Source organism: Physcomitrium patens, chromosome 2, assembly GCF_059467195.1.
Source record: "Physcomitrium patens ecotype Gransden chromosome 2, ASM5946719v1, whole genome shotgun sequence".
Classification (NCBI taxonomy): Eukaryota; Viridiplantae; Streptophyta; class Bryopsida; order Funariales; family Funariaceae; genus Physcomitrium; species Physcomitrium patens.
In genome coordinates, this window is record NC_143411.1 from 6,629,705 (window position 1) to 6,754,465 (window position 124,761).

At 35.8% G+C, this 124,761-nt stretch overlaps 15 protein-coding genes and 2 long non-coding RNA genes across 41 annotated transcripts; 12 read left to right on the plus strand and 5 right to left on the minus strand.

Moving 5' to 3' along the window:
• The first annotated feature begins 8,070 nt into the window (after window positions 1-8,070).
• Window positions 8,071-10,128, plus strand: LOC141045067 (glutamate decarboxylase 1-like). Of its 4 annotated transcripts, none has more exons than XR_012216987.2 (4): window positions 8,071-8,698; window positions 9,150-9,383; window positions 9,586-9,785; window positions 9,900-10,128. XR_012216987.2 is itself a non-coding variant. In XM_090244687.1 (2 exons), the coding sequence occupies exons 1-2, from the start codon at window positions 9,261-9,263 to the stop codon at window positions 9,670-9,672; spliced, it is 210 nt and encodes a 69-aa protein (XP_090100813.1). In that variant the 5' UTR covers window positions 8,071-9,260; the 3' UTR covers window positions 9,673-10,128. The 4 variants fall into 4 exon arrangements, 1 of the variants encoding a protein (XP_090100813.1); XR_012216988.2 differs by having other exon boundaries at window positions 8,071-8,316; XR_012216989.2 differs by having other exon boundaries at window positions 8,071-9,383.
• A 2,547-nt stretch (window positions 10,129-12,675) lies between these two features.
• LOC112278902 (uncharacterized) lies at window positions 12,676-21,048 on the plus strand. Of its 3 annotated transcripts, none has more exons than XM_024512791.3 (20): window positions 12,676-12,964; window positions 13,863-14,117; window positions 14,406-14,567; window positions 14,904-14,969; window positions 15,193-15,279; window positions 15,444-15,561; window positions 15,684-15,844; window positions 16,052-16,149; window positions 16,280-16,315; window positions 16,719-16,839; window positions 16,997-17,236; window positions 17,374-17,469; window positions 17,665-17,730; window positions 17,913-17,951; window positions 18,284-18,418; window positions 18,861-19,118; window positions 19,263-19,381; window positions 19,658-19,751; window positions 20,284-20,475; window positions 20,683-21,048. In XM_024512791.3, exons 2-20 carry the CDS (start codon window positions 14,019-14,021, stop codon window positions 20,779-20,781), a joined length of 2,286 nt encoding a protein of 761 aa, XP_024368559.1. In that variant the 5' UTR covers window positions 12,676-12,964; window positions 13,863-14,018; the 3' UTR covers window positions 20,782-21,048. The 3 variants fall into 3 exon arrangements, with proteins under 3 accessions (XP_024368559.1, XP_024368560.1, XP_024368561.1); XM_024512792.3 differs by lacking the exon at window positions 12,676-12,964 and adding an exon at window positions 13,243-13,586; XM_024512793.3 differs by lacking the exon at window positions 12,676-12,964 and adding an exon at window positions 13,389-13,560.
• On the minus strand, window positions 20,868-22,495 carry LOC141045117 (uncharacterized). Its single transcript, XR_012217034.1, has 2 exons — window positions 22,260-22,495; window positions 20,868-21,975 (listed from the first exon to the last, which is right to left on the minus strand). It is a non-coding gene; the product is annotated as an uncharacterized LOC141045117 (long non-coding RNA).
• Window positions 22,496-26,775: 4,280 nt separating this feature from the next.
• Window positions 26,776-31,259, plus strand: LOC112275480 (cytochrome P450 704B1). 3 transcript variants are annotated; one of them, XM_024505839.3, is made up of 10 exons: window positions 26,879-27,341; window positions 27,783-27,927; window positions 28,119-28,166; window positions 28,322-28,641; window positions 28,756-28,971; window positions 29,217-29,510; window positions 29,612-29,714; window positions 29,940-30,187; window positions 30,560-30,760; window positions 30,899-31,259. In XM_024505839.3, exons 4-10 carry the CDS (start codon window positions 28,324-28,326, stop codon window positions 31,079-31,081), a joined length of 1,563 nt encoding a protein of 520 aa, XP_024361607.1. In that variant the 5' UTR covers window positions 26,879-27,341; window positions 27,783-27,927; window positions 28,119-28,166; window positions 28,322-28,323; the 3' UTR covers window positions 31,082-31,259. The 3 variants fall into 3 exon arrangements, with proteins under 3 accessions (XP_090100832.1, XP_024361607.1, XP_024361616.1); XM_024505848.2 differs by having other exon boundaries at window positions 26,929-27,341; window positions 27,783-27,908; XM_090244706.1 differs by having other exon boundaries at window positions 26,776-27,341; window positions 27,783-28,166.
• A 1,217-nt stretch (window positions 31,260-32,476) lies between these two features.
• Window positions 32,477-35,970, minus strand: LOC112275467 (uncharacterized). Of its 5 annotated transcripts, none has more exons than XR_016498594.1 (4): window positions 35,497-35,970; window positions 33,934-35,236; window positions 33,137-33,338; window positions 32,477-32,687 (listed from the first exon to the last, which is right to left on the minus strand). XR_016498594.1 is itself a non-coding variant. In XM_024505824.3 (3 exons), the coding sequence occupies exons 1-3, from the start codon at window positions 35,716-35,718 to the stop codon at window positions 33,325-33,327; spliced, it is 1,539 nt and encodes a 512-aa protein (XP_024361592.1). In that variant the 5' UTR covers window positions 35,719-35,970; the 3' UTR covers window positions 32,852-33,324. The 5 variants fall into 5 exon arrangements, 2 of the variants coding, with proteins under 2 accessions (XP_024361592.1, XP_024361581.1); XR_016498589.1 differs by having other exon boundaries at window positions 33,898-35,236; XR_016498587.1 differs by having other exon boundaries at window positions 33,833-35,236.
• Window positions 35,971-49,366: 13,396 nt separating this feature from the next.
• LOC112277097 (arogenate dehydratase 2) lies at window positions 49,367-53,984 on the plus strand. The gene is made up of 11 exons (XM_024509056.3): window positions 49,367-49,865; window positions 50,447-50,514; window positions 50,663-50,755; window positions 51,065-51,265; window positions 51,625-51,705; window positions 52,064-52,159; window positions 52,583-52,660; window positions 52,959-53,048; window positions 53,143-53,210; window positions 53,389-53,470; window positions 53,638-53,984. Exons 1-11 carry the CDS (start codon window positions 49,514-49,516, stop codon window positions 53,701-53,703), a joined length of 1,275 nt encoding a protein of 424 aa, XP_024364824.1. The 5' UTR covers window positions 49,367-49,513; the 3' UTR covers window positions 53,704-53,984.
• Window positions 53,985-59,150: 5,166 nt separating this feature from the next.
• LOC149989710 (uncharacterized) lies at window positions 59,151-59,690 on the minus strand. The gene is made up of 2 exons (XR_016501878.1): window positions 59,581-59,690; window positions 59,151-59,457 (listed from the first exon to the last, which is right to left on the minus strand). It is a non-coding gene; the product is annotated as an uncharacterized LOC149989710 (long non-coding RNA).
• Window positions 59,691-60,150: 460 nt separating this feature from the next.
• Window positions 60,151-62,509, plus strand: LOC112277102 (uncharacterized). Its single transcript, XM_024509070.3, has 2 exons — window positions 60,151-61,779; window positions 61,974-62,509. The coding sequence occupies exons 1-2, from the start codon at window positions 61,340-61,342 to the stop codon at window positions 61,999-62,001; spliced, it is 468 nt and encodes a 155-aa protein (XP_024364838.1). The 5' UTR covers window positions 60,151-61,339; the 3' UTR covers window positions 62,002-62,509.
• Window positions 62,510-65,220: 2,711 nt separating this feature from the next.
• LOC112274302 (vesicle transport v-SNARE 12) lies at window positions 65,221-68,197 on the plus strand. Of its 2 annotated transcripts, XM_024503666.3 has the most exons (5): window positions 66,152-66,389; window positions 66,588-66,646; window positions 66,846-67,037; window positions 67,438-67,608; window positions 67,751-67,909. In XM_024503666.3, the coding sequence occupies exons 1-5, from the start codon at window positions 66,299-66,301 to the stop codon at window positions 67,901-67,903; spliced, it is 666 nt and encodes a 221-aa protein (XP_024359434.1). In that variant the 5' UTR covers window positions 66,152-66,298; the 3' UTR covers window positions 67,904-67,909. The 2 variants fall into 2 exon arrangements, with proteins under 2 accessions (XP_024359443.1, XP_024359434.1); XM_024503675.3 differs by lacking the exon at window positions 66,588-66,646 and having other exon boundaries at window positions 65,221-66,389; window positions 67,751-68,197.
• A 3,014-nt stretch (window positions 68,198-71,211) lies between these two features.
• On the plus strand, window positions 71,212-74,112 carry LOC112274279 (putative pectate lyase 5). The gene is made up of 5 exons (XM_024503606.2): window positions 71,212-71,689; window positions 72,105-72,732; window positions 72,923-73,026; window positions 73,149-73,287; window positions 73,443-74,112. Exons 1-5 carry the CDS (start codon window positions 71,490-71,492, stop codon window positions 73,653-73,655), a joined length of 1,284 nt encoding a protein of 427 aa, XP_024359374.1. The 5' UTR covers window positions 71,212-71,489; the 3' UTR covers window positions 73,656-74,112.
• A 2,136-nt stretch (window positions 74,113-76,248) lies between these two features.
• Window positions 76,249-79,124, plus strand: LOC112274297 (BTB/POZ domain-containing protein At1g21780). Its single transcript, XM_024503651.3, has 4 exons — window positions 76,249-77,616; window positions 77,870-78,018; window positions 78,136-78,257; window positions 78,508-79,124. Exons 1-4 carry the CDS (start codon window positions 77,498-77,500, stop codon window positions 79,117-79,119), a joined length of 1,002 nt encoding a protein of 333 aa, XP_024359419.1. The 5' UTR covers window positions 76,249-77,497; the 3' UTR covers window positions 79,120-79,124.
• Window positions 79,125-81,438: 2,314 nt separating this feature from the next.
• Window positions 81,439-83,986, minus strand: LOC112274310 (uncharacterized). 2 transcript variants are annotated; one of them, XM_024503688.3, is made up of 5 exons: window positions 83,296-83,986; window positions 82,635-82,727; window positions 82,208-82,404; window positions 81,978-82,041; window positions 81,439-81,741 (listed from the first exon to the last, which is right to left on the minus strand). In XM_024503688.3, exons 1-5 carry the CDS (start codon window positions 83,459-83,461, stop codon window positions 81,710-81,712), a joined length of 552 nt encoding a protein of 183 aa, XP_024359456.1. In that variant the 5' UTR covers window positions 83,462-83,986; the 3' UTR covers window positions 81,439-81,709. The 2 variants fall into 2 exon arrangements, with proteins under 2 accessions (XP_024359456.1, XP_024359466.1); XM_024503698.3 differs by having other exon boundaries at window positions 83,581-83,751.
• Window positions 83,987-84,815: 829 nt separating this feature from the next.
• Window positions 84,816-88,284, minus strand: LOC112274284 (deoxyhypusine synthase). The gene is made up of 7 exons (XM_024503620.3): window positions 88,063-88,284; window positions 87,283-87,450; window positions 86,854-87,072; window positions 86,533-86,619; window positions 86,151-86,256; window positions 85,802-86,037; window positions 84,816-85,468 (listed from the first exon to the last, which is right to left on the minus strand). Exons 1-7 carry the CDS (start codon window positions 88,258-88,260, stop codon window positions 85,364-85,366), a joined length of 1,119 nt encoding a protein of 372 aa, XP_024359388.1. The 5' UTR covers window positions 88,261-88,284; the 3' UTR covers window positions 84,816-85,363.
• Window positions 88,285-91,153: 2,869 nt separating this feature from the next.
• On the plus strand, window positions 91,154-93,716 carry LOC112272939 (DNA mismatch repair protein MSH5). Of its 8 annotated transcripts, none has more exons than XM_073532331.2 (8): window positions 91,174-92,047; window positions 92,276-92,305; window positions 92,424-92,460; window positions 92,639-92,664; window positions 92,842-92,933; window positions 93,085-93,116; window positions 93,246-93,340; window positions 93,574-93,716. In XM_073532331.2, the coding sequence occupies exons 5-8, from the start codon at window positions 92,847-92,849 to the stop codon at window positions 93,603-93,605; spliced, it is 246 nt and encodes an 81-aa protein (XP_073388432.1). In that variant the 5' UTR covers window positions 91,174-92,047; window positions 92,276-92,305; window positions 92,424-92,460; window positions 92,639-92,664; window positions 92,842-92,846; the 3' UTR covers window positions 93,606-93,716. The 8 variants fall into 8 exon arrangements, 7 of the variants coding, with proteins under 7 accessions (XP_090100886.1, XP_073388432.1, XP_073388433.1 ...); XM_073532328.2 differs by having other exon boundaries at window positions 91,175-92,047; window positions 92,639-92,733; XM_073532327.2 differs by having other exon boundaries at window positions 91,179-92,047; window positions 92,639-92,720.
• Window positions 93,617-102,680, plus strand: LOC141044400 (DNA mismatch repair protein MSH5-like). Of its 5 annotated transcripts, none has more exons than XM_073532321.1 (31): window positions 93,617-93,758; window positions 94,004-94,079; window positions 94,431-94,494; window positions 94,654-94,808; window positions 95,031-95,132; window positions 95,238-95,265; window positions 95,542-95,597; window positions 95,769-95,826; window positions 95,920-96,006; window positions 96,177-96,233; window positions 96,377-96,478; window positions 96,716-96,760; window positions 96,967-97,044; window positions 97,203-97,253; window positions 97,436-97,514; window positions 97,687-97,760; window positions 98,016-98,109; window positions 98,204-98,300; window positions 98,557-98,646; window positions 98,740-98,822; window positions 99,031-99,089; window positions 99,286-99,362; window positions 99,517-99,606; window positions 99,805-99,866; window positions 100,051-100,112; window positions 100,211-100,264; window positions 100,466-100,560; window positions 100,821-100,852; window positions 101,035-101,058; window positions 101,423-101,538; window positions 102,507-102,680. In XM_073532321.1, exons 1-31 carry the CDS (start codon window positions 93,722-93,724, stop codon window positions 102,678-102,680), a joined length of 2,358 nt encoding a protein of 785 aa, XP_073388422.1. In that variant the 5' UTR covers window positions 93,617-93,721. The 5 variants fall into 5 exon arrangements, with proteins under 5 accessions (XP_073388422.1, XP_073388423.1, XP_073388424.1 ...); XM_073532322.1 differs by having other exon boundaries at window positions 98,758-98,822; XM_073532323.1 differs by having other exon boundaries at window positions 95,542-95,573.
• Window positions 102,681-102,773: 93 nt separating this feature from the next.
• On the plus strand, window positions 102,774-108,279 carry LOC112292754 (histone acetyltransferase GCN5). Its single transcript, XM_024541557.2, has 16 exons — window positions 102,774-103,332; window positions 103,764-103,841; window positions 103,974-104,179; window positions 104,380-104,444; window positions 104,812-104,892; window positions 105,086-105,157; window positions 105,322-105,370; window positions 105,716-105,835; window positions 105,985-106,028; window positions 106,167-106,266; window positions 106,483-106,551; window positions 106,756-106,810; window positions 106,992-107,110; window positions 107,325-107,418; window positions 107,505-107,646; window positions 107,774-108,279. The coding sequence occupies exons 1-16, from the start codon at window positions 102,774-102,776 to the stop codon at window positions 107,841-107,843; spliced, it is 1,923 nt and encodes a 640-aa protein (XP_024397325.1). The 3' UTR covers window positions 107,844-108,279.
• Window positions 108,280-109,118: 839 nt separating this feature from the next.
• Window positions 109,119-111,324, plus strand: LOC141045095 (EG45-like domain containing protein). Its single transcript, XM_073532168.2, has 2 exons — window positions 109,119-110,350; window positions 110,510-111,324. Exons 1-2 carry the CDS (start codon window positions 110,224-110,226, stop codon window positions 110,821-110,823), a joined length of 441 nt encoding a protein of 146 aa, XP_073388269.1. The 5' UTR covers window positions 109,119-110,223; the 3' UTR covers window positions 110,824-111,324.
• Window positions 111,325-124,761: the final 13,437 nt, after the last annotated feature.

Here is a 124,761-nt window from a genome sequence, read left to right on the forward strand (position 1 = left end):
AGTTCTTTCTATCTTTAATAAAATCACCAAACATTGGTAGTCTCTTCCAAGATTGTGATATCAAACATGTTGTATCTTGCCATTTATTCAAAGAAAGAGATGTAATTCTTGAGGATCATCATCTTGATTATGTCATCTTGAAGGTTATGACAATTATAATGTCTCGTCTGATAAGTCAGTAAGTGAAAGCTCTTAAGTTGAATCTATTGGTTATTGATTTTCTATCTCTTTAGTATTACAAATACATAGAAGCTACAAAGAAGGATAGAAAGTACAGTGTTATCTTCTTTGGATCTTGTTTCTTTTATACCAAAGATGTGTTATTCTTCATCTTGGTTTTGATAGATGCCATCAATGAGAAGCTTCAATTTTTTTGTTGCATTTGCAAGATTCTTAGCTAGCTCTCATACGCATTCATTAATATTACATCCATACCAATGAACAAGATATTCTAACATATTTAATTGCTGCCTTAAATCTAAGACTTCTTCCACTTCAAATTTTTGATTATTATCGACTTCTATAGGAATAAGTAGCAAGAAGAAGTATCATTTATCTTCTTTTCAAGATATTCACTATCTTATATGATTCAAGAAGAGATACATAAAATATAAAATGAATTTTTATAGACTTTGATAGATATAATCAATAAGCAACAAGATTGACTTATTCACTAATTGGAAAAGGTTCAAGCCTACAATAATCCAACTTGTCACAAAGACAAGTAGTCTTGATATTGTGACAAAATAACCATACCTTGTCACCCACATTGAATTGTGGTTGTTCTTTGTGATATGCATTTATATTAATTTTTTGTCATTCTTGAGCTCTCTTTCACTACGCCTTCATTGTTGCATGTAGTTTTGACAAACAATTTATTAAATCTTCCACTATAGAATTATTAACTTTTAAAAAGTCAAAAGTATCAAGTTGTGGATGATAACCATAATTGGCAAAGAAAGATGTTTGTTGAGTGGAAAAATGTATCAAATTATTATATGTAAACTCTACCAATAATAAAAGAGTTGTGCAATCATCTTGATGATAGTTGATGGTACATCTTGAGTACTACTTGAGAACTTAATTCTCCCATTTTTTTTGTCTATCAATTTAAAGATAAAAAGCCGAAGAGAGCTTTACATCCATCTTTAAAATCATAAAAAAAAAATTCCAAAATCTTGATATAAATTGAGTTTTCTTATCCAATATAATAACTTTAAGCAATCATTGATAGTGATAGATATTGTTAAAAATAACTTAGCCATTTTTTCACTTGTAATATATTTTATATATAATACAAAATATTCCATTTTGATAAAACAATCTACCACTACAAATATAAAATCATATTAACTTGAGACTAAAAGATTTGTGATAAAATCCATAGAAACAAAAGACCATGGTTATTTTAAAATAGATAATTGTTGAAAAAGTCCATAAGGTCAATGGCAAGGAGTTTTGAATCTTAAGTAAATATTACATGATTATACAAAGTCTTTGACTGCCTTTTACATTTGAAGCTACTAAAAATCTCTTGATATTAGCTCCAAAATCTTGTTGTATCCAAAATGTTTGGTTGTTAAAAAATCATGATGAGTTTGAAGAACACATAATCGTGCTCCACCCTTTAGAATGTATAATCATCTATTGAAATATAGTAGGTTGTTCTTGAACTTGAACTTTGAAGTATCATGAGATTTAGAAGAATTATTTTTCATATGATAGATAAGAAGAGCAAAAGACATGCTTGATTGAATTTACTCAACAAAGGTTGAATCAACAATCAATGTTGATTTTATTATTTAAAGGTGAAAATGCTTTGGCTTCATGGGAATCATTTTTTGTTGATCAAAAGATGCATCTCCTTCTTTTGGTACAAGATAAGAACATCTAGAAAGGACATGTAACAAACCTTATTGATTTTTGGATCAATAAGTGATTTAAAAATCAAATCTTGATAATAACATGGTCCAACAAGCTTGGCAACGATTCAAAACACATGTCAACATGAAATATTTGAGGTTCTTGTAATTTTTATACACAATGACTGGATTTAAAGCATCTTCTAAATAATAACACCATTCTTCAAATAAATCCACAATTGTAAGGAAATTTTTATTGAAATAAGACTAATCTAACTCAAAAATCCAAGATCCTTTCAATCTACAACAACATAAGGCCTCATCACAAATTAGGACAAGAAAAACTAGAATAAAACTAAACAAAACTAAACAAAATAAGACATGAAAGACAAAACTGAGCAAATAGAAATAAAACAGAACAGATTTGAACGAAAAGATGTAAAACCAAACTTTATTAAGTGAAAGGATCTGAAGCCATACTTGACCAGATGCTCTAAAAACCCTTGGTCAATCCTATTTATATCTAAGCCTACTACCCTAGACTTTCTAGAATATTCTTAGGTGGTGGGCTCTATCTAAATAATTGCCTTAAATTCTTTTGTAGAAGATTTTATGATAGATCCTACCTAGATAACTATCCTAAGCTTTCTTCTAGAAGATTCTATGGTAGGCCCTACTTAAATAACTACCTTAAATCATTTTTAGAATATTCTATGATAGGTCCTATATGAACTATTAACCTAATTCTAATTCTAAAAACTTCTACAGTTTTAATTATCTATATAATTATCTTATTAATATCCTATTACATTTATTATGGATCTCATAATTAATCTTGGCTACTGAAAAAATTTAGGAATAAAAAGCTATTAGATGGAGTTTGTCATCTATTCCTACTTGTGATAATAGTATATCTAAGGTGAAGTTTGATGCATGTATTTCTATAAAAAAATACCTTGGAAATTTCAATACAATATAAGATTGGTACAAAAGTAAACTCCTTTTTTAAAGCATCAAATGATGCTTTCGCTTCTTTATTCTACTCAAGTTTGTTTTTATAAGTCAAACATGTAAGTGGAGCTATAATTTGAGAAAAATTCTTAATGAAGATTCAATAGTAATTGGCAAAGTTCAAAAAGTATTGCATGTCCATTAATATTCTTGGAATCTTTCAATCTATGATAGTTTGGACCTTATTTAGATCTATCATTAATCCTTCATTGGAAATAGTGTATCCTATAAAATCAACTTGAGTAGTATAGAATACGTACTTTTTTAACTTGGCATATAATCATACATCTCTAAGTTTTTGTAATACATGAAAAACATGAACTTTATGCTCTTTTATGTTCTTAGAATAGATTAAGATGTCCAAAATCATCACAAAATATCATCACAAAATTCACAAAATACATCATTCATTAGTTGTTAAAAAACAGCTATTGCATTTGTGAGTCCAAAAGATATGTCATTATATTCAAAATACCCATACCTAGTTTGAAAGATGGATTTCCATTCATCTCTTTCTTTAATACATACCAAATTATATACTCCTTATTGATCTATTTTTGTGTAGATCTTTGCTTGATTGGATTGTTTAAAAAGTCTTGAAATCAAAGGTACAAGATATATATATTCTTAATGGTGATCGTATTGAGTTCTTGCTACTCCATACACATCCCAAAAGATCCATTTTTTTTCTTCACAAATAAGATAAGAGCCTTGGTTGGAGATTTAAAATGGTGTATGAAATTCTTAGCCAAGTTCTCATCAATGTACTCATTGAGTGCAACCAACTCATTTTTTTGATAGGCTATAGATTGATCCAAATGGTGGTTGAGCTCCTTTGTGAAGATCAATAAAAAATCATTAGGACAATGCTCTAAAAGAATATCTACATTCTTCTTTTCAAAAATATCTTAGAAAACTTGATATTAGCTAAAAATACCACTTGATAGCAAAAAATAATCTTTTTGCTATACTAGTAAGGATTTGGATGTATTAGACTTATATGTTTTTACTTAACTAACAAGATTTTAGATTAAACTATCAAAAAAATTAAGGTTATAAAAAATCTAATGTGTTTAAGGATTATATTTTTTTAATCAAGATAATCATAAAATAATTAGATTAGACAAAGATCTTATTATATTAAATATTATTATGTTATTATGATCTTTAATTATTACATCTAAAGGAACAATCTTTTGCATAACATCTCTAGAAAATAGCAATTAACCATCTATGACTTCTACATGTATATATTTAATTTTCTTGACTAAAGATATTTCTTATTTTTTGACAAAATCTTTGTCTATAAAAGAGGCTGAAGCTCTTGAATCTAATACTTTGAATCTAATACTTTTCAAAACAAAGCCTTTGTGATTTTTTGGTCCTAATTAAACTTCTATTATAAAACAAGGTGATGGATCTGGAGAGAGAATAAGATCTTTATTAGGAATTATGCAAGATTTTAGTTGCACATTCCTTATTATAGTTGAAAAAACTTTTTTTCCAATACATTGTCTTCTTTGGCAACCATGCTTCTCATTTTGTGGTTGCATTGTTTCTTTGGATAATGTTGAGCAGTGTGCTTAGTTTCTCTACAATATTAGCATAAGCCCTCCTAACATTGTCAAGTCTTTTCTTGGTCTATGAGAAACTTGGGATGTATCGTATCAGTTTACATTAGTATTAGTCTTGGTGTATGAGTTTTTGAAAACTTAAGAACTGCCATCATTATTTGATTTATTCTTCTTTTCCTAAGTCTTTGTTCTTGATGTCTTTCAAATAATCGATTGTCACATGTAATGGCTTGAGCAATAAATCGTTCCAAAAATTTTGCCTTTAATATTATCAACAACAAATTTTTGATATTATCATTCAAACCATATCAAAATTGATTTATAAAAGCTTTGTCATTTCAATCCATGTTGCAAGCGAGGTTTTAGAATTTAGTAGCATATATGATGGTTGACCGTGCTCTTTGATATAAAGTTAAGAGCTTTTTCTTGGCTACTCTTTTTTGAACACATTCTCCAAATGTGACCATAAATACTTCTAAAAATGAATTCAAATCATAAAGGAGTTACAATTCTTTTTCTATTAAAGATGCAAACCAAATGTGATCACTTCTTGATAGAAGTATACCTATGAATCTAACTTAAGTAAATCCATTGGGATATAAGAAGAAATACAATCTTAGATAGAGCTTGACTTATAGCAAAAATCCTCAAAATTTTGATCTTGGTCTATCAAACTTCTTAAGCATATTAATCTTTATTCCCTTCATACTTGTAGAAGAAAAGCTTCCTAGATTTGGTTATGAGGTTAATCTACTTGCTTCCTTCACCTACACAATTTCTTGCCATAGACTCTAAACTTCTTCTATAAGTATAGAAATAGTACCTCTATAATTCATGTTGGAAATACGTACGATTTCTACTCTTAAAGTGTCGACAAGTTCATGAAGATCTACAATAGTTACAAATCTATTTTTTCTTTGGCTAAGAATAGCATCTATAGTCTATCCTTCTATAGATAACTCAAAAAAATTCAAAAAATTAAATTAGAGGAGAATAATCCACAACCTCTAATATCAAATAAAAATTTCCACAAAGAAGAATAATCTATTTTTTTTAAGAAAAAGATCGATATTAGAAAACAAGATTATTTATTTAAAGGTAGGTAGTCCGCAACTTCTAAAACATAATAATAGAAGTATAATAATTCACTCACTTTTAAAACAAGATAGAAATAATAAGTTAGCATTCTTCTCAAACTATCAAGGATATGAGTCTCAAAGAAAGAAAATCCTCAATATATTCTTGTATCATTGAAAAGAACTAGAAAGTCGCTCAAAAATGATAAAATATTAAATTAGAATGGCTATTGCTAAAAATAAGAAGATTAGAAAGTCTTGAAACAAGACTAAAGACTAAATAGGCATTGATAAGAATGAAGAAGGCTTCATTCTTGCCTCCATATATATTCTTAATTAAGAGCTATGTGACGATGTCGTATAGGACTTCCAAAATATGTTGACTTTACAAGATATGTATCTTAGCTTGTAAGGCAAGTTTTCTATATTTACACCACATAGTTAGTTTGTTCTATAAACTATCAACACGTGGTTAACTTGTTGACTAAGTTTTTAATCTATCAATCAACTACAAATACATGTAAAGTCAAAACAGCATCTATGAAGCTTCTAAGAAGCTTTTCTAGAAGGTATTATGAAATTAATCTATTTTTATGTACTTTTACCTATTTCTACCTAATTATATTGGTATTTATTAGAATATGTATATATATCCATGATAAGTAGTATTATTTATGAATGATCTCTAATGAGTTAATATTTGTAGGTTGTTGTTGCCTCTAAATGTTTATATTTTAAGTTTAATTAAGATAAATTATGGTTCTTTCATTTTTTTTCTTATTCTTGTCTTAAAATGTACTTATGTTCTTAGATGCAAAGTAATTGGTGGAGATTTTTGAGGTAATATATTATAAATTGAAGTTCTTGTGGTATATGAGCATCAATTTCTATATTAATACTTGTGATAATTTGTTACAAATAGTATTAAATAATGTGCTCATTATGGATGAGTGCTAGAAGTGTTAGCTATTAAACTTTGCCCTAGATAGATCAACAATTGTAATGGCACTTACAAGCCAACAATAGTAGAAGTGACAATAAAATTACATCTTATTTTTTTGTTATCAAAATAGAAGTCCTTTTACATCCTCATCGCCATTTAAGTCTTTAAGTTTGGATCATTTCTTATGATTCCCTTTACATTTGTGGCTTACATAATATTGAAGAATTGCTTGACAAATTTTTATATTTTGAATTTATATTATATACATCAATGTCTCAAGTAGGTTGTTAAGTAGTTTGGTTTTAGGTAAGTACATACATTTGGAAGATTTCAATTATAATTTTGTACTACACCAAGTTCATATATAATATAATACATAAATTATGTATAATTTATCATATAGGTTGTAGAGAATTTATCATATATCAAGTTTTTGTAGAGTATTTTTTTGTATTTAAAATTCTTCTATCAACTTAAGTACCATGATTTTAGAAGTTTTCAATAAATAAATTACCTTTTAATATATGTATATATATATATATATATATATATATATATATATATATATATCGATATATTCATACATATATATATATATATATATATATATATATATAAAAATCAAAGCCATTACTAATATTTCAATTCTTTCTTGAAAATATTTTCTAAATGTAGCTTCTAAAAAATAATATTATATTTTTATACAAATTAAATTAAAAGAATGCAAGTTATTATAACTTAAATTTTTTATTCTTAGAAATATTTTAAATTAATTTAGTATCACAATTTTTTAAAATATAAAACAAAAATAATAATAATAATTAAAATAAAAAATAATTAAGACACAATTTTATTTTTAAAAGAATCTATTGTTCATTTTAAAAAGCAAGTTATAGTGTAATTCTTACAATTGAGTCTTGCTTGGATAATACTAGCACCTTAATTCTAAAACCAACCATATAATAGTGCTACTATAAAATCTTGACCAAAATTTTAAAGCCCACCTAAGCTACAAACACCCTTGCTAAAAACCTAGATTTGTTTAAAAAATCAATAAAAATATTATGCATTATTATACTATCAAAATTTACTTTAGATTGCATATATAATTTACTTTAGATTGCATATATAAACAGGTATCAAGTAATTATTCATATATATATATATATATATATACATAACTATATATTTGTTAGATATATTTCAATATATAATTAAATAAATAAAATCATAAACATATAAAAAATGAACTAGCAATGAAGTCATAATTTTAAAAATTGTTGATCTCCAAACTATAGAAAGCCTATTCCAACACTTTATTAAAAATAAAAATCAAAATAACATGTTTATACAATGAAATCTATAGATAATACTAAAGTGCAACATTTTGCAAGCATCAAAACTTTCTTAGACTATTTTACTCAATGGTGCTTTTGCCATGGGATCAACCTTGGAACCTGGAATGCATAGGGTGAAGAGCAACATGGTTGATGAAACTAAGAAATATCAATTCTGATGACGTGTCTCAGTGAACACTCCAACATTGAAGTGCAGCTTAAGGAAATTGATTTGCACGCAAAATAACACGGTTCGGAAGGGACCGAACAACTGAGCCGAGAGATTTGTTGAACTTGAGCAACTGGTGTCTCTTGCACAATCACTAGACTGGTTAGCAGTAGCCAGATGGGTCTACTACCAACCCAGTTCTTAAAGCTCACATTGTAGAGTCTCATTTTATAGTTGATGAACAGTTTTGCAACTTCACAAGTTGCAACCTGAATCCTGGAAATAGCGTACCGGTTGTGACAATACTTGTGGAGTTTTTGATGTTGCCCACATTCGTTGAAATGGTGAGGAACAAATGAATTGGAACTGCCATGAACTGTTTGCAGGTTGGGGCTGTAAAAATAGCATGCGACTACATTGCGTTCAGTACTCCAAACTATCCTATCTTTATCTCTTGGGTGTCTCTGTTCTGGGCATGTAGCTTGGATCAACTTGGATGTGGTCTGCATAAGCTTTTGAGGTTTATGTGTGGATCAGAGCATCTGTGTTGCGTTGCTGCAGTGAGAGTTAGAATAGCACCGTGTGGGTGGTTTGGGATTACTGGCAGGGACAAAGAAAGTTGAAGAAGATGGTGTTGACGGCTGTGAAAAGCGTGAAGCAGCAACAGGGTCAAGACACTGTCGATTCCACGTTTGCTTCTAGATATGTACAGTGTGAGCTCCCAAAGTGAGTCTGTGGAGCGAGTTTCCTCTCCTCGCTAACAAGCTTTTGAAAGACGCGTGCCCTTCGTCATTGCCTGTTTTGACTTTTGCCTACGATTTCAAGTTGTGCTCAGTAGTATAAGGGCTGTTACTCAGATATCGTGCAGTAAGAATGATTGCAAAGATTGTGGGATGTGAATCGTCAGAGGAGAGAGCCGAACCTTCAAGAGCATCTTGGCTCAACTCTTTCACACAACAAAGAAAATTTTGGTTTGCGAGATTAAGCTGCCGCTGAGTTTCACATTGATTAGATAATGGTTATGTTTTGCATTCATGTATAACGATATATGATCTTATGTGACAGTGAGGAGGGAAGCCCGCTTGTTCCTGTATCTAGTGTGTTTTAAGGTCTTTCTATTTAGAGACCTGACATGTTATGGGTATTGACCCAATTTTCAACATTGTTTCTCTTGAAGGTTCACCATAAGCAGGAAACACCCAAGGATGCGACATATCAGATCATCAGCGACCAGCTCATGTTAGACGGCAACCCCCGTTTGAATTTGGCTTCGTTTGTGATGACATAGATGGCGCCCGAGAGCGACAAACTTATTATGAGCTCTCTCAATAAGAACTACATCGACATTGATGAATACTTCATCACTACTGAGCTTCAGATTAGAACCTCTCAGTCCGTTGACAAAAGCAATGTAGGCGTTTCGGCTGATGCTTGTGGAACACCTCAGACCACTGTTTACTGTGCATTGCACTAACCGAAAATTGTTAAAGTGGAAATTTCGTTAGCTTGCTCCCCCCCCCCTGTCTGTCTGTGTCATTTGACCGTTTCTGCTGAAGGTCGTTCTCGAGCAATAGAAGTGTGCTCTGAACTGAAAGGGAAGTGATTGTTCTCAGGAACGATGTGTGAATATGATAGCTCGAATGTTCAATGCCTCAATTGAAGAGGGAGAACAAGCTGTAGGAGTTGGTACAGTTGGCTAGGTAGAGGCCATCATGCTTGCCGGTCTTGCATTCAAGAGAAAATGGCAAATGAGAGATAAGCAGCTGGACTCCCATGGGATAAACCAAACATGGTCACCGGCGATAATGTGCAGGTAAAATTGTTGTGGATTGATGTCAACTACATGATCAGTCCTTGCTGGAGGAAGACAATAACTTTCAATCGCAAGTTCGGTACTTCTAATAATCCGAGTCTTGGTTTGCGGTAGGTGTGTTGAGAAAGGTTCACAAGATATTTCGAAGTGAAGCTCCGCGAGGTGAAGCTCAAGGAAGGCTACTACGTTATGGACCCGCTCTAAGCAGTCGAGCTCTGCGACGAGAACACGATTTGCGTGTGTGCAGTCCTTGTATGTTTTATGGAAAATATGTAGAATTTTACAGTCTTTTACAATTGAAAACCATTTATGTTTTCCAAGTAAAACTATATTTTTCCATGAATTATGGTCCATAGATTTATTTATTTATGGTGTACTTTTCATGATGATGTCAAGTAGGATCACATGTTTATACTTGTGGTGTACTACAATATTCAAGCTAAGACAGAGCGTGCTTCTTCGAGTGAGTGAGTGCGTTCGTGAGCCTGGGTGTGGTGGCTATGGTGTTTCGGCTTGCGTTGCGCCACCACCGTGACCGCGGCACTGCATTTCACTTCCTGCATACTTCGCCGCTGACTCCGCCGCCGCCTCCTTAGTCTGCCGTTGCGCGGATTCCGTTACCAGCGCTTGGATTACCCTCGATGGACGTGCATCCAAATGCTCCAAAACGCGCTTGATATCCGTCACCAGACGATCGGCCAAGGAGCGGCAGAAATCCTCTCGCACCACGAAGCGGAGCAGCGTGACAGGCTGCGCAACTGATGCCATGATGTGTGCAATCACTGAAACAATTCATGCTTATTACCTCCACTCGTTATTTGGATAATCATCTATACATTTTGAAAACCATTTAACACATGGTTCTCAATTATCTCAATAATATTCCATGGAAACTTCTACACCCAAACACAAGAATCCTAATTCTTAAAAATATATTTCATCAATAAAAATAAATGATTGTTCTGAGACTTCATACTTTAAGGAATTATACATGACATAGCTGAATTTCACATTTGTATTCATGCTAAAAAAATATTTTGGGTAAATTACAAACAACATATAAAATTTATTTTTTTCATTTGTAATTAATCAATAAATATAAAAACACAATATAAGTCCATGTTATATTGGGACAATTAGAGTGCATCTAGGTATTCTAAAATACTTTATAATCTCTAAATCTGTTATTATTTAGATACAAAGTTAATTTTTATTTTATCCTAAATTTTTGCTTATAAAAATGTTTACATTCCATGGAGGTACAATTGTTCTCTTGATAATTATTTTCCTAAAATATTATAACCCTCAATAATTAATCAGAATTTTGGGAATCAACTTTGTTTTATAGTGTATAATTACAAACCTCTTATCTAATAATTTATTAATTTTCATTGATTTTTATTAATTGACAAAGGTGAGTTCTCATACAATGCAGCTATCTAATGTTGCTTGTTGTTTTTGATATTTAATAAATAAATAAATATTTTTCATTGACCTTTGCTAATTAACAAATATATATACTTATTCAATCCAGCTATCTAATTTTGTTTGTTGTTGTTATTCTAATAAATAATAACCTCTATAATATATATATATATATATATATATATATATATATATATAATCAAAATATATCAAATATAATCGAAATATATTAAAAAGTGTACAAAAAAGTGTTCAAAATACTTCTTAAAACGAAAAATATTAGTATTATTAGATTCAAGTTTAGATAACCTATCACAAAAAATAAAGTCCATATTGCAGTTGAATAATAAATGGTACATTGATACTTTTTTCATATTTTTTTACTGATTTCAAATAATAGTAAAAATTAAAATTTCTCTCATTTTTTTTTATTTCAATATTACAACTCTCAACATTCGTCAATGCAAATCTAAACTATTTATCTATGGTAAAGCTTCTCATAATCAATATATCAAGCCATGTGTTTGTGCAACTGTTAATATGAAGCACTTCTACATATATCTTCAAAAGATACATCTGTTAAATGAATATATCTACCAATAATTTGGCCTTTATAATGTGTATACGATGACAAATATTATTATGTTAAAGGAGTTTGATGCATAACCAAAAATAATAGTAGCAAAAATATTCACTTATTCATTGTTCAATATATATTTAAATATAATAAATGGATACATTTGTATCTATCATGCCCTTGGAATTGACTAAGATTATAATGTTTGACCAACACTCACAAGTAGTCAAGCTAACAATAATGACATTTTGTGAAAATAAGATGCTAATTCATGATTTACACACATTGGCACCAAGGTTTGATTCAAACTGGAGAAAAAAGGATAAATAAGTAAATAAATAAAAGTATATACTTAAAGAACCAAAAGGTAATGTTAACATAAACAACAGCACTAACAACGTGTTACCGAATTTTGAGAATATAATTATTGATCCTTGGAGGGAGTCTAACTATATTCACTCATTTTGTTGGTAATCATATTCTAATTCACTTGTGAATTCTAAAATTAAATATTTCCAACAAATGGAGCATTCCCTACAAAAAGAAAGAAAAGAAAAAAGACAAAAAGAAGAAGGAAATAAGACAGAAAAGTGAATAGCAATCTACGATGGCAATCACAAAGGAACAAACCAAAAGGGGAGAGAGATAAAGAGCGAAAGAGAGAAAGATAAAGAGAGAAAGGAGAGCATTAGGGTGTAGGGAGGGGGCAGAGGGCATGCATGCATGCATGGCCATGGGCCATCAGCGAGGAACATGGGGGGGGGGGGGGACACTAAATAAATACGCGAGGGAGGGGCCATGCCCATGCCATGCCATTCCCGTCAGGATTTGAACGTCCTCCGAAACGTTGAGGGGGGGCACGGCACCTCAATCGGGACCTGGCGAAGGCTTCCCCGGCCCCCCGCCCTGGCTCCCTGGCTCCCTCGCTTCTCTGGCTGGCTGGCTGGATCCTGCGCTCCACCCTCTTGCCAGGCTTCCTCGCTCCTCTGGTTGTCTGTCAATGCCACTGCGAGTCTCCGAGTCTGCAAGTGCCAACGACGTACTGTAGGGTTTGTTTGGCGCAACCACAAGCTCCGTCCGGGGCCTACTTCCCCCCCCCCCCCCCCCCTCCTCCCTTCCTCCGGATAGCCCGATCTATGCACCGGCTCCTCGCAGAAATCACCATGTCCCTCGTGAGGTGCGCCTAGTTTTCATGTCCCTTGGTTGCGGTTCGTGTCATTTTTCTCTTTCTTTCTGCTGTGGTTGGAGACTTGATGATTGGCAATTGGATTTGTTATTATTTTTATTATTATTAGTGTTATTTATTTTAATTGGTGCTAGTACTTTTTACGTTGAATTCCGCTAGTTTTATTTATTGCAATCCACTCTGGGAAGCCGCAAGGGCAGATGGATGGGTACTCAGGTTTATCTTCGTCTGTCACTTGCACGACAACTTGTGCGCGAAGGGCATGGTCGTCGTGGTAGAGTGGACGTAGTAGAGACGTCAACTACATTTAGTTTCGATGGTTTTATTTTTGTTTTTTTTGTTTTTTTTGTTTTGTTTTGTTTTGTTGTTTTTTTTTTTTTTTTTTTTTTCCTTCTGCTTCTTCTTCTTTTTCTCTTAGGTTTTAAGCTTGTGTATCGATGTCGTTGGGGTTTTCCCGTTCCTCAACACGCTTGACGTGCAACTGTCTCCGATTTATCCATTTTCCACGCACATGTTTTACAGCTTTCAATCCAGTTTTAATCTAGGAGTATAATTGATGTTTAATTTGGTTTCTGAACGTGAACGGGGTGAGGAATTGGCACCGGATTCTTAGGTCTCACATTTGCTTTCTCCTTTCAATTATCGGTCACTGATATCCTTAAATTTAAACTATACTTCACACAGGTTCACCAAATAGGTTTTAGGGTTTTTCAATGCTTCAGTTCGAACGCTGCTGAATCCTGTTAGTGCTTGATCGGTGGTTGACTCAAATAGTGCCAGTTAGGTTCGTTTGCTGCTTCGCCTTGTAAAACTACAGCAACCTAATTCTTAAGTTACTCGAATCTCTGGCCGCTAATGAAATAATGACCATCTCGTTTTTGGTTTGCAGGTGATGATTGATGTAGCCGATGTGGAAGGTGTGTGCCGATCAAGAACTGCTTTGTGTTGCTGCTTTTGGTAAGCCTATCTTGTTGTTCAAAGGATAGTAATGAAATCAGAGTAGACGTCGGATTGGTGGAGGGAATGTAGTTTGAAGTTAGTCAGTATGCATCGGGTCGGCAGCACTGGAAATACTGCCAATTCCACTCGTCCTCGCAAAGAGCGGCGTATTACCTATGTTCTTCGGGACTCCAATGACTCCAAGGTACTCGTTCTTTGATGAGGCTCATGCCAGATTCCTGCAAACTTGTACCCGAGGTTGATTGTGTGTTCAAACTTTGTTTTGAAATTTCACCTAGTCTTATGTTAGCTGTTTGGGTTGTGGCGGAATGTTGAGCGTTTACAATGAATGCCGACATGTTGGTTCAGTATCTTGCTACGTTTCTTAGAAAGACCTACCAGTCTATCCTTTGTGATTCTTGCTGCCGGTATACAACATGAATGTTACTTCATTTTGTATCCTTATTTTGATCAACGTTTTTTGGGCTGGCAGCATTGTTCAGGAATTAATTCTATAACTGGTCCTAACGGTTTGAAAGGCGACAATGGTGGTGAGCACTTGTTTAGTGCCAGTCGTGATGGAACCTTGAAGAGGTGGGAACTTGGAGGGAATGAAGCTGTATGTGGCGCTACGTTTGAATCTCACGTTGACTGGGTATTCATTCATGCCAGTGCGCTTCTTGAAATTAGAGGTTTCCTTAGGAAAAATGGTTAAGCAGATGGATCTACCTACATCATATGAAGTCGAAACTGGTGTAGGTAGTGAAAGGTAGTGAACAGCTCTAAAGTGAAACATTACTATTTCTCAACCGAAATGGGGTGTGATTTGACAGTAAATTTGCATATTGGAAACGCTTGTGTGTGATAACTGTTGGAAATTTTCTATCAGGGTTAGCTTATCATACTTTCCGAATTTTAATGCTAGGTTTCCTGTGCTTCTTTTTATGTTGAAATATGTGCAGAGAATAATATTTTTGATGTTTTTCTGCAGGTCAATGATGTGGTTGTTACTGGTGATGATACTCTTGTGTCCTGCTCCTCGGACACCACGCTGAAGGTTTACCTTCTTGGATTTATAAGATTATTCTTGCTGTTGTAGTCTTCTTGCATTCTTTTTAACATAGTCTTTTTCACCGTCTTTAGAATCAGTCTGATCAGATTTATGTGTTCAGGTTGGAAATCAGTCCATGCAAAAGTGAGGATATGGTGAAAGTCACCAAGTTTCTGTGGTTGTGTCCTAAGGGCTATCTGTTGACTCTTGGGGTTATGCTTGGAAATAGACGTGGAAGCCGTTTTCGGATGGCGAATGTACTCGGACCTTTCGGCAGCATTCTGATTATGTCACTTCACTTGCTGCTGCCCGTCATGTAAGTTCGTGGAAAGATCTCACATGCAATTTTTAGTCAAGGACGGCTTTGCCCATGTGCACTCTTTTTTCCTTTTCTTTCGTGTAGTGAAATACAGAATTCTAGGTATTTACCAGATTCGTTTTTCATTGAGTCTACTTTCACTGTCGGTTGCGTATGTGCAGAGCAATATAGTGGCTTCTGGTGGATTGGGTCGAGAGGTTTTCATATGGGATTTAGAAGCGGCCATGGTGCCAGTTGCTAAAGCACATAATGATGCCAACGAGGATGGAACTTATGAAGGTGGATATGCCTTATGTAATGTTTCGCTCGAATACAATTACGTATAAGATGCTTGCGTATGAATGCTCTTTGGTTCAAGTGGTTCTATAGTCTAGCGTGTCTCTGAAGTCATTATTTTCCAGGTGATCGTGCAATTACTTCAAATAATCTTGTCACAGCTGCTCCTGCACAAAATCTTTCACAAGGATATGCTCCTCTACCTGCGAAAGGCCACAAAGAGTCCGTTTACGCTCTTGCCATGAATGATACGGGGTCCATTTTGGTCTCAGGTGGTACAGAAAAGGTCAGTTGCACTTTTTACTTATTTCATCTTGAAGGTGCTCATTTCTAACTTGCACGTTTGGAACTTGTGATAAATGATTCATAAGGTTCACTTGAGTTTTACCTGTTATTTTTTTAGGTGCTAATTGTTCCCATGTTTGATAATGTTGGTGTTCTTGACGTCGGTCTGCTTTTCTTTATCAAGCTAATTTGGTCTGAGTCTCTGTAGGCGGTCCGAGTGTGGGATCCAAGAACTGGATCTAAGCAAATGAAATTAAAAGGTCACACTGACAATGTTCGGGCTCTCCTTCTAGACCCTACTGGCAGGTGGGTATATTGAATTTGATTTTATTCTGTGCATTGTCATCCCATTTTCTGTGCTTTATTTTCCAGTGAAAATCTCTTATGTCAAATCTGTTTGAGACGCTCAACCCTCGTTGCTTTTGATTATATACAGACTTTGCTTGTCAGGGTCGTCAGACTCTATGATAAGGTTAGTTTCACTATCATCTGGTCAAGCGTGTAAGTTATTGCTCATTTTAGGGCTTTTATGTTCACTGTACCTTCAGCGATTTGGTATTGAAAGCCAATTATTAACATAAATGCTCTCTAAGGATTCAAGTTTTTGATGACTTGTAGTTAGTGATGGGGATTGATTGTACACTATACTGGAAGCTCTTTTCAGCGTCATATTTCTGTCGGTCGAAGAAGTTGCTTTTTTGGTTAAGCCGTGTAATACAAGTTGAGAAAATGAAAAGAGGTTGGTTTATTGAACATGTCAATCTATCCTTCTTGAGAAGTTAATGTATTAACCTGCCGTTGCCAAATTTGACTTTTTATCTGATAATTTTGTACGGTATTAATGGCTTTTGACTAACGAGGAAACTCACGTTCAGGCTCTGGGATCTAGGACAACAACGTTGCATTCATTCCTACGCGGTTCACACGGATTCTGTTTGGGCTTTTGCAAGCACGCCATCATTCAGTCATGTGTATAGCGGCGGTCGTGACTCCTCAGTAAGTTTTTGCAAAGGACCTCCTACAGGATAGGGCAGTTGGCCATTATGTTCATATAAACTAGCAAGTTCTGGTGGGCTTATACGTTGTTTTAAATTTTCTTTTGTATTCTTTAACCATTGTCACTTGATTCTTGATTCTATCTTCGTTGAATCAGGTATATCTCACGGACTTGTCCACGAGAGAAAGTATTTTACTCTGTAAAGAGGAACATCCTGTCTTAAGGTTGGCCCTGCAAGGTGATCAATGGCTTTGGGCGGCAACTACCGATTCCTCTCTTCATAAATGGCCCGCCCGTGAGCGGGCTACTAGCAAAACTTTACAAAGAGCCAGCTCATTCGTTGCTGGATCACTTCCATTTGCCCGTGCCCGAGCAAATATAGATGGATCAGCTCCTGTACGTCATTTTGGACTTTTTTAAGCCTTCGTTCTACGTACTTCTTTATTATTTTAAGATTTTCTTATAAGAGCCTCCTATATTTTTAGTGTTTTATTGTCTGAATTGACTCGTTAATACGTTTTTTGCAATCACAGGTTCCCTTGTACAGTCAGCCTACTTCAGTTATTCCTGGTACTGCTGGCATTGTTCAGCATGCCATTTTGAATGACCGACGTCACGTCCTCACCAAGGTTTTCCGTGCTTTCTGTACCAGGATAACACATGTGTTTCAATAGCTAATTCATTATCTGGCTACTACTAACGTGGCTTGAACCTCAATTGGTCGGTTTTGAAGCTATTTTTATACATGTAATTTTATACATGTAATTAGTGCTGTAGCTTTTTACTGAGTTACGTGCAATTTCGACATGTTGGCATGTCTTCAGGACACGGCAGGCATTGTGAAGCGTTGGGAAATTACGCGTGGAGCTGTGATTGAGGATTATGGAAAGGTAGAATTCTGGTTTTATTTGTGCTATATGCTGTGATTGAATCTGCAACTTGTGCAATAACATTATACGTCATTTAGGCTTTCATATGCTTTTGCTGGTGTGTTATTGTAGACTGCCGAAGGTATCATGATGCCGTTTTTCTTAATCTTATGAATCAAAAGTGATTTAGTTTCCTATTGCAGGTGAACTTCGAAGAGAAAGAAAAGGCCCTTTTTGAAAAGGTAGGCTCACTTGTCTCTTCTTTTCTCAGAATTTATTTTTGTGAAGTTGATGACTGAAGGTCTTGTCTTTATTGGCTAAGTAACTATGTCAGCGATTCTTTATGAGACACAGTATTAGCAACTTGGGTTCTATAGAAATGGAAGGTGAGAAATATACGTTTCTTGCATCGTGCAGCGCGCCAAAATCGTTCTAGATTTGACGTTTAAGAGTCCTTTTTTCTACGTTTTGTATTGGTGACAATTTTACACTTGACATTAATCGTATAATTGTTGATTAGATTCAATTTTTTACTATATGGAACTTATGATGGATAAGACTGGTTGTGGCATAGGTGAGTGTGCCAGCATGGTTCACAATGGATACAAGGTTAGGAAGCATGTCTGTGCATCTCGACACGCCTCAGTGTTTCTCAGCAGAAATGTATGCTGTTGATTTACACGTCCCTGGTGCTTCAGACGAATTGAAGGTAAGCTAGCTTGTATGTGCTGGATGCGATTCGTGTTGTACCGTGTTCATTTGTCTGTTGACAATTACATTTTATTTTGCTATTTTCTGTTTTATTCGCTTTTGTTGTTGCTAGACTTTCCTGGTCAATACCGATTTAAGTTCTTAGAGGTACTAGACAGAGTGTTTTTGTGATGTCTTCTAGCCAATCATTTTTATGATTTTAAATACGTTGACTTCCCGTGACCAGAGGTTACGTAATATGAAAACTATTATGAGGTCTTTGATTGCTGTTGTAGAGGTCTTTTGTTTTGGGAGTATTACTTTTCTTTCGTCCTTTTGTCCCTCGTTTGTCATGACTCGATTATTTTTATTCTCTGGCATCATCTCCTTTTTCTTTAAATTCTAGGTCAAACGTAATGAGTTCTAATACTTACTATTTTCCATGGTCTATGAGATTGCAGTTGAACATTGGTCAAGAAACACTTCGTGGACTTCTTGCACACTGGCTAACTCACAGGCTAGTGAAGCCAGTTGCACCTAGCACCCCGAAGGGTGATGTTAGTCCTGGTTTGAGTTCTGGAGTTGGGGAACTTGGTTCGAATCGGCGGACAACCTTGGATGATAGCCAACATGAGCCGAACAGCCAGCAGACACGTGTGTTACCTTCGTTTGAGTTCTCAACCCAGTCGCCTCCATCCATTATTACTGAAGGCTCTCAGGTATTGTAATTTACATACAAGAAAGAAAATTAGTTCTGAACTCTCTTATTTGCTCATGCAACACCTAGTGCATCAGACGTTCAATAAATAAAGGTGTCCTTTTCGATCGCTTTCGCCTTGCTCTTACTTTCTCGTCTCTTGTAGGGTGGGCCATGGAGGAAAAAAGCAACAGAACTTAATGGAACAGAGGACGAGAAAGAGCTGCCATCGTGGTGTATCGATTGTGTTCTTCATGGACGTATCTCACAGCGCGAAAATGCAAAGTAAGTCCAACGGTGGAGAACTCAAATGTTAAATATGATGAATGATTCTTCGAAATGTAGGACTATTGAAGGCTGGTTTTTGAAAATCGAGGTCTCAGTAACTTCAGATTATGTGGTGCTCTCAACATATACCTTGTGTTGTGTGTGTAGTTGTGTCCACCAACGGTTTGCTTTGAACAATACATAAGTTGATTTTTCCGTCACATCATGAGTATGATGTCCGTCTTCCGTATGTTAGTAGTTTTTGGCACTAATTTTTTTGTGCTTGTTTGTTAGGTGTAGCTTTTATCTTCATCCATACGAAGGTCAAACAATAACTGTTCTTACTCAAGGCAAATTGAGTGCACCACGGATTCTTCGGATACTCAAAGTGAGCTCTGATCCTTTCATATATGTTGGTGTCTGACAATTGTCTCTATGTTTTGATTGAGTCATTCCAATGTTGTATAGATATTGGTCTTGTGTGTACTCGTCGTACGTGCTTGCACTCAGGTCGTGGTGGGAATTGGATCAACATGCATATTCGCTGCATGAAAAGTGAAACCAGCACAAAGTTGAATTACTGGACTTAACACTGTACTTCCTAAATTGGTCATTGTTAAAATTAGTCGAAATAGACATCTAATAATTAGCGAGGAAATTATTCTGCACATTGCAAAATATATCAGTCTTCGTTCTAAATGGTTTGCTTAACAAGGAGTTTCATATACGGGCTTGTCATGTTTGATACGTATTTAAGTTTATAAGCGTTGCTGGACTTAGCTTTTAGATTCTTTTAGTTGCCTTGTTGAAGTTTACCTAATTTTAGGTTTCTCATTTGCTGTTTATGACACTGGCTAAGTGCGATTTTTATATGAACTTATACTGTTTTGGAGACTAACCCTGGAGCGTTCATTTGACAGGTAAAGAACTATGTATTAGAAAAGTTATTACTGGAGAGACCCCTTGAAGAAAACGGGTCAGATGCGAATGCCCCAGCGGGTCAACAAGCCGGCGGAAATGCCAATGGAAAAGGAAATAATGTGTTTAGGCCTGGTTCAAAGAGTTGGCCACAGGGCACGAAGCCTGTCGTGGAAATTTTGTGTAATGATCAGGTTAGTAGGTGTAACTATGACAATTTCATTTGAAGATAGTTCTGACAAGTGTGGCTTCCAGTAGTGGCGATGGTAATAGTTGTTGAGAAGTAACGCCGAGAAGTATTACTGGCGGTCTAAAATGCACTGGCTGAAAGTGAAGCCAGTTTAATAACTCTTGTTCTTTTCGCACTGAAACTGATGATTACTGTGGTTCGATCTTTGCAGGTTCTGCCACCTGATATGAGTTTAGCGACTGTGAGAGCTTATGTTTGGAAGAAACCAGAGGACTTGTATCTTCACTATCGCACAGTGCCCAGCCTTTAATTTATTTATTTTTTGTAAAGTTAATGAATATTTTTAGATGCTCATATTGTGCACGCTTCAGATTTGCTTATCCTGGGCATCAACAGGTTATGACTAGCAGGTTACTAACGATGTGCGCACGATGTTTCTATTTCGACTTGTACAACTGTTGGAAAGCTGTTAATGGATGCCAGTGGATACCAAATCTGGTGGCTTTAGATTTTGAGGGAATGGCCGCTTCATGTAAATAGTCATGATTTTCACCTGGAAAGATGAGTTTCAAACGCACTATTGTCTATCCATTCTTCGTTTTGGTCCCTTCATTCGTAGTATATGCGGTGCCATGATCTCTTGAATAATATTTCTTCAAGGTATGTCTCAATTTATAACCTAAATCTCTTCTGGCTGTGTTTTTTTAATAAAAAACAATTTTCTTACATCTGTCTCATACATTCTGGTTCAATATTAAATCCATACCCAAATGTATGCATATATTAGCAGAGCGAGAATGTGTGGGGCAGATGGTCTGCATCGGTACCAAATGTTCCACATTGAAGGTCTGTAATGAATCTCGACACAAAATTCCTTGACCTACTAAATTACTATATGATCAACAACTAACAACGACTCGTATCTGTCATTGGTTTAGTGAATCCCACAGTTTTGTTCAAGGATTAACATAATTATTTGTCATCGGTCTAGTGAATCCTCCGATTATTATTATCTCGTTTGACTCCAGATTCGCAGGTTGTGTACCTGATTCCCAAGGGGATCAATTACCTCCAGTTCTGCAAGCCATGCTATCTTCCCCCGAAGCAGGTGCATTTTTGTTTGGCAAAATCTTTCCATCGACTCCACCTTGTACACTTTCAATTTCAACAGCAAAGTGGACCCTCTAAGCACATGAGTACACGAAACATTGGCGTCTCGAGTCTCATTCTTTTTGGTTCAGTCTGCCAACTTGTGCTGCGAGCATCTACACAGAGTGCACTTAAAGGCGGTGATAAAGGCAGAATAGGCATAATTGGGTGCATGAATATCATTGGTTATCAGAGGGGTCGTGGAGTCTAGTGGTCATTGTTCTGCTCATAAAGCCACTGTTGGTTGTGTATGTAGCCACGTTTTCCTGACGCGTAACTTAAGGTCGGAGATCAGAAGGAGCGTGCTGACATAGTCAGCATTGGAGAGTTGTCTGAAGGTGCATTCCAGTGATGCCTGTAAAACCATGCCACATGACACCATTTATTGGGGCAGGACCAGAATATTATAGATGGCCATAAATGGTGCCCTTTGGTTCCCTGGTCACATTCACATGCATTTAGTCTGGTGTGGTTTCTCGTCTTGTCAGTTGGATACTAAACAACACTTTCCAAGGCTTAACAGTTTAAGGGTTTAGTGGTTGCAAACCCTGTGCAGGGTACAAAGTCCCATTTACCAAGGCAAATCAAATAATAATAATAACAAAAACAAAATGAATCACACAGGAAGAAGAATCATACGGTTTTCTTTTAATTTTGCGTACAGCTTACATCTTGTAATTAGAAAATTGTGGAAAACATTTAAAGCATTAAACTAAACAAATGGAATGATGGGTTATTAGCAAATTAGCGTATTGGGGTCTCGCAATGTCACAATCCACTTCAGATAAGATTTTCAGATAACGTGTTAGTGGTTGTTTCTTGTGTTGTGATAAACGTGAGTAATGATCTCTCTGAAGGGAAATGGATTCTTTTTTTTGAAAAAATTGAATTTTAATGTTTGGAATTGATGCTACAGTTTGTGCACTTAAAGCATTGCAGAGTTAAATTTTGATTCGGAAACTGAACTTTTACTGTATCGTTCAGAAACTGCTTTGGAATTATAAAAGAATTTTTGATATGGTTCCAATATTGAACACGTATCTGCCATTGAAATTGATCCACTATTCTTTTAAGACCCTATAAAATCTAATTAAGATATTGAATTACGGAAGTAGTAATAGCAATTTGACAATTTTGGAAGTGGAATTGGGAATAAAAGCAAGACTCATGTCATTTAAAAATAAAAATAAAAATAAAAAATTAGAAATTTTCTATATCAAAAATTATAAGTCAAGTGGTATATCAGCAAATTTAAAATGATATATATATATATATATATATATATATATATATATGATTTAATGAAATTAATCTTTGTATGTATAACTTGAATTTTGGCTCAAGCTTTTTTTTTTAATCTTTTATCTTTTAAAACATGAAACTCTAAAATAGCCAATCAAAATCAACATACCTCTTTTTTTAAAATATGCCAATGATAATAATGACCTATTAATTTATGTTGTACACATTAATTTGAAAAGAAAAAGAAAAAGCTTTCACTTATTGTATTTTAAATATTATAAGGTTAACTCTTTCAAAAATATGATAGAAAAAAATTCTAGTTTCAGTCACCATATAACATTGATCAAACATGTTTTTATTTTAAGCATTTCAAATCAAGTTTATGTAATCTTTGTTCACCATGTTTATTTTAAATCTCTTTTTTTTTTTTTTTTTTTTTTTCCATATTTGAAACCAATAAAATTTATGCTTCATATTAAAAGAAAAAAGATCATCCTTTTTGTGTGATTAAATTTATATTCAAATATGGGCAATCAGTATCAATTAATAGGCCATGGCAATATTGTGTCTTCCATAAAATAATTCTTATCCTTTTGGTTTTTTTAAAAAAAAATTATAATAATGATAAAATAATTACTATGTCTCTAAATATTTTTGAATTTCAGACATCACAAAAAAATTATTGCATTACTATCTCTCTCAAATGAAAAAACCGTCTTATTAAATTTGTTCAAAATATTGTGTAATACTTATTCTACTCTTCAATAATTTAATAAATTTATATAATGATATTTATACTCATACATCAAAAAAATTAAATTATGAAAAATTTATCAATAAAGTATTATCTATCAAATTTGATTAAGGAGTTACTTAAGTATCAAATAAAGATTATAAGTACAACTATTACCAAATAAGATTGTTTATCTGCACTAAAAAGTGTGTACATAGATTGTGTTACCTTAAAATATTTGTTTGTATATATATATATATATATATATATATATAATTTAATATTATTTTATGAATTATTATATTTCTAAATTAATCAAGAGTAATGAGTAAATATTACTAATTATTACATAAAATATTTTCAAATAGTTATTACATTTTAATAGATATAAATGTTTTTAACAAAATCCATCTTTTTTACAAAAAATCTAATGGCATGTATATAGATATTAATGATTGTGATATTAAAACTTTAAGAGATTTTTTTCTATAATTAAATATTTAAAGTCTAAAATTTGAAGTAATAATACTATATTTTATTTTATTATCTTATATTTAACTTTGCACAAGAAGAAGAATATATACAAATTTTTGAGTTATTTTAATATTAAGTCTTATCCATTTGTGACTCTTGACAAGAAATTAATACAAAATTTATTTAAAAATCAATTCTATTTACAAATAGATCATTTTATAGTTGATACATTCTATTATTAAAAATACTATTTTTTTTATAAATTATAAATGTATATATATATATATATATATATATATATATTTATATATATATTAGAAAAAATACTTTGAATTTAAAAACATTCTCATTTACACTATTTCCATTCTTTGTAAAATAAATAATTAATAGAATAGAATAGAATAAAAATATATTTTATAAAGATTAGTAAGTCTTATGTAAGATAATTTATTTAAAGTAATCTTTATTGTCTTAAAATCATTGTCTTTCTAATGTAAGAAAATACATACATAAATAAATCATATTAGATTTTATGTTATGATTTAGTAAAAAGTTAATAAAATATATATATTTTTAATATTTTTTTATTAAGAGACTCTTTAAGCATTATTTTGAAAACAATAAAATATAGGAGTTCTTAATCAAGTTTTTTTTACTTTTAAAAAAATTAGTTTTTTAATACAATAATGAATATATATATATATATATATATATATATATATATACACACATAGATAACTAATTTATATCTACATTATAAAAATAAATTTATTCATAATTTTAATATAAAATTAGAAATTAATTTATTTTTATTTTTATTTAAATATCTCAATTATATCAATTATTTCTTATTTTTAGAAAGAATTAAAAAAATAATTAAAATATTAAATACCATCTCTCAAAATTTTCCTTTTTAAGTTAATTTTTTAAAAATGTAATATATTCATGAATAAGAAATATGCTTATTTTGTTTTCATTCTAATATTCAACATATAAAATCCTCTTCAAAGACCTGTGACCAACCCATAGATTATTTATGGCTCAAAATATGAAGTCATTCAATATATTGTATTTTAAAACAGCTTTAATGTATTATAAAATTGTTAAGTATTATATTCTCAGTTTTATTCAGTCACTATTTTTATGAAAGCAATAATGATCTTGTTTTTTAATCAATACATCAATGAAAATTTAGAAACCAAAAGAGTATTTTGAAAAGACTTTTACATCATTTTAGAATTTCAGATTGTTGAATCTTTTATTAAAAATAATAAAAATTGAATAATTGATTTTTTTACATATGTATATATTTAAAAATCTATAAATTTAAAATCCTATTTTTTATGTTTTATCAACAGTTTTAGTATTTTGGACATTAACTTTCAATGATTGGTTGTAAAGTAAATATATGTCTATATATATATATATATATATATATTCCAAGAACTTTCAGCAGATATCCACCTAAAAAAAAAAACTAAAAAAACATTCTGTTAGGAATTTCCTCCAAAATGTAAATGAAAAAGTGAATAAGTTCTTGACCCAAATCCTACTTATCAAACAAACAACTTAGAAACACCGAAATGTACGAAGTTTTTATAGCTTTGAATTCGAGTGCTCCATGTGTGCATAAATATTGGCAGTCTTAAAGTCTAAGACTGATACACAACCCACTACAATATGTCTATTGCATACAGATCAACAATTTATGCCTTCCATCCATCTCCGTCAAAGGCTGTACAGTATTGAATGGATGGGACACTTTGTTGAACCTTTACTACTGCAAGCATCAACTCACATTCATCTCCTCAGAAACATAAAGAGTAAATAAAAAAATCTACCATAATTATTCCAACAATAATTTATCGGGAGTATAAATTAAATGGTAAAATTCTGCCACATCAGCATGTAAACCAACAAACGCTGGTTGATTTCTGAGAAGAAGTACATCGTGGACTTCACAGTTGCTTCAATAGGAAAGAAAATAGACCTAAAAAAACAACATGAACACATCAATCTCGTTTCACTTAGCATCATCTGAAAGACAGCTGTCATACACAAAATGTGTCAGTGGAGAGGCAGAAAAAACAACTTTTGTAAACAGACTAAAGAAATGTACAATAGCCACGTGTGGAGGTCATCAGAGCTTGAAGCCACAACTCAGAGGATTGGGCCAGCAGACACAAAATCTGAGAATGCATGGGTTTCAGTGTCGATAATGCCAGTTCATTGCAACACCCACTAGTAGAAGAAGAAGAAGAAAAAAAGGGAAAAAGAAAAGAGAATACAACTTCGGAGCTGAGATAGATGGCTGGACCGACACCGAAGCGATGCCAGTAACAAGAACTTTTTGCACTCCAGAAGCCTGCTGCAGGAGTAGTAGTAGTACTGAGTCAGCGATGGACATATTCCGGTGAGGTGGACAAAGGCAATCAGGATTAGATCCCCTTAACACTGTCCTCAATGCGTGGCCTGTGGTGAACACACACTCCTGTCCTCCGATCCCCATAAGAATTTTTTTTACAATGAGTGACTAGACAATCATGAAGTGGCAAGGACACTGGCTTCAGCAACTAATGCCTTCTACCAAACTCTGAGACACAACTCGTTAATGATGCCTCAGTACTGAAGCTTCTCCTGGGGTGAGAAAGTGCAAGACAGAGCTAGAAAGTGAAAGAGAAACAGGAAGAGAACAAGCGGGGCTGTGGAAGCTGAGGAGGAACCCAGCAAACTGCAGGAGCCCAATCCAAATTGCGCATGGTGTGCAACCACCACCCCCACTGACTGCTGCAAAGCTTGACACGGTACACGCCACGGATGCCCACCAGCATTAATATCGCTTGGTGGACATCGCGCGTCAGCGTTGCGTTGAAGCCATTGCTGTGGAAATATGTTCCCATCAGCATGAGGTGTCGGGTTTCGAGAGCAGTGCGCGTATAGCGTCGCATATCCTGAGCTTGTTGTGAGTTTATCATACAGACGAGTTGGTGTTTCGAAGTGTGGACTCTTGGGTTTTGTACTGAACTGGGCACACAGCAGCAGGAGGAGGTCCCGCGAGCCATGTGATGGTGAGGAAGAGCCTAGGACAGTCCCCATAGCTAACGGACGGCTGAATCCGAAGCTTCTGTTAGGATAGATAGAAAGGTGGTTTGTGAGAGTGATTCATTGTCCTTCCTGTTGTTTGTGGAGTCTTGCAACCAGTGTTTGGCTGGTAGTGGAGCGGCGCCGGACGCGCCACTCGGTGATACACCTCAACTGCAGCTCGTCATAAGGTTGGTGAACCAGTTTGATTGACATCTTTGGAGGTATTGATGCTTGCAAGTTGCAGCAAAAAAGATGTGGAGGTGAAGTACGAGACATTGCATCTGCGAGATTTCATGAGCTTTTCTTGCTGCCGCTGTTCCCAGCTTCTACTTTTCCCACCACCATCATCGCGTAGTAATTTTTATGTGTGGCTGCACTCGACATGATCGGACAACAACCGGTCACAGCTGGTGCTAGTATTGCCATCACCTCTCCAGAGTACACTCGAAGTGTTTGCTGCTTCAGCGGTACTCTAAAATGAGCGGATTTGTTAGTGAAATATCTAGATGATACGAGTATTTGTTGTAGCAATCTTTTGTCGTTCTCGACAGAGTATTTGCTCTCTCATGGCTGTAGTTTGGGATAACAAGGTCAAGAAATAACATTGCTCTTGTCTGTCTCCATTGCAGAGCAGTGAAGTGGAGGCATTACTGCTCAACGTTTGTGAACTGGAAGGGTGACTCTGTACCCTACTGTTATGAGTAATCTCGACGAAGGCTAATGTGAAGCTGTCTGGGGGAATCGGAAGATTAAAGGTCTGTCGCTCTTTGCAAGGTGTGCCGGCCTACAGCATTCTACGCAGTGTTGTTGCGAACCCACCTGTACCTAAGCGATTTCTTTTCTATGAACGAATGATTTAGTTTAGCGCCTCAAACGAGGGAATTTACAGGGCAGCCAATGTCTTTACTTGTTGATACTTCGAGCCTGTTGCGGAACTTGATATGCAATCGCAATGCAATGACCAGCTAGATGAGTTTCAAGCTCCAACTCAGCAGACGACACTAGGCTTGCAGGTATTCCCCAAAGTTCATGATCCTTACTAGCGACATTACTATGTCTGAAACTGGACACAGCGTTATATAACATCGGCATTACAACTCGTGAATTAAAGATTTGATCTTTCTGGAAGTTGGCGGCCTCACTGTCGGATTTGTTTAATCTGCGGCAGCCATGGCAGAAGAAATTAGCTGGGCCGCACCTCGCAGCGGGGCAGCCACTTCTGTGGTTCTTGCGGTGACGACGTTGCTGTGGATAATTGTTTTTCGATGGCGGCAGCGGCATCGATTAGGGCCAAAGGAGTGGCCGATCCTCGGATCCGCACTGGAGATAACTAGCCATTTTGGAGATATGCACGATTGGCTCCTCTCGTACTTCGAAAAAGGACTCAAAACGTTTCGCGTTGTAATACCAGGAGTCGTGTACACCTACACTGTTGATCAAGCAAATGTTGAGTACATTCTTAAGACCAACTTCGCAAATTTCCCCAAGGTTAACACCCTCTTTGAAGTGAAATCATCCGGTGTTTTGGCTATACTTCACCGTAGAATAGGCTGCGCTTTGTCCATACTTAGGTCTCAGAAGTGCATCGTCGATTCTGTGCAGGGAGAGTTATACCACAGACACATGGAGACTCTGCTCGGCAGTGGAATCTTCAACGTAGATGGGGAAGAGTGGCGCCAGCAAAGGAAGACGGCGAGCTTCGAGTTTGCGTCTCGAATTCTCCGCGATTACAGCACAGTGGTGTTCCGCAACAACGCTGTCAAGCTCGCTGAAATCATTGCAAGAATGTCCCAAACCCAGGAACCCATCGAAATGCAGGTCTGTTTGAGTCTCCCCCATTGATTCACACTAGTCCCGAGCTTTGACCCTATTCCTGTTAAGTATTGGCTGAATTCGATACAAGAGATTCATTTGCATAACACGTGTTCAACAGTCAGAGTGTTGAGAGCTATCTAATCTTGCACAGCGTTTTTCAACATTGTGCAATGTTTTGAGACACTGGAATGGGCAATGTCGGTGTGATGGTCGGCTCTCCATGTTTATGCAGCCGCTATGCTGTGCAGGACCTGTTCATGCGGCTCACACTAGATGGGATCTGCACGGTGGGATTCGGCGTTGAGATTGGCACGTTATCACCGTCTTTACCAGCAGTGCCGTTTGCAACCAACTTCGACAATGCTAATGAAGCAGTGACGTACAGGTTTTTCGACCCCATATGGCCACTCAAGCAGCGTTTGAACATTGGCAACGAGGCCGTGTTGGCCCGCAGTGTAAAAGTGGTGGACGATTTCACTTACAAAGTCATTCAAACTCGTCGTACAGAGCTGCAATACATCAGCTCGCAGGGTAAAGAGATGGTAGGGACCTGGGAGACAAAGCCAGTCTCATATTACAACTGAATATGAAAACCTCCAGATAACCATATGATCGACATATAATATTCCACTTGCCTGTGCAGAAAGCAGATCTGTTGTCCCGTTTCATTCTAATGGGAGAGAACTCCGAGGAAAGCTTAACTGACAAAATGTTGCGTGATGTGATACTCAATTTCATCATCGCTGGTGACTGCCTTTTCCTTGCGATTCGGTCTAATCTTGTACAGTCAGACTGTTGAGAGCTATCTAATCTTGCACAGCAGGGATTCGGTCTCAGGATCATGTCGTTTTCATTTATTTCATGATGAATTGACAAACTTGTTCTCCGGTAACATATTCAATCCTGCTTAAAGTTGCAAGCGTTACATTGTTGGACAGGTTGGAATAAAGCTGTGTTTGGAATTTGCACAGGAAGGGATACTACAGCGGTAACTTTATCATGGTTCGTCTACCTCTTGTCAACCCACCCAGAGGTTGCGGACAAGGTTTATGAGGAACTTCGTCATCTTGAGGAAGAAACGACGATCGATGAGAGCTGGACCCTAAACCAAAGAATTATACAACAGGCATCACTTCTTACGTATGACGCTCTCTCCAAGCTGAATTACCTTCACGCTGCCATTACAGAGACCGTCCGCCTTTATCCGGCTGTGCCTCAGGTACACAGCACTCACTCAATCCACATGAATGCCTGACGGTTACAAAAATGGCACAAACTCTTCGGCGCAGTAGATGGTTGCACCCTTGGATTCTAACAATAATAGACTAGTTTGGATTTTGTGAATACGTGATGGAACATTCGCACAGGAAGTTGATGTGAAGGTGAATCTAACGAGGCATTTATTCGTTTAATGAGATGCTTTCATGGGAGGCTTTCACTACTTTCAAGGTGAAAGTTCACGTCCAAAGCGAGTTCCAAGTGCTTAAACATGCAGGACATCATCCGTTGGTTATTTGAAATCCAAGGAATTTTTGGTCACTGCCCACGTGTTGACGCTTTCTATGCCTTGGGATTAATGTATTGTGTCCAGAACCCGAAAGGAATATTGGAAGACGATATTCTTCCAGATGGGACACTGGTGAAGAAAGGAGGGCTTGTAACATACGTACCTTACGCTCAGGGCCGCATGAAGGAGCTCTGGGGCAAGGATGCTGATGAGTTTCGGCCTGAAAGATGGCTCAAAGATGGCATCTTCATCCCTGCTTCTCCATCGAAATTCCCTGCTTTCCAGGTTGGTTTTTGATCCCATTTGGCCTCATCGTGTGGTACCCCAAGTAAAACAATTAGATTTGCTGCTTGTAAGACTTCCTTCTGGTCTCTGACAGCTTTATCAACCAATTTTGATAAATAACATTTCATTCGTTATCAGGCTGGACCCCGGATCTGCCTTGGGAAGGACTCGGCATACTTGCAAATGAAGATGGCTATGGCAGTGCTGTGCCGATTTTTTAAGTTCAAGTTGATGCCAGGTCACGTTGTGAAGTATCGAATGATGGCCACTCTTTCAATGCAAAAAGGGGTACGGGTGTACGTGAGTGGGCGTGATGTATAAATAACGAGGTTTCTATTCGCATTACCCTCACCTTGGATATTCTAATTACTGTTACATTCGATAGCATAGCTAGACAATTTCTCATTCGCCAAAACCGTAGGATTAGTTTAAATGTAAATTAGTACTGGAATAAGATGCCGTCCCGAATAATAAGTATTCTTTGCATTGAGAATTTCAATTCGCGTATTCTTCTTTTTTTGTTGGACGTTGCATTTAGATATTGCCTACTAACCCTATCACAAAAAGAATTGACAAGCTAAATAAATCAGTTACTGGTCGAAAACTTCCGCTTATACTTTAAAACGAAATATGACAGTAATACGGTGGGTTTTAGAACACTTAACATGAAATGTTGATTAAATGCCAGCACAGCACAGGTACAATCTGTAACTCGCTTTAAGGGTTAATAAAAGGTAAAGCAGAGAATCACACGCTTTATGATAAGTGTGCGAAGTAGTATACCAAGATGTATCAGCACATTTCGGTAGGATTTGTCAAATAAAAATACCAAAAACATATTCTTACTACTTCCGATTGGATACAGTGGACGTTACAAAACAGAGCACCATACTAAGTTTCTAATTAATAATTAACTATAAACAGCTCATTAGCCTTTCTAAATATACAGCAACACGAAGCATAATATCATCACATAGACGATCATCAGTAACATGACACGTACACAAATACAGTTCACAACTGAATAAATTCGAACAATTCCTTAAGACGGCTGTCGTACCTCAACTTCAGTTGTAAACTCAGCCCATGTATAACAATACTTGAAAAGTGGATACGGCACCATAGAGTCCTTACCCAAAGTTATATTTGCAAATATAAACACGTTGTCAGATGTAGTTCCTATCTCCAAAGAAGCATCCACCAATCGAGAGAAGATACCATTGGTTCATTAGCAACAGTAATGGGTTTAATCCAACACACACGTGACACAGAATACTAGTCCATCAAAGGGGTTAAAAGCTATAGACAATAGTAACCTATCTTTATCAACGTCCTGACCTAGGTCTCGTGACATCACAGGGCAAAAACCACTCCACCAACTCCAGTCTTTCCAGTGAACCCTCCACTGATTCAGAAAACTACCAATAAACCGAAACCCACCCTACCGCACAAAAAGCCGACCGTCTCTGCATATACTAGCACCACTACCAGCAAACCAGAGCGAAAGACAGATATCGAATGACATGCACAACAAAGAAATGCATCAAAATACCTCCATGGGAAAAGAGCTGAGGTTGGTTCAATGTGGACAAGGTCACAGACAAATCCAATTGAAAACAGCTAAAGACGACAAAACATGGCAACCTCTTTCCTCAAAAGGCTCGTAAAAGATGCTGAGAAATAGTATCCCATTAGGCAGAGAAAAGGACTCTTAGGTACACAAAAAATAGTATATCCTCACAAATGCTGAACAATACACCGATATCCGCCATTTGATTCACAAAACCAAAATAGAAACTAACTAAATTGTCAAAAGTACAAAACAAATTCAGGCAGTACACGAGCAAGAATAGAGGAGCTGATGATAAAAAGACCAAAAATGAACTTATCCAGGTTCAACCAAGGATGCTGAACCCAATCTCGAAACCTGAACCAAAACAATTAAGTAATAAATAAATAAATAAAAGTCAACAGCCCTTATAGCCCAAACAACACAACAGACTGCACGGAAATAATGAAGGACTCACAATGGCCAAACATCGTCCAACCAAACCAATCATATGACAACACGACTAGTACACAGCTGCACAATTGTCTGCAAGCCAAAATGTACTTCTCAAATAAATAAGAGGATAGCACCACCTCGGCCCTAAATCTGCTCAGAATCTACCGATTACCGTATCTCTGGTGATGATGCATACCTTAACCCTGTAGCCTGTGCTACTTTTACTAAACAACAAGAGTTCTGAAAAAATCGAGTGTTATCAGACAACACTGAGATTTCTATCAAACTACGAAAATACAACGATTCCCTTTTTGACAAAAGAAAAAAAAGGCAATAAAAACAGAAAACAGAAAGAAAAGAAAAGGACAGACCAGGTCGTGTTAAATGCTGCTGCAGCTAAATTTAGTGCTCTGTCCTCTCCTACCAATTCGTCCTACACCACAACTACTGACAGTCCACTCCATTGCCAACCAACCCCACATTTGGCTCAACGCCGCCTGTGCTCCATCTTTTCGGATGATCGTAATGCAGCCAAAATCCTGCCTCCCTTACATGACATCTAGGTCGATACACCTGCACATGTGAACCAACCACACCATCAGAACCGCACCAAGACATCCACACTACATCCAGCCTGACCGAACCGCCACCACTACCACCTCCGATTCACCACTCCCCACGCATCACATGCGATTCCGAACACGCAACACTCCACACAAACGCCTACCACGACCCCATGCTCTACCGAACTCCCTCGCCACTGCATACACCACATTACACTCCTTCCATCTTCCACACCTCGCTGCACCTTCCCACCCGATCTCTCCTAACGCACGCTACACGCAACGTTTCAACATACGATGCACTCTGCCACTATCTAAGCTACATGTGCAACTCAATCCGGTCTCAACACGTCCTCGGTCCCAAGCGCGCACCAACTTCGCTCGCATTCAACTCAAAACGTTCAATCCTCTGTCCCAAACTTACATTCTAATCTCAACGTGCGTACAAGCATGCCTGTCCACGCCACACATAGCCAACTAGGACTAGTTTCATAAGCGAAGGACCTTATCAACATATGCTGCCTAAGCCTCGTACGCAACCAAATGCAGTGACTAGCCAGTGCGGTCACCAGCGGCAGGGTAGGGCCTGAATCTGGCATCAGGACCTCGCTGTGTCTGTCTGCCTGCCACACCGTATCCTCCCCCGTAGCCTGACGCTCCGTTCACTGCTCCGTCCGCGCTAGCGCCTCCGCCCACGCCGAATCCACCTCCCGTCCCTCCTCCCACGGACCCCGTGCCTCCCGAACTGTATGGATCTGTCCCCGACGACCTCCACGTGTTGTCGGCGTATCCCGAATATGCATCTCCGTAACCCCCACCGTAGCTCCCGCTTCCCGCCCCTGCACCCGCCGTCCCGTAACCTCCTGCGCTCGACCCGTACCCGCTACCTCGACCGCCATACCCACCCGTCGATCCGTAGCCTGCGTCGCTGCTTCCGTAACCATACCCCGCACTTCCGTAACCCGAACTCACTGCGGCCCCTGCCCCCGTCCCCGTCGTCCCCCATCCTGCATTGCCGTACCCGCTCATGCTCCCCGTCCCGCTGCCCCCGTACCCAGTCGAGCCCGATCCCGTCCCGTACCCACCACCTCCGCTGCCCCACGCGCTTCTCCCCCCCGCGGGAGCGCTCCCATACCCTGCGCTGCCCACGCCTCCGCTGCCATACCCCGCAGCGCTGCCGTAACCTCCTGCGCCCGGAGCGTTCCCGTATCCTGCACTCCCGTAACCCCCCGCGCCACTCCCGTACCCACCGCTGCTGCCATACGCGCTGCCCCCGTAGCCCCCGTTCATCCCCGCGCCATATCCACCGCTGCTCCCGAATCCCGCACCTCCGTAACCTGCAGCCCCGTACCCCGGATACCCGCCTCGCCCACCTGGACTCGGCCCATACCGGCTGTCGCCGCGCCCGCCGTACCCACTCCCTCCTCCCGGACTCCCACCGCCGTACCCACTCCCTCCTCCTGGACTCCCACCGCCGTATCCTCCCTGGCTGTACCCCGATCCGTAGTTGCCCCCGCCGCGACCTCCTCCGCCGAATCCCGCGGCAGCTCGACCCGACCCTCCCGACAGCTCCTTCGGAATGGCCTTCTTCACCTCCACCATCTTCTCGTTGAGCTCGTGGAACGACTTTTGGATCACGTTCTCAACTGCATCCTCAGAATCAAAAGTGATGAAGCCAAAGCCCCGAGGCCTTTGAGTATTGTGGTCATACATAACAACCACATCTGTAATAGTACCAAACTGCTCGAAATACTTTTTGAAGTCATCTTCTGTAACTGTTGAGGCTAAGCCCCCCACAAATATCTTCTTTGTCCTAGTGTGGGATGTTGCTGGCCCTAGGCCACCCACGCTGTTGCTCCTAGGCATATTCTGCTGTTCGTCTCTCGGCACAGCTTTTTTCGCTTCCACCTAGAATAGCAAAAGATTTAAGAAAGACATGCTACACAAGTTATACAACTGCCACACATCGCCATGCCACCAACACCATCACGCACCCCAAGCTCTCTTTCACTCTTCCGCATCCCCTTCCCCACCTCACATACACCTCTCTTCACCTCGGTCCCTTCGTCGCAACGCTCCCCTATGCGCCTCACGCTCCCCTACGCGCCTCACGCTCTAACCTCACCATACTTCACTAAAGGCCCGGGGATCCAAGGCAGAGCGCTTACCGTTCTTCCGTCGATAGTGTGCTTCTCGCCCGCCACCCGATCGGCCACGCTCGGGTCGGCGAAGATCACAAACCCGAAGCCCCGCGCGCGCCCCGTCGCGCGGTCCTTCATGATCACGGTCTCGACCACCTCGCCATAGCTCTTAAAATAATCGCGCAGCTTCTCCTCCGTGGTCTCCCACGATATGCCACCGATGAAGAGCTTGCCCTGATCGGAGTCCATGACCAGCAGCCCGTCCTGATCCGCCAGATTACCCGCCCTACCTACCTTAGAGACCACCACCTGACACCCGACCAAACCCAAAACGAGCCTTGCGAATGCAAAGATCTAAGATACAATGCGGGCGAGCGCAGCGAAAGTGTCAGCGGCTACGATCCCCATGCAACGCGCGAACCAAGAGGCCGCGGTAACGCGAGTGAGGGAGAGAGCGCGCGAACCTAGGGTTAAGAAAGGAAGCAGACGAAAGAAGGCCCGGTGGCAAAAGGGGGAGAGAACTGAAAGAGGAGAGGCAGTGATAGAGGGGCGAGTGAGTCCCTGGCTGGCTGGCGGAGGGGAGGGAGAGTGGGGTGGGGGGAGTGGGGAACGCGACCCTCTTCGACGGGCTGGGGCGGGAACTGACAAGAACAACAAGAGGGGGGCATCATCGCGTGGCCTTGGATGCCTTCCCCCCTTCCTTCCTTCCTTCCTTCCTTCCTTGGCCCTGTCTGTTCTGTTCACGATAATACGACGAATGGAGGACTCACTCGCCCCGTCTGCCCGTGGGCGGGACGGGAGGGGGTTGAGGGGCTGGATGGTGGTGGTGGTGGCAGAACGCCCCTTTGCCCCCTACGTCCCCCACTGGCCCTGCTGCGCTGTGCTGGGCGGGGCTGCCGTGCGCTTCTTCCTCGCCCTTGGTCGCGTGCCATCCATCCCGGCCCGCGCACGGCCCGCTATCAATGATGGGCCCGCTCTCGCTCGGTCTCTCCTTCTGTGTCTGTCTCTCTGTTTCTCTTCCTCTCGCTGTGCGTGCATGAGTTGGTTGCCCTCAGCTTCTGTTTCTGGCCTGGCTCAACGCCACGCCACGTCTTTTGACGGATTCTATTGCCTTGCAATTACTCCGCCGGATCTGTCCAGGCACTGGGAACCCGACACCAAGTTGCTCCAAGTCGGATGATGATTCAGGACCCCTCATGGCCCCGGACCCACCCCCCCCCCTCCCCAACTTCCCCTCCCGTCCTCTGTTAATCCACCCAACTAACATTCTCTTGCATTGGTTGGTTTTTAAACGACTCTCCTTGTGTTGCTTCTCTATTGGGCATACATTTTGCATTCTCTAGTTACACATTCTCTTATGTTTGTTCACTTAAGACCTCCTCAATTACACTGTCATTTTGTTTTGTTGTTCTAGTATCCAAACTTCAGTGCATATATTGTGGTTGCACATTGCAACATGTTTTGGTTGTTGACATTCTATAGATATACATAGTATAATTTTCTTTACCATCAATTTATGCTAAATACAAGAGAAAATATCGTATTTTATATATACCCCTTGAAACATCAAGAATATATATTGATGATTCCATCAAAAATGGAATCCATGAAAATTGTTGTGCCTTTATTATATAGGTGATACCTTCTCATTTATGAAAGTATATTTGCTATTATTAAGAATGCATGAGTATTCTTGATGTTTCAACATATTCAAGGGGTTAAATATTCCTAAAATAGCATTCTAGTGCTTGACTCAAGTGCATGTATAAGGACAAAACCTCTAAAAAAATCTCAAATTTTGACTACATATTCAGTTGCACAACTAAATTCCTTGAAACTAATTCAAAACATGTTATTGGATTTTGATTGGTTGTTGGTTGCTACCTTGAGACCTCACAAGTGGTTATCTTATTAAGCTCTTGAGTAAGCAAAGCCTAGCAGCCAAACAATTAAAGAGACCACACACTATGTTAAATGAAGGCAATGAGGACTAAAAATCCACCTTGAGGCTCAAAATTTAAGATGCACCATCCCACCTAGGCCACAACAAAAATCTCCACCATCCTTCCCCAAAGTTCTTTTCCTACTTAAGGCATTTTTTATAAATGAAGAATAAACAAAGAGCTCTAGCTTGTACATATGAATAGTGAAGCACTACTTGAAGCCTGTAATTTTGAATTATATGAAAAAATGTTTGTTCTTCCAATTATGCAAAATAAAATAAAATAAAATTAAAACAAATCAAATAAATGATCATATATATATATATATATATATATATATGAAACAAAATATTTCTTAAATCTCTTTCTCAAGTCTCTCACAATGTCTTTAAAGCAATGTAATTCAAATCTTTACTATAATTTCAACAACAGTATATATATATATATATATATATATTAGCCCAATTCATTAACATCCATCTTGTCATTGAAGTTAATCTTTTTAAGTAGTAGGTGGCAAGATTTCATTTTAAATTAAATGGCCCATAAGTATCATTAAAGCACACTATTTAGGTCCAAAATGAAGACAAAAGTAGCAATGAAATCCATGAGAATTAAAGTACTTTTATTAAATTTGTGATATCTTATCATATTTGAAAATATATTTTCTATTATTAAAAATATCAAGGCCACATTTGCTATCATTAAGAATAAAAGAATATTAGTAGAATTTCAACATATTTAAGGAATATTTATGATATTTTTTCTAAACACAATGATAAATTTAATATGCTTGTATATATCAGTTGCTACTTTTTTAATAACTACTATGTAATAGAATTTTTTAAAAGACTAATATCTTAATTTTGTTAAAATAATATTAAATAAATAATTAATATTCTTATATTTATAATAACAAAAATAACATGAATAAGATGTTGTTTTGGATTGCAAAGCTTGTCATATATTACAAGTGATATCATGCATAATGGTGAAATATATAATTGTATAAGCAATTAGTTTAATTAGATATGACTTTAAAATTATAATAATTAAAGGATCACTTAATAATATTTCTAATATTTTATTTTAAAAAATGAAGTTTAAATTTATAATTAAAAAATTTATACACTTTTCTTCTTAAAATATTTATTTGTATTTTTGTAGAACCAAATATTATAATAAAAATTATTGGATAAAACCAAGGTATTACATGATATAGCATTGGATACCAAATCACATTAGATGTATGTTGATTAATTTAGATTTAGTATTTTTTCCATCCATTTAGTTTTTTCTATTAGTTGACTTTATTAATGTCAAGTAAGGTCTCAATACTTAGGTAGAAAAATCCCCTTGATTTGACATTCTTGTTAAATCAAATCTTGTAATTGGTTTTTGAAAGAGAGAGAGAGAGAGAGAGAGAGAGAAAAAAAAAAGAGAGAGAGAGATGAAACTTGCTACAAGGATTTACTTGGCTATGGTGATTTAGCCATTTATTAAAGCTTTAGGATTTTTTTCTACTTATACTTGTATTCTTGGATTCTCGCTTTGTGATGTGAGAGATAGTTTAACTCTTTAGTATTTAGATTAAATATCTTTTATTGAAAGTATGTTGATTAAGTATTTGTATTTGGTTTAGATTACATACTATATAATTAATTTGTAGCACTCAATGTATTGTATATAACAATTTTTGTTTATCCAACAAAGGACAAAAAAAGTACAAATCATAATCAAACTCTAATAAATTGATTATATGCAAATAGTAAATAATTGAATATAAAAATCAAATGTATCATATAAATAATATTTATGATTATTTTTTTATTTTTTATTACATGTAACATGATATGAGATTAATTTTCAAATTTATTATATTATAGGTACTAAAATATTGTTTAAAATCTTGCATGATATTTTCTTAAAAAACCATGTGATAATTCAAAGTAATTTTATAAAATATATTTTAATTTATTCATTATTTATATAAATATATCATTAATTTATAAATAAAAAATACAAGAATAAAAGTTAAAATTATAATTTTATTTTAGTTAAAATTAGATTTTTTTAAGCAATAATTTACTCATAAATATATAAAATATATAATGTATACTATTATTTGCTTGAATATCTCAAAGATTCTTGATAAAATCAACTTGATTTTGTTGCATTATCCAAACAAAAGCATAAATACCCTCAATGATATCTTTACCTTAAGCCATATTGAAGTAAACACAATTCTTTTACATCTTATTTCTTGAAAATTACTTCTAATTTATTGAAAAATAATTAAGAAATCTATAAGGATCCTTCTAAAACTGTAGAATTTCATATCCATCCTTAATAATACATGTGAGTATGTATACACATATACACATACACACACAGATATATATATATATATATATATATACACACACAACTACACTAACATTGACTTATAAGTTTTTTTACAACTCTATTGCAATTCTCTTTCATTTTTTCTTAATTATTATTATTATTATTTTTATTATTTTTAGTTTTTGAAACTGTAATTACACTCACTAGCAAGTGATCTTAGAATTTCTTGACAAGATTTTAGCAGACTCAACGACTTTGAAGATAGTCCAAATAATCCTCTCACACTTTGAAATTTGTAAAGATTATTGGTGGTATGTACCAATACAAATTGTATTCTAAGCCTTATTTGAAAATGCTTCTATGATATCTTAAGGATAAAGAAGTGAAAAAATCATTTTTTATGTGAATTAAATGAAAAAAATTAAAAAATTAAAAATCTTGGTCATTTATATATTAAAAGTATATTGATTGAATGTGCATTTATCTAATTTAAGTGTTATAAGAAATTTTCTTCTTAACATTAGTGATGAATAGGAATATTATTGCTTATGTTGGTACTTCCTTTAATGATTCTTAGAAAGTTGGTTTTATTTGCAAATAATAAATTCTTTCAGACTTTAAAAATAGGATTGTACATTGCATTTTTTTCACTATTTATTATCAATATTTTACAAGTTTTGATAACATTTTGAAAATGATTTTGTCTTAATATGATCAAAAATATTAAAAATAAATTTAAATCAATGTATGTTGTTTTTATAAGCATAATTAATATATTTGGTTGTTATGTAAATACAAATATTATGCAATGTAATTTTCTTATAACAACATTCTTTGAAGTTACTTTTATAGTACAAAACTATAAGTTTTGTACTATAAAAGTAACTTCAAAGAATGTTATTAAAAGAAAATTAGGTCATTTAAAATTATATATAATTAGAAATATAAATAGTTAATTTAATTGTGGTTGTATGTGCAATTGTATCAAATCACCTATTATATCCAAATGTTACTACTAGACATGAATAATATGTTATTAAAATTAAATTATCTCAATTAAAAAAATTATGAATTCTCTCAAGTTTTAAATGTTAATAAAATATAGTTAAAAAAAATTATGCAAAAATTTGACCATTTAAATAAAATATGAAATTCATAATCATAATTTTTTTAAAAGGTAATATGTGATAGTAAAAATATTTTATAATTAAAATAAGTGTTAATTTTATCATTGATTAATTTTTCTCTTTTTCTACCTACATACATATTAATATAATATTTATATATGATAGTAAGTATTTAAGTCTTTTTTATAATATAAATTATTTATATTTAAATATATATATATATACATATATATATATATATATATATATATATATATAAATTAAATAAGGTTTAAAGCAACAATTATAATAAAATAAATAGAAATGAGAAATTTAAAAACTAATAATAGTTCAAAATATGCCAAATAAAAAAAAATTGGTGCATCAATATAAAAAATTATATTAAAAGTATTAAGTACATTTTTAAAATGTTTTTTAAAAAGAAGTAATAATATTGTGTTTAATTTTTACTAAAATTAGCTAATATTAACCATCATAAGTAAAATTTAATGAATAATAAATTAATTAATATAATTAAATATTGAAAAAATATTACTAAAATTTTGAATTATCAACTATATTAGTTTCAAATTTAAATATCTATTATACTTCATTATATTATAAATTGAATAATAATAAATACCTAATTTAGTTATATTATTTATAATATTATTATTAATTTTCTTAATTTTATCATCTACATTTAATAAATAAATAGGAATTCTTTATTGGATAATTTCTTAATAAATTATTTTGAAATATTTATTACTATAATCATAAACAAAGAGCAATATGAAGTTATGTGTGTAGATTGAGTTGAGTGCTACAATACAACTTTGTAATTATTTAGGATGGCAAGGCTCAAATGAATGCTCCAAATAATATAAAGGCCATAAAAGTCCCACATTCCATTTTATAGGAGTCTTCTTACGTAATTGAATCATTTGATTTTTATACTATAATTTCTAATCTAGCATTATACATCTATAAAAAAAGTACAATAAATTAGATCTTATTTGAATCCAAGTATAATGAAATAAAATAAGGTGATTGGAAAAATTAAAATACAAAGTAATAGAGACAATACCATTGTCTACAAATTTGATGTAGAACCAAATTATTATATTATTGAACATACAATGAGTAGAAAAGACTCAAACATATTAGGATACCACTTGCATAGGCATATATAAAATAACCAAAAGCAACAAATTCAACTATAGGAACCTAAATTAAAACTCACAAAGAGTGTCAATCAGATTCAAGCCTTTATAAATAGAATACACAAGGGAGTAAGGACAACATAAGATTGAAGAAAATATATCAAGATCCTCAAACATCAAGTAAGCTTTAAACAATCTTATGTTATTGTAATAGAAACAACAAAGTTACAATCAAATTTTCAAGTTGGTACAAATGCTATTCCAACAAGATATTATTTAATCTACAAAAGATGGACTTTAGAAGCAGAGATCTATATCTACAATATACATTTTCTTAGAATAAAATTTGATTCATTTCAAATAAGAGGAAAATCTGGTTGGAATATTTTTCAACTTTAACAAAAACAAATTCTAGGCCTACACCATAAAGTAAAGATGATAATCCAAAAATAAAATCTCTTAAGTCTCATGTATGCACTTATAAAAAAAATAATGTTATCTTATTTAAAAAAAGAGTCTCTGCAAACCTCCTCAAATTTGTACAAAAGTATTATATTGATTCAATAACATCCTTGAACTCAAACCCAAAAGAAACACCTTTATAACTCTAATTCAAAGAAAATTCCAAATCTACAATAAAGGTTTTAAAATCCATATGCTTGACTATTTTATCAAATATTCAACTTAAATATCAATAGAAACTACAACAAATAGGAGAGTATATGATCTTAAGACTTATTAGAGACCATAGACTTGATTTAAAACGTTTCACCACTTAAGCTAAAATGAAACCCTATTTTTTTTTAGTTGCTTCATTATGAGAGAAATAAAACTACATCAAATTCCAATTCAACTACATTGACAATGTAAAACAAATCTTAGCAAACTACAACTACAACTACAACTACAAAATTGATAATAAAAAAAAAATTATATTTTATGAAACTATAGTATAAATTTGGCCTATGAATTATATATAAGAAATACAAAAAAATTCTATAAATGTAAGTATTGAAATTTCTACATACATTGAAAACCATCAAATTCCTATACCTTATATCATCATAATATTTGAAATCTTAGTGATAGATGGTAGTGAATTTTATCAATCCAAATTCTCTTATCTTTTCATACAAATTCTTACAAAGAATATTGCTACATTATACAAGTTAATCAAATTATCAAAAATGGATACAAATGACAAGCATGAATAAGATTTCATTCTTTTATCTAATGGCTTTACAATCCAATGTGGAAGCTATTGCTTCTTCAAACATGTTAAAACTAACTTTATTAACTTTTGAAGGTTGGCTAAAGTTTGCCTTCTAAATACAAATATACATAAGCTTACTCTACTCAAGAGCATTATTAAATCAATTTAACTAAATAACAACTTAAGAAACAATCATAATATGCAAGTATTTACTTTCAATTTATAAACATAATATATATATATTAAAAGACAATCTAGTCTTAGATTTATCAAGCAACCTATCAAACAAAATATATAGAAGGATATAATAAACTCACTTTACAAGACAACCATAGGATACAATACAATCTACATCCACTCATTCTTCTAAACTATATTATATTAAAAATTCTAATTCTAAGGAAATAATTTTTTAATAATAATGATATTTATTATTACCAAATAAATAAATAAATAAATAAAAATATGAAATACCATTATCAACATGAGAAGCCTTTCTATCCATTTTCTTATGCTAAATCCAAGAACTAGATAAAATAACATAGTTCTAAATTAAAGCCCATAGATACCTTATAGACAAAATCATGCTTCAATTTTGATCCAAAATAACTCTTAAAAACAAACATAGAAACTTGCTATGGTAATAAAAAGTTCCTTGATAGATATACAAGTGATTTTGGCCTTCCAATAAAACTACCTTCTACATTCTGATTGTATTCATCAATTACAATGCTATCATCATTTTCTTTATAAAAATAATACAACTATATATGGAACAACATCTTTGAATTTATCTAAAAAAAAAATCTTTCTTATCACAATATGAGGCTAAAGACTATGAAATTGATGATTACAGAAAAAAAATTCTTTTTTTAGAAATAATCTTTCAACAAAATATATCTTGGATTTTAAAATTATAATAATAATATCAAAAACTAATATTCTATTAGTATACCACAACCATAATATCAAAGATAGGATCATCCATTGTCATGAAGCAAAAGATGAATTATGATAGAACCTTTAGTGCTTCTATCTTTGAATGTATACAATTTGGATTGTGAATATGCTAACTTAAAGAAATATTTTTAGATTAAGGATTTTCTTGCGAGAACTTTGTCAAAATCGAATACATTATTTATGTAAGAATATATATATATATATATATATATATATATATATATATATATATATATATATATATATATAATCTAAATGTCAAAGTTGAATACATCAAATAAAATTTATAAAAGATAATTCTTTCTAAATCAAGGTGTAGTATTTAATAGATAAATATTTATTCAAGGAAAGAATTAAGATTCTCTTCTTCAAACACCTTATAATATATGTATAAGAATATAATATAATCAACTCCAAAAAGGCACAAAATGTAATCTTCTAATTAATTTGTATCTTCAAACTTAGAATATATATATATATATATATATATATATATATATAATTCTAAGTTTGAAATTACACATTATATATATATGTATATATATATATATATATATATATATATATAATGATATGGAGAGCCAAAATAGTCTTTAAAAGAGAATCAAATGCTATCTTCTTTTTGATGCACATAACATACTAGAAGATAATTTCAATTGCATCAAACAGCTTGACAACAAGCATGAAAGAAAAGCCACTATTAGTTAAGGACAAAAAAAAATGATGCCTTAGATGACCTTTTTTCACTTCTAGAATTATCAAATTACTTTTATAATAGACTCATTAAGAGAATCAACAAAAAAATATATAAAGAATAATAGACAATAAGCATCTTGTATAATTTATTTACAAATTGATAAAATATATTTATCTAATATAATATATTAATTTGGAGGCTAAATTTAAATATGTGGTACTATGCCACATATCTTTGATTATGCTCCTATATTTATACAAATCTACTTAGATAGTCCTTGCATACCACAAATCTTGCAATTTAACACAAAAATGCTAAAAATCCAAGTATATAGACCTATTCTACTCTAGGCTTAGATACAAACTTTACTTGTATGTAATCAAAACCAAAATGCCAAAATTACTACTAATATCAAATCTATTAAAGAAATTAGTCATCAAAAATCTAAGAAGAGAAAAATGAAGTAGCATAAGGACTTTGAAAAGCAATACTTGGAGGTTTATAATGCTTAGATAGCACTCCAAGATCACTAAAATGAAAAAAACACTTGTAAAAAGCTTGATGCAATACACACAAAACTATAACAAATATGGCAAGACAAAATTAAATTCAAACGTGATTATAAACTAACACATTGAATAATTACAAGGAATTAATACAACAAAGAATTTTTTAAACATCAAAATGGCTAAGAGAATTTTATATCTTTTAGAAAATTCTTTGACAATGGCCAAATCTTCAATGAATTCCAAGATATGCAATCATACATTAACAACTTTTATATACAAGAACCAAAAATAAAAGCCAATATAAAAAATTACAAAGAATGATTTTAAAGTATTCTACAACTTATATCTAAGACACAAAATAAATAACTATCCATTCTACTTACTTTTATAAAGGTCCAACAAGCAATCAAAGCACTTCCAACCAATTGAGCCATAAGACCAAATAAAATATCGACAAAATTCTATCAAAAATATTTCAATGAAGTTTTGACCAACTTATTCAAAATATACAAAGAGATCTTTATATTCTACCAACTAAATTAAGAACTAATAGTTGTGGCTATTTGAATCATATCAATGCTAAGATTTTGGATATGGAGACAAGATCTTGGTATTAATTGGCTTAAAGAAAGTCATACATCCACATATCTTTGCTTTTCAATTGGCTTCTAAATCACCTTAAAAGAATTTGGCAACAAAATCCTTCTAATGCTAACTAAAGCTCTTACTACATAAAAAATGCACTTCATATCATTGGCAAATTAAATCCTATTCATCAATCAAGTATTGCTAGCTGCTATCTGATACATATGCTCCTATGCATATAAATATATATATATATAAAGATATATATATATAAAGATATATATATATATATATATATATATATGAATCCACCTTCAAACAAAAGTAAGTTATTGTTCAAAACTACATTTAAGAAGCACAGAATAGATACTAAACCTAAGCCAAAATGCCCTAAGCTATTCCAATACAATTAATTTTGCACAATGGATTGAACATTTTAGATTCAACCATGTAAATAATAGCACTACTTTTAAAAATTGTAATATGGACTCTACAACCAAAATACAAACCTTGAAAAATCTTCATTTAATACAACCTTATTCATATAAGGATGATTGGTGTAGTACAATAGAATATAGATACACTAGATCATATGAGCTTATTAACCTATCAACAAATATTCATTACTGTAGAAGACTATCTTCAATACATGGATCCAAACCAAGAGTAGTATGTAACAAATATCATTCAAGTACCACAAAATAACTTAAGATAAGTATTATTTGATAATTCACTAATCACTAATCAAATGGACCAAGAATGTGATATGTAATCCAAATCAAAATACAATACTTGAAGAAAAAAAATGGCTTATTTTAAATCAAGGACCATGGCATTTCTACAACTAAGATTAGCTATACAAAGATTACATATGATAACAAACCAAATCTAGAACTAGTCTAATTCAATGCATAGAGGTATTTAGTCATGTCTCATAGATATTAATTAGTATCTTTTCTTTAGAACCATGTGATAGATTATGCTAGAAACCACAGGACCTATTTACATTGTCTATCATGTATATCATTAGTATAGATAATAATAGCAAGTTTATCAATACCATATACTTTATACAAATAAATTCAAGGATTCTTCAAAAAGTTCTACACAAATATTACTATGTGATCTTGAATAGGTCCATGTATTCTTCATTTCTTCCATGAAAGACATTATCTTAGTTGTCAACCATACTTCACTACTAAACCAACAACATTGACTTTGGCTTTTTAGCATAATATTGATCATATACTTTTAGTGGTATCCTAAAGATTGAAAATAGAGACATGCTAACATTGTTAAAAGACGTAACTTCTATTCTTATTCAATAAAAATAAATAATCAAATATGTTTGATCAAACAATCTAGAGAAATGAAAGCAATGATTTATTTGAAATTAAGAAGCTATAATACTAAACATTGTCATATATTCTTTTCAAAATTTGGTATCCATGGATTTTTAAAAAACTTACATCTATGCATTGACTTATCTTAGTTGACGGACTTACTCATATGTACATAAAGACAACAAGTCAACTAGGAGGATTATTGTTACATCTATTATACTACAAAAATTGAATCTATTAAATATGTCCTTATAACATGCCTAGTAGTGGCTCCTACTTGACAATACTTTTGCAACTTATAATATGAGGCTGGATTTATAGCTCTCTACATCATCTCAACAAGGTCTTTTCAAGAACTTGTATATCATTAATAAAGACCTAAATTGATTTTAAGACTCTTGGAAGAAATGCACTGTGAATAATAATACAACCTGAGAAATTCTCAAGACTACCTTACTATGAAATCTCTAGGTATAAAAATATGGCCACAAACTAAACCATGCCACCTTTAACCTCAGTGGCGCATTCTTCTATGCATTGAAAACTACCATATATGTTGGTATAGAATATTGGAATTTCATATCCAAGTATAAACAATCATAGACTAGAATACTTGATATGACTAATATATTCAAACAACTATGGATACAATATAATATCTTTAGTATTATGCAAGGCACCATACTCCGATAGAAGTTTTTGTCTCCTTTCACTTTTTTGACATGACATCTTGTATTGGTGCTTCTATTTTAAATATACTAAGCTCTTATTAGAAAAGAAATAGAAGTCAATATAATGTTGATATCTTTAAAAACTTATATTAACCAAAAAATTAATCAAATGTTTTAAGATGTCTTCTATGACCTTATAATAAAAAGAGTCCACCAATGATGAAATAATTGTAAGACTACCAAAAGACCTCTCTATACAAGAATAGTTTAATCCTCTACTTATCACATTATAAATTGATAAGAATCTATATAGACACCTTCCATAGTTGGTTGATGCTTCTAACAAAAGACTTTACTACATATATGCCAAAGTTGGCATTCATCTATCTCAACTTCCTATTAACGTATTCATCAATCAATCTAGTCCACGCTTAGCACAATTCCTATGTGACAACATCCAACACAAGATTAATGCATTAATAGAAGCCACAACATTAAGACCAATTATTGAGCCCCACTTTCCAATATACTTGCCATAAATCACTTGATTTATAGAAATAACAAAATCAAAGATGCAATATAAGTTCAACACAAATACCTTATTCATAAGAAGAATTTTTGCGGGTTGTAGAGGTAAGAAGAAAGACAATGGACTTCTAAGACTCACTTGTTGCATTGAAAATCTATGTTGCCACCATTCAACACCTAAGTGAACATGACTATCAAAGATGGATGTTGGATGGTAAATGTTTTTTCTTCCTTGGGAGACAATACCCAATATAAAAACTACCAAGTTTAAAAAAGATAATGGCTATGCCGTGCTTCTCAAGGAGTGCATGGTGATACAAAAATCCTAACTCAACCTCCTTACACTTAGTTGATACATAGACTAAACCACCTCCCAAGGTTGTCACAAGTAGGTAATAGGCACAGGGGTTAGTAATCTCCAGCCAAGCAATCTACTTAGGCTTGTCCCTGACATTGTACCGCCCCACTTCGCAGGGCGGCCCCGTGGTTTGTCTCCCACACCCTGGCTAAGGCCTGCGCTTGTAATTTAAAATTGCTTTAACTCCGAGTTGAGAATCTCAACATTTTTTCGGCTCCGTAGTAGTGAGATTGAATGAATACTTCAGAAGAGGTGGTATGATCGAATCCGCACGACCGCACTATCATGAGACACAATTAGGACGCAGTAAATACATCCTCAATGATTGGCTCTGAACTTCTAGAAAATACTGTGCCCCACTACCAGGAGAAGCCTTTTACGATCCGTAGAAATCCTTTCCGTTTTAAAACACAAGAAACCTTGAGCCCGAGTGTAAAGTGCGAAGGCGGCGGCGACTTGAACTCTTTTCGACAACCAGCTCGGCCCGGGCTCTTTATGATTGCGGTATGAGCCCAGGGCCCCCCCGGCTCGTGCTGCAACTGCTGGTTTAGGGTTTGTTAGAGCGCGGGATTGGAAATAGGAATGATAGCGGCGAAGCTCGAGGATCGTGCATAGCTTCAAGATGACTCTCTGCCCAGGAAGTACAGTGAGAGCTCTGGAGCCATGTCTCACTGGATTCGCGTCTATAGAAATCTCGACCAGTGCACCTTACACCTCGAGAATTCTATTCCAGCAGCCGAGAAGGCATGGAGCGTTTGGAGATGGTTGCAGGTGGCGAGAATGCTGTGCACTAGTGGGTTCTATGAGTCGCAGTTCTTCATCCAAGGGTAGTGGTGGCTACTTAGGGTATAGGCCTGTTCTCGCTGCCCAGGATGCCTCCTCTACTCAGATTGAGGAAGGGAACCCCGAGCAAATCTGGGGCACTAACGCGCCGGTGGTTTCTACGACCGAGCTAGTCAGCCTAACACTACCTAGTAAGTGCAAATCAAAGATTGTATTTCAGCAGAATTTAACGAAACGATAGTGGAATGAGTAGTATGGTGCATGTGTACCGAAAAGTCATCGGTCACCATTCCTTGTCACGTAATTCAATTCTTCGTACACATGCGTTGTGAGCTCTCAAGATATTACGGGCTCAACGATTCGGGATTTCTCGGGAATTTCAATTCCTAGCTTTCAATCCGAAAAGAATTAGGCTGATGGTTCGTTGGTATGTAGTACATCTCTTGGTTTTCTGGCTTTCTTTCGTTTAGTCTATGTTAAACGTGATTAGACAAGACTGCTTCCTGATCGAAATACTGTCGAATTCAATTCTTGTATATTCGTCCTGTCCGGAATTATCGCCATTTTGGCTTGTCGTGTCCAGAATTTATCTTTGAATGACATAGTTTGTAGGGTTAGCGCAGGCGCTGTACGTTGCCAACCTTGTTGTTTTGTAATATTGTTAAGGTTAATAAAACAAGAGGTGGTGGCATTATTTAAAAAGGAGGTATTGTATCAGAAGCGTATCAGTTCGTGATCGTCTAACGTAGTGTTCTCGCGGTTGGTTGACCAGAGCCTTTGTCCATCACCGATTTGGCCTTACCACCCAGGCATGGATCTGATTTACGTGTAGCTTATCAGGTATCTTTTTAGAGTCATTTAATAGGAGTTTTTTCGTTTCGTCTGGACCTAATTTACGAGTTCCTTTTATATTTGGCCCCAGCTCCACTATGGATCGATAGTGCGGACCATGAAATGGTTCATTAACCCGCTGCATTTCCTTTTTAAGGGTGTTCCTGGAGCTTACAGTGAAGCAGCTGCTGCTAAAGCATATCCTAGGTGTGAGGCTGTTCCTTGTGAACAGTTTGAAGCTGCTTTTCAGGTGTAGTGCATGTTTTTCAACGTTGGGAATACGATTTCATAACTTGGTTGATTCTCATCTTGTCGTTGTTGACTGCTCTAAGGAATTTGCTATGGTCCTATTTCTCTGGTATGTTGCATGTGACGAAGACTCCTCTTATCTTCTACAGAAGCTTCAAGAGAAACGCTTTGCTGTTATCTTGTTGGTGCTTCGGATAGTAATACTCTTGCGCTTGTGACCTAAATATTGAAATAGGAAAGTTTGGCTGTTAGAAGAGAGCATGTTTTTCTGAACTTCTTGGTCATTAATACGTTTACTTTTCCAAGCCAGGCAGTAGAGCTTTGGCTGGTTGACAGAGCAGTGTTGCCGATAGAGAATTCTCTTGGTGGAAGCATTCATCGCAATTATGATTTACTTCTGCGTCATCGGCTTCATATAGTTGGTGAAGTTCAACTTGCAATTCATCATTGCCTCTTAGCACTCCCTGGTGTGAAAAAGGAGGAATTATTACGAGTTGTCAGTCATCCACAGGTACATGATACTCCTCGCACCGGGAGGATGTTTTTCTCGCACTGATATGTTTTAATTATCTTAAAATCGTTTTGTAAGATTATCAGTGGTGTGGATTCTTTGGAGCTGATGACTTGAAACACTATTTCTCGGTTAGTTCTACTGCTAATTGCTAGTAATACGAGGGATTGTGGCTTGATGTTGATTGCTGGGCTTCAAATCAAGGATGTAATTCAAGTGATGCAGAGAGTCATTGCTCACTTCTTTGGAATGTCTCTCATTAGTTCTCTAATTCTTGTTTTGGAACGTAATGGATGTCTTGTCTGCACAAATGTTGGATCTCTTGTTCTCATGATTTAGACTTTTTTTACGAATCTTAGGCTCTAGCTCAGTGTGAGCAAGGATTGACGAAGTTAGGTGTGGCTCGAGAAGCTGTAGATGATACTGCCGGAGCTGCACAGGTAATCGAAAGCTGCACTCTATTTGGTATTTGAAGTTTGATGATTTGATGTTTTTTGTGCTGATGAAACCACTTGATAAGCTATTACCTATCTCATTAGATTAAGATATTGAAGTTTTGGAGGGAGATGCTTCATTTTTTTGTGTAAGCATTGTGTTTTCGTAAATTTCGTTGGAGTGAAAGTTCCATGGGATAAGTTGCATTGAATGTAGTGGTTATTTTGATGCTGCAAGTTTATGCTCTTCCAAATTTTGTTTGCAGTTGTGTTTTCTGATATTCATCAATAAATAGTGCTTACAATCTTGCGTAGTGCTTCTAATGGAGTATTGTGATTTTCTTGTGTGAACCCTCGTCTGCAGTTCATTGCCGCTCATAAATTGAAGGACACAGGAGCTGTTGCAAGTGCACGGGCTGCAGAAATATATGGGCTGGAAATCCTAGTGGATGGCTTACAGGTATGAATCTGTCTTAATAAAGTTTGAAGTTTGTTCTTGACAAGGATGCTTAAGAGCTATGAAAACCAACATTGTTTTTATTGGCAAGTTTTCGCACATATATTGACACAATCAAGAAAAGCTATTTAACTTGGAAGAATGATTCATCGAGTTGAATGGCTTCAATGAATATCATGAGCGGTTTGAGATCAGGGGCCCATATTATTGGTTCATTTAACTCACGGGGAGCTCCTGTTGAAGTAGTTCAGTGCCCGAGGACAAACAATACACGCGTCAATTTGTATTGTTGTAAAGTCTTATCTGTCTATTATCCAGCGATTGTTATTCTTGTGAAAATCATGTTTCTTATGTGATCCTGTGTATCTAATGGTTTTTAGGTATAAGCATTGCTCTGAATGAAATTACTTTTGTTTGACACTGTAGGATGATCTAGACAACGTCACTCGGTTTCTAATGCTCGCTCGAGAACCTATCATTCCAAGAACTGACAGACCATTCAAGGTGAATTTTTCCTTCTTTCTCTCCATATTTTCGCATCGATTGATTGGTAGGTTTACCAACGTGAGTTTTTACCATTGCATTAGAACTGGTCGGAATCGCATTGATGTATGTTTTACAGCTTTTCATGAGCCAAGTGATCCATGTTTGTCACTGGATCTACATTTGGTTACATGGAAGGATTTTGCATACTTGCAATCTTTAATCTATATATAGAGACAACCAAAAGTTTTGAATTTTAACACTCTTTCTGTGTGTATTTATTCCTTTCTCTTTGCGTCGGTGACTTGTCTTGATGCAGACCAGTATCGTGTTCACATTAGAGGAAGGACCAGGTGTTCTGTTCAAGGCACTCGCAGTCTTTGCCCTACGGGAAATCAATCTTACCAAGGTATCATTTAATTTCTAAAGTTTTACAATGGTTGCATTACTGTGTACGTAGATCAAGGTGCTAAACAATTGTATATTTTGCATTGAATTCACAGATTGAAAGTCGTCCTCAAAGAAAGAGGCCGTTACGCGTGGTGGATGATAGCAACAATGGAAGTGCCAAGTGTGTTCTTAGCCTCTCAACTGTTCGCTTCTTTTTTTCACAGTCGTGAGAAGTATCGATCATTTTATTATTTATCAGTTGCTTTTTTTCTTTTTTCTTTTTTCCTTTTGGCTCGAAGTCGAAACCACTTTCTGGTTTTGACTTGTACTCTACATTGGACATTGATGTTGATGTGCAGATATTTTGATTATCTATTCTATGTGGACTTTGAAGCTTCTATGGCTGATTTGCGGGCGCAGAATGCTCTTGGGCACTTACAGGTGTCCCTGAACAAAGATGACTCAAATGGATTTCGTGTTTGTCATTTACCTATTGCTGGAGACAATTGTTCCATAGTCGTTAGTTGTTGCGGGGCTTTCGATGTTAAAATCAGATCTAAAGTCTTATTTGTGCATTGAGGCAAATGTATCATTTTCTGTATGTGCAGGAGTTTGCTACCTTCTTGAGGGTACTGGGTAGTTATCCGATGGATATTAGCCCAATGCGAGCTTGAGACGGATACTTTTAAGATGGAGTGTAAAGTCAACGTCGTTGCCCTTTTGAGTAAAGATATTTTTGCATAAACTTCCTGCAAAAAAGGCTGCTGATCCCTTAGTCAATGTGGAAAGTTGAACCGCTGGTCTTGTTTTGGATTCACTTGTAAAATGTAGTCATGAAATGTCAAACCCAGATGCGATGACCAAAAACCCTACATGAGGTCTTTCTATTCTTGGTATTCCTGATCAGGGGATGAGTTTATAATGGATCATATTGCACGTCAACGTGGTTCTTTCATCTTCGTATGGTTCTATTATTGAAGTGGCAGTTCAAGAATTTTCGGAGAAAGTGCTAATATAGTATCTTGTTTTGTATCTATTTTGTTAATAATTTTTTTTTCCTTCCTCTTTCTTAGGAAGATGAAGCAGGTAATTGTTGAACATTTTTGGAAAGCTGAATCGATAAGACTTGTCATATTTTTGAACGTGGATCAGCATATCAATTGCCTTTTAGCCGTGTTTTAGTGCATTATTAGTACTATATTGATACGTATAGCAAGGCATGCTAAAAGCAATTTTGATACATAAATTCAACAGCAAAAATCAGTAATGCGATTTTTGAAATTTGTCTTCATAATCGAAACTTCGATCCACGTTCACTCAGGACCAGAAAGATAACTTTTTTCCTGTGACTTCTTAGGGTCAAAGGTTGATTCATTTTTACAACACCTTCTGTCAAAAGAATCAGAAGGTTTTTAAAAAAAAAAAGAAAAAAGAAAAAAAAACTATTCAATTTGCATAAAGTGTTGAGTATTGGAAACTTCAAAAAAAAAGTGCAATTATTTTCCTAAAATGACTTCAAGATGTTCTTAGATTAAAAGAGAAGGGAAAATATCATATATATCCTTCTTATTAGTTGAAATATTAATAATATCCTTGTTTTCTTAATAATAGCAAATCAACCCCTCATTTTCATAATAATAGCAGATTTATCCTAGAATGTGATAAAGTATCACCACTATTCCTTTTTCTTTTAGGTGCATTTGGGGTCCAAATTACATGTGCAAATTTCAGCATGGCCCAATTTGGCACATTTTGTCTCCTTTTCTTTTGTCAATGTTTGCATGCCATGCAAAATTTCCATAAAATTGAAATAAATGATTGAAGGTAGGTTGTAGCAAGATGACTTATGTATCTTGAGAGTCTCTCAAAAGTAATTACTAGTAATAAGGATCCATGATTTTAACTCCATCGTAAACATCCTTCATTAATTTACTACAACAAACTTGGATATATTAAAGGTTGAATATCATGGCCTACATTGATCCCATACAACCAACAATAGTTTGACTGCCCATTATAGATCCTACATTACCTTCTTTAAAGGATGGTTGCACATGGAATTGTTCCAATGCTAAAATTCCTTGGAAGTATTGCTTTGAATTGACAAAAGCAATTGGAGGCAAAGCGCTTGTATTTATAGAAGAACAATTGGTGTTGCTATCACTAGACATCTTAACATATGCTCTATGTTGTTATTGATACATGAATTATACAACTACAATTTCTATAAATTGAAGCTACCAAGTAGTATTGCAAAAATTTATGATTATGAGGTACTACTATATTTGATAAACTTGTAAGACAATGCCTTTGATAAAAGACACACTCATAGACATTGCACTCATCAATTGTCTTAACCATCTTGTGACTTCTTAACTATCTTTGTACAATAGGAGCTAATCTAGGATTACAAATTGGAAGTATCACATTCATTTTAATTGAAACACAACCAAAATTAGTTTCAATAATGAACTTCCCCCCCCCCCCCTAGAATTATATTAAAGCCAAAAAATAGTGTGAAAAAATTTGTGTAGTACATAGACATCAATAGAAGAAAAAGAGGCGAAATATGCCAAAAAGTGCCAAAATAGGTTGTACCAAAATTTATATGGCACACGGTTAGGATATCAAATGCACTATAAAAAAGAACAAAAAAAAAAGTGGTGATAGCTTATAACATTTAAGGATAGATTTGCTATTATGAAGAATATAAGTGTGTTCTTAATATTTTAGCATATTTGAGAGATATACACAATATTTTTTGTATATAAAAATAATTATCAATATCAAGTATATATTGAACATATGACTATTGCAATTTATAGTAAAAAAAATAGTATTTTTGCTAATATAACTTAATGTTGTACAATTTGTTTTTGTAGAAGAATGTAATAATGCATAAATAATAGATTAAAAAAAAGAAAGAAGAGTAAAGTTCAAAATACATTTCAAAAAATGATATCTTTTGAAGATATAATTTTTTAAGACTACAGTATTTGCTACAAAAAATAACAATAAGAATTGTAAGTTATTTTGACTTAATCTACCAACTAAGGCTAATCCTTTGGCTATGAAGTACACAATTTTTTCTAAGGAGATTTTAAGAAAGAGATTAAAAAAAGAATGATGATAAAATTAGAAGTGCAACTATAAGTGCAAGGAATTGTTTCCAAGATGTAGATAATTTTATATTTTAAACCAATAGCCATCTATATTTTTTCTAATCATGTCAATAGAATCAAATATTGTGTTTGATTTTCTTTATATATATCGATAATATATATATATATTAGATTTAAATTTTAATTATATATAATTTCTTTAAATTATATTATATTTATCTTAATTAATTTCAAATTATAAAATATTATAATATGTTATATTTTATTTTTATAACATTTAGTCAACTAATATTTTAGATGAGATAAGAATTATCTAATTAATTATAAGTTTTACATTTAGAATTTAGAATATTTTTATTAATAATCTTTTATTTAAAAAATTTGTAAGACAGATTTAAGATAATCAAAATATTTAGTAGATTTTTCTTATTAATAAGAAGATGTAAAATTCTCTCTCTATATATATGTAAATATATATTCTATGATTATCTCTTTAGATGGTAATTTTAAGCATTTTTTGTTTGAAAACATATATATTGTGACCAATATTATGTGTATATTCTTAAAAGATGTACATCAATAGTATTTATATATTAACATTAAATATAAAATCATCATGTTAAAATTGAAGTATTGTAAGAAATGGTATTTATCAAGACTGTATTTTAAAATATTATAAATTTCTTTAACACTCAAATTTTATATTAAAAAAATCTACAGTCATTTACTGTTATCTACAAATTAAAGCACATTAAAGTATTAGAATTTCTTTTGTTGAATTTTTAATATTTTTTCACTAGTAAAATACTTGTACTACCAATTTGTTTTGGAGTTTTCTAAATCTTAATGTTTTGGTTGTATAGAGACTTATCAGTTGAAAAGTTTCATCATATATTACCAAAGAAATTGTCATATATGTCATGAACATCAAAACTTTATAGTAATACTACTATATATATATATATATATATATATATTGATTATTCTATGGCTCTTGCAAGGATTATTGTGTAATTAAAAAGAAATGGGTAAATAAAATCTCGATAACAATAATAATAATTACTATTATTCTATTGAATAATTACACTTAAATCATATGTTTTGCATAGAATACACAAAGGTTTAGAAAAACTAATATTGATTTATTTAAATAATGTATAAAATTGCTATTTTTTTGAATTGATAGTTGTGCATTTATTTCATTTGAGCTATTATCATATAAATACTAATAATTAATGAATTTGTCTTATTAGTAAGATTTTTAGCCAAGTATACCTCTACTTATAACATTGAATATATTCTTACATGTATGAATTTTTTTGGATATTCTATTTGTAACAAAATATATACGTATTAAAAAAATTGTTTGCTTCTACAACAAAGGAGAAGTTGCACTCATTTCTAAAAAGAATCTACTTCATAATAAGATGTATTGTTAATGTCAAAATACTTATATGATTGTTTGTCCTCTATTAATTATATTTCAATGCAATATTATTATCTACAAATATTTTATAAATACAATTTCTTCATACAAGTTGTACAAAGAAATCTAAATAATTTTAAGAGTTTGAAATAATATTGATTAGTAAAAAAACAATTCTCTAGGCAAAAAAATCATGACAATCTACAAAAATACAACTCACTCAGTAATAAAATTATGTTTATGTTATTTGAATTGATAAATTTATATATAGAAAAAGTATGAGAAAATCAATATTTGAAGATGTATTGCTTTAGCTATATTGTCTTCAAAAAATTATGATAGGATTGGATATTTTTAGACATAGCATTAAAGTGATTTAAATATTTAAAATAAACCTTTTTACTTTTCAAAACCTATAATACATAAACAAAAGAAAATATTCCATATAAATGACAAGTTTTATAAAATCCAGCATATATATATATATATATATATATATATATTTATATTTGTAACAATAGTGGTAATATATAAATTTTTAAATAAATTGGGGCTAGTTTTTATATTCAAGTGAAAAATAATTGATTCAAATCTAAGATGGTGATTTTTGAATACCCAAGTTAAATGAACCATGTTGTGTCTGTTTCTTATTAATTGTAATATGTGAAATCAACATGTATTTTATATTTATAAAATTTTCAATGAAAAATCTATAATGATAATATTTTTAATATAAATCAACGAGTCAAACTAAAGTAAAAAGAAATATTTTAGAAGCTAGTAGTTTTCTTATCGTGAATGTGGATAGAATGATTATTTCATGGATTAAAAGTGTGGTTTATAAAGCTATTAATTACGTTAGTAATTTAAAGAAATTTAAAAGAGTTGAAATATATTTATTTCATGTTTTAATTAGTAAACATTTGTTTGTCTACTACTACTGTGATTGCAACAATTGGTAAAATAAGTTCCAATTAAACTTAGCTATATTGTCTTAATCTTGTATAATTTTAACCACTCATGTCATAAAATCTACTTATTTTATTACTATTTATTATTTTTCATATAATATGTAGATGCATGTTAAAAAGATATATATATATATATATATATATATATATTACTTTAATTTTTAATTACATACTAAAAGTTTTAAGTTTCTAAAAGATAAGAATAGCAAAAATTATATTATCCAAAAAAATACAAAGTATTAAACATACCCAATATTGTTTTAGCATTAATTGATAATTTAAATTTAATGTTTAAGATCATGTTCAACTTACTGATGGTGTTACCTTATCTAATCTTATATATATATATATATATATATATGAAAGAGAAAATAAACCATGTTTAAAATCATCATATGTATTTATCCAATTATGCATATGAAGTAAAATTTGTATCATTGATGTAACCTTGTCATATAAATTTCTTTAAAAGAAATTTATAGAATTATTTTTCTATATGTTTGACTGCTATTATTATCAAAATGTATACATTAATAATAATAATAATAATAATAATAATAAAAGCATCAATAAAATACACCAATAAAATAGTTGGATTTGAGGATAGCAAATCCAAGTAACAACCTGGATTGAAAATGTTAAAGAGCATTATAACAAGATGATCATGTTAGGTAAGTCCACAAACCATGTGGGAATCAAAATAGATGTATCAACTCCTACACATATATACATACATACATACATACATACATAAACAAATATATACAACACAAATAAGTACAATAACATTCTTATGATTGCAGCGTCACACATGAGAATAATCAAGATGGGCATCCTGAGTTTAGCATCCAAAAGTTGAACTTGCCAGGTCTTTTAAGAAGTAGGTGGATTTGTGGGCAAGAGATGTGCCTGCAGCCAACAACAACAATAAAATTAAATTAAATAAATATACATAAAATAACACAAAATAAAATAAAATAAAATAACAAACAGAACAAGAAACCCACACATGAGGGAGGGTGTATCTCACACCATGGGGTTGGTGCTGACTCTCTCAAGGGCCTCTTAACACCCCACTCTTTCTCACTCATGGCACACACTCTCCCACACACACAAGTGAGTGAGTGAGTGGGAGTGGGAGTGGTGCCCCTTTTTCCACTCCCTCTTTCAAATATAGCCATATTATAGTGTGATGACCCAAATGGGTCAAAGCAAGCATGCTTGTTAGAGGACCATGAGGAAGGGTGGAAAGGAAGGAAGTCCTTTTTGGGTGAAGATGGGCCCTTGACTTGACCGTAGAGGGGGGGAGCTTATCCAAACCCAACCAAGGCATGTTTTTCCTTCATTCACCCAAAATTGCAAAAGCATAGTTCCAAATTTAGCAGAAAAGTGTGGCCAATTGAGAGGGAGGGGGGGTGGGGAGGGTGATGCTAATCTGAGAGAGTGTCTGATGATGAAGAAGAGAAGAGACTTTTGTGTCCAGATTACTCTCTCTTTCCAATGCTGTTCCTCCTCCTCCTGCATCATCATGCTCGGGTCATCCCTGTGAATGTGGAACCATACACATTCTGACATGGATAATGTAAAAGAAAGAAGGAGGAGGACTAGGAGAGTGGGGGATGATGCAGTGTGTGTGGGGGGGGTGGGTGGGTGGGTGGGTGGTGAGGTAGAGCATGAATGAGGCTGATGAAGCCAAGCATCTGTGACATGCAGACGATGTGGCTTGAGGGCTTTTTAGGAGAGTGAGAAAAGAAGAAGGAATAATTAAGAAGAGGTGTTGTGTGGAGCTAGGGAGGGAGCGAGATTCGTTATATTTTGCGGAGGAGGTGGGAACAGCAGAGATTTCAAGGAAGCGTTGCGGACGCCGTCATTAGCCAGGGCTCCCACGCCATAGCGGGTAGTATTTTGCTTCTGTCGGCGGGTATTCCGGCACATTGGCTGCTGAAATCATAAGTTTGTCCTGGGACGGAGTCCTTTTTCTCAATATAATTTCTTCCTAAAAATAGTCTACATCGCATGTGCCGTTCACTCTATGCGGCGGGTAGAGTTATAGACTGGGTGAAATTACATCCCCTCGAGCTTTTGTTTTTTAATTTTAATTTTAATTTTTCCTCCTTTTCGCGCTGCCTGCTGTGGTGTCAGTGACAGTGAAGATCGTGGCTTGTGCTGAGAGGTTTCTGTGTGTGTTGAAGGTCCATTGGTGGGAGGTTTTGAGATTAATTGCCAAGGCGGTGGCGCTGGGTTTTTAGGTTAGGCTTTGGGTCTCTCGGATTAGGGTGCGTGCAAGGTTGCTGCTTCGTAGTTGATCTTGTGGATTGTTTGTCGATCGATTCTGAGCTTTCAGGGAAGACCGGTTGTGGAGCAGAGAGTCAAGCATTTTTTGTAATTTTTTTGTTGCCATAGCTACCTCACAAGAAACCAAGAAGGTTGAGCTTCGGCTCCGAGTGGCAGGTGTTGAGCGTGACGACTGTAGGTAGTTTGTGCTTACACAGGCCGCAGTGCTTAGCCTCGAGTGATCCTCGCAATACGTGCACTCTCGCCATGTTCCTTGTTAGACGAGTCTTCCAGAACCTGCAGTAAACATGGCATTGTTTACTTCCACGCTATCGTTCCTTTCATTTTCTTGCCCCTCCAGCCTGAAAACGTGAACAGACATGGTTCTTCGAGCAGAATAGGCATTTCTGAAGAGTAAAAGGACGGGTAGATAGCTTTTTCTCTATATTGATTATTGTAGCATTAGGGAGCTAAATCGGACAGTGCTTCTCAGCATTTGATTTTTTTTCTTTCTACTATGCCTTCGATCATCGACATGGCAAGAGTCGTTCATAGTTTTCGAGCAGTGCTGTTGCTGGCAATGTTGGCGTCTTTCACGGCCAACGCTCAGCAATCAGGTCCCAAACTGGGATTTTTCAACTACTCGGGGATGCAAGCCACGGTTAGATGCGTGGATTATCCCACCAAGGTCTTGGAAGCGGGAGATACCTTCTACATTCCGCTCACGCGCAGCGACCAGGTGTGCATTGTGACGTTGAAGGACGGCGAGCACGCCTCCGCCGTCATTGACAAGGTGTTGCCCAGCTCCTCCAATTCGGGCCATTCTGTCTCTGTGGACATCAACGACACGTTCCTTTTCTTTGCTCTGGACGACACTCACCATCACCACTATGTAAACTTTCTTGATTCTCAGGACGAGCAGATCCAGATTCAGAGGTCCTCTGATCTCCAGCTATGGTGAGCTTGACATCCTTCTTATTTCACTACATGCTCTTCTGTTATCTAAAACATTCGAAATGTCGATGTTTCATTCATCAGGCTACGATGCTTACCTATGTCTAAGTAAGCGTTTGCAGTTTTGATTGAAGAGCACTTACATTTTGACGCACAAGCTGTTGGCATAAATTGTCTCGCTCATTGTGTTTTTGCAGGACGATGGAAGAGTCTATGGATGAGTGATGACGTTGCACGTCACCCTCACTGACTTGAGCATCTCGGGCGTCCCGATGAAGCTATCTTGTGGCTGAGCTAGCAATTACAGGAGAAATCAAAGGTTTCGATCGACCTATGTGTGGAAGCAATTGCCGCAAGAGCGCTGACCTGTGTAGATTTGAGAACGTCCTGGTATTGTGGATGCCGCCTTATTGAACACACGGCTGAGGACCAACCACGAAGTACTCGGAGTGTAAAGGCTTGATCACTTCATGAACCCTGGTGCCAGCATCATCGAGATTTACTGTGGCTCAGTGTATTGTAGTGTATATTAAGTCTTGCACGCAGATCATTCTACACGAGTTTCTGTCTCACAAAAAGTGAGCAGAATCCAACAAGTGTTGATGATCGACTATGTTATAGCATTCTGTTTTTTCTTGCTTTGAAAAGACTGTTCTCGAGGCGTCGAATGTATTTTACAGGCTGGTGCATGTCAGCCTCTTTTCAATAACAATATGCTGTAATGTTGGGGTAAGTTTGTAGTTCAGCGTTCCAGTTCGAGAATCTGAATCATCACTGACTAAAACCCAGTCCTGCTTTTATAGCCGTAACCCTTTTCGAGCTTTTACCACCATCAAGCGAGGTATAGATGCTACTTTGGCAGGTTAATGAGGGCATGGTTTTTATCTGCATAGAGCGTAGAGCGTAAGAAGCAGCTCGAGATTCCTGCCTGCTTTGTGCTAATTCCTGCACTCTGGAGCACCCAGTCGAGGTTGGTGAATGTCTCATCAACCCAGCCATGGAATGAGCTTGTCGTCAGAGTGGACGATCAGGACACTAGTGGAAAACGATCAACCCACCGTCGTGCAGATGGATTATCGACCTGCGCATTAACACCGTCGTCGTTGTGGGCTGATGCAAGTCAACCCCAGCTGGTGAATCAACCAGCAACACATATCCCTCACTGTTCTTCTTCTTCTTCTTCTTCTTCTGCAGATGGTTGCCACCATGTCACAACCAGTGCCATCGATGAAACACTTCCCAAGGAAGAGAGGTTGAAGGAGAATCAAACCCTGTTGAGTAAGAGAGACTAGCACTTGGCAGAGGCTTTTGCTTCCCTGACACTAAAAGCTGGTTTTGGACATAACTCCTGCGCTTTCGGTTGCATTTTTCTCAGTCATCGTGAGTAGGGTTTCTTTCTTTTCATTTCCATTTTTCTACTTTTTTAAATTTTGTTTTGTTTTTTTTGTTTTTTTTTGTTTTAGCAGTGGAGGCGATGACCCACCTCGATTGTGTTAGATATCTGGGGGAATAGAGCTGTCAGTTAGAAGTTATGAAACATGGCTCTCACAAAACCTTGGTTCAAAAACTGAAGCTTCTTCTGGAGATGGTAAGGGACTCTACGAATGTATGTTTATTTGCACCAACAACGTTGGCAGAGGTAATCCCAACTATGACATTTTCTACCTTGGCTGGTAGAAATTAGCATGGGGGCGTATTTGCTGATGCAAACATGCAGAAAGGTTTTTCTTTTTCTTTTTCTTTTTTTAAATCGTAACTTATTTTGATTTAACTTTCAAGAAGAAAACAGGACTAGAATAGAAATCATTTTTCACAAAATGTTGCAAGGATTGCATTTTGAAGAAATCAATACGAAAAAGATGTTGCAATAATGAAACCTTCTGGGAACTCACATTCCCAGGTATTATTTAATGAATGTCGATTTAGAATACGAAAAGAAAAGATAGTCTCCATATGATCGTAGTAATATGTTAAACTAGTCCTTCAATCAAGTTTTTGGCTTAAGAACTACTGTAGCATTACATACGACTTTATTTATTTAAAGTAATACACTATTTTCTCTGACAATAATTCTTGGATTTAAAATCAAAACCATATCTGAATTATTATTAATTCGTGAATACGTTGGTTATTAACAAACAGTACCCAAATTTGTTGATTCAGAACTATGTTTAAGAATAAGTTAAATAATTAAATTAAAACACTTTTAGTAAATAATTGTTATAGAAATAAATGGTGTACTAATAAAATTTTGTTACTGTACCTTTAAATAATTATATATATACATATTATTTATTTATTTATTTATTTATTTATGTGCAAACATTAAATGTTTGGTACAGTACATGGAGTCACTAATGTAATATTGAGTTGAGTTTTCATTTTGTTAATATTAGAAAAAAATCATGAATTTGTAAAACAATTTTAGCATTTTGAGTAGAAGAGATAATTTTATGACTTTTTATTATTGTATAGATGATGCTATGTAGCTAGAATTTGAAAAGCCACTTCCTAATGATAGTGATACAAATTGTTATTTTTTATCTATATATTGGTGTGTTGATGTTAAAGAGACATATTTCTAATGTATTTTGGACAATTTAAGTCCTTAATTTGAAGACTTATTTGGCATGAGAGAGCCATCTTGAAAACCCAAAAGTTCACTGTATTAGTTACCACTACAGAAATTTGCATCCCCAAAATTATTCCTATCAACTTTATATAGAAAATGGTTTTTATTTTTTATTATTTCTCAACAATCCTTATTTTCATCTCATTATTGATATTCTCCATAATTGAATTTAATTAATTATATTGCATTGGCTCCTTCATTTGTAACAATAGCATCAGTCCTTAAGACATGTAGAATTTGGAAAATAAAATAGGAAATTGATGCATTACCATTATGTTTTGGCTAAATTTATATGTGCATTCATTATTTTATTACTTTATTGCAACCTTGGCACCATTTCAAAATTCAATTTCTTTTAACCAACGTTTTTTCAAAAACATTGCAATTTTTTCCTAGATTGAAAAATCACATCCCTTATTACAAAAATGCCAAACTCTTTGTCATGAATCTCCGTCTCGTTACACAAAACCCAATAAAAAAATAAAAAACCATGTCACGTTAAACAAAATTCGAACAAAAAAATTGGAATAGTGAAATCTCACTGAAACAAAACTGCGTCGTATCATGCGAATAACCGAGACAAAAACAGAAAAAATAAAGAAAAAAAAAGATACAAGAATGCAGTTTTGTTCAAAAGTTGTGGCATCATCGACATCATCACCATGGAAAAGCCGTGCCTTTGCACCGAGGAGAGGTCCTCGCAGCCTCATGAGTTGATTCTCTTCACGAGGAAGAAGAAGAGACCACCACCACCACTACGAAGAAGAAGAAGAAGAAGAAGAAGAAGACGAAGAATATGTAGAATATGAGGACGCAGAAGAAGAAATGGGCGAGGATGAGGAAGATTGTCAAGTTTGTATTGTATTGCTTTGCTTTTTTTCCAAGAACGATTCCTTCGCATGAATCGTGATGGGAGGCTGCTGCTGCTGCTGACGCAGTGTTCTTGGCTTTTATTCGCAAATAAACACTTGCCCCTCCTCCATTCCGCAGCTTCCGTCGTGCGGAGATTCAGTCAAAACAACGGACATTGGATTCCGAACTTTGTGACTTTTGTGGGTGCGAGGGAGCTGCCGTTTTTGGGAGCTCTGGACTTGCTGGGTTGGGTCAACACTGGTTTCTGATCATGAGCTACTTCTGTATCCATCTGGGATTATCGCAGTTTTTCCGCTCTACGACAGTTGGTGTGGTGGAATTTGACTGGATTTTTGTTTATATTTATTTATTTTTAACTTTGATTTTTTACCGGTTTCTAAGGTTTGGCGTTTCCTGGCGACCTGCATAGAAAGGTCGACCACGATTGGGCGCTTTCGGTTTGTTGTGGGAACGGAAGAGATCCCTTCTCTTGGACGATACCCTAATTCTGTTTGTTCTCTTCGTGGAGTCGTTAGGGCGTTCCAATGGGGGGATTGTCATAAAAGATGTGAGCATCCCCATTCACAAGCAAACTGTTGAGGGATTGATTGTCCACTTCGGCAAAGTCACACCAATCTCCGATCAAGGAATGTGGGCAACACGACGGTTTGTGTTGAGTTTGACATCGTTTTTGCTCTGATGAACTGGGTGGTTTCCCCTTCACACACGAAACGAATTGATGGCTGTGTATGAACGATCGAAAGCTCAGAATTCTAAGCTATTATGATTCGTTCCACATCTTGCCGGGAATCACGAATTTGCACGTGGGGTCTGCGCGGAGGAAGACTCGGAAGGCGGTGGATGTCCCCGCGCATGATACTGGACCCCTCTTGTTGCTCTCCTTGCTTTCGACTTTGTGAATTTCAAAGGATTCCTCTAAGTCTCGTGGTAGCGAGAGAGTAAGCTGCATACCGAGCATTTTAGCTTTGTTTGGCAACCTGACTGGGTAAGATATTAGAGTGTTGCTCTTTTACAGCCATGGGTGAAATCTTTGATGGCTACGAGAGGCAGTATTGCGAGCTCTCCACAAATCTCAACAAAAAGTGCAATTCAATCAGTTCCAATGAAGGTGCGTGAATGGCCTCCACTGCTACAAGAAGAAGAAAAACATTCCGTGATATTCAGAACAGTTTGTACCGACTCCATTAGCTATGCTCCTTGAGACGGCAACCTTCTTTCACGATTTCAAATTCGATTGAAATAGGAGTATTAGAGGACATGTTCTGCCTGATTACCCTAATTGAAGAAAAATGCTTCTGAATTGCAGTAGAAAAGAAGCAGAAGTTTGATGATCTCACAAAAGGATTGGACCTGGCTGAGTCCCTGGTACTGTCGTTTCCTATTGCCACAGCTCATTACGATGTCAGTAAAATTATGTCCCGACCAGATAATTATCAGGTCATTCGGAAGGAAGGGAAAAACGGGAAAGGTAGGAAAAAACACAACAAAGAGGAAAAAATCAAAGAAATTAAAAAACTTGAAATTGATTGCATTGGTGAACGGATGTTGATTCCACTGGATCCAGATAAAGAGAATGGATCTAGAAGCGCGAACTTTACCTCCCGCACAGAAAGCAACACTTCTTGCCAAGTTACGAGAGTACAAGTCGGACTTAAATGTGTTGAAGCGCGAAGCTAAAAAAATCTTGGCCTCGAACGATCCTTTTTCAGCCAGGGATGAGCTGCTAAATCCTGGTCTTGTCGGCCGTCATTTAGGGGTGCGTTCCTCACCTTAAAAAAGCTCAAGCACAATCTGTTCCTTCTTTTGAGTGAAAAAGCAGATAATGGCAATGAAGTGTCGAGCCATTTCGGAACATGTTTCGTGTTCCATCCCAAAGTATCAAGTCCAGTAGATTTGATCTTTTTCTTTATTTTTTCCTATCCCTTTTTCGGTGGTATTCCTACAAAAAGGTCTCTCGCAAGATGGTAGATCCATTTTGTCACGGGTTGCTCAACCTAACAATGAAACATAGTGCCTTAAACAAGCGACTGGTCAACCGTTTGCAAATTTTAGGTTAATTCAACATGGGTTGAGATGCACAATCAACGGGATGAGTCATGCTCCTCGGCTTCATTGAGTTGAGGGCGAACTAATTTAACAGGATGTGTTCGCTGCAGCCAGGATTGGATCAAAGAGACAGATTGATGATGGCAACCGACAGAATGAACCAAACTGGTGAACGAATCAAAGAGAGCAGACGACAGCTTAATGAAACGGAGGAGGTGGGCGTAAATATTCTTCAAGATCTTCAACTCCAGCACCAGACGCTTCTTCACACTCAACACACTGTGGGTTCCTGTAAACCCTCTGTAACCAATGTCTGCAAATTCTGCTTTTGAAGATTTCTGGAGGTTGTATTTGATAAAATAAAAATAAAAATAAAAAAACCCTACCAGCGATTCGCAATAGGTGTGATGTTTCGACTTGCAGATTCATGGAGTGGCCGATGGCATAGCAAAGAGTAGGCGTTTACTGAGTTCTTTATCCCAGCGTTTTGAACGTCACAAGTATATAATGGGGGGCATCATAGCAGTTTGCCTTCTCGCAATTCTGTTCATCATGCACGTAAAATCTGGCCATTAGATCAAACTTGCAGACTCTACGACCAGAAGGCAAATCTCGAAGCACTGTTGCACTCATTAAAGCCGGAAGGATGGGAACTCATGAGCTTCACAATTGTTGCATAAAAAAAATCTTCAGCAGGCGTGGGTTCACGACCAAGACTCATCCTCTTCGGAACTGGGTCAGGATTTCACAATTTTTGTCCATCCGGATCCCAGCAGCCTGCATTTCTCCCAGAAGGACAACTGCACCAGTCCTGTTTGTCTGATTTTGTTCACCGTTTGTGACTCGTTGCAACCTGAAAGCTTTCGTCCATTGCGGAGTGTGTCACAATGAGGATTGGTCTATGATTCAATATATATATATATATATATATATAGATAGATAGATAGATACACATTTATATGCTTGTGTATATATGTATATGTATATATAAACAATCATCAGAGAGGCATTAAGAGGAAGAGATCTTTAGGAAGCTAAAATTTGGTGGAAGAGGTCGAGCCCAAAAGAATTTTGTGTTCAGTTGTACAAGTTTGGAATCGATGATTCTACTGCAATTTGGGGTTCTTAGCCTTCTATGCAATCTGGATGGCCTCCTTTTTCTACTCCAAAGGGACTGACTGGTTCACTTTGCGGAACGCTCAGTTTATGGACAATCTGAACAAACTCTGTGTCCTCTAATTCAGGTGACTGTTGTTTCGTAGACAGGAACATGGCCCTTCAAACTAACAATAATTTGCTTCTCCTTCTTCGTCTTCCTCTTCTTCTTGTTCCCCTTGTAAATTTTACCTTTTTTGAAGCCCTAGTGGAGCCAACTCTTCTTTGCCTCAACAAACTATTAGCTTTGAGTTTACTACACCCTCCTTTCTAGCAAAGGCAACCTTTATTAAGCTCAACAAGGGTTTGTAATTCAATCATGAATAGGCACAATTCAAGCATGAATTAATTAATGGTGGGGTTTGCAAAGTACAAGGACTATAGTTCAATTCTATGCTTGAGCCTCACTTGGCAACATGGGTCCACACAGCTTTTTTAGCATGCAACATGTGCTTTCAAACCGTACTATTTTTCATATTCACATTACACGGCATGAAGTCTTAAGATTAAGGTTGTCCATATTGTAAGATAACCTTTAAAAGGACATGGGGGGGGGGTACGACATGAAGAAGCTTCTTGTAAAGAACATCAACCTAATGTGTGAGTTTATCTTTTGTGACAATTGTAGGATTTACTTAGAAAAAGAAAAGAAAAAGAAAAAAGAAAAACGGTGTATCTTCTACATGAGAGATGCACTAGATTAATTAATTAATTAATTTTTTGTTTACACAATTTGATGTTCACTACAAAACCAGGTATTCACATTATTCATGGGAACTGCAATACATACTAGATGTCTTAGCATGTGATATGTTTCACTGTGTTTCAAGTTAATTATAAACAAATAAAAACCATTTGGAAAATAATAATTAAAAACATTAATGAGAACTTTCTGATTGTTCTTGTTTTGTTTTTGTTTTGTTTTGTTTTGTTTTTTTTTTTTTGTGAAATTTTATTTTTCAAGTGATGCCAAAATGTGGACCAGTACATGGATAGCTTATTCAGATTTTTATTTTATTTTATTTTATTTATTTATTTAATAATAAAAGCACAATAAAGATCTAGTGACATTGGGATTGGAAGATATAATTATATGTCTAAACTGACCATCATGAAATTATATGTATACCAAGTATGAGAAAATTTTCAAAGATGCTTAAAATGAACAATATTTTCAATAACGGATAAAACCTTTTTGCCAAGGTCAATTGTAGCTGCTGCATTGTGGTCATGCAAAGTATGGAATCCATTATTAATGTTGCTCTTTTATGAAGAAATTAATTTACAGCTTATGAAGTATCGGGTGGAAGTGGAAACAATGCACCTGCAGTTGAAGTAATACCAGGCCACAAGGCTACGTTGCCTCTAAATTTAGAACCATACATATATGTTGATTTTCATTTATTTATTGAATTTTCAATGTTTTTTTTTGTAATATTTGTGTCTTATCAGCATGTTTGCAACTATGTTTTAAGATTCACAGAATGGAATAATTTTGGTGACATGAATTTTATTTTTTAACGAATATAATTTTAATTGTGAGAAGTACATTTTTCCACAGATACGTCTCTTATTCACTTTTAATTTAAGTGTTTACTTGAGAGCATCTATGATAATATTAAAAAATTCCAAAGACATTGATTTGTTCAAAAATAAAATAAAATAAAATAAAATTCATACCACTGATCATATAACCAAGCTACTGTATTTTGTAACTACATTTTGTATAGTAAAGCAAGAAAAGAAACTGGCATGGAATGCTGCATATTTTCCAAAAATATTACACGTTGGTGTGTACAATTGTGGGGAGAAACAAAGAGGAAGAATGAAAACCTTTCTCCAACAGAAGAATTTTACGAAAAAAGAAATTGAACGATTTAGATATGCTACATCTACTGTTTCAAATACTAAGAAACGTGTCATAACGTAATTTTCAAAAAAAAAGAAAAACGAATACGTAGACAAATTTTTCTTAAATAATAATATTACTATTATCATTGTTATATATATATAATTAATTAATTAAACACAACCTTTTTCTATACATAAAAACTTCTTCCTTAAACAATGACAAAAAGCGTATTGTTCTCAATTATCACTTTTCTAACACCTTAATAACAAAAACCCGCGTAGTAAAGAACTCCCCCCCATTTTATTTTATTTTATTTTATTTTTCTTCCTTCTTCTTCGTTTTAAAGCGCCTTTTATCTATTACTCCAAGTCAACGCCTCCAGCGAACACATTCAAACCGGGGGACGAGTTCCTCATCCACTACGGCATCCAATCATTCATCCGATCTTACATTCATCCATAAATCGATCCATCAATTCCACCGAAGCCCGCGGCAGGATCGATAAAATCGCGCCGACAAGCGCCGCAGAGTTGGAGCCCAGATGCGAGAGAGACGTGTTGCATCGGAAGAAGCAAACACATAATCCCCACTTGGAATTAATTATTTACATCCCCCCCCACCAAGTCCTCCGTTTAATGAAGAAGACTCGGATGGAATTGCAGACCTGCAGCTAGAATTTAGGCACCGCTCAGTTAACTTACACTGAGTTTCGTTACTGGTCTCACGCTTGCTTGCTTGAATTCAGCCTCTCTGACACCGTCAGGAAGTGTCTGCAGCAGAAGGAGTAAGTTATAGAGGCGCAATTCCAGTCCCGGGCAGCTGATTTCGCGTCGCGTGCACGCCGTTAAGAAGCCCTCCTGTAACACCCACATTACCCATTCTCGCCATCTGGCTTTGGTTGGCGCTCAACGTCACAGTTCCACCATCGTGCCATTACATCTCCCGCTTGCGAGATCGGGGACATCCTGAGGTCGTGTCAGTACGAGTGGAGGCATTACTGTTTGCGGGAATGATGTGCCCCGCCCGGGTGTATTGTTCTGCGAGCTGGGGCTTTTTTTTTGTGTCGTGAGAAGCTGAAGTGGGTTGGACGAATCGGGTTTGGAGGCCTTGTTTGGTTGAGTGTGGACTCTCACCTCTTGCTTGCTGCTTGCTGCGATGGCGGCCTCGGTGTGGCAACAATCCATGGCCTGGGGTGTCGTTGCTTTTCTTTGTCAGTGGGAGTGGCTAGGTTGCGAGGCTGTGAGGACCCTTGCCTCTGGTGGGTCTATGAAGCTTGAGGAGGCGCATCTGCCTGGTGCTTTTCACTCCGTTTCTGCTCACGAGACTCTTAGGAGTGCTGCGGACTCAGAGTTTAGGTTAGTTTTCTTTTCCTTCCTTTTTCCTTGTGTGTGTGTGTGTGTGTGTGTTTTAAGAGTTTGTGTGTTAACTTCGATGCTGTTGACCCACACAATGCCGTTAAGTCAAGCTTGCTAAAATGAAGGTCGTGAAGCACATGCTATGTTCATTTGTTTGCGTTTTGATATGATGTTGCCACGAGGGATAGGAGCTTGTTTTGATGGGCTGGATTTTTTTTTTAGTGGTTTCTTGTTTCGGTCTGAAGCCCTGTCTGAACAATTTCGGGAAATGTGTCTGGAGTGGGAGCTTCGAAAGAATCTCCCTTGTACAAGCAATGTGTGTTGCGCAACAACTGTTAAGGAAATAGTTTTTGCACTACGCTGCACTTAATGTTTGCGCGAGTCTAACGTTAAGTGTTATTTTGGTGCGACGCAGGTCCACTTCGAACCGGGGTGATCTTAGAGGGTGTGGCAATGGCAACCCTGTCGATGATTGCTGGAGGTGCAATCCAAACTGGACTAAGGACCGACAGCAGCTTGCAGATTGCGCCCTTGGCTTCGGCAAGAATGCCATCGGTGGTAAGAATGGAAGAGTTTATGTTGTCACAGATGACGGCGACGACGACGTTGTAAACCCCAAAGAGGGAACACTTCGCTACGGTGTCATTCAAGTCGAGCCTCTTTGGATTGTTTTCAGCCGCAACATGAATATTAAACTCAAGCAGGAGCTTATCATGAACAGCTACAAGAGCCTAGATGGTCGTGGGTACAATGTCCACATTGCAGGAGGAGCGTGTCTGACGCTGCAACATGTCAGTAACATCATTATCCACAATATTCACATTCACGATTGTAAAGTCACCGGACCTGCTCATGTAAGGAGCTCTCCATCCCACTACGGAAGCAGAGGCAAAACTGATGGGGATGGCATCAATATTTTCGGCTCACACGACATCTGGGTAGATCACTGCTACTTCTCAAACTGCGCTGACGGCCTTGTTGATGTCATTCAAGGATCCACTGATGTTACCATCTCTAACAATTACTTTGAGAACCACGACAAGGTAAACTGTTTCTTCGCAATTAATGGTATCGCCCGCATATTTTCTTCGTTATGGTCATGGGAAAATGTGGATTGGACAAAAGTAACAAAAGACGTGGACGCTTCTCAATTGAAAAGTTTCTGAAAACTATGTGCGGAAACCTAGTGCGTCAGGTTTTGAGTCGTTGCTACTTGTCACTTTGTCTGCGCAGGTGATGTTGCTTGGGGCTCACCCGAAAGACTCAATAGACAAGGGCATGAGAGTCACTGTCGCCTTTAACCACTTCGGAGCAAATCTCATTGAGCGCATGCCAAGGTGAGTGTAGCATATCTGGTCCTGGTTTGATTCCACATATTACTTCACGCCAGAGAAGCCATTGCTGCGGATTGCAAGTTCCTCATTGAGAGCATATTCATCAACGTTCCATGGTGTTGTAGGTGCCGACAGGGTACATTTCATATAGTCAACAACAATTATCAAGGATGGGGAATGTATGCTATTGGAGGAAGTGAAAATCCTATCATAAACAGTGAGGGAAACCGTTTCTTCGCTCCCGATTCAAAGGTCAAGAAACAGGTAGACTTCCTGCTCGTCTTAGATTTTCGCAATCAATCCAGGCTGTCAAACGCTTTCCATAACAAAGTCCGTGGAATGGAACCACTCACTTGTCTTCGCATCCTTAGGAATGAATCAAATTTGTGCGAAGGAACTGAGTATGAGATCTTGTGCAGGTCACCAAGCGCATCGAAGACGGAGGCAACAAGAACGAAGACAGTTGGAACTGGAGATCCTCAGGTGACATGTTCCTGAATGGTGCTTTCTTCACCGAGTCAGGAGATGAATCTACAAGTACTCGATTCTTTGCGAAGGCTACCAGTTTCAGCGCTCGCCCTGCTGCCATGGTGCAATCCATGACCAATGACGCAGGACCTCTTGCTTTGTGATCGAGAGCATAAGCTGGATGGCTCCATTATCTAGCCTAAGATCACTCTCCACAGGACAGTGGTCTCCGCAATCTGCCAAAAAGTTGGTCGAACGACTTTTGGCTAGCGATAAGACGGCGTTTGGTTTCTGTGCATTTCTGAAGCGTCCCCTGTGTTACTGGTCGAGCGCTGGCCATGTATGGTCGACCTAGCCCATAACCACAGTGTGGTGTAGCTAGTTTGTGTTCTAATCAATACGTACCAACCTTCGAAAACGAAACAAAAACGTGTAAGACTATTCACTTTTATCTTTCTTTTGATGAGTGGCTGTGCGAACGTGGCCCACAACTCTTATGCCAGGGTGCTCTCTCACGAACTGGTGCCATGTGATAACTACCTACGGACGTAAAAGCAAATACGTTCTGAGCTCTGTACCTAGTGATTTTCATAATCGCAGCCTTGAATTTCTCCATCAGAACGTATAAAGACTGAGTATTTGCAGTCCTGCAACTGATTACCATCACACTGCTGCATTCTAACCCCTGAAATGACATCCTTGGAAAGTAACTGGATTCACAGCCCTGGCTTTTGCAAGTTTAGCCAAACATCTTCCCAATTAAATAGCCTTTTCTGGCACGCTTGTTGGGTGATCATGTCGACATACTACTCGAGCTGCATCTACATCCTGGAGCTTTACCCCACTGACAGGCATCATTCACTCAACCTTGCAAAATGGATGAAGCTCTACTCCTGAACACGATCAATATCCCCACCACAAAAGAAAAAGAAAAAAATCAATTCACAGGCTATACAATACAAGTCAACAACGGCACCGTGGTTGATAATGAATCACAGAAATGCCTCAACTAAAAAACCGACACAACACGAGTACCAGATTGGTGCTGTGAATTTATTCAGCTGAAGAGATTTATCTTTCCATCCTGGAAGTGGGTACCTTGACCTCCAGCCTCTATGATGCATCCATTCCTTAATTCAATATCGTATCAGAACTTCAACTCCTCATTGGATCGTCTTTCCCGTTGTAAATACTGGATACCATATGCTATGTATTTTTTTCATTTTAAATCATTGAAAGGAATTAATTTTGCCTACAAGACCAGATTGTGGTTGGTGGGAGTTAAAGGAAATTATGAAGGCATTTAGCATACGAGCTTTGGAGGTGGAAACCAAGCTCTGCTGTGTTACTTTTGTTCAGAAAATGCATAGTTGCTGGTGAACGCGATCTCAGCCGTCCATTCATACGGTTGGTATTCGACGTCCCCGATGTTGCCAACTCGGACGATCGTGGATGGGCGGCGGGTCGGGTCGGGTCGGGCCGGGCCGGGCCGGGCGGGGTCGAGACTTGAAGATTCCCCTTCCAGCCCGTCGTAGGGTCGGTGGATGCTCTTCAAGGTTGGAGCCTTAGAAATTCCTTTTTAATATATTGGATTATAATTTACGTGGTAATATAAAGTGGCTTTTATGGTATAAGTAATATATATATATATATATATATATATATGCTCTTTTTAAATTACTGAAATATGAGAATGCTCTTGTTGTTTTTTCAACTTTCCAAAAATTGAGGTGAATATGAATGATATTTTATTTTATTTTATTTTTATTTTGGATTTGAGAAAATATGTTACATAATGGCCCATAAAATAAATCATACAAGTATTATTTACAGATTTACTAAATCTTGGTAAAAATAAACCAACCACACTATTTTGAAGTGTAAAATCAGCAAAGAGTAGTGGAAATATAGCAAGCAATGCCATGGATTGGTGAAATCAGACATTTTATTGGAGAGTCTCCAAATATAAATCAGAGTCTCCTAAATTATATATATAAATAATTAAATATATATAATCATTTCCTTACCAAATATAGAAGGCAATTGGTGGCACACATTATATGAACACACAATGTCTTCCACCTCCTCACAAGAACGAAATAAACATACAAACAGAGTTCACAAACCCAAACAAAAAACAATCCCACCAAGCTCCAATTCCCCCAAAAAGAACTGCACAAAATGACCACAGCCACAAAAACAATGCCACCAAAGGCAAAAATCCTAGAAACCCATAAAAGACAAAAACCACAACATACAATACAAACGTAATCAACTAGATTACACAAAAAAAATAAAAATAATAACAATAAAAATGATACTAAAATAGAATAAGAATGAATGAAGTAATGGAAATAGAAACCAAATGAACAGAAAGAAGGAAACCAAATGAGAAGATTGGATACAGAGGGTGGCGATAAAGTGAAGAGCGCATGAAAAAGCCCTCAGAAACTCCACCGGGAGCCACGAGTACCGGCCCCGCTACCAAGGCCCGTCACCACCACCACTACGAAGCATGCAGAGTGAGAACGGGACCACGACGCATCGCCAAAGCAACGCAACGCAAAGCAAAAGGAGAAAGGATTCAGCCGCCATCGCCAATGCTCCTCCGAGAATTAGGCATCAACAGAAGCAGCAGCAGCAGTTCGCCAGCCAAATATTCTACTTTTCTGTCCTTTTTCCTTTTCCTTGTATGTATTCTATTATTCTACCAAGCTAGTTAGCTAGCTACGCTGCTGGTGCTTCTGCGCTACCAGTACTCACATGGCGTGCGTACCGGAGGAGGAGCGACAGCGCAGGCCCAATTGTGCCCATCCCGGCTCTCGCTTCTCTGCATCATCATCCGAGCCTGCCTGCGTGCCTGCCTGACTGCACCCATTCGTTGTGCAATAAACTAGTCACTCTCTCTCTCTCTCTCTCTCTCTCTCTCAGTGAAGGGAGCGGGGCACCAAGCTCTTGCTTTACCACGGTGGCCTTTGTCACGCGGCGTTTGTTTCGAGGCGCGCCGATTCTGCTCCCTGGGATGCACTTGGTTGTGGGTGTTGGCTTGTCCGATTTTGACTTCGCATGGTAGTGTTAGGGTTGGAGGTTAGCATTGATGGTTCCCCGTTTGCTTCCTTTCGAAGATTCATGGAATTCCTCTCGTCACTTGCGAAGACAATCGGAATCGTCACTCGCTTAGCTTGGCTCCGCCATCGTCTCGCGTTGAGGAGAGTTTGATGTGTGGTTGTAGCTTTACCCAGCTGAACGTTTGTGGATTTTGAGCACTGGCGGATGATGAGATTGGTGAGTCTGAGAAATACACATCAACTTATTCCGAGTGCGTTGCAGGGCTCCTCTGTTGCGTAGAAGCCGCATGAGGGTCGTTCGTTCGTAATTGTGCTTGGGGTCGGGGGTGCGGGGAAGTTAAATTATTGCAGTGTGCTGGCGTGACGTTTTGGGTACTGTTGGATGCGGTTGATGAACGTGTCCTGCAGTTCGATTTTCTGTGGTTCGGAGTGATTCAGCCAGGAACAGACGCTCATGTACCTCGCCGATGTGATCGGGGGACATGTCTTTAGTCAATCACTGCAGCTCTTGCTTGAGAAAGAAATCCTTTTCTGAAGCGGGCAAAAGCTCTGCTGTTCTTGCACTCCGACAAGCCAAATGTAATTAGCTGGTCTAATTCACAATGACGGCGCTAACATGTTAAGCAATCGCGAAGTTTGGAAGAGTCCTCGTGAGGGTGTGCAGGCGAATTTTACATTCGGGACTAGAGTTGCTGCTTCTAACTCAGAAACAGAGAAAATGTGATCTAAGCATCATGAGATTCTTGTCCCTTAAGGTGCACAGGAATCCTTGATACGGAAATCCTTTTTATCGTGGTGGACACAACAACAATAATCATCTAATGACGCCGACCGAATTGGGAAGAACCAGATAAAGGAAAAGGGGACAGGCCGTCTCCGCAGCGTGCTGATTGTATTATACCCCAGGGACTCCGTGGTGATTGCTCTTACAGACAGGCATGGCAGACTGTATTTCCAAAGTGGAGACAACCACAAGGCTTGTTCAATTGCGTGTGGACAGCCTCGGAACTGGCTGTTATCGTCGATCAGATCCTTTCAAAATCGGCCTCTGGAACTGGTAATCCTCTTCCTGCGACTGACTTCTACTTTCGTGCACCAATGGATTTCTTGGACTTCTTGCATGGAAAGACTTTGATCCGTGCTTTGAATTGTAACGTCCGTGAATAAGTTCAATCAACTCACTCACCGAATTTCGAACAAACTAGATGCCCATCCGGCATGCTGGGGTCAAAAACCTTGTTTTATGGAATGCTCTGTCTGTAGAAGTGGGGGCTGTTGTGGTGCTTACAACTTGAAAGCTAATTTTGTAGGCATATACTCATCGAGAAAAAGGCATCCCTGATCGTGCGTCTATACCCAGAACATTGCCGCAAGGAGCCATCGCCCATTGCCACTTTCACGGTTCGGATTCTGGTCCGAGGTAGCGATGGTCAACGTGTGGAATCCAAGGGTTTGATAGGTACTTTAAATTTTCTCCCCCTTGCCAGCACGTCTGCCTCCATGCTGCCTCTGCTCCAACCTTAAAAATCTTCGAGTATGGAGCTTAATTCTTCACTTGTCTTGTGGGATGTGGCAGTTAGTGACAAGTTGCTTCGGAGCAGCTCTGATGACTTCATGTGGCCATTAGAATACTCTGTGGCATACGGTAGATTTCTTGTGGAAATTGAATTTCACGATTTGAAAGTAGCATCCTCGCATGTGAGCTTTTCTTCACAAATTCTGTATCACTTTCACTCGTTGCTCATTGTTATCCTAGTTTGCTCGAAATGAGTCCAGGAGAGATCTCACAACTCGACATGCAATGAGCTCGGATTTAACGTATAACTTGTCTTGTTCCTTCCATAGCAAGCCGAAGTCTACTAACGTAGTGCAGAAGGACTCCAGAGCTTTCAGAAAGCTCTGCATGTTGGTTATGGGGCATTTTCAAAATTTCTCAGATGATGTGCAGAGTGGCGATCCACATTCTATCTGGACAGGCGAAGAATACTTACAATCGCGAGCTGAGGTTGGTATAGCCCGGTGCCTGTCTCGAATGCTGGAAGAGGGTCTTCACACCGACGTGACGATTTGCTCGGCCACTGGTTGCGTAGGCGCTCACCGCGCTATCCTTGCAGCACGTTCCCCTGTTTTCGATTCCATGTTCTCCCACAACTTGATGGAAAAGCAGTCCGCCACAGTTCGCATAAACGACATGTGCCTGGAGTCTTGTCGTGCGCTCCTCAGCTTTTTGTATGGGAATTTGAAATACCCAGACTTTCGAAAACACAGGGTTGCCCTCGTGCGGGCGGCGCACAAATATGACATCGTGGACCTGAAGGAGGCCTGCGAGTCGAGCTTAGTAGACGACATCGACGGTAGCAATGTGTTAGTCAGGCTGCATGACGCATGGCTCTACCAGCTCAAGGATCTGAAGCGTGAGTGTTTGCGCTACCTGCTTGAATTTGGTAAGGTCCATGACTTGCGCAACGAGTTCGACGCATTCCTGCAAGACGTCGACAAGGATCTCGTAGTTGAGCTTGTGCAGGAACAAATCAAACTGCTCAAAATACATGGCTTGTAAAATAACTGTCGGTGTACCCTGCGTCGTGTCTTTCTCTCTACCCATCTGTTGACTTCAAATCGCACGATAGATTCATTCCTTTCATTAGAATGTTGTCTTATATAACCTTTGAATCGTTTCCTTCTCACAAATTCTGTAGCAATGCACCTCCACACAATCTATGACATGTGATTCATTGTTGATCATAATAGAAGAGGGTGTTAGAGGAAGAAGATTGCTTGAGGAAGTTTGTGTAGAGAATGGAGAAACCAATAGAACATCAACTTGGAATTCATTAAATAGTGCATCTTTTGAGGGGATAGGAGGAAGATTTTTTTACTTTAGAAAAATTTGTCTTTAGTATTTAGTATTATGATTGTGTTTGGTTGTCTTTTGGAGATAAGAAACAATTGATAATAATAAAAATAAAATAGCATAATATGTATTATAACTAATTCACATTAGATCCACAAATTGGTTCTATTATCAAATGATTTACAACAAATAAATTGAGTTGTATTATTGTTAGACCAAACATTTGTTTTAAGGTGGTATTTGTTACTTTATGTTGATATCTTATAATAGTAGTGAATTTTAGAAATTACTATCATTAAGTTGATGATTTGGACAAGTAGAGGGCTTTTAGCTTGTCTTTTGCAACTAGGCAACATTCAGTAATAAAAACTTTGGTGTAAGATTTCAAATTTTGTCGATGTAAGAAAGTTAGATTGGTTTTACTATTGCAAAGTTTGGAATAAAAATGTGTGATACATCTTTGTTAACATCCTATGAACTCTTAAATATTTTTATTACAAACATAAATTAGAAAGTTGAGTTTTCTTTTTTGATTGTGTTATTTTTTGTTAAATGATGGTAAAATTTTAGAATTACATCAATATCAAATTGCAAAAGAGCTATGGTTAAGAAAAATCTTTACAATAATATTGTTATTTTCTTCATGATGTGGTTCTTTGTTAAAAATGTCTCTACAAAAGGATAATTTTGTTTATGTCATCTCACTTGTCCTAAAGTACCCTAGGTATGCACAAGTTTTTTACTATAGAAGCCAATTAAATATTTACGTAATATTGAGTGGTACAAAAGGTGTATAAATTACACCTTTGATATTTAGTTATTAAACGTTTGAATTTAACATTCATTAAGAATACATTGTATGATATTTAATAAAAGTAGATGATTGGATCTTGTGATAGGTAGTATTTGCTTTAAGATATTTTGCTAAATGTAGTGTGACAATGTTGTAAATATCAAATTAAATAACTTCTTTTCTATCTTTGCTCCCAATGGCGATCACAATGGTATATACTACTACTTTTTAATTTTGAGGTAGCTTTGGTTTTTGTTTATGTCTCAAGTATAATCAAAGTATAAAAAGGTTATTTTGTGGGCTATGTTATTCTAAACATTTTGAACAAAAGTAAAAAAAAACATAAAAATATTTGTTAAAATATATTGCATTGTATAAAAATAAAAATAAAATCTAATATTATTTTTTCTTGTTCTTCCTACAAATCCAAGTTCTAGTAATACCTCCTACATTAGCCAAGAATGTCAATCTTTTGAAAGATCAAAACCAAAAGGATTTATAATTGTATTACTAGCTATTGATGATAGAAACAAAAGATTCCAAAATAAAGATTTTGTTTATAAGTAGCACAATAAAAAATATAGAAAGAAATAGTTATAAAAATTTAGATATTATGGGGAAAAAAAAAAAAAAAAAAAATAGTGTGAAGATAGAAAGAACTAAAACAACTAAATCTAAAAATTCCAATATTGCTTAGAAATTAACACATGGATCAATAAAAAAAGGATTAAGATAAAAACACATGTCTTATGTATATATATTTAATTATATAATAACAAAGTATCTTATGTTATACTAAATACATTTGCCTATACATAGAAATATAATTAATCTAAAAAAATTAGTTACGAATGTATTAAATAAGATATTATTTTTTAAAAAAAATGAAACAATTTATTATTATTTTTTGAAGAGTTTAAGTACCATGAAAGTAAATAAAATATTTTATACCACTATATTAATATTTTATTAAAAAATTAAGAATAATTGCAACTATACAATTTGTTATAGGTATTGGACAAGTAAAAATTGTGATACTAAAATATAATGCATTTAAATATAGAAGATGCACTAAAATAACTTAAGTAAAAAGAAACATATCATAAAATTACATGTAAAATTAAAACCCTTAAGAAATAAAAAAAAATACAAAAGATAAACAAAAAGGCTGTTAAAGTGGCAAAGGCCCTATGAAAAACAATAAATAAACAAAAAAATAGAAATGGCCGTGGTTAAGCAACAAGTAGGTAAAGAGACCATATAACCTTTTGGAAAATTGTACAAGTCATAGTACAACAGTTTGAATAAAATCAGAAGCTACCAAAAAGAAGAGATGATGCCGGTTGCTTAGCCTTGTTATGAAATTCTAAACAAATGAAAACAGTGAAATCCTCCTCTGAATGAGCTTGATGCCCACAACACAAAGCTATCTTAGTTTGAGCATCTGACCGAGCAGTTGTGTTCTGGGGGGTGTCAAAACAATCTCAGAGATTGAATATGCTCCTACAGCTTCCTCTTTGATCCTGCTAAAGATTCTGCGTCAAGAAAAATCGAAGTATACAACCATTGTGAGCACATATCTTCTCAAGGGGCTCTCAGTCAAACAATAGCACATGGAATTAGGTTGCAACCATGATCTTGCAGTGTTCCACAAACCAATTACTCATTGTAATATGCGACTTCAGCAACAATACTATGCCTGACTAACATGCTTAGCACAGCTGAAAGCTTCAATATAAAACTTGGGCGGATTCACATTTGATGTGCAAACCTGATTGTAATTTCATTTTCTCGGCAATGACTGCCGCGCCGTCTGCCGTCACCTCTTCGTGCAGCTACATATTAAATCAACGTTGAAAAAATTAGCTTTAACAATGCAATAAGTGATCAACCTTGAGAAGGACGATGCCCCTAATCGTGTTGGATTAGACAAACGTGTTAAAAAGACTATCCCTATTCAAACGCGAAGATAAAAGAGTTAATTTTCAATAGGAAACTTACAGCTGCAGACACTGGAAGCCACTCCATAACTGAGCGGATACTGTCGTCTTTGGTGGGCAAAGTATCATGATTCCAGTAGGAGAACTCTCCAAACATTGCATCTGCTTTCCACACATCGAAGCCGTCCTTCTCTAATGACTTCACCTTAATCTTTCCATTCTCATTATTCGATCCAATAACCTTCTTTAAAACAAAGCCTGCCACCCACCAAGACATCTGCGTTATGAGTGACCAAGTCCAGTAAGACAAGATGGCTGAAGGGGAGTGCATAAACATCGTCACGAAATAAGGTCTGATGATAATAATGCCTGTAGACTGATCCTGAAGACTACCCAGAACTTTAAACTAAAGAAAATCCCAAAGAAAACGAGAAGATGAGGGCATGCCCAGGGGGGGGGGGGGGGGGGGGGGGGGGTCAAGAGGTAACCGCAAAAGCCCTCCGGAAGGGGAAGCCTGGAACCCATTAGTTTCCTTCCTCTAAACGCTGCCTCCTCCATTACAATGCCATCCTCGTTTGAACCTACATCAGCACAAGTTCTTGAGTGTTTCAATTTCCAGAACTGTTACATTAAAAAGAATTCAAATGATGAGCGACGAACGTTAACCAAATCAAATGTTTGTTATCTGCTTCCACAAGATAAACTCCCATAAGTTAATGTGGATCACTTTCTATATACTCTTATTGATCACTTAGGCAGGTGAGAACCCTAAGCTGCACAAGACTTTTACGTAGCTGCATTGCAGACCTGGAATAGAGATTAGCCTTCACAACTCGACTGCTAAATGTTCCGTCATTGTTTCACAATCCAATCTCAGTGAAAAGATATTATCATCACTTTAATTTCTATTCTTAAGAGAAAAACTACTCTGATGATGAATCCACGCTGACTGAACTCATAGAACATAGAAGCAGCGGAATAGGAATAGGATCAGATTTCTTCCGACGATTTATCAGCCCTTAAATTGAGGAAACTTGGGAAGTCGTAGAATTGCGAACGTGTAAAATGTGGCACTCGTGAAAGTCAAACATAAAGAATACAGGTCAAAAAATCGTGTGAATCAAAATGGGAGTCACAAAGCCAACTAACCAGCTGCTTTGATTTTGAAGTAGTCTTCCACAGGAGCAGGACCAGTATAATTGGTGCCGCACGGCAGCAAATGGATTCTCTTGCCTTCCAAACCCGACTCTACACTCATAACACCAAAACAACCCTCTCTTTCTCTCTGGTCGTTCTCGTTCTTAAGTGACCCCATATTACAAATTACTATCCCTCCTTATCCAGATCCTTAACAATGAACTCTTACAACAAATTTCTCTTTGTATCAGCTTCAGGTAACGGACGAAGGAGCCCGAGAGACAAGCCCATCCTTACCACATCCTGCCATCCAAACATCCGTGCGATCACCTCACCAGTCCAATGTCTCGTTCGCTAGATCACATTCGCTACCCATTTCCTACTAAACCCAAAATCCATTGAATCTCTCCTCAACATCTAAACTCAACAGGCTTGTAGCAGCAGCAGCATCAGCGCTGGTGAATACTCAAAGAACACATCGAAATCCCTACCGCCCGTATCGGGACGAAGTAGATGGGCGCTCCTGAGCCTCGTGGCCTGTAACCATTCATCCATAGGGCATTGCACCGTCCTTTATTTCCGGTGAGCTGGGGTTTGTGGGTTTGAGGATGTGTACTAACAGTGTCGCTCGCATTTTTTTCAAGCTTGCCTTAGGGTTCAATTGTGGAATTGTGAGTGTGTACGAGTGCTTGTTGGTTGATGGGTGTGCAACTCTGTTGCGCAAGAACACGTATTGGGTTATACAGGATTTTGCTTTGAAAGGTATACTGGTCCATGCCCCGAGGGCAACAATGAGGGAAACTTTTACCGTCTCTGCCAGAAACATATCTGAGCCCTGATCCCAGTGAAAGTAGTTCCGACATTGCTAGGTCGGTAGAGGTTTCGGTTTTGTCACTGAAATCATGTTCGAGAAAATGGGGCTGTAAAACACGTGAAGTATGAACAGGAGCTTGGAAGTTGTGGATCTGAAAATCTACTATTAACCATTTTTTTAAAGAGAAAAACGTCAGAAACAAATTCTCTTTACTAAATGTTAGAACCAGTTATGCTGTCGAACAGGATTTTCTCAGGTTTGAGTTTTAATGTTTTAAATTATCACCCGACTGAAACATATTCATCCCAAATGTAAATTACGATCATGATTTCTAACTTTTTTTTGATGTCATTGATCCCAGTAATTCATAGCCTCCAAAACTACCAATTGGGTTCGTTTAAACTCTGCAAACTTTTTTAAAGTAAAACTGACGAGAAGGAGAATCACTATCGAAACAATTTGAGAAGTTTCAGAAGAACCATTCAAATTAAAACATTATGTTTCATTTCTATCTAATTCAAATCACACCCTAGTATCTTAGTTCAATTGTGTTGATTGTGTTTTTAGTACGGTATCAAACAAATTATTTGATTTATTGGGTGCTGCAGTAAACTGATAGCTGCATAATTAAAAAGAGAATTATAATACAGTGTTCTACTTCTCAATTTCAATTCTCAACTTTGATCATTAATACATACTAGATAAAAACAATTATAGATTTGGATTAAAAAAATATTAATATAATATGAATTGGTGTGTACACTAAATGTTATGAAAATTTGACACACCCCAGGTAAACTACAATCTTCAAGATGAAATCCGGAACACTCTAAAAAAAAATTAACCGTTGGTGTTGCAGATGTTCACTCAGTGTAAACAACCCCTCAGTCCAACTAAGACTTCGGCACGACGTGTCCTACCAAATTGGTGTAATAAAAGTGCAACATGTTTTCTGAGGGTTAGGTTCGTATTTTCACCGCAGTAGCAATGAAGAATGGAGATGTAATGTTCTAATTATCCACTTCAGACTTGTAAGTCCGAAACTTAACAATAATAGAAATCTACGTCACAAATTGCTACAAAGAAACGATACCTTACGAAAATCAAATCCAATAATGTAATTAATCCTACCACTGTACATGCACAAAACATGCACTGTATTGTGGTTTCTGTTCTATGACATCTCTTCTTAATCTGGATGTAACAAAAATTAACCACGGAACGCAGCATGTGTGTGTATGCTCAATGTGCAGCTGCACATGTAATTTAACTTGAATCAGATCCACTCCTAGCGTACCCCTCCAGATTCACCCTAGGAGCAAATGTTTGTGATACCAAAAGGGGAAATGCAATCGTGGCGTCACAATGAACCTGTGATTCAGAACCATCCAGAATCATACGTGAGTTTTGAAGGAATTTCAAAAACCATGATACATATGACCAAAGTTACAAAGAAACGCAGTATTCCGTTATCGTATTTTTCTGACCACCGTTTTTGGTGACACAGAAAACATGTTTTTCGATTACTTTTCGCTTCATTGCATTCTTAAACAGTAGGAACATAAGTGAAGACTTTGAAGCTTTGAAAAACGTGAAATTCCTAAATTAGAAACAGAAAATCTCGAAAAAAACGATTATTCGTAAAGTTGGGAAGGACGTACGAAGAAAAATTGATGGACATAGTTTAAAGCAGAACCAGCCTACCTTAACTGAATTAGCATTGCCGCGGATCTTTCCCCACGAGACTGCTTCATCAGGTCGTGCTCCCGAGTCACTGCCATCATACTCTTGGGCCGTATTAATGAAGACAGCAAAATCTGCTCCATTCCGCATTAAGTTTGCATTGCAAATGTGGTGCTTTGGGAGGCCACCCCCTAAAATGATAATTCCTGTTTTTGAGGGTGAGGCATACACAGCTTCACCATTCATTCCCCGGATATCTGCCGCCATTGAAACATTGTAAGTCGTTCATACATTTCCAAAGTCGGAATGGAAACAGGAGTTTAATTGAAAATAGTGACCATGCGAAAGACCAACCGGGTACAATGCTTACCTTGAACAATGTCTATGACAAGGCCAGGGTTGCGAAAAGAGTGGAAGTAGATCATATCCCCTAACGAACCATCAGTAAGTGCAGGGCAGTATATAGGTATATTGTTCTGCATTTCAATCATCTCTACCAGTCAGAATAACATAGATGTAACTTACAAAAATGTAGCTGACACGAACTCCTTTGATATTGATAACAAGGTCAATATCCTTCTCCAACCGATACAGTTACACAATCTCTCAAATAAACCCGTAAATCTGCGATATAATGGCAATAATTATTACAACTGAACCACAAATCATAAGGAGTTAGCAGCCCAAAAGAACTCAGCAGCGTGCTGGCATCTCAACAATCTGACAACTGTTCATACTAAACAGCAGCATACCTTATGTGCCCAGTAGCATATGGAGTCTGGGTGATTGATCTCCTTCCCAAGTCTGGCTATGACTTTTGACGGGGTCCACAATGTACCCTGACAAAAACAGAAAAATGTTCAGTTTGAAAACCCCAAAGTAATTCCTAGACAGACACTAAAACGACTTGAATAAAAGTTTCATCTAAAACCCTGTGTATGTTCATGAAATTACTCTCCCGTCATTAAGGTATGCTGTTAGAGATCCAGACCAATATAAATGCACTCCAATGTAATCCTCTTTGACTTTTCTCCTCTTTGCAACCGCTTACGAGGACCAATGCAAAAACAAACCTGATCTTTCTGCTCAACTAAAAGTTGATCAAGAATGGGTACAACCCAATCTTCAAATTTGCAATAATTATCATTGGGCACCAACAGATTTCCAATGCGATTGAGACCCTTGGAACGAAGCTGGGCTCCTTGCATAGCGAAGTCGCCCATATAAGTGGGTGCTAAGCACTTGATAAGATCCTCCTCAATTCCACCCGCTGTAGTAACCAGCACATCTACCTGAAGGCGCAGCACCACCATGATCTCTGCCAATTTAATCACCAGAAACTGTGAAACATGTGCTCTTTCTCTGTATAGTAAACGTTGTGCCAAGAGGTGCTATCTTGAGGCCTAAACTGTCACAATGTGGAGAACCTCTACCATGGCTGTTCTATCTTGATGACAAGATGAAGAATAAAAGAAATAAGGAAAGAGAAAACAAGCACTCACCATTTTGTGTTCAATGAGAAATCTAATAGTTTCTCGAACTCCAGACGATATGAGATTGGAAGTACATCCCAAGAAAATCTTACACTTCACTCCTTTCCGATATTCTGGATCTTTATAATCATCATTAGTGTCTTCATCTATGGGATCATCACTCAACCGCCAGTCTAGCTGCAATACAAAAGTTCCATGATAAGTCATCAGTTGGAAAAGTGACACTTAGATTCACAATGTTTGTACATGTGTAGACACTAAACATTTTAACACAAAGAAAAATAGTCTACAAAATAAGATTCAGGTCATCCGCTTCAAAAAAAAAATGCTTCTTTTCTTGCAGACCGTGAGCAGCACTGAAAAAGAAACCCATTGTCTGCATGACACAAAAGCACATAAGAAGAACTACGAACAGAGGAAGGTTTTTATCACACAAAAAACTCAATGATCTCCTATTACAGGATAATAATCATCACTGTTATCTCAGCCAAATTTGAAACTGTGTTGCAGAGTGCCCTTCCAGAAGTAAATTCCAAGATTCTTACAAATTATACAGGTATGATCCAACACCCTGGCTCTCCAGTATCTGAACGTGATCAATCTGTAAAATGATATTCCAATAATGTCTTCCATCGAAAAACATCATTTACGCAGAAACATTAACTCTCTGGTCATGCAATTCGTGAACTACACAAAAGATCGATAGTATTGAAATCCGATAAGATAATGGAATGAAGAACTGTAAAATCGATGTGAAAAATCCAGAGAAATAGAAAGAGGAACACCAACCATGCGGTTGACCTCTACGATCGCCTGGCCCAAATGCGCGGCTTGGAAGCCGGTGGAGTGAAGGGAGCGCAAAAGCGCACCAAGGTCGAGACCATTGTTGAAATCGTAACCTACTACGAGATTTTTGTTGCCTTCAGGCAAATGCGATGCTCGCAAGACAGCATTTAAAACGTCGGCGGGCAATTTGTCTTCCGCCATAGCTAACAAAAATGCTCCATCCACCCAACCCAGCAACAAAGAGCTCAATTGTGGGTTTAGGGTTTAGGGACTGCGAATAGCCGCCGTGTTTTCGTCGACGGACTGGTTCCGTTCAACGAAATCATCCATCCAGACCTTTGCTACTGTGTAAAGGCACCAGCACCCCGAGGTAGCAAATTCCAGTCCACGTCACTTCGAACGCCGTCGTAAGCCAACACTTTCATCCAAAAACGTTGCTAGATGAAGATGGATGATAAACAATTGTCTCTTATTTTTGTGTGTATTTGTCATGTTTTTTTATTTTATTTTAAAATTACATTAATACTTTAAAAATATACTCTTAACATATATTTAAATTAAATGTCATTTCACAAAATCTTTTTACCTAAATTCTTATTTGAAAGTCTATATAGCAAACAAATATTAAATAGATTATTATCCAATATTATACCATTGTGAATAAAATTTATGATGATGATAATAATAATAATAATAATAAACATAAAATCCAAAAAAATGAATTTTACTTATAACTAAAAGGAATCCTTGCCTCTTTTTTGTATTTTCAGAAAGAAACAAAATAAATGTAAAACTCAAAATCAGGAACGTTCTAAAAACGCCAAAGATATTGACAACAATGGGAATCTTTAAACGACCACATTCATCTTATTCATTTAAATTTGGAGACGTACTTCTGCATTTCTTTTATAATAAATATCCGTGTAGATTTTATTTTTTAATTTTTTAAACAAATCTGCTTAGTTTTCCATTATGGATTCCATACCATATTAGGATGAATAGGATCAATAACATTACTAAATCTTATATTTTTTTTACATTATTTTAATTTTAAAAAGACCACACTTTTAAATTATTGTACCAATACTAGACTTATACTCTTTTAAACACCTTTATTTCTATCTCTTTAATATTTCTTACAAAAAAAAAAAAAAAAAAAACCATATTAATTTTTCTAGTAAAATTCCTTTCTACTTTATCAACATTGATCTTTTCTTTTGCCCGTTGATATTATTCAGTACTTTTGTCTTTATGTGCATCTGTAGCAAATAATAATAATAATAATATTAATTTATTATTTACAATTTATAGCATAAACTCATAGAAATTTCTATTCAAACAAGTATAAAATAAAATATCATGTATTGACTACTTTCTATTAATTTTGGAAATTATATGTTGATGGTGAAATTTAAAATCAACAATTTATGCTCATAGACAAAGAAATTCACATGCTCGAAAAAATATATTAAATTAATATTTTATATAAATATTTATGATTTAAATGTTGTTTTATTTATATAAAAATTTCCTACATGTTATTTAAAAATATTACGTATACATATATATAGGGAGTTGTGAAAGCCACACTCTTTTGTTGTTTAAGTCACACCCCACGTTACCATCTCATGATTAATTCTGTCCACCCCTTGTCTCTGTCCCTTGCTCCACGTCCCCCAAAGTTAATCACCACATGAGTTGGGGGGTGTGGCTTTAACAATTCCCTATATATATATATATATATAAACATACATAAAATATATTTTTTAAGGTTGTTAGAATTTTTGATTTATTTTAACACAAATCATATTAGCAATTTAAATAAGAAAATGATAAAATGACCAAAGTTTTACTCAATGCACTTGTCTTAACCATCATTGCATCCCCGTTCTCCCCCTTCCCAACCCCCCTCCCTGTTCAAAATGCATCATGTTGGTCGCGTGATTTTACTCCGCTGAAGTTCCTTGAGGGTGGTGCAATCTCAAAGGAAAAGCAACAATAGACGTTCATGTATGACTTGTAAATCATTGTCGTGCTAATCAAGTAAGGCTAACAAATGCCCCCACTACACACAACCATCTCTTTCAGACTCTTTGCTTCAATTGCATGAAACCTTGGTCCATCAATGTATACATTTAAATTTCGATGAATTCCTTAAAATCCGTGCTTGCTTCTGGGATAAAGGCGTGCACTCATTCTTCGAGCTTCTACGAGCACGAGTAAAACACTCTTAGCAAGCCTGTTTGGGCTAAGATTCCATCGACAATCCACCTTGTATAAAGGAAAATGAGCATTTTTCAACTAAAATTGAGTCACTGAGGCTACTCCTACACAAAGATCGCACCTATTACAAGTGAAAGAACTCGTTCATCACATTCAACTACATCCTCAAAGCGTGCATGCAATTGTTGTCCGGCATAAACATGGCGTTGCAGAGACCTGAGATGTTCACCGGGCACAGAGCGTATCCCAGTGAGGAATCCTGGCTCCTAGTAGAATCCCAGTCTGCCAACACATTTATGCTCTTCGAATTGCCAGTAACCCTCGAGTGGCACATTTGCCTCTGACTGTTACTTGCCAGTGCTGGTGTAGGCTCATAGGATCGGTGCTGGAGTGATGGCTCATGATTTTTCACGCTGATGTTCACGCCGTGCGTCGAAGTTGTGATATTGAACCCCTGCATTGACTCGCTGAACAGGAAGGTAGCCACCGCATCCGGCAGCTTGCAGAGGTTTTGCCAGATTGATTCATGAGAAGAGCTGTGACGTTGCAAAGACTCGGAGTTACAATGTCCTGTAATTGCGTCCAGCCTAGAACTTGAAGTGGTTCGCGCAACAGGCATGTCTCATGCCCACTCTGCCCGCTACGGAGCATTGTGATGGTATCGATTGTATATGAGATTGGCCGGCAGAATGCTTTCAAGATTATTTGGATTACAATTAGCAGACACGAGGGGCGCAGCACTCGGTCGGCGACAAACATCGGCTGTAGCTTCATCAAAACCGCAAGTCGACTCGAGTGCTGAAGTGAGAGGAGGATTGGGCTAGGGGCTGAGAACAGGGACGTTGGCTGGGAAGGGGGAGAACTGGGATGGGGACTGGGAACGTGGGGAACAGGGACAGGGAACGGGGATGCAATGATAGTTTAGACAAATGGGTTGATTTAATAAAAACCTGGGTCATTTTAACATTTCCCTTTAAATATCAAAACAGGTTATATAGTTTTTAGAAACATAAATTTGTGGACACAACTCAAAAAAATTGATCTGTTTGTATTGACTTGATTTTACATGTGTGTGTGAATATACACATATATACATATATATATATATATGTACACAATATCACTCCAACTTAAAAAAATAATTTTCTCGTTGAAAGTTTCTAAACAAACATTAAATATCCGAAAGGTCTACCAGAAACAACAAGTTACACAATCAAAATGCGACCATCAGCAACAAAGTAGAAGTTTTATTTGTAACAAACAAATCGTGTGATCAAATCACAATTAAAAGACATATCAAAATTGCATGTACAATATCCAAACAATCAATGAATAATGCCATTTTATGGCAGGGCTCTCCCCTTTAAGATTTGGGCTGGCTCGAATTGGTTGCCCAGGGTAAGCCCAGGGTAAGCCCAAGCCACCCCACCCGGGCTTCCCAACTTGGGCAGCCCCACCAGCTCTGTCTCTGATTGGCACTGACCTCCTTGCACCTCCCCTGGGCAGATCGGGCAGCACAACGGGGGTAAAGATGAATGAAAACAGCAAGCGGGTCGTCATCCACGTCCCACTGAACACTTCATTCATTGTGCTAAAGAATAGCCTTGCAAAGAAGAGCAGCCAAATCAGCAGTGCTGATTCAAAAAGCTTCCACCATCGCCTCCCGCCACTCTGCCAGCAGATCGTCGTCCATGCAATTCCAGAGCTATGTGCAGGATTTTCTAGTCGCAAAGTGAACGGGAGCAGTATTCTTTTCCCTCTGAAGGTTTGTGTCAAATCTAGCGAGTTTGATCACTAGCTGTAGACATAACGGCTTAAAAAAATAAAATAAAAAATGGTCTAATTGTTTAATCTGACTTCTGTGTTTGTGTGTGTGAAATTACGCATGTTTCTTGAGATTTCAGGTGTTTTAAAATCCACTCTTTCCTCGCTTTGGTATCCAAGCTGCATTCTGGTTATACGACTGATTCGTTGTTTTGCATTCTAATTGTAGGCAGCAGTCGTTAGAACGAACGAACTTTCGGTAATGGCGCTCAGCAGTTTGCAACCGTGATAGTCAACTTTAAGCATTTCTGTTTGAAGTTGAATTCAAAGACGCGTCCTTAGTTTAATGATGCATTTTCATTTTTTAATTTTTGCAGTGAATTGAGTGCAATCTTGCTTACACAAGATTCACAGGTAGCTTTTCAACTTTTGTGAGCTATTTCCTAACTGACTTTAAGGGAATTTCTTTTTTCCACGTGGTTTCCTCAAGTCCTCTTGCATTGCACATGATGCTTCATTCCTTTCCATGCTTGATTCACATTTTTTAAATCAATTTTTGCATGATTTGAACTCACATATTCTTTGGGTGCAGGAGCTTGTTTCGTGGAACTTGTACATGTAAACAATTTTACTGCGTTCCTCCAATCGTGTGGAGCCTCGAATTATTAGAATCTGTATGCCTATCGGGTGATTTCTTTGCTACATAAATTTTGTGACCTTTTATAGTGCCATCGTCTACCTGCCATTTCTGTTTTTAAAATTTCTGTCAATAATCAAGTACTCACTGGTGTGTAGTGAAAATGAGTTTTACATCCTCGCGGCGAATTCCGAACGACAGTGTTTGTGAGGTTGAAGAACCGAGACTCGATAGAGAATATGACTCAAAGGTACACTAGTACAACTAAGCATGTATCCTTCGATTTAACGATTCAACTTGAGTAATACGACTTCAAATTATTTGAGAGCAATGTCTACACTAGTTTCGGTTTCGTCCATAAGGTTTAGAATCTTTTCGCTTACAACAAATTTTTATTCCAGGTGTACATGGCTTGCATTCTACAAGGTAGCAGGTATTCCAAGTTCATTCATCTCGCTTTGCAACACATATACTTAAATAAATTGTCATACTGCTTTTTTGATAACCAATTCGTTTATGCGAACACCACTGACAACTAACATCTCAATCCTTGTTGGTACAGGTTAGGCATGTCATATTTTGACACAGAAGCAAACGCGATGTTTGTTTTGGAGACTTGGGAGGATGGAAGTGAGGAGTTTCCGTCCATGCAGCTTAGTGAGTGGATTCTTTAACCAAAGCGACAGGCCCTCGCATCCTAGAACTGCACATGCTTACTTTATCTAATCAGAAGTCACCATTGGCTTTGATTGCTTCGTGCTTGACCCTTCAGCTCTACGCTATGTTCTATCATTGCGTATATGTTGCAACTCCTCCTCCTAAATTTTTGATATTGGTATATGAAATTCCAAAATTATTGATATCTGATTGACGCGTTTCGTGCTCCGCAGTAAAATATCAGGTATGTTCAACAGCAGATTAACAATTATCTGTTAGTCACGCGCTGAAGAGATTACCACTATCGGCAACAAACATTGATCCAACGAGGGCTTTTCGTGTGTTTAGGCTCAGCCTCTTGTCATCTATACCAGTACGAAAATGGATGACACGTTTGTAACTGCACTTCAAAAGAAAGGTGATATCGTCGGCCTGCCTTCTACCATTTAGCTTATGAAAATACCACCTCTGATCTTAACTTATTAAGAGCACGTTAACTGCATTCTGAATTTTTTGTTTGTAATAATTTACCAATTTCTTTTTTCATGTGATCCAGCACTTTGCGTGGCAGTCGGAAAATAAAGAAATATGAACCCCTTTTAGCAAGTGATAATAGTGAATATGTGACAGAGGTCTTTCGTGTTTGTGTTTGACATCAAGCAGTCAAGGAGGAAGATGAACCGCATGAAGTGAAGATAGTAAAAAGTTCTCATTTTAGTTACCAGCAAGCACGTCACAGGTGCTCTAGATCTATGTCCGGCATTGAAAGCCGAGTTATAGTCTTTTTTGCTGTCACTTGAGTGCTCATATCAAATATCATATTCAATATGTTTTCACGGCATGACATCTGTTCTATTCTTTGATGTTGAGAAACTGCTTTGTGGTATCCAAGGAGAGGTATGAAGATGCGAATGCGAATATGCACCACAGATTAACTAGAACTTAACATCAGCGACATTTCCAATTATGAAAACCTTGTAATATCACAAGTTAATGGGTTAGTCATGATCAGGTGTAGTGAGCGCCGTTTCACATACCCTTTTAAAGCTTGAGGATGTTTTTATGTTGTTGCGTTTCCTGATCTCTGTAGATTGGCTTATCTGCGTGTCACTGGAATGGAAGAAGATTTCAACGACAGGGAAAGAATGCACCTGGTAGGTCCTCCTACCTTTTTCGTAAATCTCTTGTTCCATGCTTCCGATCTTCCCCATTGTAGAAAGATGCCCAGCAGTTTCTGTCTTGATGTAATGTGTGACATCAGGACAATTCCGCTGAAGATGTTTCTACCACGAATAATGTTGTGCATGGTGCAGTTGAACTCTATGATGAATCTTGACAGTGAAATGCAAGTTCGGGCTGCTGGTGGTCTTCTTGGTATTCTTCAGCAAGAAATGCTCATTGATGATATGGTAGTTGAAGAATATAGAATTTCTCCTCTTCAAATTGGAAGCATCTGCGAGCTCTCTCTGTATCCTTTTATATTCAGGTCGTTAGATATCTTCAACCACATTCGGCTATTTAAGGGCTTACTGTCAAAACCGAGGAGGGTGCAAGACATCCTCTATGTGTATCATAAGAATGTCTATCGATCTATCAGTCACATGGTTCACCAAAACTAGTTCCTGATGACGAATCTTTGGTGGCTCTGTTATCTAAATAGCCCAGGCAATTCGATCCTTGACAGAAGTAGTAATGGTTTTCTGAATGTTGATGCGTCTACGCATGATGCACTACATATTTTCCAGGTTGATAAACATGCCAGTTCGATGGGCATTGGAAAAGCAAAAGAAGGGTAAATTCAAACTATGAAATTGGCAACTTTTCATGGCAACTCTAGCACATGTTTATGCGGATTGCTGATTCCAATTTTTTTGCATGTGATTTGATTCCATGTCAGGTTTTCCCTTTTCGGTCTCCTCAACAAGGTATGCAATCATCGTGCTTCTTCGCCCTTGAATAGGGTATTGGCCTCTAGAATGTACCCCCAACTGCGAGAAAGTGTTAATACATGTATACATGCTTGTTGTAAGACCAAGAGGAAGTAGGAGGATTGATTTTACCCAAGCGGGGGTGGATAAGTACGTTTGATCAGATCATTTTCTATTGAGTGCTCCTAATATCCCTCACGTGGCTAGCTCTTCCACTTATTTTCATTAATTAATTCTGGCCCAACGTTTAATCATCGTGGACTTCTTGATCAGTGTTTAACACAACCAGGGCGGAAACTTTTAAGGTATGCGAATGCTGCATTTTCGAGGTCTGGTAAACTATTTGTTGAGAGAAAGTAGTTTTGAAAATCTTAATACTCTTTTCCGTTATTTATTTATTTATTTTATAATTTTTTCCCTGCTTGGGATTGCTGGTAGACAAACTCCAAAATTATGTGCTTTAGAGTCGGGATTGAGGCGTTTGGTGTTGTGTACCACAGGTTATGGTTTCTTAGACCAATTTTGGACTTGAGCGTCCTCAATGACCGGCTTGATACGGTATCCTCTTTTCACGTTTCAGCACGATTCACTTAAATTTTTCGACAATAAAGTATAGACTACACGTTGCAATTCCTTACAATGTAGCGCCAGGTTTCAGCTTTCAGACTCTCCCAGGACTTGGTGTCTGCTTTGCGGAATACATTGAAAGGCATTAAAGATATTCCTAGGCTCATCAAGGTAATAATACAGTGTCCACCCACAGCCCTCCAGTTGACGGATGTTGCAGGTAGAAGTGCGCTACTGATTTCTCTTATCATAGTTGGTAACTTAAATGCTCATGTTGCAGACGAAGCAAGGTTAGTCACCAAGCTTAATAAAATTTAATCTAGAACGTTTGTGGTCAACAGAAAATAAGTTCACCAAGTTCAGTAGTGACCTCAAAGGATTGGGCAGTTTTCACACAGGTAAACCAATAAGTTTATCGCCCCTCCTCTGTTTGGTGGCCTCTGAAACTGCCTCTGTTGATTTATTTATTTATTATTTATTTATATTTTTTCGTTTATTTGTTTTTGTACTTCTTTTGACGTTAACGTGTCGTGTTTAGCAGAGTGTAAGCGCTCTTATCCACATTCGAGCCATGTTTGAGGTGGCAGTGTCCCAGAGACATCAAAGTCAAATTTCTTTGATCGATCTTCAAATTGTGAAGAAGGTGCATGTAGCTCTTACTTAACACGTTGAAAACCTCGTGAGTGTCTTGTAATTTTTTCTCGCTCAGAGGTAAACTTGTGTCCAGTAAGGCATACTTACTAAAATGATTCCGTGAAAATCAGAAGACAGTTGCATGCACCTTCATCTGCGGTGGTGCTCACATACACGTTATGGCGCAGTTGAGAACTTATAGCAGGTTTTGAGAATTTCTTTTATTCGGCTGGACTTGTTTGTTCAGGTCATGAGTCAAATTACCGAGGATCTCATGTACGTCAACAGCATAGTAAGTTATCCTTTCGGACTTCGTTGATCGATTAAGAAAGTGAATACTCACTTCGTCAGATTGAAAGGCTAGGCAAAATGACGTGGATCACCCAGGACTACCCTCTTCATCAAACATATGCTTGCGTTGGTTTATCATCATATTGAGGAAATTGATGCCAATGCATATGGAAAGTGACACTCGCTATTGTTTTCCAATATTTGCAGGTAGCAGGCGTCATTGACTTCGATCAGAGATGTGGTGACTCCTCCAAAACGATGGTTGCATATGGAGTTTGTGAAGAGGTTTGATCACCCTTAAACTCGGTACTGATTAAGCAGTGTCAACTAGTGTTAGGATTCAACAGTGGCCCGATTCCGTTGCTGGTTTGAGATGCATCTAACATCATCCTGGTTAAAAATCAAGCATTTCCTAAACCAATCTGACATATTATTTCGATCAGCTTGATGAACTCAAGAATATTTTTGAGGGGCTCCCCGACTTCCTCAATCAGGTATCATCAACTCTTTATTTTTCAAGTATGTTTAAGTCGATCTTTTATTTCTTATGATATGTTTAACACTGAAGAGGTTATTTTCCTTATCCAGGTATCTTATGTTGAAGAGAATGGAATATTGTTAAGACTTTCCGGCAGTTGCGCACATGTTGAGTTGAATGACTGAATGACATGTCCAGATCACTGGGGTTGAGTTGAATGATTTGAAACTTCAAGTCGGGTCCGAAGAAGCTGCAATATGTTACATCCCTCAAGTTGGTAGTACTCATGTCCATCAATCAGCGAATCAGATTTATACAAATAATGTTTGGTTTTGGACACCAGTTTTATTCGTTTTTCTCATTCATGTGATGTTGAAAATTCGAATTCTTAAACGACTCTATTTTTCATCCTATAAAGATTTTAACATTTGCTTTTTGTCAATGCACAGGTTACCTGTTAAAATTCGAGTCAAAGATGCTTGATGAGTATACCCTTGAGAGCCGTCCAGACATCCAGCTGGCAGTAAGTGAACCCGTCCTTCATGTACGACGTCAATAAAAAAATTGCAGCAAAAGACGCATCGCTGGAGCCCGCATTTCTTCTCATTTTGCGTAGTTGAGTGATGTGGGACTGATGCTATCCTGGACAGAAGTTAATGTTGACATCAATTTGGTAGCAAAAAGTTTAAATGGCGCCATCTAAATCAGCGCCTAAAACTGTTCATGGTGAAAATAAACACAGAATAATGCTGATTGTAACGTTTGGGTCGTGTCCTAGTTCGAAGGAGGGATTGAAGGGGGTTACTTTTATCACACCTCGAAGACCAGGGAGCTGGATGAAGTGATTGGAGACATTCTACACAAGATTTTAGGTACGAGGATTCATTTTGAAGGTCAGAGAGCTTCGTGTACTTGCAGATAAGTTCTTGAAATGTTTCAGTCATAACTAAGAGGTAATTTCTCCAGATATGGAGCATGCAATTCTGAGGGATCTGGAGCGCAGAGTATTAATTTATGCTTCGGCATTGCGCCATGCAGCGGATGTTGCAGCAGAAATCGATTGGTACAAAGATCTTTCAATGGCTGAAGCTCATAATAATTTGGTGTTTCATTCTGTCATATGCAAAGTTGAGTCTTCATTATAAATCCCGAGAAAAGTGTGTATATTCTACAATCATTTTTAACATGAGATGCGAATGATATGATTAAGTATAAGGTGAATGTTCCTCCGAATTACTGTGTCCTCCCTTGCTGTGGAGATAGTCTGAACAGCGAAGTAACTTATTGATTGTCGTCTTTCTGTTGCTGAAATATTGAAGCTTGGTTGCACTGAGTACTGTGGCTCACGACCAAAAGTACGTGCGTCCCCAGTTGTCCGAGAATAATGTTCTCATGATAAAAGCTGGAAGGTACGCAATCTTCAAACTACACAATTTATAGAGGCAATTTATGGTCTTGGCTTCCAGACGTATCTGTAGAGTTATATTCACATCACGATGAAGGGCATATTTGAGGTGCAGGCATCCTCTCCAGGAGTGTATTGTCAACACGTTTGTGCCAAATGACACCAACATTGACCAAAGTAGTAAGCAATGCTAGCACTACCCCTCATTTTCGGATCAGTACGGGGCAATAAGTATCACTTTGTACTAAAATATTGCATTCATTACGTAAGCTCTAAAGTAATTGAATTTAATTGAGTATATTACGATCAGCCGTCCTAAACTCAGATGGAGGATAGTACGTACTTCAAGCAGCCTCTGAGTAATAAAGTGGTTGTTACCAATATGCAGGTCGTATAAACATTATATCTGGCCCAAACTACTCAGGCAAGAGCATTTACGCGAAGCAGGTATATCTTTAATCGAGGAACTTTAAGATAGGTTATGCTTATGAAGTCCAGCTCCATGTTGTAGAATATTCAGTCGCTGCACTCTATTTTGAACCGTTATGCTTGAGAATTCGAGAAACGTTCTCGTTTAATTCAACATTTGATGCCTAGAAATAGTAGACGTGATTGCAAGTGAAAACGATATGAAAACTTCCAGGTTGCTCTCATCGTATTTCTAGCACATATTGGAAGCTTTGTTCCAGCAGAAGCGGCAGTAATTGGTCTTACTGACAGGTGCAATATCAATATCATGCACATCCTGTTCTGTCCATGTCTGCTTAATATGAAATTACCCTTGAAGGACTAAATTTGTCACTCCTGTTGGCGAATCTAATTTCTGCGTAATCATGAAAAGACAATTTCCACGATACTGCATTGCATCCCGCAGAATCTTCACAAGAGTCTCCAGCAAAGAGACAATGGCTGTTCAACAGTCAACGTTCATGATTGACTTGCATCAGATAGCCTTCATGCTGAGGCAAGTCCAAAGCATAGATAACACAAAGGTCATTATGAATAGCGATTGCTGCGTAAAGAGGCATCACTATGATGTCGGAAGTCACCAAATTGCTGAGTTGATCGATAATTGTGGTTCAGCTTATATTAGTTTCCAGTAAAATTAGGGAACTTGTTTTCTGATTACAACTGGTAACATTAACTGATGCTGAACCACTAGACATGCTACTTCGAGGTCCTTGTGCGTGATTGACGAGTTCGGCAAGGGCACCTTGGTCCCAGGTATGGAAAGTTACTCTGTAGTTTCTTCTCAGAGATTTACATCTTTCTCTTAACTTTTTAACTTTTTAGAAACAAGGTACGTATCATTGAATAGAACAATATCTTCAGGCTTTATGTATTTTTCGTAAGCTCAATTCTTATAGACGTTTGACATGCAGCAATAATAATTTAATTGTGGTGGCAGATGGTGTTGGTCTCCTTTGTGCAACCTTGCATCACCTTACAACCCAAGAAGAAAAGCCTAAGGTAACCTTGCCGCAAGATATTTCATTATGTAGATGATCTTTTATCTGAGCATAAATCTACTTGACATGATCATCCTTCAATCTCTTTTCTTTTGTCAGGTTTTGGCATGTACACACTTCTGTGAAGTCTTCGATGAGAATTATCTACCCAAGGTACTTTTTTTATCTTCTAACATGTACATAAAGAGTATCTTATCGATCATTTGAGACGACTCTTCTGAATACGATCTTGCTTTAAGTTTTCGGCTGAAACGTACCCCTGTCGACGGTGGATCGATGAGTGCACTCCATTGTCGCGAAATTCACCATTTTGAGTAAATGACCTGAAAGATTTCTCCCTCTTCATACTGGCAGTCGCAGAATATCTCATTTTACACCATGAGTGTCCTCGAGCCGGATGGACATAAAAATGCTGTCAGAGGCGTTGATGAGATTGTGTTCCTTTACAGGTCCTTACTCCTCTACTCAAGAACTACTAGAATGCTTTTTCAGAGAAGAATTAAACAAACTTGATTGGAATAAACGAAGAAAGCATGTCCTCATTGTAAGACTTTGTATTAGAAGGGAGGAAGTATTTTTCATATGTTAAATGTCACACTCTACTTCTGGATATGATGTTTGTACTACTTCAGAATTGTGATGGTATGAAGACTACCGTCACGAGGATGCAGAACTGTTGACATTAGTGTGACTCAATGCTCATACGCAGGCTCGTTCCTGGTCGTGTGGTCCCAAGTTATGGTATGTTCAGAAAAATACAGAACTTTCAAATTTAACAAGGGAAGATGATGCTGGTTTCTCAATTTTGACATGGGAGATTTTTCTGAAAGTCTGAGGCAAAGATCAGCAGTCCTAAGCGTAATGTGATTTAGTTTTTAATTTCCTATTGTTGGAAGGTTCCGTTTTAACTTTAGAATTCGCAGGTATACATTGTGCGGAGCTTGCAGGTACATTTGAATCACTTTTTTCAAAATCTTGAAATACACAACATTCAGTTATATTTGACGGAAGAGCCACTCACTTAATTTTTTAAAAATAAATTTGTGTGGTTGAACTTTCGACTGTTTAGAGGAGCATCTTCAAGAGGAAGTCCTCTTTGATTTGCACTTACTAATATAACCGAAAATAAAGTAACTGCATTTCTTGTGCCTGCTCCTGTCCAATGCAATGTTTTCCTCTCAGTTGTCATAGTGTGTTCTATTTGTACAGGAGATTTAAAAAAAATTACAAGTTCAACTCTGTTAGTCAACATGTGCATAGCCCACATATTATTTGGTCCTTCATAGCTTACTACTGAAAGTTTTGATACAGGTGTTCCAGCCGAGATTTTGAAGAGATGCGTTGAAATCTCAGAATGTACCAAAGAAGGGAGACCAATTGAGCGCCTTGGTACAAGACGTACCACTGCCATGGATCAAATTTATAAGGTAAAATAACTACTGTCTACCAAGGCCTCTGACTTTGATGGAGGAACAAATTAACAAGTTCCTCGTCAAACATACTACCAGTGGATAATATGTAGAATACAGTGCTTTCTATTGCAAAGTATTGAACATGAAACCGAGTAAAAAGATATCTTCCTCAAAATACTCGTACCAAGCAATCGCAGCTGTATTGGCGAAAATTTTAATTTGTAGAGTTCACGAAGGACTCTCATCAATTGTGCAGACGATTGCGGATCTTCTACAGAAGTTCGACTGCGAGAAGGATGATTTGAATAAGTTCCTATCTGAAGTTTTTTCCCTTCTCGCTAGTTAGTTCTGGCCTAGTGCAATCCATAAAATTTCTATCAAACTAGTGGTATTGTAGGTCATGATTTAGAGATAGCATTTCGGTGTAGGTCATGACTTCAAGTCAACACCTACTGCTCGGTGCGTGGCGTTACTGAAATTGAAATGATTCTCTAAATTTTTAAGCACTGTTTGTATAGTTTCATTCCGTTAACAATTGCAAATCATCAGTCCTATTTGTAGCATCGTTGTGGTTTTACACAGAGTGAAGGCAAATCTCTGCTGAGGTGCTCTGGAATGAGGTGTTTCCAATATTGATATTGTGCATTTGCCATGGAAGAAACATCCATTATTGTGTATGTAAACATAAAAAAGCAATAGCTTGAATAGTGTATACGCATATATTTACGAAGTGTCACATTTTCTCACATCTATTTAAGAGTAGTCTTCATTAAAACGATGCGTTTACAAATCATTACTCTGTTTACAATTCATAGTGTTGTAATACATGTGCATTTTATGGATTCACATTCAATTCCATAAAGAAATAATCGTATGCCACATATATAACATAGAACATTGTTATATAGATTGTCGTACTAAATTTCAGAATCAATAACAATATACAAGCAATAGTCTCACACTGTGATCCGGGTGTTCCACAGGAAGCTGGCACGACGACGACGACGACGACGACGACGGAGGGAGGACGACGCCCATCGTTCGTCGAGTTTCGTGGACGAGGGGTGACACTGCAGACGGGTTCGCGGAGGAGAGAGTTGGCCGGATCGTGGCGAAGATGCAAAGCGGGAACTCACCCCGCCGGCGTAGATTTGTGAGGGAGTCCGTCCTTGAGGGATTTCGGTAGTTTTTGAATACTGCGTCCAACGGTGATTCTCGCAGCGTAAGAATCAATCACTGCTCTAGATTGAATGCGCAAGGGGGCCCTTGGCAGGAAGGGAGGAGGAGGAGCAGTGACGGTGATGGTGGCAGAGATGGCGTCACAGCAGTTCTCGGTGACGCTGTCGCCATCGCCATCGCCATCGCCGTCGTATTCGTCATTAAGCGGGTCCAGTCAGAAACGGAAACGATCCGCGCAGGATGCTGCTGCAACGGCAGACGAGTTTGTGGCAAACTCCCCGAACCCCTTCCTCCAACCACACTCCAACGCTCACATCAAAGCGTCCACCAATCTTCTCAACGGTGGTGACCCTGTCGGCTCCCTCAACCAGCAGCAGCATCCGATTATAATGCCGTTGTCCTCGCTGGACTCGCAGCACACGCTGCCGGAAAATCCCGGGAGCTCGCTGGAGGATGAGGACGATGGGGAAAATGGAGGGCATCATCACGTCATGTCGTCCGATGGGGTCAAGAATGGGCCTAGCTATGGTCGGTTCGAAGGTGCGAACGGCGGTGGGGATGGGGATGAAGAGGAGGACGACGATGAGGAGGAAGGCGAAGCGAACGAAGAAGAAGGAGAGCACGACGAAGGTAAAACCCTAAACCTTGGTATGCCTTCGCAATCAGCGTTCTTGCTCAGGCATTGGAACGGATCCTGACGATTGTGATCTGTTGTCTTATTCTTTCTTTCTTTCTTTATTTTATTTTTAAAGCCTACTTTGCAACTTGAAGACTATGCAGGAGCTTTAGCAGAGGGCTGTTTGGAATGTTGGATAATGATCTTGCTTGTTTTAACTTTTAAGATGACGGTAGTGTTTGGCACAATTGATCGTATCTTTTTATTTTTGTTTTTTTACGGCTGCCTTAATTTGTGGAAACTGACTGAGAATGTGATCGTATCTCGGGAGCACCTTGAGAAACCTAAAGACTGGGAGTTTCTATGATGTGATGTATCCAATCTATTCAATTCTTTACTCTAATGGTAATATTTACAATAATTATTGTATGAATGTCATTTACAGATGGGGAGGACGACGAGGAAGACGATGACGAAGAAGAGGAAGATACGATGCAGACATTCTCAGCTGCACGGCTTGAAGGTTAGTGCCGCGTTAGTTGTTACAATTATCTCTTTTGGCATTCTAATTGAGTTTCCGTTTCTGGCATCATCTGCTGTTGTAATCATGTAAGAAACTAACTTCGAGTCTCCTCACTCTATTATATTATTTCAGCGCCTCCTGCACACAGCGTTTCCCGCGTGAAGGTTGAACCATCAGTGGATGGAGCTCGAGAGTCCGGAGCACAGTTACCAGCCGTGACCCCAAGTCCCAATCTAGCTGGTGCCAGTGGCAACTCTGTTGACGTCAAGCCTAGCGTGGCAGATACAATTCAGACCAGTGGTGCTTATTGTTCTCGCGAAGAAAATCTTAAGAAAGAGGTACTATCTTGACCATTATTTGTAATCTTTTAGGAGTGATGCTTCCGACATATTTCGTTGTGACCAAACCTGGTACACTTCATAATCGAGAGACATCGGTTGTTGGTTCTCTATATTTGGTAATCAAAAGAGATTCACTTATCAAGTTTCTATTCAAGATTTATCGTGGATAAGCTTACCATAGCTTCAGAATTCTGCAGGAAGATGCTGGTCGCCTTAAGTTTATATGCCTTAGCAATGACGGCGAAGATCAGCATATGATTTGGTGAGTTTTGCAGTGTATTTTCGATGAGGTTGTACTTGAGACATAAAAGACTTAATTTGAGGGAACCTGCAATACATCAAAGTAGTGGTTACTGTTAAGCTGTTGTCTCGTGAATACAATTCGCTGTTGTTATACTAACGTCTGAGCAGTTTGAGCATGAAAGCATTTTCTGGGCTTCTCCGGTATGCTTTTGAGCGAGATATCACGTTAAGAATTTTCCAAGTTGGTAATTTTTTCGTTTGTTTAGGATTGATTCTTTCAATGCTCAGCAGAGGGTTGCTACTCGCCAACTTTTCAAATTAAATTTGATAGATTAAATGTTAGTTGTATTATATATACTAAATTGTTTCCATGGGACTGTCCACAGGCTTATTGGTTTGAAAAACATCTTTGCAAGGCAACTTCCCAACATGCCTAAAGAGTACATAGTGCGTCTTGTGATGGACAGGTACGTTTTTCTCGAAATACACGTGCTTATTTATAGAGTTTTACTTCATTCAAGATCTCTGATCTATTTATCATTTAGTTTTCTTCCTGCATTGACTTAGGTGCATTTTGGTACTTCATTTCTTATTTTTTTCTGTATGCCTTCCATGGTGATTTTGTTCTGTAATTAAGGAATCTAGATATTGATGTTGCAGAAGCCACAAATCTATGATGATCATCAAAAACAACAACGTGGTGGGAGGTATTACATACAGACCATATCTTAGGTAATGGACATTTCGGTTTTTTATTTTTTACTTTTTTGGACTAAGATGCAAGAGCGTGTCGAGAGAAGCTTTAAAATCTTTCTTTTTAAGTTGTTTTTTGTTCAATTCACTTCGATGCTTGATATAAGTTTGGAATCTTGAGCTTACAATCGACTCTCATACAGCCAAAGATTTGGGGAGATTGCCTTTTGCGCTATTACTGCCGATGAACAGGTTATTTTTCTGATACCTGATCCTTAAATAGAATGAGACGATCTAATGCGACTAAATCCCTTTTGTTTGTGTTCTATTCCTGTTTGATAGCACTCTTCCAGCAGCTACTTCTTTGTGTTATCCGCAGTGAGGAGTTGATGTACTTCTGAGAACACAGGCATCCAACCAAATTTTAATCATCGCTGTTGTGTAACCATAGTTATAAAAGGAGTAGTACTGTGATCAATTTGTGGTTTTCTTAGATAGTTGTATGGACATTCTTAAACATAAGTTGTCATGATATTCGGAGTGTTGAGTTCAAGTGAAGATACATCAGGTTGGTAATTTTTTGAATTATGCCTGCAGGTGAAAGGGTATGGTACACGCTTGATGAATCACTTGAAGCAGTATGCGCGTGTTTCTGATGGTCTTACACATTTTCTTACGTATGCGGATAACAATGCTGTTGGTTACTTCACCAAGCAGGTGCGATATTCAAATTTTGATTTTTTAGAATAGTGGTGTAATTTCCAGCTGCGTCGCTGAGAAGTTGACACGCTGCGCATCACCTCAATGAGCATTTTGTGGAACTCTTAGAAGGGGTGATTTATGCGTGGCGTTTCTTTGTTTCATAGGGATTCACAAAAGAAATTGAAATGGAGAAGGAGAGATGGCATGGGTAAGCTTTCCATCAATTCACTGTTGATTTTGTTTCTCATTCCGAAATCGTTTTCTATGGCACTTGCATAGGATGTGCATTTAATTTTTATCACGAATGATATGCCCCATCATCGGGTGCAATCTAACCTGTGTGCAGTTATATCAAAGATTATGATGGAGGGACCTTGATGGAGTGCCGCATTGATCCAAAGTTACCCTATATCGATCTCCCTGCTATGATTAGAAGTCAAAGGCAGGCATGTGAATCTGGTCTTTGAGTTTCTTCACTGAGAAGTAAATTTGAAGAAAATGTAGTGATTCTTCCTAGGAATTAGCGGTTGCGCTGGGTTGGAAGTGAGAATGTTTTAGTTACTGCACACTATGTTTTTGAACCACGGCTTGTCTTGGGTTTAACTTTTGGTGTCTGTCGTTTGTCAAACTCTCATGTTCACATGCTCGCATAATGTTAACAGGCTATTGATGAGAAGATCCGAGAACTTTCAAACTGTCATCTGGTCTATCAAGGGCTTGATCTACCTAAGGTAATCGATACGGGCCTCATTTTGTAGGACCTGAAGTGCTCAAATGATGCCTACATACGCATAGTGATGGCCAGTAACATGGAAGTTCCTAAAATGTCTATTAATCAACAAAATTTACCCGGATTGTATACGTCAACTGTTTAAGTAACTTACGACTCCTGCTTTAAGCTATCTTACTAAGTGTAATTTTGCTTTCCTATGCAGAAGGAAGCTGGAGTCCTCAAGCGACCCTTACGAATAGAAGATATTCCGGGTCTTAGTAAGTTCTTCATTGAGTTTCCTTACTCAGTCCTTTTCTGTTGAATGACTTTTGGTCATTACGATTTCAAGTTTTATCTCTGCATTTTGTTCTTGTGGTTCTTGTGACTTGTCTCTGGTCAGAAATAAGAGTTTCCAAATTTTTTATTTCTGACGTGAAGGTGCCTTTTTTGTTCTAACAGAAGAGGCAGGGTGGGTACCTGATCAACCACCTCATTCTCGGTTTAGGCTCATCAACAACCCCTCAGATGGTCCACCTTCACGTCAAGCTTTGCATAATTTTATGCGATCATTGGTTAAGGTATGCAGATGTTTTTTTATTGAAAGTTTTAACTTTTGTAGGTTTCTCATGTGCTTTTTGCATGAATGAATAGTATTCTAATTGATGGTATCATCTTGTGTGATGGAAACATTGACTTGTATTTTGTGTATTTCAAACTACGTGCTCGCACCTTAACCAGGTATTGGAACTTGGAGGGTGGGTTGGAACTTAACACGGTGTTTATTGTGTGCAGGCTGTAACTGAGCACGCAGATGCGTGGCCTTTCAAAGAACCAGTCGATGCACGGGAGGTTCCTGATTACTATGACATCATTAAGGATCCCATCGGTACAAAGATCACTGCCCTTCTGCATATCATATTTGGTTTTCCTCGCACAGGTTTGACCACTGAAACTTCCATGCTTTTGATTCAGATTTGAAGACCATCTCTAAACGCGTGGAAAGTGAACAATATTATATAACTCTAGAGATGTTTGCTTCCGATATGAAGCGTATGTTCAATAACGCTCGCACGTACAACTCTCCAGAAACTATCTATTACAAGTGTACCAACAGGTATGCCCTTCCTATTCCATTGTTATGCTGTCTTTCATTTTAATGTGGAAACTTGCACTGGCTATAATTCCGTGGCACCTTTGTAAGTCACAACCATTTCATTAAGTTCTTGTGAACGTGTTTTCAGGCTGGATTCATTTTTTACAAACAAGTTTCAGGCTGGTGCTCAGTTGGTCAGCAGATCACAACACTTGTAACGCAATTCTACCCCAAAGCCAGGCTACCTGCAAATCCTGTGGAGCTCTTATGCTCTAGTGCTGTGACACAACATATTTGTTTATGTGAATTTTTTTAGTATCGTGTACAGAAGAATTGGTCCAATTAGCCTAGAGATACAAAAATTACAATTATGGTCAGTGTCATCTGCTAGGTATGCGCAGGTTAGTTAGCATACGAGTAGATTGATTGTACACCAGGCACTTGGTTTAGGTCGTCCCAGCTTTTCTTACGGTACACTCATGGAAAGGCAGCTTCAGATGGGTGGTTTTCTGTTCCTTGCAGAGGAGAAGCATTCAGGTCTGAACAGTACCTCCACTTTGAGACAGGTTCTCCGTAGAGTTACTGGACTTGCACGAAGATCAACAAATGTAGATTATTGAATTTAAAAAAAATGCACGGATGAAAGTGAAGTTATGAACAGTGTCTTTGGCCTTGCTCCATGAGCATTTTAAATCTTTAGTGTGGATCTTGAACATAACTCTTGTATGTGTGCTTGGCGACTACCGTGTAGGATGGGTCTTTCATATATGTGAACGTGAAGAAGACTTCGTGACCTTTTAAGTGTTGTATCGGACTCAGCATTTGGAATGTGGTGGAACAGTTTCATTTTTCTCCATTGGTCGATTTTCATGTTAAGATCATCTATTTGAATGGGAGATTTATAGTTCTTGAACTAATGTAATTATTGTAGCCCTTCAAATGACAAGATTTTAGATTCATTCCAGGTTATTTTTGATGTGGAATTATTTGTAATTTCGAATGTTATTCATGTTTGCAATTGTAAATTAGTATTACATTTTTTTTCATCTAATTATGTTTGGTGATATCATTGTTCTACCATTTATCAATCTCAATGAATGCATAATTTTGTTTTTGTTTATGTAGCTATTAATAGTTTGGATAAAACATAGAAGAGATGACATTTTAATTGCATTATTGATTGTTGATTAAAATTTTAAAATATGTGTATGCATGGCCAATTTGTTATCTTATAGGTAAAGGAATTTCGCAATATCTGATATAATATTGTGATATTATAATCTATTTCTGAGAATGATTCCCACTGCACTAGTAAAAGTCCATTAAGCACTCAACAATCATTTGGCTTGCTAAAGAGGTCTCATCAATGTCTGCACCTTCACGGGAGTTACGACCTATATCAAAGTCATAATCCTTTAGCTCAGTCTCACTACGGACCCTCATTCATCGATCGATAGAAAGCACCTACTTGCCGGATCCTACTATTCATGCTTCAGAATTGTGCCTCCGCGAGGTTGTCGAGAGCTTGTTCTCAAGAATTCCTCGCAGATGCGCACGTAGTTAGCTTGGCGAAGCTCCAGCGAGAAATTCGTGCGTCGGCAGCAGTTAGTCTAGATTTGCATGTGGGTCCAAACTCCACTGCCTCAGACCTCGGTCCCAGTACTGGTGGTGGATTCGTCTGAGTCCTTCTTACGGGATCAAACAACCTTCATTTAATCTGTGATGTTTTAATTCACTTTCTTGCTGCTCCAACGATGTGCTATTCAGTTCTGTGGGTGGCCGAGTGTCTGGACTGTGCCGTTCAGCAGCTTGCCGCGATGTGCTCTGCATCAGCACCTGCATGGTGGATGATGTTTCACGTGTGCGTTCTGCTGTCCCCTGTGAACACCAGATTTGGGGTGGAATTGGTGGTCTGAGATCAACCTGTGAATCGAAGTCGAGACTGTAGGTAAAAGTAGGACAATAGAGAGCATTCCATCGCTCATTTTAAACGTGAAATTGAAGATGATCCATGAAACTGATGTCTGTTTCGAGCTTGATCGAGAGACCGGACGCTTGGTCAGCTTAGAAATTTTGACTGACAGCCAAAGCTTCGTCCAGGACAGATCCGAGTTTTGACGACTGTCAAAGAAGCTTGAAGGGGCTGTGCAGATACCATCGAGATTCAGACCCCTGCCAGGAGGTGGCAGGCTCTGACGTGATTATCTGTTCGGGACGTCGAGTTGACAGAATTCCATTAGATCAGCGAGGGAGTTAACTAGATGGAGGTTTGAAGACAGGGCTCTCGTGGACAGAGCAGAGGCTTTTAGAGTAAAATATCATTCTCAACAAGTGAGTTAACTGGCAAATTTGCCTGTCACTGAGGATTGATAGTCGATCTGTTGATCAAGGCGCATTAAATGAGATCAGGGATACAATTTATGGCCAGACAAGGCTAAACAATGACGTGAAGGAGTCAGTTCAATCCTTTTAACATCTGAGTCTGCATTAAGGGAAGACACTTAAGTCCTATAAGTGGAGTTCGTCACGGCATTCCATCCAATCTCCAGAACCACAACCGGTAATCCCCAATCGTTGAGCTGGAACCTCAGACCCTCCATGGCGAGGACTCGCACAGCAGTGCTTGGACTTTTGGTTCTTAGTACATTGTGCTTGGGGACCCTACCAGCTATGATAAGCGCTTACAACAACGGTGAGGCAACATATTACGGTCCATACTACACTCGTAAGCATGCACACATGCCCCTTTGCTCTTGTCTTATTGATAGATTTGCACCTGAAAACTGTCACAAAGTATGCAAGTTTTTTAGCTTCTGTTCTCATGCTTATGACGAAGATGATCAGACTCCGGAGCAATTCCTGAACCCTGCTGGTGATTTTGCAGCGTCAGCATGCTACGGCTACAACACTCGCTCGTTCCCATTCGGCACCCTCATCGCAGCAGCCAGTTCTAGCCTCTTCAGAGGTGGCGCTGGTTGCGGTATCACATATGCCGTCACTTGTACAGGAGCACCGAGCAGCGATGGAGAGTTTTACCCTTGCTCTGACAATCCCACAGTTGCTGTGACAGTGGTTGACTTCTGTCCTGATTGTGCAGAGCCTGGCCTTGCACTCTCCCAGGAAGCTTTCTCTCGAATTGCCAATCCGGCCGACGCAGACCAGATCTTCATCGATTTCTTCCCGGACGACAATTTCTGATTCCTCCATGAGATTCATACTTGTGAAACTTGGAATTCAACTTCACAGACTAAGTTCACAGTGCACTTTCGTTTCCTTTGCTTTTGTACATACATACAAATAATGTGTTCTGAGCAAAAATAACTAGTTCTTACAGTAGCTGTCTGTTCAAGCTGTGACAATTGGGTCCTCCATTAGAGTGATTGTGATTGTTGAGGGCTCCTGCGTCGTCATTTATCAACCAGGCACATCCACAAATCGGTGGACACTTCCATTCTGGACAAACACTGGAAGTTCGACGAAGAACCCGTTTTGTTGATAAAATTATTCAGCATTGCAAGAGCATAAGGGATTGAGATATTGCTGATGAAACAAGCATGGCTGTGCCGTGAATTCAAGGTGCCAATGCTCACACAATTATCCCATGAAGAGAGAGCCCTGCAGACGACAAGCAACACTTGGTTGTGTTGTGTGCAACTTGGTTGATAATATCATCTCATAGAGAAACATAAAAGCAAAGAACCTAGATTTTATGTGTTGTGTACTAAACATGAGGTGCAATTTAATATACATGCAATGAATTTTGTGCTTTCGAATGGGATTCATTTTGATCTTTTTCACAATCATAGTTTACTGGATTTAGTTTCAATTGTAATAAATAAATAAATAAACAAATAAGCAAGTAAACTTAAGTGATTTACAAACTTCTGGCAAATGTTTTCTTTTAGCTTCTTCTAATTAAATTACTTAAACACCTCAGCTATTATACTTCAAAAATTTGTGGATTTATTTCAATTTTAAATTATTCTATAAACCTATTAGATTATATACAATTGGAATTCATATATGGACATTAAAGATTTGGTGCATAGACAATATAAATATATAGTTTCAACACCTTAAATTTAATATAAATAAATAAATAATAAATATATTATAATTATTCTTAAGAATAGATTATGTTTTAGTGTAATAAAATTTAAAAGTAACCATTATACTATAATATATTTTTTATAGATGAAGTATAGTCCTTATAAGTTATAATTTAAATCGGTCTTTTAATATGACTATATTATATTTAATTTAAAAATATAAATTTATTTCAAAATAGTTTCAACAATTTTATACACTATTCTATAAAATAAGCATGTGATATTAGGTTTTTTTTTTTTGTTAAATCACAATGTTGTAGTACTTCCTAACTTAATGGTATATTTTTGTGTTTATTAAACAATAGTTATTAATTCTATTTAAAATTCCCATATTCTATTTAGCTATTATTTTATATTAATGATATTTAAAATTCCCATATTCTATTTAGCTATTATTTTATATTAATGATATTTTTTTATAAAAGTATATTTAAAACATTCATAGAAGAGATTATAATTCTAAAATAAATTTAATAAATAAAAATACATATTTATTGAACTATGTATAAAAAGTATTTAAAATAGGACTTCTTATTTAAGTTTCTTAATTGTATTCATGTGTTGTATTGTTAACATAAACATTGTGAAGATTTGAATTAGTAGAATACAAATTGTGCCATAAAATATGATTTTTTTGTAAAAAATAATGTAACCTCATCTAAAATAGTAAAAATATCAAACTTATATTTATGATATTTCAAATTAAATTTCTGATGGTCTATTTTTAAACTAAAATTATTATATGGTATTTTAATATTTTCATTAAAAGACATAGTTATTTTATAATATTACAAAATAATTTCAAAAGCTATATTTTTTAATATATTTTTCTTTTTTAGATATTAAATGTTATTTTGATGATTTATAAGATTTTATAAGGTGTCCAAAATAAAATAAAATTAATAAATAAAAATAATAATATTTTTTTTACTTCAAATCTTATTATTATAGAGATAAAAAAAATTAAAAACTTTAAGTTTTTTAATAATTTTAATATGATAGGACTACATATCTTTTATTATATTACATAAATAAATATATTTAAAATATATATACTTATATATTTGTATATATATATATATATATATATATATACATACACACATATATGTATTATTTCACCTAAATTCTATTTTATTTTAGTATTATGATTTTTTTTAGATTCAAATAATGTTCTAAGTACAAAATCAAAAGAATATTTAAATTTATGTAAAAAATAATAGTGTAATGTATTGATTAGGAATAGAAGTACAAATTCATATATATAAATGAAATCTTCACCTAACTATTAGGGATTTAAGAAAACCAACCATATGAAATAAACCTCTCCTCTAAGTTGTTATGTAGCATAAGTTCATAGTCTATTAATATTGACTTTCTAGTACAAATACACTAACAATTAGTCAAACTATCAATATATAGATATTTAACATATAGGTCCACATGATGGCTTAATAAGTTACAACAACTTGAGTGACTATTTAACTATGTATTAACAACTATCCTAAATACAAGGCTATAAGTTGTCAACCATATAATATGTAATAAAAATTATTTATAAATTTAAATATTCTTTTAATAATTTGGTAATTTATTTATTATAATTATAATAAAACCTTCTAAAATTGATAGTACTTGGACTAAAGATAGGATATTATTACTAATAGAAGATGAAAAGAAAGAGAAGATGCAACAAAAAAGGAAAAAAATGAAGGATCTTGGATATATAAGAAAATTATATCAAACCACTTTATTTTTCTTATTCTTGCAATTCTTTTCTTTCTTGTCTCATGTATACATTTGCAACCATTCTTCCTTAAAAATTCCCACATATTATAATAACCAACACCATATTAATTATACTTTAATACCATAAAAAGATAAGTTCTCAAATGATGCACAATAGTCTTATCAAATAATTATCAAACACTAATTTCATGAAGGTGTTAATAACAAGAACTTGAAGAATGTAATTAAATAGGTGAGATGTGTATCATAGAAAGATAAAATAATAATAAAAAAAAACATATATTTAAGAAAAAAATGGAATAGCTTTCACAAAAGACAAAAAAAACTATATCTACTTGAAACTACACTAGAAGCAAGAAAGGAATTGACCAAAGTGAGGAAGGTTTTACTCTTGCCTCCATATTTATTATGTAATTAAAGAGCTATGAAATGATGTTCTATAGATTATCCAATATGTGTCCAAATTGCAAGACATGTGTCTAACTTGTAAAGCAAGTTTCCAACATGTGCACTATATGGTACAATTTAACACATTTATTTACATGTTTGATACATGGCCGATTTTTTGGCTAAGTTTTCAACCTCTACATCACTTAAAAATATTTAGAAAGTCAAATTTTCATCTGTAAAGCTTCTAAAAAGCTTTATCATAAGATATTATTAAATTTACTTACTTCAATTTATTTTTATCTAATTCTTTTTATCTAAGTAATTAGTAGTATTAGTATGACAAAAGGTGCCGTTAGGCACCATTTTACACATCTTGCAATACACTAAAGTATTGCAATGCCACACATTTAAACTAATAGTTCTATTGAATTCATTATTATTTTTTATAATAAAATTATCTATTATTTGCTACCTAATTTAATATTTAAAATACAACCTTTTAATGCCGGGATTGTTTAAAAAAATTAAGTATATTATTATTAGCACTTTAAACAATATATTTTTGAGTGGATCAACTAACATATTTAAGATCTCAAAAAATTCTTTGTGCTTTAAAAAATTCAAATGGACATAGTAACATAGAGGTTTAATGTAAAATCAACAACAATTGCAAATTGCTTTGCATACTTCAATTTGTGCAAGAATTAAATATTAAAAGGATGTGCAACCAATGTCAATGTTGATCTTCTTGCTAATGTTATCAAGTAGCTTTACAATTAGATGAAAAGGTTTTATTATAATAATCCAATAAACATTGAAATATGCCCTATCATCTTGGAAAAAAGACAAAATCATTTCCATTCTAGTAAGCATCAAAATTTTGCAAATTATTCTACAAATAGAGGCATACATCAACAATGATGATGATAGCAAGGAGATGCTAAAGATGTTTATTAGTAAAATTGTCAAGCTTGTTGATCAATTGTATATGTTTTGGCTTCTACAAGTTGATTGCAACCCAAAATTCTTGGCTATAATACAATAAGTAAGAAATCAGATTAACATTCTTTACGAAAATAGCCCATATCAAAAGCCTATCATCCATGTTTTTGCCCCATTTGATTTAGAAAAATCGAACTGCTCCTGCACATCATCATTCTAGTCTTTCAAGTTCAGTGAATGATTCAGAGTGGCGTCGCTTCTGTCGGTGAAGCTGCGGTGTTTGGACTCTGTGATGCCCACAAACCCAACTTCAGTGTCGTGATTTTTGAAGGCCAGTCTGCAGTAGAAGATATTGGAAGCGTGGATTCCACCATTTGTCGGTGCAACAATGGCGCTACTCCAGCTCTAAATCCTCTTCCCTCTTCTTCACACTGTTGCTTAGTTTTATCCCAACAGTTGTGTGTGCGATGATGGTGCTCACTTTGTATGATTCAAAGTGCTGGCTAGTGGTGGTTGTGGTGTGCGGTGGAGGAAGAGAATTGGGCCAGAGGATTTGCTTTAGAGAAAAGTTGTGTGAAGGGGAGATCCTGTCATGGATGTTTTTGTGAGGAATCCAAGAAAAGCCGTTCACTTTATAGAATATTTTATTGTTTGAGTGGTCATTGCCAGAAATAGGCCATGCTCTATAACGTGTATATTAGTTTTTTTTATTCATCAATTTAAAATAAAAATAAAAATAAATCTGCAATGTCAACAAAGGACATTAATATTATAAAAAAAAATTAGAAAAGGAAAATTTGATTAGAATTTTATTACTAGTCCATCTTCTTCTTCTTTTTTTTTGACATCAACTATTTATTGTTAATCTACAAGAAAATCAGATTGATGCAAAAAAATATTTAAAATAGATAATTGTTTAATTTCGATATTTTGGTATTCTCCTAGGCTCTTTTCAACCAAGAGTATGGGAGATTAACCTAAGAGCTCAAGAACTTGGGAACAAGTTCTTAATGGTATTTCCATAGGCAGCAACTACGGAATTTAGAGAAGGATACCAAAATAACAATGTTTTATTTCTTTATAAAAATAAACAACTTTAAAGTCTAAATTTGAATTAAAATAATAATGGTCAATTAAGACTAATGTAATGATATACATTTTCATTTGATTCATTATCCTACAAAAGATAATTTACATCAATAATTTTGGATCTACAATTCAAAATCCTAAATAGAATTTATTATTTATATTTATATTTAATTTTAATTTTTTAAAAATTTCTAAAATTAAATTAAATATATCTTTTATATATTTAAAAATACTATGTCATTAATAAAACATAAATATTTTAATTAAAAATTAGAGATGATTTATTTTTTCAAAATTATACACCATGCTATAGAAGGCATTGTTTTCAATTCTTCTCCACTACAAAGACAATATAAATAAGTATTCCAATCTCATCTTCTCTTATGAATCCTAATAAAGACACTTCATTACAAGGCAAGCAAACCTACCAAAATATAAACCTACACATATGTGTATACACACACTTGTATATATATATATATATATATATATATATATATATTTCAATAGAATACAAGCTACTTTTATACCAAATTTTTTTTAGTTTTATAAAAACCTATGAATAATAATTTTTAATTTTTAATTTTTTTTATATCATATAAAAATAAAAAGTAGAAATTTTAGATTCTCTTTTCAACCATAAGAAGTTAGAATCAAATATTTCTATGCTTTCTTTAAACTGCTACAAAAACACTTGTTTTAGAAATTTAATTAAATAATATATATATAATTTTATTTTTACCATATGTTGTAATTATTTTTAAAAATAAAATAATTTTGTATAATTTATATATCATTTGTCAATTCTTTATAATAAAATATTTTGTACTATAAGATTTATAATGAAGTTTATTATTCTTTCTAATAGAGAGCTATTATCAATCACTTGTGCTTCTTGTATAAATATATATATATATATATATATATATAAATTAAATATAATATATTATTATTATTATATATATATTTTATATCTTATTTTAATTCTATATAATATTGTATATTATATTCTATAGTATAGTTTCTTTTACTCTCTTCTAATAAGGAGGCATTGCAATCAACTACTTGTATCCATCTATAGAATTATCATGAGGGTAATTGATCACATAGTAATCAAGTGTATTGCTGTATCATGTAAAGTTTACTTTGAGAATATACAAAGCATTTAGCTTTAAAAGAAAATTCAAATAGTCTAAAGTCATCTTATAATTAAAAAAATAAAAATGAGATGGTTAAAAATACCCTTCATAAACAAGCTTAGCCTACTTAAGAATTTTATATCTACACAATCTCATATTTTATGTTCTATATTATATCAATTCAAAAACCTAAATCTTATCAAATTCCAAATTTTGAATCTTATTAAATCTTAGATTGAAATTTCTTAAGTTCTAAAATAATTCCAATAGTTTTTAAAAATATTTAAAAAATTAAAAAAGAACCTAAATATATCTTAAAATTTATTTAAAATAAAAGATTAGAGACAATCTTTAATTAGATTATTAGTTTAATCTTAAAATCTATAAATTCATTCCTCATTTAGTTATATTTATAATAACTAAATATGAAAATATCTAATTTAAAAATTAATAAATATTATAATAAAATTACTATTGATGTTATATGGCTTTATATTCTAACATTATTGAAGGATTTTAATAGTTAGGTCATGTAATTCAACCATTAAATCTCATTCAAAACTAAAAAAAGGCTAAATTGTGACATATTATATTAATACTTTAAGTTTATATTTTATTCAATTTCTAAATCTTAAAATATATTAAAAAACTTAAAATTAATCTTAAATTTTTCATTTATTTTTCTTCTTTATTCTATTCAATACATCTTCTTTTTTTTAGTAAAACTTTCAATGTTGTAAATTAAGCTTGACAATCTTTCTAAGTATCTCCTCGAGTATCTTCTATGCTTGATATTGTACCAATATATTTTAAATAATCATCTATTTGTGCCATCTTATTTAAATATCTTTGCTTCCAAATATAAAATAGGAATCTTTGAATTAAAATATATTTCTTAACTAGCTCTAAAATATAAGCCTTAAAGATTTTTTTTCCAAATATTTTAATTTTATCCTATTATAATCTAATCATATATTAGTTTTATATTATTATTTAAAAATATTTATTTTATACTCTTCTTAGTATATTAATAAAAATGCTTCTATGTCCTACATACTTAGCATCTCATCTTAAAAATATACTTTTAACCATACATAATTTTAAAATTAATATTTAATCAATATACATAATTATTTTATTTTATGATGATAATTGTAAAAATAAAATTTATTTATAAAGCCAAATTATAAGATGGCCTCAATTAAAAGTTTCTTATAATTGCTGGTATAAAGTAGAAGAAGTAATAAACAAGAACAAAAAGAAAAACAACACAAAATAAGTGAAATAAGGGAAATCAAGCAATTTCATACTACAAAATTAGTCACAATTTGCTCATTAGATTTTTATCCAATTAGAGTAAAAATTAAAATTAAAAATATTTTTTTGAATATATAATTTTTTTATCTTTTTAATGACATAAAAAACATATAAATTCAAGTGACTAAAAATAAATTATGGTAGTTTAAAGTGTAAATAATAGAAAAATGAAGTCATTAAATTTTATTATAAGGATAATTAAAGAGAAGTAAGTTTGACTTGCCTTTGACCTTACTTGGGCCTTATCTTGTAGTAGTGGAAAATTTTCTTTCTTGTTGATGTATTCTTCTACTATAACTTTAATTTGATATTTTTTTCATTTTTTCATTTTTTTTCCTAGCTTTGCCAAAGCCTTCCTTTAATTTTCATGATAAAACATCAAGTAAATATTGAGACGTCTTTACAATCTCAAAAGAATATATATATATATATATATATATATATATTTACATTTATATTTACTCTTTAAAATATATTACATAAGACTAATGCATCAATCTTTAGTACTATAACAAAATAATACAACCCACAATAACATCACATTATAATATCTCTATAACAATGTTACTTCAAGATTTGACATTCAAGTTGAGATTTAAAACAATATAAAATATCTAAGTAAAGATTATTATCATAAAACTTATAATTCTCTATAATTGTACTATAGGTATTCTATGGTATTATATTAACTTAATTATTATCATAATCATGTATATTTATTCTAAAAATTATCAATGTAATATGAATAGATAGAAGTAGATAAAAATAGATTAATTTTGTAATATCTTTTATAGAAGCTTCATAGACACGACTTCACCTTTAGACTTGTCTATAGGCAATTGATAGATTAGAAACTTGGCCAACAAGTTAGCCACATGTTGCATGTATTAATAGCTTATAATAAAATCTAATAATATGGCACACATATAAAAAAACTTACCTTGCAAGTTAAGACATGTTTCCTGCAAATTGAACATTTATTAGAGGTCCTTATAGAATGTTGACATGTAGCTTTTAGGTAGATAGTATATATAGAGATAATAATGAAGTTTTTTTCATTCTTATCAATTCTTCACTTCTTTATTTGCCTTTATTGAGTTCTTATTCTTGAAAAATTGACAAGAATGCACTTATAATATTAGAGCTTTGTCTCTTTTTGATTAAATATGGATAATCTTATTTTTTAAGATATAAGCATATAAATAATTATGGATTTTATACTTTTAATTTTATATTATTTTTGAAATTTATTTTATTTTTTAGTCTTCTCTTTTACTTATCTTCAGAAATATTAGACATCTTCTTTTTTTATTATGTAATTATGGCAGAGCTTGCTAAAATGAAGTGTGCAATGGCACAAATCCAAGAGTAATTTAGGATATTAATGCTTGCTATGCATCAATACAATTTATTACCACAAAAAGTAATAAGATTGGTAGTGAAATAGAACCAGATTATCTCAGAAATCCAAGTTCCTTCTAATCTACTAAAACATAGAGCCCCATCACAAAATAGGACAAAATAGACTAAAAAAAATTGAATGGAATTAAATAAAATAGGACATAAAAGATAAAACTGAGCAAATAGAAACAAAACAAAATTAAACTGAATAAAAAGATATAAAACCAAATTTTACTAAAACAAAGGATTCTACGCCATACTTGATCAGATGCCCTAGAAGGCCTTGGCTAGTCCTATTTATACCTTATCTTACCACCTTGGACTTTCTAGAATGTTCTTAAGTAGTAGATTCTACCTAGATAATCATCCTAAACTTTTTTTAGAAGGTTTTATAATAGGCCCTATCTAAATAACCATCCTAAATTCTCTTTAGAATGTTCTATGGTAGATCTTGTCTAGTTCAAGAACCTAACTCCAATTCTAAAAACTTCTATGGTTCTAATTATTTATACAATTATCTTTTCTATACCCTATTACAATTGACTCCCCTCCACTAATGGAAAACGTCCTCATTTTGTTCTAGATGGTATCTCCAGATTGTCTCTCGATAATACATGAGATTTTGTGCAGGTTCCTATATTGCATAATAGTGGGATAATCTTTTCAAATAACTTTGTACTAAAGTTATGGACGTCCACTACCATGACAAAGATAACAATGCTTCAAAATGCCATCCACTTCATATTCTTGTTAGTCATCAACTACAACTAGTGGTGGTGGTGGTTGGTATCGAGCCGGAAAGTGCTTTGGCTTGGTATGAAATTCCTTCAATTCTGAAATATGAAAGACTATATGGACCTAAATATGTGGTAGAAGCTCGAGATAGTATGCGACATCAAAAATTACTACAGAAATGTGGAAGGGTCTAAACCACCAAGGTACTAGTTTACAAATTTGGATTGATGTAACAAGTGGTAAGTTGGCATTGGAGAGTAATATTTGAACACCATCTTGGAAAGTCTTATATTGCCAATAGTTATCTTCATATTACTTTTGTCAATTCTGTGCACTAAAAAGACTGTGTTGTGTCTCTTGTAAGGCTATTGTAAGTCGTTGTATAAATTCTTCCATTGTTAGATTGTTGATGTTGATGAGACAAAAGAGAGTTACTCGCATAATTGGATATTGATCAATATTAAAAAAAAATGGTAAATGACTGATATTTGCTTGAAAACTATCATTATAAGCAAACTCCAAGGGCATCAAGTATTCATCTCAATCATTATGATGAACCACTACAAATATCCATAGCATATCCTCTAAGGTCTGATTTGCATACTCTATTTGTCCATTTGTTTGGAGATAGAAGGCTATAGATATGGCAAGTTGTGTACTTAGTAGCTTGAACTAGGCTTGCCAAAAACTTCTCGTGAAGCATGGATTTGAAATGATGACATAAAGTAATCCATGGTGAAAAAAGATGGTATCAAAGAAGATTCATATAAGCATTGGAGCATCAATATTCAAGCGTACCACAACCAAGTAAAATTACTTCAAGAATCAATCTACAAAGATGGCAACTACGGTATGATTATGAGGCCTCTATGGCAAATACATAATGAGATCCATAGTCATTTGCTCTCAACGTATCATAGATAGTGGAATTGGCCGTAATAGTCTAAGAGACGTTATGTTGCATGCTTTATTACATTGACATGACTAATAGGAGTATACAAAGGTTCGAACATCATAATCCAAACTTGCCCAAAACCATGTCTTTGAGATCTATTTTAGAGTCTACACTCATCTTAGATGTCCAGATATTTGAATGTCATGTCCTTCTTAAAGTATGCGTGCCTAGAGTTTAACATTTTTGGATACTTAAATATGCTTCTTGAAATACAACAAGCCATTACTGAGAGTGTAATCCTGATATTGTATATTATCTATCTTTAGTTGATTGCTAACTATTTTGAAATAAGTATCCTAATACGTAGCTTCTTTTTATTCTGTCTCTTTGGTTAGATCTGATATGATACTATTAATGGTAGTGACTTCTACCTTGTTTCTCGATTTGTCCTTCAAGTTTGATCTTTGTAATCAATTATCTAGTACAATATGTTATTGCCCTTGCTTGTATTTAAGTTTGATATTACAAAGTTATAACTGTTCTTTTCAAAAATGATGCCGTGATTACATATTTTTTAAATACAAATTATATAGCAAGGATTGATGGTCAATCCAAATAACCATTGGCTTCTTCAATAGATAGTGTCACCACACCTTTGTGGCATGTACAATCACTAATTGCTCTCCATTATGTACAGAGTAATTGTGCTATGTCCTTCTAAGTATGCATGATTTATATGCCACAAATTGAAGGTTCCTACCAAAGTCTTGTTGAAGGACTGCTCCAATAACAAAGTTAGAAGCATCAATGTTAGGTGTTCAAGGAAGATTAGGATCATACAGTTGCAATATTGGAGTAGTAATGAGTCCTTCCTTCAACTTATCAAAGGTATTTTGTTGCTCTAATTTCCATTCAAATGATACACCTTTCTTTAATAGATTTGTCAATGAAGCAGTAATGTGAGCAAATATCCAAATAAAATAGTGATAGTATCCAACAAGGCTTAAAAATGACTGAACTTCAAAAGCATCCTTGGGAGTTGGCCAATCTTCCACTGCTTTTACCTTATCTTGTTTCATATGCACGGCTTTGAAGGACACCTCATATTCCAAAAAGGTGACCTCCGACTTCCAAAATTTATATTTTAATTGCTTGCAATAGAAGTGACTATCTTGTAGCCAACGTAGTACTTCTTACAGGTATTATTCATGCTCTTCAGGGATTTTATTATATATTACAATATCATCAATGAAGACAACTACATGCTTGTCCAAAAGGTCTCAAAACAATCTATTTATCTGACCTATGAAAGATGCTAGAGCATTGGTGAGGCCAAAAGATAAAATTAGCTATTCAAGATGTTAATAGTACATACAAAATGTCATCTTTTCTTCATCCTTTCTTACAATAGGTATTTGCCAATAGCTACTTTGAAGTTCGAATTTATTAAAGATGGTCGCACCTCAAAGTTAGTTACGAAGATCATCTATGCATAGAAGTGGATATGCATTTTTAACAATTTATTTATTAAAGCCTTAATAGTCAATGCAAAGGCAAAGTCCACCATCTTTCTTGGGTGTAAAGAATATATGTGCTCTCTATGATAATGTATTTTTTAAAATGAGGCCTTTCTCAAAAAGTTCACCTAATGTCTTTTGTAATTCTTCAAGTTCTTCTAGTGTTAGACAATAAATTGGTCGACTTACTAGTTTGGCTCCAAGCAATAATTCTATTTGAAAGGAGGCACCTCAATTAGGAGGTATGCCACTAGATAGGTCGATTGGAAAGACATCTTGATATTCTTATATGAGCTGCTGAATCTGTTCTATTCCTTTAGCTATCTTTTCCACCATTGATGCAAGATTGGGAACTACCATATATATATCGATTGCTCATGTTGTATTTGCTTCTTGATAAAAGTCAATCCTACGAGTAGTTTTTTGATTGCAGATTATCTTTTGTTTTTACTTGATGTAAAGGTGCAAAGACTCACCTTGCAGCGTCCATCTTTAAAAGATATTATCTTTGCTATCCAATCAACTTGCTCATTTTCTATCTCTAATCATGTCATATTTTAACTTTATCACCTTGAATCTCTTTCTTAAGCCATAGGCATCTATCAATCTCATGGTTTTTTCTTCATACGTCTTACTCAATACATTCTCTTGGTCATCTATAAGGTATATAATTCCTCCTTTCATTTCTTTGGTTTTAATTCCAACTTGGTTGGTAATTTTAGTTGATATGCAATTTTTTGTAAAGCCACAATCTATAAGTACTTAACATGGTTGCCCTTTTAGTAGTTCCATAAGAAATACTAGTCAATTCTTTTTATAGTTATTTGAGGCTATACCATTTATCTCTGAGAGATAATAGCTACCTTCAATATTGCCCCCAGTGTCTTTATTAGGAAGCTCAATTTTCCTACTCTAACTCATTATTGACTTAGTATGTTTTGAGACTATGAACTCACCTTGTCTTGCTAATACTTGCACTTTGACGATTTAGACAACTTCCAATCTAATAACTTGGCTCTTGATAATAGAAACTTAATCCCTTTTGTATGAATATTTATCATCTTTGTGGTATCAATGATCCTTGTAATGCATCAATCTCCATTGCTATTGATTGTTGTGCCATAATGTTAGATAGTGGCATAGGACTTTGTATTATAGGTTGGGCTCTACAATTTTTGAAATCTATAAAATAGATCTTCTCTGCAATCCAAACTACATCTTCAAATATTTGTTGATCCTTTATCTCTACTTCTTGCTAGATCCCAGGTTTCAAACCTTGTAAGAATTGATCCATCATCTTTGCCTTCAAAACATTACTAATTTGGAGATATAGGAACTTGAATCAAGAGACATAATCTTGCACCACCTAGCTTGTGTAAGATTTGTCAATTGATTGCGTGTTATCTTCTCTGCATTGATGGACCAAAATTGATTTCTAAACTCGGTTTCAAACTCTTCTTAGTTACAAAATCTACCTTGAGCTCCATAGCTTTAAACTTGATGTGGCTACCAAATAGCTACCACATCTTTCAAATAGCTAGCTTCATATATAATTCTTTTAGCATTATTTGCCTCAAATAATTGAAGGTATTATTGCATGTTGAAGAACCATTGACATACATCTTCTTGTCTTAAAGTCCCAAAGTATGTACTAGGCTTATTCAATTTCAACCTAGCAAATGTTGACTCTCTTATCTTTAAGGCTTTTATTTGGCCTTACAAAGTAGCTATCTGGCTTTAAAAGTATTGTATTTGAACCTCCATCTAAAGCCTCCGTATCTCTCATATTGTAATTTCTCCACTAGATTCTATTATTGTAATACCTTTTCACCTCGCAATTGACTTTTTAAGAG

Bases quoted from the DNA above. Each gene is read 5' to 3' on its own strand.
- LOC112275467 (XM_024505813.3), bottom strand. From the start codon at position 35,718: ATGGACTCCGATCAGGGCAAGCTCTTCATCGGTGGCATATCGTGGGAG. The intron at 35,237-35,496 runs GTAAGCGCTCTG...TTGCTATTCTAG, and splicing joins ACACTATCGACGGAAGAACG to GTGGAAGCGAAAAAAGCTGT.
- LOC112277102 (XM_024509070.3), top strand. From the start codon at position 61,340: ATGCCTTCGATCATCGACATGGCAAGAGTCGTTCATAGTTTTCGAGCA. The intron at 61,780-61,973 runs GTGAGCTTGACA...GTGTTTTTGCAG, and splicing joins TCCTCTGATCTCCAGCTATG to GACGATGGAAGAGTCTATGG.
- LOC112275480 (XM_090244706.1), top strand. From the start codon at position 28,324: ATGGCAGAAGAAATTAGCTGGGCCGCACCTCGCAGCGGGGCAGCCACT. The intron at 30,188-30,559 runs GTACACAGCACT...TATTGTGTCCAG, and splicing joins TTTATCCGGCTGTGCCTCAG to AACCCGAAAGGAATATTGGA. The intron at 30,761-30,898 runs GTTGGTTTTTGA...ATTCGTTATCAG, and splicing joins CGAAATTCCCTGCTTTCCAG to GCTGGACCCCGGATCTGCCT.
- LOC112274302 (XM_024503666.3), top strand. From the start codon at position 66,299: ATGGGTGAAATCTTTGATGGCTACGAGAGGCAGTATTGCGAGCTCTCC. The intron at 66,647-66,845 runs GTACTGTCGTTT...CACTGGATCCAG, and splicing joins TGGACCTGGCTGAGTCCCTG to ATAAAGAGAATGGATCTAGA. The intron at 67,609-67,750 runs GTGGGTTCCTGT...TTCGACTTGCAG, and splicing joins TTCTTCACACTCAACACACT to ATTCATGGAGTGGCCGATGG.
- LOC141045095 (XM_073532168.2), top strand. From the start codon at position 110,224: ATGGCGAGGACTCGCACAGCAGTGCTTGGACTTTTGGTTCTTAGTACA. The intron at 110,351-110,509 runs GTAAGCATGCAC...GTGATTTTGCAG, and splicing joins TTACGGTCCATACTACACTC to CGTCAGCATGCTACGGCTAC.
- LOC112277097 (XM_024509056.3), top strand. From the start codon at position 49,514: ATGACTCTCTGCCCAGGAAGTACAGTGAGAGCTCTGGAGCCATGTCTC. The intron at 50,515-50,662 runs GTATCTTTTTAG...TTCCTTTTTAAG, and splicing joins ATTTACGTGTAGCTTATCAG to GGTGTTCCTGGAGCTTACAG. The intron at 50,756-51,064 runs GTGTAGTGCATG...TTTCCAAGCCAG, and splicing joins AGTTTGAAGCTGCTTTTCAG to GCAGTAGAGCTTTGGCTGGT.
- LOC112272939 (XM_090244760.1), top strand. From the start codon at position 91,814: ATGAATGAAAACAGCAAGCGGGTCGTCATCCACGTCCCACTGAACACT. The intron at 92,048-92,275 runs GTTTGTGTCAAA...TTCTAATTGTAG, and splicing joins GTATTCTTTTCCCTCTGAAG to GCAGCAGTCGTTAGAACGAA.
- LOC112274297 (XM_024503651.3), top strand. From the start codon at position 77,498: ATGGCAGACTGTATTTCCAAAGTGGAGACAACCACAAGGCTTGTTCAA. The intron at 78,019-78,135 runs GTACTTTAAATT...GGGATGTGGCAG, and splicing joins GGAATCCAAGGGTTTGATAG to TTAGTGACAAGTTGCTTCGG. The intron at 78,258-78,507 runs GTGAGCTTTTCT...GATGATGTGCAG, and splicing joins TGAAAGTAGCATCCTCGCAT to AGTGGCGATCCACATTCTAT.
- LOC112274279 (XM_024503606.2), top strand. From the start codon at position 71,490: ATGGCGGCCTCGGTGTGGCAACAATCCATGGCCTGGGGTGTCGTTGCT. The intron at 71,690-72,104 runs GTTAGTTTTCTT...GGTGCGACGCAG, and splicing joins GCTGCGGACTCAGAGTTTAG to GTCCACTTCGAACCGGGGTG. The intron at 72,733-72,922 runs GTAAACTGTTTC...TTGTCTGCGCAG, and splicing joins ACTTTGAGAACCACGACAAG to GTGATGTTGCTTGGGGCTCA.
- LOC112292754 (XM_024541557.2), top strand. From the start codon at position 102,774: ATGCGCAAGGGGGCCCTTGGCAGGAAGGGAGGAGGAGGAGCAGTGACG. The intron at 104,893-105,085 runs GTACGTTTTTCT...TTGATGTTGCAG, and splicing joins GTGCGTCTTGTGATGGACAG to AAGCCACAAATCTATGATGA. The intron at 107,647-107,773 runs GTATGCCCTTCC...ACGTGTTTTCAG, and splicing joins TATTACAAGTGTACCAACAG to GCTGGATTCATTTTTTACAA.
- LOC141045067 (XM_090244687.1), top strand. From the start codon at position 9,261: ATGGCGCCCGAGAGCGACAAACTTATTATGAGCTCTCTCAATAAGAAC. The intron at 9,384-9,585 runs GTAGGCGTTTCG...GATTGTTCTCAG, and splicing joins AGTCCGTTGACAAAAGCAAT to GAACGATGTGTGAATATGAT.
- LOC112274284 (XM_024503620.3), bottom strand. From the start codon at position 88,260: ATGGCGGAAGACAAATTGCCCGCCGACGTTTTAAATGCTGTCTTGCGA. The intron at 87,073-87,282 runs GTGAGTGCTTGT...CTGCGCCTTCAG, and splicing joins TTCTCATTGAACACAAAATG to GTAGATGTGCTGGTTACTAC. The intron at 86,038-86,150 runs GTAAGCATTGTA...CAATGGCGGCAG, and splicing joins TGTCATAGACATTGTTCAAG to ATATCCGGGGAATGAATGGT.
- LOC112278902 (XM_024512791.3), top strand. From the start codon at position 14,019: ATGCATCGGGTCGGCAGCACTGGAAATACTGCCAATTCCACTCGTCCT. The intron at 14,118-14,405 runs GTACTCGTTCTT...TTGGGCTGGCAG, and splicing joins GGGACTCCAATGACTCCAAG to CATTGTTCAGGAATTAATTC. The intron at 15,562-15,683 runs GTGGATATGCCT...ATTATTTTCCAG, and splicing joins CGAGGATGGAACTTATGAAG to GTGATCGTGCAATTACTTCA.
- LOC141044400 (XM_073532321.1), top strand. From the start codon at position 93,722: ATGGATGACACGTTTGTAACTGCACTTCAAAAGAAAG. The intron at 95,598-95,768 runs GTCTGGTAAACT...TGTGTACCACAG, and splicing joins GCGAATGCTGCATTTTCGAG to GTTATGGTTTCTTAGACCAA. The intron at 96,479-96,715 runs GTGCATGTAGCT...TTGTTTGTTCAG, and splicing joins ATCTTCAAATTGTGAAGAAG to GTCATGAGTCAAATTACCGA.
- LOC112274310 (XM_024503688.3), bottom strand. From the start codon at position 83,461: ATGGGGTCACTTAAGAACGAGAACGACCAGAGAGAAAGAGAGGGTTGT. The intron at 82,405-82,634 runs GTTACCTCTTGA...GGTGGGTGGCAG, and splicing joins CCTTCCGGAGGGCTTTTGCG to GCTTTGTTTTAAAGAAGGTT. The intron at 82,042-82,207 runs GTAAGTTTCCTA...TTTAATATGTAG, and splicing joins GGCTTCCAGTGTCTGCAGCT to CTGCACGAAGAGGTGACGGC.